Source organism: Gallinula chloropus, assembly GCF_964237585.1.
Source record: "Gallinula chloropus genome assembly, chromosome: 19".
Taxonomy (NCBI): Eukaryota; Metazoa; Chordata; class Aves; order Gruiformes; family Rallidae; genus Gallinula; species Gallinula chloropus.
In genome coordinates, this window is record NC_140104.1 from 1,744,552 (window position 1) to 1,883,303 (window position 138,752).

At 50.8% G+C, this 138,752-nt stretch overlaps 8 protein-coding genes across 9 annotated transcripts; 3 read left to right on the forward strand and 5 right to left on the reverse strand.

The window, feature by feature from the left end:
- Positions 1–417: 417 nt before the first annotated feature.
- On the forward strand, positions 418–24,171 carry RABEP1 (rabaptin, RAB GTPase binding effector protein 1; the record flags this gene model as incomplete). Its single annotated transcript, XM_084273058.1, has 18 exons — positions 418–439; positions 1,259–1,387; positions 3,486–3,689; positions 4,851–5,011; positions 6,411–6,530; positions 8,875–9,010; positions 9,798–9,976; positions 10,898–11,023; positions 12,813–13,280; positions 15,579–15,683; positions 16,450–16,566; positions 17,666–17,764; positions 19,161–19,301; positions 20,048–20,237; positions 20,526–20,581; positions 21,424–21,522; positions 22,081–22,197; positions 23,535–24,171. 18 exons carry the CDS (start codon positions 418–420, stop codon positions 23,634–23,636), a joined length of 2,571 nt encoding a protein of 856 aa, XP_084129184.1. The 3' UTR covers positions 23,637–24,171.
- Positions 24,172–27,254: 3,083 nt separating this feature from the next.
- NUP88 (nucleoporin 88) lies at positions 27,255–38,572 on the reverse strand. Its single transcript, XM_084273220.1, has 17 exons — positions 38,326–38,572; positions 37,608–37,777; positions 37,047–37,172; positions 36,432–36,518; positions 35,408–35,584; positions 34,143–34,326; positions 33,577–33,727; positions 32,273–32,371; positions 32,035–32,125; positions 31,116–31,217; positions 29,997–30,155; positions 29,502–29,627; positions 28,911–28,976; positions 28,666–28,746; positions 28,260–28,386; positions 27,833–27,951; positions 27,255–27,452 (listed from the first exon to the last, which is right to left on the reverse strand). The coding sequence occupies exons 1-17, from the start codon at positions 38,560–38,562 to the stop codon at positions 27,389–27,391; spliced, it is 2,166 nt and encodes a 721-aa protein (XP_084129346.1). The 5' UTR covers positions 38,563–38,572; the 3' UTR covers positions 27,255–27,388.
- A 37-nt stretch (positions 38,573–38,609) lies between these two features.
- RPAIN (RPA interacting protein) lies at positions 38,610–42,021 on the forward strand. 2 transcript variants are annotated; one of them, XM_084272957.1, is made up of 7 exons: positions 38,610–38,732; positions 38,857–39,036; positions 40,092–40,155; positions 40,633–40,747; positions 40,992–41,055; positions 41,143–41,277; positions 41,816–42,021. In XM_084272957.1, the coding sequence occupies exons 1-7, from the start codon at positions 38,658–38,660 to the stop codon at positions 41,843–41,845; spliced, it is 663 nt and encodes a 220-aa protein (XP_084129083.1). In that variant the 5' UTR covers positions 38,610–38,657; the 3' UTR covers positions 41,846–42,021. The 2 variants fall into 2 exon arrangements, with proteins under 2 accessions (XP_084129083.1, XP_084129084.1); XM_084272958.1 differs by having other exon boundaries at positions 41,177–41,277.
- A 519-nt stretch (positions 42,022–42,540) lies between these two features.
- On the reverse strand, positions 42,541–46,762 carry C1QBP (complement C1q binding protein). Its single transcript, XM_084273196.1, has 6 exons — positions 46,491–46,762; positions 46,179–46,329; positions 45,630–45,717; positions 44,525–44,620; positions 43,677–43,799; positions 42,541–42,956 (listed from the first exon to the last, which is right to left on the reverse strand). Exons 1-6 carry the CDS (start codon positions 46,732–46,734, stop codon positions 42,807–42,809), a joined length of 852 nt encoding a protein of 283 aa, XP_084129322.1. The 5' UTR covers positions 46,735–46,762; the 3' UTR covers positions 42,541–42,806.
- Positions 46,763–47,536: 774 nt separating this feature from the next.
- On the reverse strand, positions 47,537–55,909 carry DHX33 (DEAH-box helicase 33). The gene is made up of 11 exons (XM_084273150.1): positions 55,893–55,909; positions 55,024–55,251; positions 54,135–54,305; positions 53,139–53,324; positions 52,317–52,428; positions 51,763–51,922; positions 51,205–51,293; positions 50,498–50,625; positions 49,751–49,954; positions 48,907–48,993; positions 47,537–48,327 (listed from the first exon to the last, which is right to left on the reverse strand). The coding sequence occupies exons 2-11, from the start codon at positions 55,180–55,182 to the stop codon at positions 48,019–48,021; spliced, it is 1,605 nt and encodes a 534-aa protein (XP_084129276.1). The 5' UTR covers positions 55,183–55,251; positions 55,893–55,909; the 3' UTR covers positions 47,537–48,018.
- A 2,963-nt stretch (positions 55,910–58,872) lies between these two features.
- On the reverse strand, positions 58,873–65,689 carry DERL2 (derlin 2). The gene is made up of 7 exons (XM_084272892.1): positions 65,575–65,689; positions 65,045–65,110; positions 64,229–64,302; positions 63,700–63,793; positions 62,170–62,365; positions 61,511–61,601; positions 58,873–60,361 (listed from the first exon to the last, which is right to left on the reverse strand). The coding sequence occupies exons 1-7, from the start codon at positions 65,665–65,667 to the stop codon at positions 60,256–60,258; spliced, it is 720 nt and encodes a 239-aa protein (XP_084129018.1). The 5' UTR covers positions 65,668–65,689; the 3' UTR covers positions 58,873–60,255.
- A 444-nt stretch (positions 65,690–66,133) lies between these two features.
- MIS12 (MIS12 kinetochore complex component) lies at positions 66,134–66,845 on the forward strand (the record flags this gene model as incomplete). Its single annotated transcript, XM_084272871.1, has 1 exon — positions 66,134–66,845. One exon carries the CDS (start codon positions 66,134–66,136, stop codon positions 66,764–66,766), a length of 633 nt encoding a protein of 210 aa, XP_084128997.1. The 3' UTR covers positions 66,767–66,845.
- An 8,077-nt stretch (positions 66,846–74,922) lies between these two features.
- On the reverse strand, positions 74,923–111,448 carry CAMKK1 (calcium/calmodulin dependent protein kinase kinase 1; the record flags this gene model as incomplete). The annotated part of the gene is made up of 15 exons (XM_084273337.1): positions 74,923–74,995; positions 78,377–78,480; positions 79,128–79,256; positions 80,284–80,371; positions 84,614–84,687; positions 86,270–86,323; positions 87,056–87,255; positions 95,599–95,687; positions 97,515–97,536; positions 98,272–98,308; positions 98,864–98,997; positions 99,519–99,570; positions 105,886–105,939; positions 107,502–107,549; positions 110,999–111,448. The coding sequence occupies 15 exons, from the start codon at positions 111,446–111,448 to the stop codon at positions 74,923–74,925; spliced, it is 1,608 nt and encodes a 535-aa protein (XP_084129463.1).
- Positions 111,449–138,752: the final 27,304 nt, after the last annotated feature.

The following is a 138,752-nucleotide window of genomic DNA, read 5'->3' on the forward strand; positions in this document are numbered from 1 at the left end:
TTTGATGCTGCTGAAGTCACGCAGCCTTTGTGAAAACACAGTACTACTTGCTTTTGGTGGGAAGCGTGTTGGGTATGATATGTAAACACTTCTGATGGATCAATATTTAATGTATCTAGTCTGTGCTACATAGCAGCTATAACTGAAGTGACTCAGCTTGCAGGACAAAGTTGGAAGTTGTCCATAAAGTGCTTTTGCAGAACAGAGAGAGAATTGTGCAAGAGGAACATTATTTGCCTGGTGCATTGCAGCGTGGAGATGGATTTTGTTCTAGCTCATCTGTCTTTTGTTTCTGTGTTGTATTGGAATTCTGAGGTGTGCAGTATGAAACTGTGCAGTATCTAAACCAGATGTATGTTTTGTGAGGTGCAAAGATGTTAATATTGCACTTGAAGATCAACAGTAAAAGGTCATGCCATGTGGGATCGTTATACCAGTGGTATGTTTTTCAATAATAACTGCATTGTTTTCAATAATAACTGTGTTGTAGCAATCTTCATGTGCTTTGTGAACATCTTAATGTTCTCTTTTGTTGCTGTTCTACCACCAGATCAACTGCTGATGTGGTAAATACTAGGAAACAGTGACTTGAATGTGTGCCCTTGAGGGTTTCTACCTGCTGGAGATAAACAGAGTTTGTTCTTACCATCAGTTTCTTCTCCAGACATTGTGGTCATCTTCTGTCTGACTTCTCCAAGTATAGTCTGTTTCACCTTCTGGTGAATGTGCAGAAAACAGGAAAGTTGACACCTAAATTTTAAAGTATGAGTTTGTCTGTGCTTTGTTCTTCCACTGTTGTTTGCTGAGCAGCTGCCACTTTGTTCACTTTGACCTCAGCCTTTGAGAACTTGGTCCTTTGTTGCTGAGCCTTCACATGGTGTTCCCGTGCCTTGTGACTCAATTCCCAGTGTTTTGGAAAGAGGGACCAATAGAAAGAATTCTGACACTGGGGGTTTTTTCCATTTCTTCCCTCATAGCATATAGAAAATTCTGTTTTCCTTTGAGAGATTGGTTGCTTTCTACAGAATTTCCTTCCTCATACACCTCTAGTGCTGTGAAGATCTCTAATTACAAGTTGGTGCAGCATTCTAAGAAAACTTACCTTCCGTTGTTGCTCAGTTGTTCTGATGCATCATGGGGCAACAGCTGAGCTAATGACTAAAGATATTTTTAAAAGAATAAGCCACAAACCTCAAACTTGCAGAATGGGACGCCTGAACTGTAGTGTGATGTGTCTTACCTTCTGTTTTATTTTTAGTCGCTCTTCTACAGCGGGTAGCAGAATTGGAAAAGGTCAATGCAGAATTTCTGCGCACAAAGCAGCAACTTGAGCAAGAATTTAATCAAAAGAGAGCAAAATTTAAGGAGTTATACCTAGCTAAGGAAGGTAAGTTCTCAATTCTCCGAATTATTCTGAAGTTTATTAAACTGCATCTTCAAATAATCTCTGAATGAAGAAGAACCTTTGTCATGCCAACTGCTACTCACTGCTTGCCCATGTGCATCACGTGCTTGTTTTTTTGTTGGGTTTTTTGTTGTTTTCTTTGGTTTTTCAAGGATAATTAGGATCTAAGGGACTTTTATACTGGGATAATCAGCTGCATATCCAGTGTGGTCAGTGGGATAAGGGGTTGCTGTTGGGTTTGATTTGCCAAAGGCAGGAAAGTGACAATAGTCTTTTAAACATACAATAAAAAGTAAGAGACAAGCAAGCAGAGAGGAGGATTCAGTAGGTGCCTAATTAGCTTGAATGGATCTTCAGAGTTAAATTGGAAGATTTACCTGCATGGATTGGAGTCAGCAGAGCAACTTGAGGTACATGCTGAAACACCACCACTGGGTTGTAATACTTTCTGAAGTCGTGGTGTGCTCGTTCTTTCTCAACAGCAGCTGATCTGGTAAGTGGATAGACACAGTCTAGCTGGTGTGCTGTTTGTGGCTGGCTTTTTTAATGTAATGTTAATTTGTCTTAAACTTCCACCTGAGGTAGAATGTAAGCAGACAAACATTATAAAAGTTTTAATACCAGCCAAGGGCATCTATTTCAATAACACTCTTCATAGGAGAATTTGAACCATATGAGCTCAAATATCTGATGAAGAATTGGACAGTAGAGATAGCTGTTGTTCTGAGAGCCAAATCGATTTCTTTCTAATCCCAATGATTTTCCTGTCCTTAACATAGGAAAGCAAAGCCAAAAAATAATGTATTAAGACTGCAGCTGCTTGTGTAAGCTTATGAGAGCAGAAATACAACAGGCATAATGAAGATCAGATCATACAGAAGGCCTGTTTCTTTGTGTTTCTAGCAGCTGCTGGAAAGGAAATTTAAGATACAAGATGCCACAGATGAGATCAGAAATAATTCTCCCTTTTTAGAAAAGTCAAAAAATAGAAAATAAAAATAAAATGTGACAAAAAAAAAAGAATTGAACTTTCACATGTACTGAAGTGAAAAGATAACAGAGGAGAAAATACAAGCAATAACTCCCCTCTTCCCCCCCAAGCTTTTTTTCTCCCCTTTCTTCAGAACCCTCTCCTAAACATACACTGGGACTGTGACAACCCATCCTCAACACCAGCCTTTGAGAACTAAGTAATATAAACAGTACAGGATCTTGGGGTCTTTTGCATGGGGATAAATGCCCTTTTGAGTACCCAGTGAGCTCTGGGTTCCATATTCCTTATCGAGGGGTAAGGTGTTGGGCACCAGCATTGATTAAGCATTTTGGTCCTGAGGGAAATACATGGACATAGGTTGCTGTTCATTGTGTGCTAACAGCGATTGCCAGTGAAACAGGCCACGTGGGCATAAAACTGTGTTCTGTGATAGTGCTTTTGGACTTAATTCCATAACATATACCTTCAGATGAACCAAAACCTCAGGAGGCTAGTGTGAAGTTAGTTTAATTTCCATTTATCCTTGCAGTTAGAGAACTAGTGGATGTTCCATTGAGCGTGTACATTATTTTGTTTGCTGTCAAAGGTCAGTTTTAGCAAAGCCAAGGTGAAGAGTAAATCAGGCTGCATAGTTGTCACATGTGGGCTCCACATAGTGCTTAAGGAGTGTTTCTGTTCAAGAAATATGAAGTATTGTGTCTGAATTCAGGAGAGATGTGGGAAGAACTGTCTTCCTGTCATTCTTGTCTTTTCCAGATTCATTACCAGGATTAGCTGAATAATAAACTAAACGCACAGTTCACTTCCACTGGGTGTGTTACTGTGTAGGTTATGTCCTCAGTGTCTGCTCTGTGGCTGTGGCCACGAGAAGGTACTTTTTCATAAAAGGCAAGGGCAAATGAAGTCAAGAAACACAGCATCCCTCAGAGACCTGCTCAGGTTTGTTCAGTTGTTAGGGGTTGATTCTTCAGTGTCAGTGCTTCCTTTGTGCCCTTGTTGGAACACTGTTCTCTGCCACAGAAACTATGGGTAATCTTCAGATAGAATTTATTAATCAAGCTAAATGTGAATAATATTTCTTTTCAGAGGACCTGAAAAGGCAGAATGCTGTGCTCCAGGCAGCACAAGATGACCTGGGACAGCTGCGGACCCAGCTGATGGAAGCTCACGCTGAAATGGAGAACATCAAGGCTATAGCTACAGTCTCTGAGAACACCAAGCAGGAAGCTATCGATGAGGTGAAGAGACAGTGGCAAGAAGAAGTAGCGTCACTACAAGCTATTATGAAAGGTAACCACAGGGCAAGCTGCTGCTGCTCAGAGCAGACACCTCTTTGGTGTTCAGTGAGTTGTACCCGCTCTTGTACAGCGTTTGGAAAGCTGCTTCTCAGGGCTTGGCAAAACTGGGCTACAGAAGTGGTAGATGAAGTGTAGTTTGAGTTTGTGAGAAGCAGCTTGGTGGCTCTTGGTAAATATGAGGATAGAATTTAGAAAGAGTTGTGCCACTGGGAACTCCCACATGTTATGCAAAGCATTTCTGAGGGATTATGAAGGTGATACTTCATCCTTCCTCAAAGATAGGTATAATGCCTGTAAATTGAATGCTCTGAAAACAGCTTCAGGCTAATAGCAAGATTCTCATCTCTCATTCTCTGTAAACCTAGTTCTGCTGTCAGTTAAGTGTCCCTCCAGTGCTTTCTCTTGCACTTGTCCACAAGTGGCTGAATATGCTACTCTGTATCAGTCATGGATCTTTTGCTGGTTTTTTTTTTCCCTTTCTTTCTAATTCTGAGCTATTTGTTATGTTTGCATGTTGCACAGCTGTTGATGTTGTGAGACAAGCAATGTGCAAGGAACAACAAACAGGATGTAAACTGGAGACAGACTGTTGCCATAATGGGCTCTTTTCTTAAAGGAATCACAGTTATCCCAAGCCTGCAGCCTGTTCCAGTGCATTTATTATCTGCATAGATAGATGAACCTAGATCAAGGCTCAGTCATGCCAACTGCTGTACATATGTAAACAAAGAGAACTCTTTACCTGAAGGGGTAATAACAGGGAGATGAAAGCAATGTGAGAAGTTCTAGTTCTGTGGCATTTGGAAGTAAATAAATAGGGTTTTGTGATTTGATGTATTTGGAGGTACAAAATGTGCTGCTAACTAGGATACCAGATATGTGTGCTGTTTTGAAATTAGGAGTCACACAGTTTTGGGGACTTGTTTGTGTTCTAGTGATGGTACAAACTGAGGTGTAGTTCCTTCTGATTTTTTTGCATATGTAGTTGGGTTTTTGAGGCAAAACTCAAAGGGAAGAGAGGGCAAGGGAGAGCTCATTGTTGTCCCAGCTTTGATCGTGTATGATAAATTGTTGGCTGCTTAAGAGATGGAGTTCCTAAAGCACTGTTTTGTAACTTACACTAAAAATAAGTTTTGGAAATGCTGTTTTGTAGAGACTGTTCGTGACTATGAGCTCCAGTATCATCACAGGTTGGAGCAGGAGCGAGCTCAGTGGAATCAGTACAGAGAAAACGTGGAACGGGAAATAGCAGAGTTAAGGCGGCGACTGTCTGAAGGTCAGGAGGAAGAAAACCTGGAAAATGAAATGAAAAAGGTATGTTGGAGTCTAGTTCTTTGGTTTCTGTTAGAAGATACACTGCTGTGGTTATATGTGAGTTCATTTCCATGCCCTGCTGGAATGTCTCAGAAACACACATAGCCCGTTCCACCAGCTTTCAGCTCCTTGTTCATGGAAGTCATTGCCACCTAATCCTGCATTTGAATACCTGAAGGTATTGTACCTGTCTCTGGATTCAGTCAGAGGGTTGCATCTGAGACAGTAGCCTCTAGGACCTGCACTCTGATCCAGATTTAAAACAAGACATGAGTGTAATCTTTTACTAGCTGTCTTTGCTGGTCAGGCTAGGAAAACTCTCATAGTTTGAAACTTGAGCTTTGGGTCACAGTTCTCTGCCTTCCCTCCCCTCCTGAATTCCTCCAGTTGAAGATGGAGAACAATTGAGCATCCTGAGCCTCCACGCGGAAAACCAACCCAGCTGAAGTTGCTTAAATTCTTTGTGGCTTGAAGAGTTTTTCTGTGTTGGATATCTGAGTGTTCTGCTTCTCTCCTGGAGTCTAGGGAAGCTGTTACTTTCACTTGAAATGTTTTTAGCGCATCCATGAAGAAAACCCAGAGCATTGAAGAAATAGGGATGTCAGGGCCGCCCTTTGACATATGTAATTCTGCATTTGAACACTGAACCCTATTTCTCATCTTCATTCTTGCTATTTTTACTTGGCTCTTTCTTTTTTGTTTTTCCTACTTCATATTTATCTTCTCATTCTGTTGTCCTGCTTTGACCTTCTCAGAATTACTTTTAAAAAAACCATGGGGGTTTTGATGAATTGCCTGTGTGTAGATTTGAAATATTTAGCACAGTAATACCAACAACTGGTGCTGCATCAGTAGTAATTTAAAATTGAAAAGTGGCCTTCCAAAACAGGAAAAAGTTACACAGTGCATTGCTGTGCAGATCCTTTTTCTTCTAGCTTCACAAGTAAGTGAATGGTCAAGAATTCATTCTGCATTTCTTGTGGTTCTTTTATTTTATAATTTTTTTTAAAATATGTGCTGTATGGCAGCAAGTTGCAGGACAGCTGGGCCTTTCATAACAGAAAGGCATATGCATTTTGAAATACCTGATGGTAAATTTTCTCCCAAGTCTCAAGAGTATTAGACTTACTGATGTTCTCTTTAAAAGCAGATATTAGTGGCCTAATCCATACATGGATTTAGAATTTAGCTGCCTTCTGTCAATGGAGTAATACTGGCCTGTTGTCATAGAGATGACTGCTGAGCTAAATAAATAGCAATAAGATGAGTATTGGAAGTGGAAGTTTAGTCAGCTGGTTTTGTTGGCATAAAGATTTTCTCCAAATGTCTCTGATAATGGAAACCATTGTGGTGCAAACTATGATAATGTGTTTTTCATCATTTCTTGTATTAACTTCAGGCCCAGGAGGACGCTGAGAAGCTGCGCTCGGTTGTGATGCCTATGGAGAAAGAGATTGCTGCTCTGAAAGAAAAATTAGCAGGAGCTGAAGAAAAGATAAAAGAACTAGAAGCATCAAAGGTGAGGTGGAGGCGTAACCATGTGCTCATTTATATCTTGCATTGTGCTAGTCTGATGCAGACAAGTAAAGATGAATTTTCTGAGAGAGAAGAAGGTGTATTGTGAAACTCTTCATGCACAATTCATCTTTTCTCCTGTAATTCAGATAACATATTTGGCCTATATATGTTTTCCCATCTTTGTTTTGAGGGTTGTGTGTGTTTTTATCATCTGTGCTTAGCTTAAATTGCATGGCTTCAGATCTACTAGTGGAAAAAATTAAAAAACCCTCTAGAAAAATAGCTGCTTTGCACATCTGCAACAGCCTGGCCTTTAGATTAGTGTCATGGTTACAGCCAGAGAAAGATTTGCATTTGCAGAATTCTTTTAATGTACTTCCTTCCAGCATCTGCTATATTTCATTTTCTAATCCTGGGCATAAAACTGAGACAATATCACCAGAATTTTTGTATCTTAAAATTGAAGCAAATCTCGATTCATAGAAAGGGATACCAGTCGTGACTGCCAAGAAATCACTGGCAGTGATACCACACATATCTAGCATTCCTGTAATCTTCAGATATGTCAAAACCCCTGTTGAACTTTGTCTTCAGCTGTGCAGGGTGAATAATAATCTGTATCCCTCTAAGATAGCTGTATTTAATATACTGTTTTATACAGAAATTAAGGTGACTTCTCTAACAGGTATTCTTATCTTGGAAGTCCAAATAGACTGAAATGACAATAGAACTTACCATATGGATGGTTTTAAGATGTACAAATAAATAACCTTCTTGTCTTCTGGATCATTTGCATTTTCATTTAAATAGATGCTCATCACTTGCTGGAACTTTTAATCTTTTTTTCCCCCCCTTGGAGTTCTGTCTGAGCTTTGGGAAAACAGTGTCATTCATTTAGCAGCCTTAATTTTATTTGATTGAGAGTCTGTACTTGAGTGTTTTCCTCCTTCATAGATTGTTTGAGAATGGCTGTGTAGGTCAAATGTTTGTGACTTGAAATTTGAAAAATATTCCTAAGAATGACAGTTCTGTAGGTAGTTCTGCTTTTTCTCTCAATGGAAACAGTACTTCCTTCTCATTGCCAGGCTGGATTTGGGGAAGATGAAGAAATGTGAACCTTCTCTTCTTGCTTGCTCTCAAAATGCCTTTTTTTCCTTATTTTTCTCTTCTTAAGAACTTTTTAGAACTTTTTTGCTGAGTTGGGTTACAAAAATCATAGGTCAGTCTGTTTTCCCTCTTTCCTGGTAGGCAAGGCCTGAGTAACACTCATAGTGTTTCAGCACCAGGAATTGTGCTGGTTTCTCTGTCAGCCCTTTAAAATCTAAGCATGTTCTTCTATGGGACAAGTAAAACACAAGCACACATTTCTTGGAAAAAAGAGAACAATCACTTTATCCATATTTCTAATTTAATGAGGCATTGTTCTTAATGAATTCTCACTTTAGGTAGTGATTCTTGCTAAAGAAAATAATGCAGGTCCTTAATTCTTGCCTGTAGTTGACTCCATTTTTATGTCTGAAGCTGCTGAGAATCCCATTTCAAGTTGCCTTTTTAGTGGAGTGGGAAAGAATTGCTGTTTTGTATCTAGCATGGAGATGTTTAAGCAGAAACTCAAGGAAGTTGTTAAAGGACTTTACAGCACTATAAATGTGCAGGATGCTATTTACATGGTTTATATTACCAGGCTGGCACGTGCAGAATGAGCAATACATGTGGCTTCTCTGGTGGTCATGATGAAATCACTCAGATCTGTTTAAGTCCTCTAATTTTAGTTTTCAGTGAGAAGTAGTTAGCAAAAGAACATATATTTCTCTTGGTTTGGTGGGTGTTTGGTTTCATTGGTTGGTTGTTTTCACCTCGTTCCATCCTTCCTGGGGAAGCAGATTTCTCCATTTCAGTGGCTAAAAGGCTTGCAGACAGAAGACTTGGTGTCTGAAGCTGTCCCTACCATGCATGACAAGTTAAAGCCAAAGGGCTGTCTTGAGCTTTGAGTCAGTGTCTGTGGCTCATGTACTGTCTTGAGGAAGATGAAGTCAGGACTTGCCTGGAAGCTTTTGTTTCCTTTAAAATAAAAACTCTTCTGATTCCTAACTCAAAAAACCATAAAACTGAATAGGGCCATAAAGAAATCTTCCAGCCCATTCCCTGCTCCAAGATCCATTTGTACATGGACCATGTTTGTACATGCACCCTGGGTTGGATGGGGCCCTGGGCACCCTTGTGTAGCTCCAGGCCTGGAGGTTGGTGTCCCTGACTGTGGCAGGGGGGTTGGAGCTCTGTGATCCTTGGGGTCCCTTCCAACCCAGACCATTCTATGACTCTATGATTACCCTCTCTCTCTTCAGGTTAAAGAACTGAATCATTATCTGGAAGCTGAGAAGTCATGTAGGACAGACCTAGAGATGTATGTGGCTGTTCTCAATACGCAGAAGTCGGTCCTGCAGGAAGATGCGGAGAAGCTGCGGAAGGAGCTGCATGAAGGTACCTGTCTGGTGATAATCCTTTGGACCCTTTTACACTAAGGATGCAGAAACCAATACAGCTATTACCCCTTTTCTGATTTCATATTTGAATTGGATTTAAGTAGATTGGGGGGGAGAGGGGAAGAGGGGCTGGGGGAAAGCAGACAGCAGTACTGTAAATATGAAAGCCCTTGAAATGTTTACAGAAGATTTGAATGTGATGGAGAAAAACCAACAGAGCCATTCATTCCCTCAAGGGATGCTATTGAAATTCTGCTGTTCTTCTGGTATTGCAAGCTTCCTTCTTATCAAAGTGATTTTACTGGTGTCTTTTATTTGTGTACAGTTATGAACATTATTTCCATAGCCTGTTGATACATCTCCCTGAGGTATGTCACTTCTCAATGCCAGTGGCAGGATGGATGTGTAAATGTACATTCATGCCAGAGCAGGGCAGAATCACTGCAGAGGAATGAAAAATGGAACCAGCTGTTGAAATAAATAGGGTCATAGAAGACAGTGTTTTGAAACCAGCACTAAAAGAAATTAAACTACTTAGAGTTTGTGAATGAAGTTAAGGCATTAGTCTTCTAATTGGGAAATCATAAACCATCAGTAATACATGCCCCATCACGAGCCAAGATTTGGAATTAATAAAATGGCTTATTTCATCCTAAAAAGCTGATGAGCAAAGCCTGGCTGGTTTTCATTAGAACCACAGTTAGTTGTATTTGTGAAAATGTGTCTCATTGGAAAAGAGGTTAAAAAAGTTCTGGTTGAGAATGACACTGTCTGTTTTTGAATAGTCTGCCATCTCTTAGAGCAAGAGCGACAACAGCACAACCAGCTGAAACACACGTGGCAAAAAGCCAATGACCAGTTCCTGGAGTCCCAGCGGCTGCTGATGAGGGATATGCAGCGCATGGAGATTGTGCTGACCTCTGAGCAGCTCCGGCAAGTTGAAGAACTGAAAAAAAAGGATCAGGTTACTTGCTGCTTCCCTCTTTTTCCTTTTTTTTCTTTAATACTGTAGATTTAATGGGGTATAACAAGTCTGGAAATAACTTTTCCCCAACATGGAATTTAAGTGTGTTTAATATTTTTTTAAAAAAAAAAGTTAGCTGCCAGTTTTAGTAGCAATTCTCCATTTGAGTGACAGCAGACAGTTACAACAGAAACTCTCCATTTGTGCAAGTATTTTAATACTAATGTTTATGGTAACTTTAAAAGTAACGGTGCCAGTGTTATTAAGTGAAAAGGTAATAATATCCAGAAGCGAATCTTGGAGGAAGAAACAATCATCTCTGATGCAAAACATCTGGCTTAAGGATGCTAGGATAGCAAGTTTCACTTCTTTCTAGGTTTTTCCTAGCTCAGCCCTGAATCAAGAGCTTCATTTTAAATTAGCTTATGCAAGAGGTTGAGCACATACTTTACAATTTAGTGTTCTGTAAAGGTTTTCTTTTGGTCCTTTTGATATGTCACACTGTATCATTCAGAGTGGTCAAGGTACCTCTCTCTCACACTTTGTTTTAATGTCCATGCCTGTGTAACAGCTGTTAATTGGACATTAGTGATGCAAATACCTTACCAGGTTCTATGTAACAGTTGTTTCTGTTTCTTGTTTGGTTATTCCTATAGTAGAATTTTGATCTAGGCAATGTGATCTTCAAATACAATTATTCTAGAACCTGAATTGGCCACTGAAGTCAGTTGGGGTGTCTTGTGAAATGAACACTAGATTGTTAACCAGAAGAATCCTTACGTGATAAACCCAGGATTTTAACCAAAATAATCTTTGCAGTGCTGCCTTTGTAGTTTAATTTGTCATGAAAGCTAATGTCATGACTGCTGCAGAAAACTGATTCCCATTTATACATATTCTGTATCGACCACTGATTCATAGGAAGAAGATGATCAGCAGAGGCTTAGCAAGAGAAAGGAGCAGAAGCAAAAAGATTCAGATGATGAAATGAAAGCTTCATCTTCTCTGGCTCATGAAGAAAACCTAACCCAACTCTCTAATGAAGAGGTAAAACAACTGGATAGTTCAAAGCAACTTTGAGCAGTCGTGTTCCTCAAGGTGTTCATACAAATGCAGATGCACACATAGTTTAGTTTCTGTAGCTTATAATTCTTATTAAGCCCTGAAAAATCTTTGGAGTTGCACTTAAATATATCAATCCTAATAAAAATTGGAAGGCAGTACTTACAATCCTGAGAGGTGCTGTTAAAACTGTAATTCCCCTTTGGTGTTCTGGATGTTAACTGCTGTTAAATTCCCTTGGGATGTGGGGCCACCTTCTAACTCACCTAAATGTTAGAATTAAGCCAACACTATCAGCAAGTGTATTGTAGCTACTTTGCCTGCTTGGTTTCTGTACTGTTTAGTACAAAAGCTGTTCAGACAAGGCTGAGATCACAGATGATGAATTTAGCCACTTGCTTAGCATGTGCAAAGTAACATGATGCATGTGTCTGTCTGTATTAAGTTACATCCAGCTGTGGAAGGGGAGGTTTTTGGCCACATCTGTTCCACAACCAAAAATAAGCAGTGCTGGTTTTGGTAGTTTTTTTTTTTTTTTTTAGCTAAGCCAGTAGCTGGGGCTCAGCACCAAGTTTTTGCAGAAGCTGCTTGAGCTGTATTAGTACACTCACAACAGCCAGAAGTGCTGCTGCTGGGTGTCCTTAGCTAGCAAGCCTTTTGGGTGCTGTAAATAGTCATACACTGGGACAAGCTGAAACTGTGTTTGAAATTTGCCTGAGCTTTTGATTTCTGAAGAAGTAAGTCCAATGAGCACACAGATTGTAACTTGGAATTATAAAATATAAATACTATGCATAGTATTTATATTAATGTCATAAAACCAGTACTACATAATGTATTGTTCTAAGCCATTAATACCTATATGGAAGTACCAGCTGCCTGCCTGTCTCTGCTGGATGTATTTCAGAAACTGTTATTTTCCTCAAGAGGCTTGTTGTCAGTGTTAATTTCTTTACATGTCTAATGGCAAAGCAGAAGTGCATAATATATTGAAAAGTATTTTGGAAGCAGTCATGTGCTTTTTAAATGAAGCATTGCTGCTCTCTTTTCAGTGCTAAGATAAACAAAAATAGATCAAGAGACTTAATGTGCCTTATACACGTCACAGGAGAGTGAGTGTGGGTTTTGGTATCAGCATTCCCCAGGATGCCTTTCTATTAAAGCCCAGCCTTTTCACTTTCCAGTTCATTTTATGTACAAATAGTCTTTAAAGAATTTATTCTTTCTCTTACAATATCTTGTCAGACGCTCAAAGCAGAAGAAAGAATTAGAAGAGTATTCACTAGTTAGAGTAGATTTTGAAATACATAACTTTCCATTTACTTCCATGTTAATGTAAAGTGTTTTGATTTATGGAAGACTTCTGAATTTACTTGTGGAAGTGGAATATTTGCCTTCTGTTGTGCATAGATCATAGTTCTAGAAGTGATACTGGCAGTGATCTCTTCGGTGGAAGCAGCGCGTGGTTTCAAACATTGGAAGATGTGAGGTGACAGTGTCCTTGCTGTTTGGCAGGAAGACAGATTCCTACAGAAGCACTCTGTTAACAGAAGACTTTCTTTTTACCTTGTTTGTTTTGTTTTAATTCTAGCTGGTACATTTCAGTTCTTTATCCTTTCCTCTGCCTCCTTATGTTTAGTGATCAGACATTCTTGCCAATGCCAATTCAAATTTGGCTTTACCATGTCTGGCTATTAGTGTGCAGCGTTCCTCCTGTACCGTGCTTCCAGAATGGAGTATATAGGTTTCCTTCTTCCTTGTTTTTCAATTCCAGGTGCATGTAAATAGCACCCATGGCTCAGTCCATTCGTTGGATGCAGACTTGCTCCTTTCTTCTGGTGAATCTTTCAATAAGTCGGATAATGATATGTTTAAAGATGGACTACGGAGAGCACAGTCAACAGACAGTCTGGGGACGTCTGGATCTTTACAGTCCAAAGCTTTAGGATACAACAACAAGGCAAAATCCGCTGGGAACCTGGACGAGTCAGATTTTGGACCACTTGTTGGAGCGGATTCAGTGTCTGAGAACTTTGATACGGCTTCCCTTGGGTCTCTGCAAATGCCAAGTGGGTTCATGTTAACCAAAGATCAGGAAAAAGCAATCAAAGCGATGACACCAGAGCAAGAAGAGACTGCATCACTGCTTTCCAGTGTCACACAGGGGGTGGAAAGCGCCTACGTGTCGCCAAGCGGGTACCGCTTGGTTAGCGAAACAGAGTGGAACCTGCTGCAGAAGGAGGTGAGTACCTGCTGCTGGTATCTCTGTGGCTGCTGCCTGCATGGTAGGTGGCCTCTGCGCCTTGTGGGCTGTCTGCTAGGTGAAAGTCCTGCCAGATTTGCTTTCACAGAGTCAGGTGCAGAAGGAAATAAGTGGCCTCTTATGTAGCTGTTCACTTTTCTCTCTTGGCATACTTCTGTAGGTGAAGTGCATCTGATGTGAACTGCTGGGGGTGACTGGGAAAGTCAGGTTTACTGAATACAGGGTGGTTTTGTGCTTAAGGGCTGGCAGAGGTAGTTGTTAATCTCACAGGTATGTGAGAGGGTGAAAAAAGATGGGAGAACTCAAAGAAAAGGAGAAAAAGGGAAGCTAAGGAAAGGAACTTACAGTGTAGCTTGGGGTGATGAAGAGAGTGCAGCAGATCAACAAAAGGTGCAAGGCTAACAGTGCTGGTGTGCATGCCAAGGAGTTCTGCTGAGGATTGTGTACAGAGTGCAGCTTAGAAACGAACAGCCAAGGTATGTGTAACACCCAAAGCTACTGCAGAGAGAGCTTCAGGAAGCTGTTGGGTACTTGGGCCATCAGAAACCCATTCCTGAGGGTGATAGGCAGCAGACAACACTGTTTCAGTGTGGGTGACCAAGCAAATCAATCATTCCCTCTGGGTGTTCTGCTGTCAGTTTTTCAGCAGCTTCATAGTTTACATCTGGTTTATTGCTGAGAAGAGGGGTATTGTGGGGCTCTTTCAGAAGAGAGGCTGAGGCTAAGGAGCAGCATGTTGGGAGGAGGGAGATAACAATCCAGAATGGATGAAAAGGAAGACAGGATGGGGGTAAAAAAGGCAATGCAAGAATGCAGGGAAAGTTAAGAGGCCTTGCACAGGCCAGATGAGAGGAAGAACTGGTAGTGATACTTTATTTCCTCAACTTGTTGAAATTGAACTTATCTACAAATAATTATTTATGAGGTCTTTCCAAAACTATTGTAAAGTTGCTATTTTTGTGTGGCTACTAATTGCAATATCTGGGGAAGCTAAGAGGTCATGATCTCAGAGCTGAGTTAAATCCTTTTACTCTTGAGTGTCTCCTTGTCCTGTTGACATTTGGATGACATTTTCCTCCAACCCTTTCTTAGAATTCAGAAAAGAAATGCACTGCTTCCCAGGTGTGTCTGGGGGCAGGAGTACAGGCAGGGTATGTGCATGCCACTCTGTGGACAGGACATGGAGCACTGAGTGCAAATTCTCAGTTCAAACCTGACTTGCAGTGTTGATAACATCTCCATTTGTCCCCTTGGGCAAAACCATTACAGCTTGGAAATGGCAGCTGGTTTATTAGTTGTTTCCCACACCTTAAACATACATTTTTTCCCCTCTTGTTTAATTTTTTAAAATTTACTTTATTTCTATCTGTCTCTTCTGCTTTATTCTTCCCCAGTTGTTCTCTGAGCTGATTATTCTCTTCTTGGTCTCCCAAGTAACAAGCAATAGGACAAGAGGAAATGGCCTTAAGTTGCTCCAGGGGAGGTTTAGATTGGGTATGAGGAAAAAAGCCTTCACTGGAAGGGTTAGCAGAAGTGGTGGAGTCCCCATCCCTGATGGTGTTTAAAAGACATGTAGGTGTGTTGCTTAGGGTTGTGGTTTAGTGCTGAGCTTGGCAGTGCTGGGTTAATGGTTGGACTGGATCTTAAAGGTTTCCAACCTAAATGATTCAATGATTCTGCCTCTGTTGTGGAACAAAATTACTGGGAGCCATTGAAAAATACTCAAAGGTCAGTTAGAGGAAGAAAAAGATTGAAGGAAGTCCTGGTCTGATGAACTGGCTTGTTTTTTACTTGGCTTGTGTATTTGAAAAACCCCAAACAAGAAAAATCCCGAACACATGCAGACACCAAGCCAGAGAGCAAAGCCCAGGCACTGTGCTGTGGGGTTTATGATCTGATCTGTACTGTAAAATAATTGCAGGAAAAAATCCTACACTCTGTTGGAAGCTTTTACCTGAGAGGTCTGTTTCTGTGCAGGTAATTAAGTAATACATTTCAAAAGGACACACTTGAGTGCCTTGATGGACTCTTGCATGTCATGGCTTACTGGTTTTGTGCCAAAATTGGGGCTTGTGCCAGGAAAAGCTGATATCCTGCAGCTGATCTACAGTGTCCTTTACTTCTGGAGCAACCCCATCCTGCCATTGTGTGATGCTGATGCTGCCTTTTCTCCATGGTATTCTGTGATTGCACAACACACCCAAGGACATGTAGCACTGCTGCATTCCCCTAGGAATGTTATGCCTTTGTGTCAGGTGACAATTCTGTGTTCTTCAGGTGCAGAATGCAGGGAACAAGCTGGGTAGACGCTGTGATATGTGCTCAAATTATGAGAAGCAGTTGCAAGGTATCCAGATTCAGGAGGCTGAGACAAGAGACCAGGTGGGATTTCTCTTCAAGCTTTAGCAAGACTTTTGCAGTTGTTCATACAGGGTGCAGCACTGGACCATCTGCTGTGGTTTTACGTGTTGGTTTTAACTGGACAATGTCAGCATGCTTAAAATCTGGATAACTTCTGACATTTTATTGATGGAACAGTAACAAGTTATGTGGGTTATGTGGTTGTGAGCACCATGTGTACCTGTTTCTTAAAGATTCACCTTGGAGAACAACTTTATCCAGCACTCTGAGGCTGTGCAGTAAAGGCACTCTTCTGTAAAAAGTGGTGTGCTCATGCTGAAGTCAGTATCTTTCATAATTCATGCTCTAAGATGCTTTTCATGCATTAAATTCTATTATGTTTGATTCTGCAAGAATTGTTAACTGCAAAGGGAAAACTAAAAGGCCTCATCCTGGCATAAAATGACTGTAGAGTATTGGAGGATGTCTGTTTCCTGCCATATACTGAAGAACAGTTTTCAGATGGGTGCAGAAGGCATGAGTCACATTCTGCTCTGAAATAAGTGATTCCAGTCATTACATGGCCGTGGTCCAGTGGGGTTTGAAGTCCCATGTGTCCTTAGAGGTGTAATCTGTGATGCAGTGTGTTTCAGAAGAACAGGGAAGGAACTTCTGGGTTGCATAGGGTTTTGAGGGATTTTCTGTTGTGGTTGGGGGGGGGTCTGATGGGGTTGGTTAGATCTGTGTTAGGGAAAGAAATGCTCCCCAAAAGAATGGCAAATGAAATTATTTTGTTACAACAACCCAGGTGAAAAAGCTGCAGGTGATGCTGAGGCAGGCTAATGACCAGCTGGAAAGGACAATGAAAGATAAACAGGAGTTGGAGGATTACATGAAACAAAGTGCTGAAGACTCCTCTAATCAGGTACAAGCATTTTGTACCAAGATGGTAGCAGTAATGAAATGTTATTCAAACGTTTGTAACCAAGAACCCCTTGTCTTCAGTTAGATATGCATGGGCTACCTGCTGTGGCAACAGCTAAAAGGAGAATTCAGGGGTTGGTTGTGCTCCACCAGAGTCTATCACAGTCTCTGGGTAGGGCTGGAATGTGTCCTAACGTTTCTTCTCTAACCTTGAAACCCATTTCAGAGGAGGTAACTGGAATCTGAGTTGTGTTTGAGTTTTGAAGTGACCTGTGTGTGAAATGACCCAAACATGCAAAAGGAGCCTTGCATCCCTGGTCCCTGTCCTTGCCAGCAGAAGAGTGATGCTGTTCCCAGCCCTGCTCTCATCAGTCCCTGACACCCTGCTTAATGAGTAGCTGAGCAGGAGGCAGTACCAGTAATTGGTCCAAAATCTCCACTAGAATTCTTTAAAGCAATAAAAGCCTGCTGAAGTGATTTTTCAGTTTGAGATGTGAACCTGACACTCCTGAACAGTGGAGCCAAATAGGATGTGTGGTAGGCCTGACTTTGAAACAAGAATTACTTGAGCTGGAAGACTTCCTCTCTTCCATCCCACCTGCTAGTTTTTCCTTACTAAAGAAACAGGCAGTAGACAAATTCTGACTTAGATGACAGGAGTATGTTTATACAGGCTGTCTTTTGGCTGTACCAGGGTGCTCTTATGTAACACTGAATCTGTAGAGTAGCTGAACTGTAAAGTTTTTGAAGAACTGTGCTTTTGGAGAAAGAGACATAAAAATGACTGTCATGTTTAGAGAATTATCTTAGAGAAAATGCAGAAACTTGGGTAGTAGCTCTGCAGTTTCCCTTTAGTCTGAACTAGCTTTCAGTTTGGGTTAGAATTAATTGTTTATTTGTTGCTTAGAGTTTGGCAAATAAAATACATTATTGTATAGAAGACTAAGGGATTAATTACAAATTAAACTTCAGTGGGTTCCTTTGACATTTCAAAGTGGAGCTTAGCAATGGTAACAGGGAAGGGAACTTCAGTGGTTATTTCTTTGTCAAAATCTGTTTCAGGCTTTATATCTTTGTCTGTCTGGGTTTTCTTTTTTAAGATCTCTTTGCTCATGGCTAAATGTCAGAAGTCAGAGAACTTCCTGGGTGAGCTGCAGCAGGCCTTTTCACAAGCAAAGAGGAGTGTCCAGGAGCAAATGGTAAGACAGCTTAAGCCCAGAGATCCCTTGATCAGCACTGTTTGTCTGACCTTTGGAGCAAAATGTGCTTGTCAAAGACTTCATCTTGCTGCCCAGCCAAGCTTGGCTAGAGCCAGCTGTGCACCTTAGCGCCGCAGCGCTCGTACCAAGGCCTGGAGCAGAAGCAGTTTGTGGGGTTCAGGCCCTCAGGCTTTCCATGTGTGTGCACATGGATTAATGTGGAGATCAGTCCTCAGCTCTTCCCCCTTGTTCCCTGTGTCCATTCCATTCCCCTTCAGTATCTTCACCACAGATTTGAAGAGAGTCGACTGTCTCAGGGTAATTTTTTAGGATTCATCACTTTTTACACTAGTGATGTTTTTTCAGGAGCTTTGGAGATGAATGTTCAGTGTTTTTACAGGTCAGACTTAAAATACCAGCCCTAACACTCAGGAAGAGATATGTATGAGAACCTACTTCTGTTTTTTTAAACTATTTTGAGCATCTTGTAGGAATTAAGGCAGAAAACTGGATCTCATTTCCTAGGGCAGACCGAAGTCTCTAACTTACTTAAAGCAATTCATTCCCTTCTATAGCAGGATCACATTTTTCTTTTTGCCTCCCTTGCACAGTGTTTGTTCTGGGGAATCCCTGTGTGGCACTGCTGGGGGCTGGGATTGTCTGCAGGACATCAGGACATTGCTTGCAGAAATGTTCTGTTTGGTGTAACCTAAATGAGATGCAGATTTGGAACATGTATTGACCTGAATATGCTTTTCATGCTGTCTACCTGTAACACAAAGGGCAGCCTCTGTCAGAGTTCAGGTCTCTGCTTCCCTGTACCAAAGCAATCATCCCTCTCAGAAAAATGCACTGGCTTTTTTTTCCTGTTGTAATGCAAGCAAACCCATGGGGTTTTAATCTCTCTTCTTCACAAGGGATCAGCTGGTTTAATGTTTTCCTCAAGACAGAGGGAGGCAGAGCCCTGCCATGGCACATTTCAGGGTGAACGTTTGAGGGTTTTGAATAAGCAGCTCTTACAGCTGAGCTGTTGGGTGATTTTAATAAACATCCCTACCAGTTCCCCAAATCACTGGTGATTTGTCACACCCCACTTCTTGCCACCCCTCCATGAGCACAGCTGGCTAATGGATACATGGGAAGAAGACTGGGAGACTTAACCACACTGTATTCCCCACTTGTTTCCTTCTGTCTGCCTGGACAGTTAAGACTGATCTTGGCTTCATTTCTGGTGCTCAGGCCAGGCAAGGGAGAGCTCCTCATGTTGATCCTCACAACCACTGCATTTCCTTCTTTATAAAGAATACCAGTTCAGCAGACTTTTAATAGTAACTGGGGCATGAAGAGATCTGAGCATGACCCTGAGTGAGAATTTATGCTTTTCTTTACATTGGAGGCTGTCCTGACACAGTCCAGGGAGCAGGTTTCAGAAGAGTTGGTGAGGCTGCAAAAAGATAATGAAAGCCTTCAAGGAAAGCATAGCTTGCATGTGTCTTTACAGCAAGCTGAAGATTTCATCCTACCAGAAGCAGCAGAGGTAAAACTTTTAAATCATTAACACAAATAATGCACGTGGCTGGATCTTGCTGGAAGAATCCTCTTCAGCAAGGAGTTGACTCCCAATAGCACAGTGACCAGTAACCTGGGTTTTAACCCTCTGAGTCTGGGATGTACAAAACCAGCAGTCTGATCCCACTGTGCCATGCTCCAGGGTATGGGTGGGTAATAACAAACTGCTAACGATGGCCTCACAACAGCAGAGTGTTGGTTTCTCCCAGTTCAGCTGGTTTAAGCTGGATTTTTGCAACTGGGCACACAAGTCTCCAGTCAGCAAAGCTCCAAGGTAGATTCTGACTCAGTAACTTAAGCCAAGCCAGTCACCTTCATTTCTGTCTAGGTGTTAAGACCAGTAACAGTCCTGAGCCTTGAGTAATGATAACTCTTGTCATCCTTTTCATGGCTACTCCCTTACACCTAAGAACATTAAGCTTAAAAGATTGGGGGGGGTAAAGGGCAGGGGGAGAGGGTCATAAACCCAGGGAGACCTGAATCTGTGGGGGGTAAAGGGCAGGGGGAGAGGGTCCTAAACCCAGGGAGACCTGAATCTATACCTTCTCCACATACTTAGGCCAAGCACCCTGTGATTTTAATACCCTCCTGGATGCATGATCTGCTATGGTGGGACAAAGCCCAGGGTGGCATAAGCTTGTCTTTGGTTTGTGTGCTGATAAACACAGTGCTGTGTGTGTCTGGAGATCACAGAGCAAATCTTTGCTGATTCAGGAGCTCCGGGAGCTGATCTTAAAATACCGTGAGGACATCATCAGTGTGAGGACAGCAGCAGATCACCTGGAGGAGAAACTTAAGGCAGAGATTTTATTCTTAAAAGAACAGATCCAAGCTGAACAGTATCTGAAAGAAAATATAGAGGAAACCCTCCAGCTGGAAATAGAGAATTGCAAGGAGGAAATAGGTGAGTGGGGTAAAGCAGTCTCAAAAGAGCTCTGTGAGAAATCACTGAAGTAAGGGGAGACTTGGCTTTGTCATGTGTAGACACATCTGAATTTGAAATACTGCCCATTTTTGATAGCACATAAACCAAAGAGGTGCAGCTGAAAACAAAAGTACAGTCACTTGTTTACCTTTAAGATGTCTTTGATGTAGCACCTGCTCAATTCTTTAAATATTAACAGAAGTAAACAAGCCATGTCCAGTTTGCTGTGGTTTTTCTTGCATTTAAGCTTTTAATTTTTCTTTTCAGCTTCCATTTCCAGTTTAAAAGCTGAACTAGAAAGAATGAAAGTGGAAAAGGAACAGGTAAGGAGCCCTTTCACTGGGAATCTGGGGGTTGGGGTTTGTTGGGGATTTTTGTGTGTGGGTTTTACTAAAAAAGAGAATAGGATTCTTTTCTTTTTTGCTAGTTCTGTCAGAGATGCTGTGTTGCTGTCTTTGACCTCAACCTCTGAATATCAGAGAAAATGAACTTTTATTTTCCCATCTGCCTTTGGGGTGTCAGTACCACTCCCTGTTATGCTTCTGTATGGTGTTCTGTGTGCCCAGTGCTAGGAGGGAAAGAGCTGAACTAAGGAGAGAGTTCTGAAACACGTTACATTATTGTTCCTTTGTCTCTCTGGGATGCTGGAGAGCTGCCTTGTTTGTGTAGATAACCTTCCCTTTCTGTAAGAAGAAACACCAGTTGGACATTTGCTGACTGAAGGCACTGACATGGTACTAGACATTCTCTCTGCTGCCACTCTTGGTATGAGCTAAGAATGTGGCTGTACCTGTGTTGGAACTGCTGCTGTGACCATTGCAAAGGAAATGTGGGGCCGTGCCTGAACTGTGAAGGATGGCATAGCTGTGTTGATGCCTGTGTAGGACTGGGACATGGTCATAGTTCTGTTCCTTCAGTGGCCTTTTGTCTGTTCATTAGTCTGCAGCCTGAATATTGGGTTAACTAATTCCTAACTGACTTAAACAACCTAAATGTCACTTTGGCCATTTCTTTTCAGCTCATAAAAAGAAACAGGGAGAAAGAGATATTATTTAGGTGTGTTCTGTGTCCCTAGGAGAGATCATTGAGGTGCTTTTCTGAGTCTTGGGAAAGATGCTGCCTGTTGGGGATTTTAGTTAATGGTCTCTTTATTATCATTATGTAGTTGGAAAGTTCTTCACAGGAAAACCTGCAGCAGCTGGAGAGTCTGCAGGAAACAAAAACCACTCTAGAAGAACAGCTGAAGAAGGAGACAGCAGCAAAGGTAGCTGTGGTGTCTGGGTATGAAGTGTGTGTACATCTTAGGAGGATGAAACTGTGGGCAGAGAATGTGTCGCTGCATGAGAATGGAAAAGGCAGCTCTTGAGTGTTGCTAAAGCCCAAAGCTTTCTGTGGTTCTGGGGTGAAATAGTGCCCACTGGATGCAGTGTAATCCTCATCCCAATCACCTTGCACCTGGTTTTGTAAGGCAGTGGATCTGCAATGCTGCTGACTTGAGTGTCTCCTCAGGCTTGTGTGCCAAAGCCACAGACTTCAGGGACATGTTCCATTAGAACCCAGGAATCTGCCTGTGTGTGTTGGGGTCCCAGGACACAGTCCTGCTGAAAGACATGGGGCTGCTTCATGCTTTAACCAGTCTAACCATGACAGCGTCTGTCTGATGGGTGGAACCCACTGGGTTTGCAGTTAGGAAAATTGAGGTCTAGAAACTGCTATGGGTTTAATTTCTTGCCAGGACTCTGAGAAGAACCACACTGCTTGGCTTTAGCTTTGCCATTTTTCTGCTGTTCAAGCACAGCATAAAGCATCTCTCTTCCTTCAGGCAAGCCTTGAACAGCTGGTGTGTGAAGAGAAGAATAAGGCTCAGCGGTTGCAGACTGAATTAGATGTCAGTGAGCAAGTGCAGAGAGATTTTGTTAAGCTTTCTCAGACACTTCAGGTAAGGGAAGACCAATGAATTTATAACATCCTGCTTTTGTCTCTTGACTTCTCCAGAGCTGCAGTTGCAGATTCTTTTATGTTTGTATTTCTGGACTATTTTAAAAGTTACTAGTGCAAAAAATTGATCAGGTATTCCTAGTGTTACTTTAGTGTTAAAGCCTGTTGGGGATTTAATTCTGCTGACTTGATTCCAGCCAGTTCTAAGCAGCAGAGAGACACAATTATTGTATGAAAAGGAGCTGTAGAGAGCTGTATGTGATGGAACCCTTAGACTGTAGCATTTCATTGCCCATCTCCTGGTGGGTTTCAGTGTGTTACTTCATAGCAAGTCATTATGGTGCAAATATTTGAGTACAAAGTAAGGAACTTGTACTGTTTGATGTGAATATGTGGAATGGCTCTTCATGTTATGTTTGCTGCTTTCTGATAACGCTGGCTGAAGGTCTCAGCCTTGTTATGCCACTGTTGCTATGCTCCTGTTTCCTCCAAAAAGTGGAACCCCTGGCTGGTTGTGAGATACTGAGAGGCAGCTGAAGGAAGGATTTTGGCTTCTTCAAGGCTAATTCCAGTCAGTCAGGCTGATCTGTCTCTCTGCTGACTGTCCAGAGCAGTCTGTGTGTGCAGGGGGTGTCTCCTCATGGATCCAGGCCAGGCTGGGCTCACCTCCCATGGCTGTGCTGTCAGAGTTTGCACCCTCCCCACGTTCTACCTTACTAGAAATCCTGCTCACAAAGGAGGTCGTGGATTTGAGCCCAGACTCCTGGCAGTTCTGGGCAGTTCTTGGGCAGTTCTGGGGCTTTTCATTTTTCTGTTTCATTTTTCATTATTCATTTTTCCTGTTTCCTGTTTCATTTTTTCCTATTTCCTGTTTCGTTTTTCATTTTTCTGTTTTGTTTTTCCTATTTCCTGTTTTATTTTTCCTATTTCCTGTTTCGTTTTTCCTTTTTCCTGTTTAGTTTTTATTTTTCTGTTTAGTTTTCCATTTTTCTGTTTCATTTTTCCTATTTCCTGTTTCGTTTTTCCTATTTCCTGTTTCATTTTTTCTGTTTCCTGTTTCATTTTTCATTTTTCTGTTTCGTTTTTCATTTTTCTGATTTGTTTTTCCTATTTCCTGTTTCGTTTTTCCTGTTTCATGTTTCATTTTTCATTATTCATTTTTCCTGTTTCGTTTTTCTGTTTCCTGTTTCGTTTTTCATTTTTCTGTTTCGTTTTTCCTATTTCCTGTTTCATTTTTCCTGTTTCCTGTTTCATTTTTCCTGTTTCCTGTTTCGTTTTTCCTGTTTCCTGGTTCCTGGGCGCGGGGGCGGCGCTGACTCACCCGCTGTGTCCCCGCAGGTGCAGCTGGAGCGCATCCGGCAGGCGGATTCCCTGGAGCGGATCCGCGCCATCCTGAACGACACCAAACTGACGGACATTAACCAGCTGCCTGAAACATGACGGCCCCGGCGCCCGCCCGAGGCCGCGCCGGGGTTTTTAACTCATCTTTATAGCGACATTAATTATTATTTAACTCTAACCGAAGGAGCAGGAGGCGCCGGGGAGCCGTGGCTGGGGGGTGTTTCTAGAGGGGGAAATGGTTTCGTGCTGGGCAGGCAGAGCGCACGAGGGAAACTTGCAGGGTAGGAAGGAGAACTTTCTCATGGAGACACTAATGAGCGTGGTGTTTCGTGTTCCACTCGGTGGGATCAGTCCTTACAGTCTCAAAAACTCCCCCTCTTTCAGCCAACTTCGTAACCTGATAGAGTTCTGGAACATTCACCCCTTGTCTTCCCCCCCTTTCCTTCCCCCCTCCCTACTACTGTGATCAAAGTAGCTGCTGGAAACCATCTTGTCCCTCCAAAACATTGAAGAGCAAAGTGGTTGAAGTTTTTCTGTTTGAATAGTCAGTAACAGTATTCAGCTAGCAGAGAGAATGAGGTGTAGAGTATGCTGTATGAATATTTTATATTAAAATATGACTTTATTAGCAGGACACTGGATATTGAGCTTATTTCATAACTCAGTACTTTTTTTTTTTTCCCCTTTTTTTACCATTGACTTTGTGTTGAGGAATCTGATTGCTGCTGAAATGTGTTGGACATGGGTGAGCTGTGTGTCTCCTGAACAGAGAAATGCTGATCCAAAATACTGAGAAGATGTACTGAGCATTTAGCTCCTTGAAATTTCTCCCTTGATTTCTGAAACTGAAAGAAAAGCACAAGAAATGAACTGTTTTGTAATCTCTTCACAAAGGTGATTTCCAATACAGAACTAGAACTACAAGTGGGTTTTTTTCTCTCATCTCTAAAGCTGAGCAGCACCATCTCTTCCATGTGCACGGTGGGATCACAGTGGTTTCATGTACAGTTGATAAGGCTGGTGGTGGGAACTGAGTTCTTGAACCAGCCCCCTGCTGCCAGCTCAGTGAAGAGGATGGAGGCTGGAGGAGCAGATCACTGCTGCCCAAAATTTACAGCTTAGATTTTGCTCCATTGCTCACTGGTTGTTTTATTCACATACTTGGCCGTAGGTCTGAAGGTGATGGAGACAACCCAGAAGTGACAGAAACTGCTCAAACTGTAATGCAGACAACTGCATTTTCAGTCCTTTATTCTGCTACTGACAGAATTCAAACAGGGAAGAGGAATGCCTTAAAAACAGCCAGAAAGAAGCCACCCCACTCAGCTCCTTGTCACTCACTGCCAGACTTAAAGCGGTTTATTTGCCTGAGCAATTAATTCCTTTCATAATCCTGACACCCAAAAGCCACTTTTCCTGCTTCAGTAATCACTGGAGTAATAGATGGTGGAGTTGTCATCTCCTTAAGATCTCAAGTTCATTTAGAAGTGAAATTGAAATGTGGCTCAGGTTCCTTCTCATTTGGCTGTTGCCAGATTTGGGTTTTTTTTTACCCTTTCTCACTGTTCACTGAACGGTGAAGTGACAGCAGCTGCCTCCTGATGCACAAATCCAATACCAGGCATTTTGGATCCACTTTTCCAAAGGTTAGGTGTTCTGTTCTGCTGAATGAACTGTGGATACAAAGAACACAGGCCTTTAATGAGGAGCTGCCAAATGAAAAGCTTTTTCCTGTTCCCCTTCCTCCCCTGGTCATTCCACCTGTGCAGCAGTGTTTAAGGAAGCCTGTTGTTGTATGGCAGAACTACTAACAGTCTCTCCAGCAAGCTGAACACCTGAGGAACCACACCTGAAGCCTTATGCAGAACAAGGAGTTTTGTTGAGCTTCAGGGGTGTCCTAGTGCCAGAGAGCTGGGAAGGGACGTTCAGCAGCCTTTCTGGTCCAGGTATCGGTGCCCTTTCTGGGCAGCCCTCCCTTCCCCTCTGCTCTGAACACCCACAGCCCCAGCGTTTTCCCCTGGCTGGAGTAGTACAGGGCTGGGAGGGCTTTTCCTTGGTGTGTTTTCACTTGGCTTTCTGGGGGTTTGGCACTGTTGGGCCACAGGTGCTGGCTGCAGGGGGTCTGGGCAGCCCGCAGGGGAGCCAGGGACAAGCAATCAGCTTGTCAGGGTTCAGAGAGGCAGTGACAAAGCTGACAGTTGCTGAAGGAGTTGTGTGTGTGTGTGTTTGTGTGCATGCTTGTGTATTGTTCCTGGGACAGTGATGGCTTGTTGGTGCAGTGAGAGGAGGCTGGAGGGGGCTGGGAGGAGGCCTGGCCTGGCAGGGCTGCTGCTGACTACTGGCTTCATTCCTATTAAACCAGGCAGGTGGAAACAGGTCAGGGCGGGAGCTTCCTCTGGGGCTGGGGAGGAAGGGTGCACAGCTACTGCACACTTGTCTTCCTTTTTTACCACCTTATTCCACCCAACACCTTTGTGCCCGGTGAAGCATTAGCTGTGACCGTTCTAGAGTGGAAAGGGGAGTGACCTTCACCAGGCAGTGCACAGCGCTTGGGTTTAAATCAGAACCCTGACTGTTCTCAGGAGTGCTGGGAGATGTGCTCACTAGGAAGAGCTGTCCTGCTGACCCAGAGGGGCTGTCCCCTGGGGCAAGGACAGCACAGCTTCTGTCCCTCCAGCTTCTGCTTAAGAGACTTGAAGGGACCTTCCTAAAAACCAACCAAAAAAAAAAGGTGCCAATTTTGCAGAGCAAATTTAAGAGACTGTAAATTAAGTGGCATAAAAAGCTCCTGGTGTAGATACTCACGGGATGGATTGTGGTGGCATCACACATCAAATAAATACATGTTCTTCCCTCCAGTTCCAGGTGTGGTGGGTGGTTTCTCCTTGCGTAGGGATTGTTACTGGGCACCATTCAGGTCACACAAGACACAGGGAGAGCGGATTAGCAAACTGGATTCTGGTTGTGCAGCCTGTAGAAGGGATGAGCTCAAGGGGAGATCCCGTTCTATCTGCATCCTGTACCTGTATAGTCTTAACCTGTACAAAAGAAGTGTTCTTGCAGCATGTCTGGTGCCGTGTTCCCCAGGGGTACTAACAGCCCCCCTTCCCCTAACAGCTGTACCTTGGCACCTCTTCCAGTGCCGCTGTTGTAGCAGTGCAGTACTACTTTTGGAAGCTGAGCTTGGCCACGTCACCTTTTCTGAAGGGTGAGGGGACAACGCTGACTTCTTGTCCACAGCAGACCAGCAAGTGGCTGTTCGGTGTCAGGACGGACTCCAGAGCCGCCTTCTGGTCACGGCAGAGGGTGTTGGGAAGCTCATCCTGCACTCCAGTGAGCCATCGGTGTCCTGTGCAATTGTGGGTGTAGATTTCTGCTGTCCACAGGATTCAAGTGTAACCATTTGTTAACTGTACTGAAGGTGTGTCCTTTATGAAGAAAGTGTTCCAAATTAAAAACAGCTGCTGAAGTGTGTGTGCTTCTCTGGTCTTTCTGCTCTGCCTCTGGCCACAGCTCTCCTGCAGCACCCACAGCCCAGCCTGAGGGTAGGAGACTTCTCCCAGAGAAACCCCCCCAGGAGCTCTCTGATGGAAGTAGCAATTCCCCCTCCTGAGCCAGCTGTAAATATTAACACAGCAACGTGCTTCATTCAGGCTTCAAATACCTGTTCCACAGTCTCCTTCCCCAGAGAAAAGCAGCACAGCCCCAGCCTGCAACGAGTCTTCTCAAAATTAACTTTATTTCACAGTCCACCTTTACAAAACAGTGTAAAAGGTGTGTTGGTTAACAAAGGGGTTTGAACTGTACAAGGGACACGCCAGGGAAATGAAAGCTCACCCAGCCTCTGGGTGTCAGAAGTTCACGTGGCTGCGGATGTCGTTGATCTGTTTCACCATCTCCCTGATGTGTTCTCCCCTTCAAGACAAAGAAATCTGAAGTCAAAAGGCTGCAGGTCATTTTTGCTCAAAGCTAATCAGGAAGGGAAACACTTCCTGGGGTAGGAGCAGAGGATGGGAGCGCTGCTGCAAGTCATTCTGGTAATTAGAGGCTGGATACAGAGTGCCAGAAGCATCTTGGGAAATAAAACCCCCACATTCAGGAGACTGAATGTGATAACAGAGTAAGATGGCCAGAGCTCCTGGCACAAGCTGGCACACTTTGTGCTCCAGGCCATCTCCCAGGCTCCAGCCCCACATACAGCACAGAGATTAAATTCTACCCCAGAACCTTGGAACAGAACCACTTGTGTGAGTGCCAGGGCTTGGCTGGTACAGGGTAGCCAAGCTTTAACTTACTCTTCTTTCAGGACAGTTTGGATGCACTTGCTCTGGTAGACACTGAGGCTGATGCTGGGCTTTTTGGGGCTGGTTCCCCGTTCCATCTTTTTCTGCTGGTATTCCTTCTTCATTTTAACCTACAGAAAGAAGATCCAGTCAGTGTGGTACTGCCTGCCAAAGGGAAAGCCTCTTGTACTTACACACTGGTGTGTCATACTGTCATAAATCTGACTCTTTTGGGGTTAAAGCCAGCCTGCTTTTGCACCCTTCCTCCTCTCAGAGAAGGGAAAGCTGAGGCTGAGGGAGGTGGGTACTTGCTGAGGGTTTGCATACAGATGTTGTGTCTCTTGCTAACAAGGACTAGAAGTTGCTTTAGTACCTTGTTGCTCATTTACACAAGGCTGAAGCTGCTGGGCTGGAAGGAGGAGGTGCCTCCCCCCCTCACCTGTCTGATAACGTTGCTGAGGTGCTGCAGCTGGTCGTGTATTGCCTGCAGCTCCTTCCTCATGTCCTTCTCGCTGTCTGACAGGACAGGGAGCTGCGAGTGCAAACTCCGAAGTACTTTCTTCATCCTTCACACAGAGAGCAAGAAGCACCACTGAGTTACCACCCCTGCAGGCCTTGTGCTTCTGTCCCTCTTCCCAAGCCTGAGGTGTTCAGACTCCATTCTCCTCACACAGCATTTCCAGACAGCAAACTGGCTCCCTCGGCCCCGCAGCAGTACTGAGCCCCAGCAGAGGGAGTTTGGGAAGCCCAGGGGGGAGGCAGCTCCTGCCCACTCCATTCTGCTGTGCCTGCAGACTGCAGCAGCAGAGCAAGTGCTCTGTGGGGAGCGTGGGGTTTGCACTCACCTGTTCATGATGTCTTCCTGCTTCTCTTTGGCCTCCTCGTACTTGTCAGCCAAGCGCTCGGCCACTTCCCGCAGGCTTTTCCTTTGGGCAAGGGAGAAACTCTCATTCACTTGGGACTGACAGGCAGGGCAGGAGGAGACAAGGAGCCTGAAGAGCCAGTGAGCCCACGTGCTCCTTCCCACCTGCAGATGCTGCACCCTGCGTGCTTCCCCCCCGCAGGCTGCAAGCCTGACGCTCACACTCACCTTTCCTCTCGGCAGTAATTCAGATCTTCCAGCTGCTTCTTCTTCTGTCCCCACAGCAGCTTCACTCTGAAAAGCAGCAGGGACATGGAATCAAACTGCTCCCAGCAGCAGTCAGGAGAACCAGGATTTAAGCCACACAGAGAACATGACAGAACGATGAACCCTCCTAGGAGTTTGAGGAACTGAAGGCACTGAGCACTGGGCAGCAGAGAGAACAAACTCCCCCGTCCTGCCCTAACCTTGGAGCATGAACAACTAACTGCAATTTGAAGAAGCAGAGACTTAGTTAATACAATTCTCCTTGGAGCAGCTTTGTCAGGATTATCCCTGAGGTCAAAGGCTCCCACACCCCCCCAGGGAGTCTGACAGTGGGGTTTTGTAAGGTGTGTGCCTTTACTTTTCTCCTTTCCCCAATGAGCCTCTCTAGAAATCAAGTGCTCACCCTGCTTCCCTGGTAACTCTGCTCAGGGGTTCCATTAGTCCCCCAGGAGTTTCACTTGCTCACAAGGGTTATTCCAGGAGGAGGTTCACTGCAGCACACAGCGATGTTTCACAGAGACACTGCACATGTTTCTGAGGGCTTTCTCTTACCTTTGCTGGATCTCCTCCTTTGCCAGGTCCTGTTTCAGAATGTATTCCTCCCTGAACACTTGTGTGGCTCTGCTGAGAAGCTGAAGGCATTCTTCAGGTGGAGGAGCAGCATCTTTATCAGCAGACCTTAGGGAGAGACAGCTTCTTTGCACCCCGGCTCTAACACGTTCCTAACAGCTCACAGGAGTCAGGAGAGGCCCCTGGGGGGCTCAGATGGGGAAGTGAGGGACTAGAATGAAATCCCTTTGCTACTGATCATTTATCTTACATGAGGAACTCCCACACTGTGTCAAGTATCTTAACAGCTTTATAACCCAACGGGACGAGCGGTGAGCAGCCCAGTCAGCCAAGGCCAGCCCCACTCCCAGCAGGACTGGAGCAGGGGGATACACCCTTGAGCTGCTGCCATCCCTGTGCAGAGAGGGAGGCCCGAGAGGGATGTGCTGCTGCACACACAGGGCCTTGCTGTGGGTCTGGGGACCCGTTCTGACTTACTTCAGGAGCAGGGGGTTGGCAGAGCCGCGCTGCAGGATGCTGCGGATGTGCTTCTCAAAGGAGTGCTGGGCCTCAGCCAGGATTCGGAGCGGGGACACGGTGGTGTCTTTGTCTTCCCTGGTGCAGAGCAGGGGAGGGGACGCAGGATGGACTGTACTTCTACCAAGGAACAGCACAGGGGAGAACAGTTTAAACTACGTCAGAGTTTAAATGGTACAGTGAGGAGCTCAGCCACTGAGGAATTCCTGTGTTACAGCAGGACGCGGGACACGTTCCAGGAGAAAGTATTTCAGTTATGTGGTGAATCCAGCTCTAGCCAAGGCTGGTGGAGCTCCCATCCCCACATCATTCAGGCTGGCTGCAGCTGGAACTAGCAAGAATCATAACCAGCCTTTCACTGCAGAGAGGAGAGTTCTGCAAGCAGGTCAGTGCCTGCCTGAGCAGCCACAGGCCCTGCACTGCAAGGCAGCCCAAACCTCAGGCAATGGGGCTTAAAAGGTCTCTAAAAAACCTAAAGGCCCTGCAGCATTAACAGGTACAGCAACAGAACAGGTCTGCAAGAGACCCTGATGCTGACACTGGCTCCATTAGCATTAAGGCTGCCTGGCCTGTGAGCTGCCACATAAATAAACCTCCTCTCACCGCGTTCACTGAACTGGGCAAGTGCAAATCTACCCCAGCCACACTCACCTCACTTCCCACACCCCAAAGGTCCTTTGGAAATGCACACCACATTCCCACTGCTTTAAAGCCATCTAATTGCCCACTGTTTCTCTCTCAGTGTCCAAGAAGACTCTCTGTTCTCTCTATAAACCAGTTTCTGATTTGCAGATCTCCTCACTACAAAAATGAGGGAAAAACTCCCAACAATACTGTCAAGAACCTCTTGATAAAGAATATTAGGACAAGAACTTTTAAAAGCATTATTAGATCCCCTACAACCACCTTAGCAGCAGCAATTAACTAATTAACACTGAAGTGCTCAGGCATGGAGTGCTCAGAAGGCAAACTGAGTTTAGAGATGCAGAAATCTGGAGTGGGAGGATGGAAACCGTTTCAAAAGGTCAGACATCCTGCCACACAGCAGCCGCAGCACTCAGACCGACTGAGAGGACGTACAAGAGCGGCCTCGTGATGCACTCGTAGGTGTTGGTGATGCAGATCATCGTGGGTCCCAGGATGTCACAAACAATCCAGAACCCTCTGATGGGGGCAGGTTGCCTGAAGGAAGCAGACACAAGAATTGGGCATTCAGAACACAAGTTCTCTGTTCCCAGAGCTGTGTGAGCTCAGTCTCTGGGAGCAGCTCTGCCCACAGCCCTCAGCCTGGTGTGTTTCACCGCGTGAAGACCCCCAGCCCTGGCAACAGTCGCTCCCATCCTGGCAGCCTGAAGCAGCAGGACAAATCCCACCAGGGAGAGGGAGAGCTGCTACTCCTCCCCTGGGGAACAGGAGCCCAAAGCCTGCTGTGACCCAGGCAGGGGCACAGGGCAGGAGCCCCAAATGCCCTCTCCCCACCCCAGGGGAGATGATACACCATCCCTACTGACTCAGGGAGCCCTGCAGAGTAAATGACTGACACCCAGCCAGACACACCTGTGTGTTCAGTGTTCACTGCACTGCAGTCTGCAGGTTTGATCAGGCCTTAAAGGCATCTCAAGATACATTAGAGAGCCCAGCAAATGCCTCTTTAGCCTGACAGCTCACCAAATCAGCTGTTCTTCCCAGGCACTGTTTGATTCTTAACAAGCAGACATGTCAGTGGCCAACCCAGGCCTCAGAGTTCTCCTGGATCAGGTAAATGGAAAACTTCTCCTGGTCTGATGGATGACTTTCAGGCAGTGACACAGGACTTCAGCTTACTTCCCTAACTGTGCATTAAGAAACCTTAGGCACAAGGTGCTTATTTGTTTTATTACAGCTCTGTTAAGCTGACTTCAGTGTTGTTAACAGTGAGAATGGCAGAAGAGGGAAAATCATAAATATTTTCCACAGCAAGTCACCCATCTGGAAGCACCAGAAAGGGTCTGGTTCTTACCTGCATGGCAGTGGCTTTGTACACAGAATGTGTTCAACAAAGCACTTCTGTTCTGCTCCCAGCTCTTGTAAACTGTCTTTGTCTTCTTCACCTGCAAAGGGATTTGTCACAATGTACGAGTTCTGCTTTGCAGAGTAAGGGATTCCCAGACCCACACCCACCAGCTTGGTGCTGGCAAAACACAGGGGTTTGGGCAGTCACCTCCTCCTCCTGTGTGCAGCAGCCTCACCCCACTCACCTGAGCCAAGGAATTTGTGCAGTTTGGTGATCCAGGTCAAGCCCACGCTGTGGACACCAGCCTCGTGTGTGCAGTGGTACCGAGAGGGGCATTTTGGGTCTGAAATGTGAACAGAGAATGGTCAGACAGGGCACTGGACAAGGAAAACCCTCATCCTTCAGACCTGCAGCGCTGAACAGGTGCATCAACACGTTCTCCAGTCACCATTAACATCCTGTTGCAAGTACTAAGGCACTTGTATCCCAAAAATGAGCTCAATGTGTCAGTGGGGTGGGTTTGCCCCAGCTGAGAGCCCAGCACCACACAGCTGCTTGTTCTTTAAAAGGGAGTTGGGGGGAGTTGAGAGAGGGAAGGAGAGAAAAACCCAAGGAGCCAAAACCTGTCAGGTTGGGATAAGGAGAGTTTACTGGGGTAGCAGAGAGAGAGCTGTAACAGTGACAACAGGACCTCAGAGCAGAATATGTGACCCTGGGGCTACACTGTGCAGTGTCTCACTGAACCACACAGCTCAGGCCTGCAGCCCAGAGCCATCCCCAAAACCTGGAGCTGCCTGCTCCACCCCCACCAGCCCCCTTTGTGCTGAGCATCATGTCACTGGCATGGAATAACTGTCCTGGCTGGGTCCCCTCCCTTCTCCTTAGCAGGGAAACAGGAACAACTGCAAAGTCCTTGATTGCTGGGCAACAGCTGGAAACATCAGGGTGTTACCAGCACTGCTCCCATCCCAACTCCCAAACATTCCATCCTCTATCAGAACAGACATTAACCCCATCCTGGCCAAACCCAGAACAGCCAAATGTGTTGTTAAGAGTTCAGCACAGAACTGCCTTGAAATGGCTGATGGCTTGTTCTGAACCACCCTATCACACCAGGGCTGTAACAACCCACTAGATTTTAAGGGGAAGATGGGTTAAAGCCATGAAGATGGGTTGAGAAAGACCCACCTGCTTTGTCCTCCCCACCTCCTGCCCCAGGGCTGCACGGGGCCATCAAATGAGCAGGTGCCAGTTCCTCCCTCAGGATCACCATCCCCACAGCCCGTCCTCACGTGGTTGTCACCCCAGCTGCAACAACCCTGACCTCAGAATGCCAGCTCAAAGGACCCAGTGGTTGGTGACCACGTGTACTGTGTCCTTGAGTGAACACTGAGACACCTTCCCACTTGCTGCTGCCACAGCCCCACTGAAGACATCAGGCAAATCCTTCCTGCAGCACCACTGTCTGACTGACACCGCTGAGAGTTCCTGATTAGATGGATCCTGAACACATGGAGTAAAAGCCAACAGCCTGAACAACAGCCCTACCTCGGTGCAGTTTGATTGGGCAAGAGAAGTCAGACTCCAGAGGCTCTTCTTCATCCCCTGATGCCAGTTTCAGTGCAAGTTCCAGCTCAACACATTCAAACACGTACAGGGAAGGAATAAGATCTGCTTGTGGGTCCCAAGACTTCTCTGACTGTAAAGAGCATTGAACTCTGTGACACAACATGTAACCAGAAATGCTGACAGCATCAAGGAGGAGTTACACAATGCAGCTGAGTGCACTAAGTGTCAGGGAAAGTAGTTCCAAGTCCCTTTATTTTTTAATAAAGATCTTTATCCCATAAATAAGGTTTCTCCTTAGAAGATCCTCTTCAAAACAGTCCAGTGCTAACCCTGATCTACCAACAGGATACACAACTGACTTTTCAAATACAATCACCAGAGAATGGCAGAGACTGTCTGGAATGGGAGGAAAACTTGCCATCTTGTTATAAAAGAGGGCAGCTCTGGGACTTGGCATTCACTTCCCAGCACTCTGGCATCTTCCAGCCAGGAACTCTGACTAAGAAAACAAAAACTCATCTAGAACCCTCCCCAAGACAAGGTACCTGCTCATCATCCTCTTCTCCATCCAGCACCACACAGTGATACAGCATTCCTGACTCAGTGGCAATCACCAGGATGTTGGGAACACAAGGCAGGCACAGGATGGCACAGGCATCATAGCCATAGTTATCTTCTGCAGCAGGGTGCATGGGCAGAGGGCCCAGCAGCCTGCCAAGGTTCCCAGTGCTGCAAAGAAGGAAGGAGATGGGTTCACAACACAAGGTGTGGAAGGAGAGCTCCCCGTGGCTGCAGGGGGGGGGTCTGCTGGGTGGGAACTACAAAATAAGGCTGATTTTAAAAGAAAAAAGAACAACAAAAAAAGACCAAAATGGTCCAACAGTTCAGAGTTCTGTCTGATTTCCCTTGGGTCGCAGCACTTCTGATCTCTGGGTCTGTACTACACCAACTTGGTAGAGAGCTCAGGGAAGGAACTGGAGCTCAGCAGTCACATTTTATGCTCTGAACAACCACCACTGCCAAGAAGTCAAGAGGAAACACTTTAATACAAGAACACAAACTATTCATGGAAAGGCTTGAGTTAATTCTCTTCACCTATTAATGCCTTTCCTACATTTGACAGGCAGTGTTGTGTGGCCTGGCATTTCTCTAGGCAGAGCTTTTGAAGCACTAAGCCTGTCCCACTGCCTACAGGCAGGAGCTGCTCAGAGCTTCATCACTCCTCATGCAGAGGCCACCAGTGCTGTTCCGACCCTCAGCACCACACACTGTCACATCCAGTTAGGCCACCACCACCCCACAAGCTTTCTACCACCTTCTTCCTTTGCTGAAGTGATTAGTTTCTTGTATTGTGCTTATATTCGTTACAACAAAGGAAGGAATACAGGGACACGCCTGAAAACCCTCTATAACCTTAAAATATTCCTTTTCCCAAGATGGAAAAGCTGGAACTGACTCTTCCTGCTCCATCCAAAGCTAAGAAAGCCTGTGCTGTGAACTGAAGGCCCCAAACCCCACCTAACAAACAGCCTCAGCCCCACTGATCTATCACCCATCTTCATCTCCAGTTTCTGCTGGGAGGCAATGGACAGTGGGTTCTCAGCAGTGGAAACTGCACCACTGATGTGTGGATGGAAAGGGGTGATTTGGGGGGTTCCTGTCTATTAGCACTGCCACAGAGAGCTAATCCAGGCTGCAAGACAGTAAACCTCAGCCCAGCATCCACCACAGAGCCTCAGCCCAGCTGGGAGGTGGCTCTCCCAGCCTAACCTCACGCAGACACCCTGTGACAACCCGAGGGGGCTCTTACCTCTGCAGCAGGCTGACATAGGTGAGGAAGGTCTCCCCGTTCTCATAGAGGATGTACAGTGGGTAGGCCAGCACCTCTTCACTGCCCCGCTGCTCCAGGGTGTTCCTGGCGACGGGCACCAGCGGGCCGAAGTCAAAGGCCACCGCGGTCTCGCCCAGCGAGGCTGTGTAGGCTCTCCTAGGGACAGGCCAGGAGGAGACCTGCAGTCAGCCAGGACTGGGAGACCACAGGGCTCCTCTCCATGGGAAGGGCAGGGAGGTCCTGGGGAAAGTCCAGAGAAGGGCAACCAGGCTGGGGAAGGGGCTGGAGGGCAAATCCTCTGAGGAGCAGCTGAGGGAGCTGGGGGTGTTCAGCCTGGAGAAGAGGAGGCTGAGGGGAGACCTTCTCCCCACCTCCCCTGCCCTGCCAGGAGGGTGCAGAGAGGTGGGCGATGGTCTCTGCAGCCAGGGGACAGGAGATGGGACAAGGGGCAATGGGCTCAAGCTGACCCAGGGCAGGGTCAGAGCAGATGGGAGGGAAAAGTTCTTCCCTGGCAGAGTTGTCAGGGCCTGGAACAGGCTGCCCAGGGAGGGGCTGAGTCACCTTCCCTGGGTGTGTTTAACAGAGGGGAGATGAGGTGCTCAGGGAGCTGGTTTAGCTTAGGAAGGGAATGGTTGTGATTCTGTGGTAGGTCCATCAGGACATGCCAACAGTTACTGTGAGCTGCCAGCAGGAAATCAAAAGATGATCTAATTGCTGCATTCCTCATTCAAAAAGCCCCTTTTAAACCTCATTTAATCTGCATTTTCCAAACGACCTCTCTGCCAAACACTCAACGGGACAGTTTACTCCTGCTTTTAGAATTAAAATCAGCAGAAACACAAGAAGTGCAGCTACTGTGCTAGAGTAAGTCCTGGCGCTGCAGAAGGCCATGAGGAGATTCACAACAGGCTTTCAGGTGAATTTATCCCTTATCAGAAACACAACTGAGGAAGCAGAGCTTGTTCTGTCAAAAGCATTTCAAAACCCCAGTAGCTGCACAAACCCTTTTTTGATTGTGAGCGTCTCCTCCTCGGTGTCTGAGAGAGCAATCACCTTGATGGGCGTCTGAGGCTCCCTCAGGCTGTAAAACCTGGAGGAAATAAACAGGAGGAGGTCAGTTCAGCTGGCAGTGTTGCACATAGAATCCCAGCCTGGTCTGGGTTGGGAGGGACCCCAAGGATCACAGAGCTCCAACCCCCTGCCACAGGCAGGGACACCAACCTCCAGGCCTGGAGCTACACCAGGCTGCCCAGGGCCCCATCCAACCTGGCCTTGAACACCCCCAGGGACGGGGCACCCACCCCCTCTCTGGGCATCCTGTTCCAGCCCCTCACCACTCTCTGTAAAGAACTTCCCCCTAATATCTAATCTAAAACTTCCCTCCTCCAGCTTCACTCCATCCCCCCGTGTCCTGCCCTCTTAACAAGCTGATTCCCCTCCTGTTCCTCTGCTCCCTTCAGGTACTGGAAGGCACATGTCCCTGCTGATGCAGGAACAACAACTCTTATCAGTCTAAAGTGTTCTATTTTTCACTAGTAATCCTGGTAAGAATGGGAGGGCACACATTTCTAGTGGAAAATCACACTTAATTGGATAATCAACCACAAATAGGTTTTACCTGACAGTGTTGTCTGAAGTCAGGAGCACAATGTGGGGCTCTAATGTCTCACAGGGGTACCAGGCAGCGTGCTTCAGCGTCAGAGATGTTGAGGTGGTGAAGAACCGTTCCGCAACAGGAATAGTGCTGGGACACAGAGCAGGAAGATGCACTGTTACAGGAAAAGCCAGCTACTTCTAAAGCGAAACGGGGGCAAGAGGAGCTGGAAACCCAAGGAAAAAGGCTTCAAAGCCATCAGCTGTGTTGTTCTGAAAGCTGGAGGGGCAGCTTTAACTGCTAGTTCTGCGTGGGGCTGTGGTTTTGGCTGAAGGACCCAGGGGAGGCTGGGGAGCACTACAGAACAGCACCTCACTCCTGAGCCCACCCAGAAAGTGTAGAAGGCTGTTTGCATGGGGCACCTGGCAATCAGCAAGGCCCTGAGCCAAAGCTGCTTGATTTGTGACTCTCCCTGCAACTCCCACACAACCAACGACACCTGGACCCGCGTGGCCGTGAGAGGGGAGGCCGTGGAGGGGCAGCAGCAGGACAAGGATGAGGTTAAGGGCCTGAGTTCTCACCCACCTACAGTTCACCGTGGATTTCCCACCTTCAAACTCCGAGTTCTTCCCCCAGCGCTTGGGCAGCTGCAGCACCATGAGCCCCTTCGTGCCGATGAGAGCCACATGCTGCTGCGTGGGGCTGAGCAGCGTCTGGTACACCTCAAAGAGGGGCGGGTTGATGCAGATCAGGGTCTGAAAACACAAACGGCACAGTCAGTCCGTGCAACGTGAGCTGGGGAGCTGCTTTGGCAGGGGGTTGGACCCCAGGAGCTCTCCAGGTCCCTCCCAGCCCCTGGGATTCTGTGATTCAAGCACAAGCCGCAAGGGCGGCGAGTTATGCAACAGCCCCCGGGCGCGGAATGAGGGAAGAGCTACCCCCGAGCCACGGCACAGCCCAGAGCCGCCCGGCTTCACCCAGGACGGGCACACGGAAAGCGGCTGGCGACTGACTGACGGCCGGGCCGGGCGCCTGAGGGAACCGGGGGGAGCCTCGGGGAGCGGGGGAGGAGCCTCGGGGCGCCTCAGGGAGCGGGGGGGGGGGGGGGGGGGGGGGGGAGAGCCTCGGGGAACGGGCGCCTGAGGGAACGGGAGGAGCCTCGGGGAACCTCAGTGAGCGGGGGGAGCCTCGGGGAACGGGCGCCTCTGGGCGCCTGAGGGAACGGGGGGCGCCTGGGGGCGCCTCAGGGCGCGGCCCCTCAACCCTCCACCTCCCCCCCCGCCGGCCCCTCGCGGGTCCCTACCTGGTAGTGGCTGAGCCCCGCGGCGTCGGGCCCGCCGAGGCGGCGGAGGCCGATGGCGAGCAGGGCGCTGCGCTCGCCGTCCCAGAGGCAGAGGTCGCCGTCGAGGCCGAAGAGGAGGTTGCGGATGAGGGGCGGCCGCGCGGGGGGGGCGGGGGAGCGGTCGCGGAGGCGGCACAGCGCCGCGTGCTGCGGCAGGGCCGCGCGCCACTGCTCCGCCGGGCCCCACTCGGCCGCCATTACCGCCGTCGCCGCGCCGCGCCGCCTCCGAGACGGGGGACTACATTTCCCGGCGTGCCCCGCGGCGCAGGCGCGCTGCGGGCCCCGAGCGAGCGATGGAGGAGCCGCCGCGACACCGCGCTCGCTACAAGGGCCCGGCCGCGCCGCCCTGGAAGGAGACCTACCGCCGCGTGAGTGGGGCCCGGCCCGTACCCCCCCACCCCCCACCCTCCCTCCGGGCCGGGAGTGCCCCCGCGGCCTCGCCTCCTCTCCCCATGGCGGCTCTAACGCGCGGCCTGTGGTCCCTCCCGCCAGCTCTGCATGGAGAGGCTGAGGAGCAGCCGGGCGAGGCTGCTGGACCGGTACCGCCAGGCCGGGGAGGGAGCGGGCGGCAGCGCGCAGCTGGTGCGGGAGGTGATGCAGCAGGAGTGGCAGGCGCTGCAGGCCGCGCAGCACGGCCTCCCGTCCCGCGGGGGAAGGCAGCTCCAGGCGCAGGTCAGTGCAAGGGCCGGGGCTGGCGCCGCCTCCAGCAGCGCGGGATTGCCGCGGGCACGGAAGCACAGGATGCGTTGGGTTGGAAGGGGCCTGTAAAGCCCGTCTAGCCCAGCCCCCCTGCTGCGAGCAGGGGCAGCTTCACTAGCTCAGGTCACTCAGAGCCCCATCGTCCTGACTTTGAATCTCTCCAGGGATGGGGTCTCTGCCATGGCTCTGGGCACCCTGTGCCAGGGATCTACCACCCTCATAGTGAGCATCTTTTTCCTAATGGCCAACCTAATTCTCCCCTTTTCTAGTTTAAAACCCTCATCCCTCATCCTATTGCTACATGCCATCACGAACAGCTCCTCCCCAGCTTTCCTATAGGCACCTTTCAGGGACTGGAAGGCTGCTATATGGTGCCCCCTGAGCCTCCTCTTCTCCAGGCTGAACAAGCCCAACTCTCTCAGCCTGGTTTCATAGGAGAGCTGCTCCAGCCCTCTGATCATTTTTGTGGATGTGCTGCAACAGGTCCATGTCCTTCTCGTGCTGAGGGCTCCAGAGCTGGACACAGGTGAGGTCTCACCAGAGCAGGGGGGCAGAATCACCCCTCTCAATCTGCTGGCCACACTTCTTTTGATGTAACCACAGCCCCTCACTGGTTGGGAGTTGGCAGCACTTGTCAAGCATCTGGTTTCCCATTTCCCCCACTCAGTGCAGCGGAAGCATTTGCCCTCAGGCCCATGAGTGGGGAACCACCCTGTTTCCTTCACAAACTGCTGCAGAGGGCTTCCTCATCTCTGTCTTCCAGAGTTGGCCTGTCACTGGCTGCTCCTGAACACAGGAATCAAACTTCAGTGTTTCACAAAGCATGATCCTGGACAGGCTGTGTTCCCAGCCACCACAGCTGCCTTTGCACCAATGGCTTCCCTCAGCCTGTGGGTCTGCAAATACACACTTGCCAGGGAGAATAAGCAGCAGAGTGAATTTATGTTACAGTGGCAGCTCAGGGAGGTGCTGGGAGTTAAGCAAGGAAGTAGCCAGAAGGGAGAGTCACTGACAGATGCACCTTTCAGATGCTGGAGGACCCAGACGAGCTAGCAGTGCTGGAAGAGATCCAACAAGAATTGATGTTGCAAGGTAACTTCTTGACACAGTTTCTGACTCCTGTTTGCCTTGTAGTAGTGCTGACTTCCTTCCCAGCCCAGCTGAGGTGCGCTCCTTGGTTCTCATAGGCCCTGACACCCTGGAGCCTCCTGGGGATCCTCTGTAGCCTTGCTAATGCATCGAGAGCTTTAAGAATTTAAGCAGCTTTTTAAGGTCTGTGAGAAGTTAATCAGAGAGGAGACCAGAGAAACAGGACCGAGGTGTTTGGGGGCTCTGTAAGCCAATTCAGAATGTTTCCAAGTTGTTGGCTGGAAAGTCACCTGCTGGGGACTGGCTGAAGATGGGATTAACAGGAACAGTTTCCTCAGGTGTAGAAATGTGATACAGTGAGAAGCTCAGAAAGCCGTGGCTGCCCCAGCCTCTCTCTCCACCCAGCCCAAAGCAGCTTCACCTGTGCTTTGTCCTGGGGTGGCAGCAGAGGCCTGAGGCTGGTTTGCTGTGTCGTTGCAGAGCAGCTGGTTACAGAGGAGTGCGAGCGGAGCCTGCAGTTCGATGAGGAGTGTCTCAGTGCCATGCTGGAGGGCCTGGATGCCAGCGACAAGATCATCTGCCCTGTGTGCAGACAGTAAGAAAGCCCTCAGTGCTGGGAGGAGCTTCTCCCCTCTCTTAGGGCAGTCTGGGCTTAGGAAAGGAAAGAAGCTCTAGGCAGAGGTGCTGTTACTGTTCACTTCCAAACCTGAGCCTCCACCCCCTAAATTCAAGGGGGGTTTTTTGCAGTGATCCCCTAAATTTAAGGATTTTTTTCCTTTTTTTGCTAAAATCTCCTGTTGTTCTGGTTGCTGTGTTGATGCTTGTTGCATGTTTTCTAGGAACAACCTCACTGTGAGGAGTCACATTGTTTTTTGCCAGTGTGGATTGTACATCATCACACAGGTAAGCTGCACCGTGAGCTGCAGAGAGGCAGTTTGAAGCTGCTCACCAACTGCAGTGGGAGATTTCCTCTGATCCTGTTTCCCCCAGGGTATGACAGAAGGGAAACTGCGGTCTCTTCTAGAGAATGCTGTCACAGAGCACAGCTACAGGTGCTTTCACAACCCAGAGTTCACAGTGACCAGTGGAATGGAGGAGGAAACCAGTCTCCTCATGACCTGTGCGGTGAGTCTGAACGTCAGGCTCCTGGAAAGCAGCTGTCAGGCTCCTGGAAAGGATCTCTGCTAGGATCCACTTCTCAATTTCACAGGCAGAAGCTGCCAAGTTCATTAATCCCAGGGGGTTGTGTTGCTGTTTCACCCAGAAACTTCCTGAGAGGTGGTTTTACTTGTGACCACCCCTAACTGTGAAGGGAAGAACGGCATCACACAACTTGCCTTCACTGCTGGAACTGCTTTAGGATGAAATTTAGTGCCTTACCTTTCTCACACCCTGGCCAACACCTTCCAAGCCTTGTGTAGAGCATCTGTTCCAGTAAGTGGCTCGTGGAGCTTTAAAAAATCCTGTGGTTTAAGCCTCCTCAGGAGAAGTATCACACATAGTTCTTAGAAAACACATACCCTGGACCTGGCATGTTCTTAGCTTTGCTGCAGTGTAACATCCCTGTGAGGACAGTGAGAGGAGCAGAGCAGTTCAAATAGTCCTGACCATTAGCAATTAATTTTACACATTGCTATTGCTTCTCTCTTTGACTTTCATAAAGGTCTGTGACTCCTGGGCGATTCTCCTGTAAGTTGAGTCTGCTGCTGCTTTGTCACTGGAAGGACTACAAGAGAAACTCCACCCAGAGCTGCTAGGATGTGTATGTCTGTAGTTGTAACTCCTGTGTCAGAGATATTCCAAAAGGCAGTAACACTGCCTTGATCTGCACTTTAATGGCACAGTGTATGTTCTGAAATAAACTGCATATATTTATTTAAGCCTGTTCAGTTGTGTTTAACAAAGCTGAAGGCCAGACATGCTATGACTGTCAGGCAACCCCTGACACCCACAGCCCTTTGGTTGTTCTGCTGGAACCAAACTGTCCAGCCTCTGAGGTATTTTTCTGTCAGATCTGCATGATACTGGTACAAGAGGCTGTGGCAGCACCCCCTTCTGAAAACAGCTCCTTGAACACACCATTCAAGACCCTCAGTTTGTGCTATTCCCTAGCACAAAGACAAGCCAGCCCTGGGTTCTAGGCTGAGATTCACATTCATAACAAGTGCTGCTTGGCCACCTACCTTCCTCCTGCAGCTACCACTCTGTCAGAGGGCACAGGGTGTGTGTGGTGGTGCTGGAATTGCTCTCCCCAGAGAAAACTCCAGGCCAGCACCCAACCTCACCACAGTAGCAGCTCTGCAGATGGCTTTGTGGACAGTGCTCAGGCATCCATCAGTGTTTTTATGGCAGTGGTGCAGCAGGAAGGAGAGAAACCAACAGTTTTCAGTGATATGTTGAGGAGATTTTATTTTTCACATTCATTCTTAATTGTACAAAACCCACCAGGCAGGGAGCAGCCATTCCAGACCCCCACTGCTGGAGAACTTGATTTGGGCTGCAACATAAATACAAGTCCCCAAATACAAGAATCCTCATTCTCCAAACTGCTGGTTACTTACTCTCTTTAGCTGCTGTGAGGATACATTTGGGTACTGCTGGCCAGGGCAGTGCTGTGGAATACCCAACAAACACTTGAAGTTTCCTAGCCTAATCTACTGACATTTGACAAAGCTTTTCAGGTCTTCAAGGAACTTAATGTACTCCTGGTGCTCCAGTGCAGTGCTGAGCTCTATTAACTCATCAGCAAAGGTGTTGTCCACTCCTCGATCAGCCAGGAAATCCATTAAGTGATCATACAGAGCCTGGAAGCAAGGGACAGGAGAATTCCTTAGGAGAGCATACCTGGGGGCAGGTTGTTTTGAAAATGGTGCAGGAAGATCTGGCCTGTGTTCTCCCTGGGAGACCAGATGGGTCCCTGTCCCCTTGACTGCAGGTGTAACATTGGGAGGGAAGGGGCCACGGAACAGGTTGTCCAAACCCAGTGTGACAAACGAGCTCCACTTGAGACCATCTGCAGAACCAGCAGGTGAAGTATTAACACACCCCAAGCTCTGCATGTCCCTGCATGCTGTGGCCTTGGAGGGGGTTTAAATGTCTGGGAAGGGTGGTATCTGATGTCAATATTTGTTTGAGAGTCTTAATCTTTTACAACCATCAACTCCTCTTTTATTTTCTTCTTTTTAATCCTACTTAACCGGTGCAATTTCAGCACCTTAATGTTTTTTGTCCCCCTCCTCACTCCTCAGTTGGTATTACTGCTTAGGGCGACCTGACACGTGTTTCCTGGGGGTTTGTTTGCTTAGCTGGTTTAACAGACCAGTACTACCAAGCAGGTCTCAAGCACTGCACAGCCACTGGGACTGCACAACAATCCTTGGCTTGCAGTGGGAACCTCCCAGCAAACTGGGGCAAGCCCAGGGGGATCCCCCAGCCCAGAGAGGGGCTCATCATTTGGGAGCAAGGGGGCAGCCAGGCAAGCTGAGCTGAAGTGTCCCCTGCAGCCTGTGGCCCCAAGTGCTTACCCAGTCCAGGGAATCCGTGTTGAGGGTGTAGTTGGTGTCCTTCCAGTCGGATTCCCCAGTGGGCTGAAAGCTGACCTCCCGGATCGTGAAGATGTCGCTTTCCTCCTCTCCCTCGTGCCCAACCTGAAGCAGATGAGAGGTGAGACAGGCAGTTAAGCTCTAACTACTGGCACCAGGTCCTATCATCCCAAGCTTGAAATACAGCACTGCAGGCAAAACCTCGTGCAGACCTGCATGGGAACACAGGGAATCCTGTCAGTCTACCTGCACAGGCAGAGCTGCTGTAAGTCAGCAGTCTGAATTAAAACCTCTTCTGCATGGTTCTAACTCTGTCCTCACCCATCTGCCTGACCTTTGTCAGCTCAGACTGGCTGCACAGATGGTCTGTTGAGGTTTACAAAATAAACCACAAAGTTCAGTCTGAAGTGAAGCTCTCAAGTGCACTCTCTGCCTCCTCTTATTTTTTTCAGTACTAACTCCTCTGGGTGACACAACAGTTGAGACCTGCAGGTTATTGACACACTGTTTGAAATCCATCTTTTGCCCATTCTCCTTTATCCCTCCCAAGCTGCTGTGCTGTTGAAATCCAGCCCTGCCAGCCAGCTCAGGACAGGAGGGATGCAATGCAGCACCTCCTCCCCAAGGTGTGTTCTTCTGAGCACAAAGTTCCCTTTTTTTTGGGGGGGTATGAGGAGACTGGGCTTTCTGTAGATACAGAAAAGTGAGAGCCTGTATAAAAGGGGTTGGATTCAACAGCAGGACAATGACACTATGGTCAAGCAGGAAACAGGCAGCGAATCTCAAGCCAAGGCTGGCAACAACTGACACACCCCCAGTCTGATACCCACCTCATCTTCTGGATAATGGCAGTCAAGGACAAGGGTCTGTTTTGTGTCATCTTTTATAACTTCCACAACAAAGTTTGGAGTTGATGTAATATCAGGCTAAAAAAGAGAACAGTTGCATCAGCAATGGAATCTGAACAGGAGCCAGTGGCCATGGCACAGCCCGAAAACCCAGCCCCATCCAGTGCAGCTTGTTCCCTCTCACACGCTTTCTGGAGTCTCTGGCCTGCTCTGGGCAACCCCAAAGTCCCTCAACCTCACCAGTGGCTCTTCAGACCCTCCTCTGCAGCCAGTCACACTGGGTAAAATGGCAGCCAGGGGCATCTGCCCTCCCCTGGAAACCCAGGAGCCTGCAGCCCACCCCCATGGGTCCCTCTGAAGTGGCAGGGACTGGGAACAGACTGGGATCAGGAGCTGCTCATGCGTGCCCACCTTTACAGAGGAAACCTGGCAGGGCACAGAGGCTGCCAGGCACATGGGCACAGACCAAGCCTGCTGTGGATGCACCCAGGAAGGGAAGCAATCTACAAGTGTCCCCTGTGTTGTTCCACCCAGCTGAGTGCTGTGCCCCAAAATAAATACTCCTGCACAGAAAGTGTAAGTTAACTGCTACACAGGGTGCAGCTGCCTTCCTGGCTCGCTCAGCAACTGCAGCAGCACTGCAGGTGAAGCCATCTGCCCCAGATTATACAGATAATTTACAGCTTTTACCAGTATTTTCACTAAAGAGGTTTGTCAATCATGACCAAGACACTTCTGATCAGCTAAACTGCAAGCAAAGCCATGTCAAGAGCTTTGTGTTTTGCTGATGCCTGCCAGCACTGTGTGTTATGCTAAGGACAAAAGGGAGCATTTACTGGGGCTGGGGGGAGGGAGTGGTGTGTGTTTGCAAAGCCAGGAGACACCCAAGTTCTTCTCACTTCTCCTAGCTGGAGCCCCCTTGCCCTGCTCTGCCCTTCTGCTGCAGGGAGGAGGGTCACAGCCAACCCAGAAAAACCTGTGCTTTGTGACCTGAAGCTCCCAAACATCAAGTGAGGGGGAAATAAACCCCAGGAGGGCCAGGCTCTAACTTCCCTCTGCGTGCCCACCGCTGAAGTGCCCGAGTTACCTCCTGCTCATCAGGCTTTTGCTCTCCTTGAGTTTCATCTTCGACCGAGGGCGGAATGCTGTTATTGATGTTGAAGGTAACCGTTATCCTTCAAGAGAAAGAGAAGCATTTGAGCACACTCAAGAACCTCCAGCCACAATTTCTCCTATTTGAAGCTTTTCTTGCAGGGAAAAACGCTACTGAACTCACACACCAGGAGCAGGACTCTGCATCCTAGTCTAAAACACACAGAGGAATGAAGTCGCATTCCTCCCATCGGCCTCACAAACAAGTGTTTCTCAAGCTTTACTGGTCAGAGCTGTTCTTTTAACGTAGGAAGAACACGGGAAAGTCTGTAACGTGCAACAAGCGGCAACCTCGCCTTGAAAAGTGAAAAATAAAAAGGGGTTTTGACCCAAGAGGTAAGAGTAAGAGGGTCTGCACAGCGTCCACAGTTGGCAGGGACGGGGCAAAGGGCCATACAATGCCAGGGGCACAAGCTGCCGTGACGCAGCGGCCCTCCGCAGCCCGCCTGCTCCCGGGGGACCCTCTCCCCAAGGCCGCACTCACTTCTCACCGGCGATCTTCCGCACCAGCTTGGCCTCCGTGCCGTGCACTTCCAGCTCCCACCCGCCGGAGACCTTGGGCAGGGACTTGTGCTTCTGGATCTTCCTCTCCTCCCGGATCTCATCGCTGAGGAACTGCGCGAAGGCTTTGTCGCCTGAGGGGAGGGGACAGCAGCGCACGTGTCGGCCTGGCGTGTGTCCCCCACCCCCCCAAGGGCGGGAACGCTCCGTCCCGCGCCCCCCGCGTGTCCCCATCGCATCCCGCAACCCCCCCGCACCCCCCTCGGAGGCGGGACGCTCCCCGTCCCCCGCTCACCCTCGGTGTGGAGGCCGCCGCAGCCGCAGGAGACGCCGCCGGCCGAGCCCCTCCGCGGGCGGAGCAGCGCCGTCCGCCACCCGCCGCCTCCCAGCTGCCAGAGGGAACGCGCCGAGGGCGGCGCGGCGGCGGGCAGCGGCAGCAGGCTGCGGGGAGAGGCGAAGGAGAGGAGGCGGCGGGGCGGGTGCCGCGGCGGAGGGCGCAGGGAGGCGGCGGCGGCGCGCAGGGCCCGGGCGAGCAGCATGGTGCGGCGGGAGAGGGCGGCGGGGCGGGCAGAGGACACCGCCGGCCCCGGAACCTCCGCCCCGCTTCCGGCGACGGCTCGTCCCAGCGGGCCCCACGACGGGAGGCGAATGTCGCGGGTTCGAGTCCCGGCCCCGGTAGAAAGGAGGGGCCGCGGCAGCGATTGCGCACTCGCTGCGGTTTTAACCGAGAATTACCAAGCAGGGGCAGGGCCAGCACGTACAGAGCTCCATGGCCGGCGCTCAGGTGAGGCAGGACCCCGCTGAGGAAGCTTTAGAGAAGCAGAAAAAAGCCGGTGCCTCCCTCTTGACTGCAACAAGAAAAGCATCATCCATGGGAGAGCCCTGCTGGCCCTGCTCTTCCTCAGGACAGCTGAGGTGGTTTACTCACACAGGTGATATACAGGAAAAAAAGCTTTAGAGAAAGTCTAGTCTCTACACTACATCTTCATTCTCCTTTTGCTGAGCTGTCCCCAAGTCAGCCTGATCAGCTGCTGTGGTGTGCCAAGGCCAAAGCTGGAAGTGCAAGGACAAGAGTCAGAAAGGCCAGAAGCGTTTGCCCTAACAGCAGAAAGATGAACAACCATGACACCAAATCCTGGACAACAGCATGGACAAACTCTCCACGAAATCACCACCAGCCCCTGAAGCTTAGGCAGAGGCAGCAGAGACCTGGCCAAGCAGGGGGGATCCCCATTGCTGGCCCTCAGATGGTCCCAAATAAGACAGTGAACATGACATGCAGGCAGGAAGATGTTTGATGAAGTAAAAGGCAGTAGCACCTCCTTTCTAGAAACAGTAGAAATCGCATTTTAACTTCCTGTATGTAGACATTTAATTTTTTGCCAATAAAACCTGCTAAGGATATAAGCACAATCGTTAAAAATACCAAATCTGCTCAGAATTGCTCTTAGGATTTCACTTCCTCACTCACAACCCTGTTAAGCTTCAGTAAGTGTTAAAAACTGGAACCTGGTATCAGGCCCACTCTCCCTCCCAGGAGAGAGTTATCACACATGTACACATACTACATTTCCCTTTTACAGAGAACTGCTGTTGGAAAAAATTCTCAGATGAACTGCTGGGAAGGGTGATTCTTCTAAGCCATGGAGACTTGTGAGGTGCTGGGTCTTGTGGAGAAGCCATTTTCCTCTAAGGTTTTTACCTCATTTGCAAGGCAAAGCTCTGCTGCTCCTGTACATTCCTCACAAAACATAAAATAGTCTTTTAGGGTGAGCCTAAAGCAGCCTAAAGCACCCCAGATCTGTTAACCCCAGGCCTGCAGGTCAGTTCTTGGCCATTCGGAGCTTCCTGCGGAAATAATCAGGCGCTGCATCATACAGCCAGTCCGCATCCACCACGCAAAGGTCCCGCATGTAGCACTTGTTGGTGTGAAGCAGCCCGTTGTAAACCACACAGGCTGGCTTGCAGTGGAAGAGCACAGAGGAGGGGTGAATGGCCACCAACTGGTGAGAGTCCACAGTGCTGTAGGTGCCGTCCGGCTGCAGCTCCGCGGCGTCCATGAAGAGGCTGTGAGCCAGGCAGCGGCGGATGTTCCCGGTATCTAAGCGGGAGGACTCGATTTGCATCGATAGCTGTTCAACAGGGAGACATGCAAAGAGTGAGCATGTGCAGCCTCAGGGGGAGACACGGCCCCGTTTCAGGCAGGAAGCACGGCCCCATTTCAGGCGGGAAGCACGGCCCCGTTTCAGGCGGGAAGCACGGCCCCGTTTCAGGCGGGAAGCACGGCCCCGTTTCAGGCGGGAAGCACGGCCACGTTTCAGGCGGGAAGCACGGCCCCGTTTCAGGCGGGAAGCACGGCCCCATTGTAGCAGGCCTCCCAAGCTCAGGTAGTTCTGTGTCCCCTAGGAATTCGGCGGTGCTCCCAGCAGTCACATCTACACCAGAGCAGCCAAATGTCTTCGGAAAACCTGCCCTCTACCGGAGAATCCTGCCTAAGGTCCCTTTCTCTTGTCACTTCTCAACCCCCTGAAGCTCCTCTTTTGGCATGCAGCTGCAGAGTCAGGAATTTTACACCTGACGCCTCACAGATGACTGGATACAAACCCACGTCTTCTCACTCCTAGGATTTTGTCCCAAAACTTATTTTGCTGTGCACCAAAAGGGAAATACAAACAGGTGAAACAGAGAAATACAGTATGGAGACAAGTTACCTTTACACAAATGTCCCTCAGCTGAGCTCTGATGTCTGACACAAGCATCATGTTCCTGCAGTTGACAAAATTCTCTTTGCACCATCCCTGCAGCAAAGACACTGGGAGTTAGAGGGGCTGTTTCTTCACCCAAGAATCACAATAGTCTTTAGGTACCATGAAAAGCAGAATGCTCCAAACACAGAATCTTTCTCAGAGAAAAGGTGCCAACCCGTTTCCTTGTCCTATTTCTATCCCCTGTTACTCCCCTCTACCTACACTCATTCCCAAAGTGCCAAGAACTGGCATGCTGTTGTTCTCCTCCCACTCAGAATTGCTCTGCAAGGCCACCGAGTGCTGTGACCAGCACTTGCTATCCCACAGGAGGTGAAAACAAATGCTGTGAGGAATGGGGCAGCTAGCCTATGAATCTACGAATCCAACCAAGGCGCTTACAGGGCAGGATAATCCACAACCTGCTGGTAAATACACTCTGTGTTTTTGCAATGACTCCTGCCTAAGAGCACATCTAGGTATTTATCAGCAAGTCTCAACACACTTCCACTCCTCCTGTTTCCAGCTGGAACCAGGGAAGGCAGAGATCTGGCTCTCATTACAGAACCAGCCTCAGGAAGCTTTTGATAACCAGTTTTGCTACAGCTTTCCAGGGGAAACTTTAGCATTTCCCAAGCATCCTCTGGTTACCCCACTGTAAAGGATGAGTAAGTCCTCTCTTCTCACAGGTGCTTTGGAAGGATGCACACTGCATCTGCTGTGAAGTATGCAGATGTCACTCTGCTGTATGCCAAGAAAGCTCCTCACCACCGTGTGCCCAGACAGCACTGGCATCCTCAGAGCACCCTACCTTGTTGCCGTTGACGTTTCTGAAGGCCCTGTACATGCTGAGCAGGGTGAGGTGATCTCCCTCACTGGAGATGAATTTCTTCCTGACAGATTGCACCTCCTCCCGCTGGGCAGGGGGATTGTAGAGGACACTGTCCACTGACAGCAGCGACACGATGGTCAGGATCTCCTCTGTGCAGTGGAACTTAGGGGACATCAGGATGGTCTGCAGATCACAGAACAGAACTGATTTATGCTTGACCAAACCCACTGCAGACTTTTCTGCTCACCAGCCGCCCAGGAACTTTACCAAGCATTGCTTAGGACAATTTCATAAACATTTGGGCCTAGAGACAACTGTAAATCCTCTTATGGGTTCACCAAGCACCTCTAACAGCAACTGTCATGCTCTTCTGAGACTGGCCAGCGACTGAAATCAACTACAGCATCAGACACTTCATGAAACTGCTAAACAGGGCTACCAGCAATACCAGCAAGGGCAAGGAAGTTACCTTTGCATCACCTTCAGAGGTGCCAGAGGAAATAAATTATCTTACTTTAAATTTCTCTGAATCAAACAACAAATGACAAGCAAATCAGCAAGCTGCTGTAACCAAAGCTGTGCTTCGTTAATGCACAGCAAGTGTACTAGTACAGCTGCAGCCACCCCAAATTCCAGACCCTTTTAGAGGAATTTAAGAGAGAAACACTAGTGGGACTGGGAAGAGTATGTAAGATAAACATTAGGTAATTTTTCTGTAGTTTTTACTTTAGCAAACTTTGGCTCCAGTGGAAAGGCTGCCATCTTCCTTCCCAGGGGGGTGAGGACAACCTGATCGTTCTTTCGTTCCACAGCTCCCAACAGGTCCAGCTGCTCAATCGCTGCTTGAATAGCATCTGTCAAAACAAGGGTGTTCAGGCTGCGAGGCCTCCTGGCTGGCACTGGCAGGGATCCAAAGGATCCGCTGGTACCATCACCACCTCCTTGCCCTGGCCAGAGACACAAGTGCTTTCTGTTTGGAGAAATAAGTGCCCCAAATTGTGGTTTATTCCCCTCTATCCAGCAGAAAAATCACCTTTTCCAATGTAAGTAGCAAAACCAGAGGCAAAACTAAAGCTGTCATCTCTAGCTTTGAGCAGAGGTTGTGTGAGGTTCTCTGTGGCTTTCCTGGGCAGTCAAGGCACACCTTCAAGGTCTTTATGATTTAGAACTGCTCCTGGCTCTGTTTGGAAGCTGGACTACCTGGAGTCCCCAGCTCTCTGCCACAAGCATGACTGCTCTCAGAAGGCTGAACAAAAGCAGTAAGCAGTGAACAAATCTGGACTACCAGAAGATGCAGCAGAGACAGCTCCCCTTTCACAGCCCTGACCTTCCGTACTCCATCTTCTCAGGCTGGCCTGAAGACGTTGTTTTTAAGCAATTTCTCAGTGACTCATTTGTCATTTTTTCCCTAGGCTGCCTTTGTAACCACTTACCAGGAGATGGTTTGGACATGAAGTCAAACGTGAGCACATTGGGAACTCTTAGGGCCAGGAGTTGAAGCATCACACTGGACAGGTTACACCTGCAGAGGCAGAAAAATCATCCAAGATGGTTTCTCTTTTTCTTTTCTCTATAGTATTTTTCTTTTTCCCCTTCTTCTTTCCTTTTTTCCTTTTTTTTTTTTCCTTTTATTTGCCTATAAGCTAAAATAAAGCCCTCATATCCGTGCTGCAACTTGAGGGACTAGCCCAATGCTGGCTGGTGAAGTCTTACTTCCTAAACCACAAAGGGCAGAAGACAAGTTCAAGATTTGGAGAAAAGTCAAGAGAACTATTGCCCATGCACGTCTGGAGACTCAGAGCCCAGATGTTCACACTGAGCAAACACTTCCTAATTTTTCTGTTTAGTCTCCAGAGTTTCTTTTCCTCAGAAGTCAACAGGTCAGACCCTAGATCCAGTTTTGCTGTTCAGTGCTTTACACCTCTCCATCTGGAACAGTACCTAAAGAAGGTGTGGCTAAAAGCTTGATGGCACCAGGGCTCTGCTCTCACCTCTGTATCTCAGGTATTGTCATCTTGTCAAACTGCTCAAACTCATCCTCTGTGTAGAGCCGGTAACAGACCCCGCTGTCCTCTCGCCCCGCTCTCCCTGTCCGCTGCCAAGCCTGGGCCTTCGATACCCGCTGGACTGCCAACACTTCCAGGCCAGTTTCTGTGGATGGAGAAACATCACTTCAGTCAATGCCTGCAGAATGCATAGCTGTGGAAATGACAGTAAAGAAATCCCAGGCTCTGCCACCCAAATACTGCTCAGCCTTCACAAAGCTTTGCTTCAGGGTGCTGAGCCAACTATCACATCGTGTCCATGTCAAGAAGATTCCTATCTGACAGATTTTTACCCCACATGGCTGGTACTCAAAGAATCACAGAAGACCAAAAAAAAACCCCCAACAAGAAAAACCCCACACCCCAAAACCCCCACCTAAAACTTAGGGCATTAATTTAGACAGCACAGAGGGTGTTTTAAATGAGCTCCCAGTGGGCTCATCGCCTCAACTTCCAGAGAAGTGAGAAGGATCTCTGCATGGTTCCTTAGAACTCCTCACCAGGGCTGTACTTCTTGGCTTTGACCATGCCTGTGTCCACAACGTATTTTATTCCTGCAATGGTGATGGAGGTTTCTGCGATGTTGGTAGAGAGGATCACTTTGCGACAGCCCTGCAAGGAAAAGCAAACTGAAGCCAGTCACAAGCTAATTTTAGATGAGCTGCAGGGAAAAAATGCTGCTGGCTTTGGGCAGGACAGGCCAAGCCTACATAGGGTTGCAGCATGTTATGACCACGTGCCAGCTCTCATAAATTAAGATAATCTCCAGTTCCCAATCAGTTTCTAAGGCATGTGCTTACACTTCTTGCAACAAAACACACCATGCATGCAGGACAGCTGTTATCAATACGTCTGTAAACCATTTTGGTTTCATTTCTGGCACAAGTACAAGATCTGAATTCTTACTTATCTGCTGAATAGATACAAAAGGGCCTGAGGCAGCATTTCTCTTCCTTACAGACCTGCCAAACACGCCCAGGTTTTTAGCTTTCTTAGGATTTGGCCTGTTACTGCTGTAGCTTTTTTCAGATATGGATATAAAATATGAAATGGAGCAAATTTAAATTCCTCTGCCCTTTTCACTCCCCCTAAACCCTTCCTCCTTTTTATGACCCCAGATGATTTATCACATGCATCAGTTAATACCTCCACAGTCGCATGGTCTTTTATCACACTAGAACCATTCAGCCTGAAGTCAGTGGAGAGCAGAGACTATTACCTACTATCAGTACAGACTGCTTTAACCCCTTAAATTCCACATTTCTTCCAAACCCTCAGGCAAACAAGCTCACTCACCCCATTTACCCATCACATTGCCTCACCTTGGGGGCAGCCTGAAAGACACGGAGCTGCTGACAGTAGGGCAGAGAAGCATAAAGGGGCATCACCAGCATCTGCGGGCAGCCGTCAGGGAGGTGCTTGGCGATGTCCCGGCACGTTTTGGTCATGGCTTCAATTTCTTCCTGACCAGTCAGAAACACCAAGATGTCCTGAGAAGAGGGTGCTTCCTGGAGCCAGAGGAAAGAGCAAGTCCCAGTTAAGGTGGTTTAGTTTAGGGAGGGAGAATTGAGATTGTAACAAGCTGGTGGGCTGACAGCAAAGCAGCAAAGGAGGCGAGGAGGAAAGGAGAGACACACGTGCACTGAAAAATTAAAACCATGTGTATCGTTGCAAGAATGCCAATGGGATCCTGGGCTCCATCAGGAGAGGGGTGGCAGCAGGGACAGGGAGGGGATTGTCCCTCTCTGCTCTGCCCTCCTGAGGACCCAGCTGGAGTCCTGTGTCCAGACCTTGTGTAGCTCCAGGCCTGGAGGTTGGTGGCCCTGCCTGTGGCAGGGGGTTGGAGCTCTGTGATCCTTGGGGTCCCTTCCAACCCAGACCATTCTATGAGTCTCTATGTCATTAAATAACTGCCCGGGACATGCAAACAAGAGCACCAGCAAGTACCCAGGTACAAGCCAGCAAACAGAGAACTCAGGTGACAGGAACATTGAGGTATCAGGTATGAACTGACATCAGAGATCTCTGCTTAGCAGTCTCCTTTCAACTACAGCCTTGACATACAAGTCCTGAAGTCCTAACAGCAGCGTCTTCAAAGCATTACATGCAGTGTGATAAAACAGTTTAATTAAATAATTTAACCATCAACAGTTTTGCATTTAAACATTTAGCCACAAAATGCCTATGAGGGGTTATTTTAATAATCTCCACTTGCTCTGTGGTTACACTTTGCCAGCAAATTAGAATCACCTTCACACTACTCTTTACTTATGCCTAGATTTCCCCCCACGAGCCAAGGCTCTTTGAGAGTGCCATACCTGGTGGATCTGGAAGACTGACACCAGTGCTGCTTGGAGGTAATCACTCTGAGGCTGTTTGGTGTAGAAGATCTGAATGGGATGCTGCCTGCCTTCTAAATACAGAACAGGTGCTCCATTGAAGTACTGGGAGAACTGGTCAACATCCATTGTCGCTGACATGACGATCACCTTCAGTATGGGGATAAGATGGGTTAACACGGCAGTTCAGACCCAGCAGGACACTTACCAGCCAGGACTAATCAAAATTCAACTTCTTGAGATTTTCATTTATGCTCAGGGCAATAAAAAGGACACAGAGTTTGGGAAAGGAGAGAATGACCATTCCTTGTTAAAGCCACCAGCTTTGGCATCACACAAGCGTAAGGTGTTAGTATGATAGAATGAGAGATGCGTTGAAACTCTTTCCTGACATTTAACAACCAGAACTTGGTACTCACAACGCCAGGCTGCAGAACGGTCTGTTAACAACCCTGTGCTAGGACCCTGCCATGCCTTCCCCATCAAACCAACACACACCCACACATTTTATCACGTTCTCACACACCTGTTTGCATGTTACACAGCTGTCACATCAGACAAGCAGCTCCCAGACCCAGGATGGGTCAACAACAGCACCAGAAACTCCCCAAACAATGTGTCTAGTTGATAAGTGACACCCACGGGGCTCTTAAGAAAAAAGGCAGCATGGGGGTGACCTTGTTCAGATGAGCCACACCAGGCCCACAAACCATTTGGTCACCCTTAACTATTTAGGTTTAGAGGCACCTTTTAAGAACAGGAAAATGGTCAAGGCTGACATTTCAAACATGACAGAAAATGGAAAAAAGATACTCCTGGTGCTCAGAGCCCCAGCCCTGCCCTCTGCTGACACCCGACATGCACACACCTTCAAGGGCAGTTTGCCCAGTTCCTTTCGTTTCTTCTGTGCAGCTTTCACCACTCCAAAGAGCACGTCAGTATGGATTGTCCTCTCGTGGGCCTCGTCCAGGATGACAACGCTGTACCTGCGCATCATCGGGTCCCCGAGAGCCTCGCGAAGCAGCATCCCGTCGGTCAAGAACTTGATTCTGGTGTCATCCGATGTCAGATCATCAAAGCGCACGGTATAGCCAACCTGGGGAAGCCACCATCACACAAAGCACAGGGTCACACTTCTCACTGCCGTCCTGACACAAGGAAGGTCTATGAAGGACTCCATCCAGTTCATCTGCCAGTGCCAGTTTGAACATGAAGAACTGGGAGAGCCTAATGGTGTGTTTGCAGTCTGGGCAGTTAGTCTTACAAATGTCATAACCCACCCAAAGGAAGCTCCCAACATTGTAGCCCAATTAGCTTCTTCCCAACTAGAAGTTCATCAAAACCACTCCAGGTTTTTCTTTCTTTCCTCCCCTGCTGGAAACTACTGCACAGTCCCCAAAGACTTTCTGAGGGGAAGTCTCTCCCCTCCACTCTTCACACCCATAGCTCTGCACAGATGCAGCTCTCTGCTCTCCTTGATGGTGACTTTTGATACAGGAAGCAACGGGAGAGAGCATGGTATTTTGTTTTAATTCATTAACCAGGGTTTTTTCAGGTGGAGGAACACAAACAATAATCAAGAACAGTCAAACATACCCCCCCCAAGCCACAGAAGGAGGTAAACAGCCATTTTTTTCCCACTCAGGCATATGATTAAATGACGACTAGCTATTACCCTGCGCCTGCTCTTAAGCCCTGACACAGTCCCATTGACACTGCAGTGCTAAAGCAACCTACCAGTCTCCCCAGCTCTGTCTTCTTCTCATCCGAGACTCTGGTAGCTAAGGATATAGCTGCTACCCTGCGAGGCTGGGTCACAGCAATGATGCCTTGGTGGCCAATTCCTGCTTCGTAGAGGTACTGAGGGATCTGAGTGGTCTTCCCTGAGCCTGTTTCACCTAAAGAACACCAAAGGAACAGAGTTTTTCTCTCTTATAGGACCTTCAAATGAAAGGTCCCAACTCTTCCTTTTCTGTTAGCTTGTAATCCCATCTCAGGATGAGGAGGCTGAAGGCTGGCAGAGGTTGCACAGCTCGCTCAAAGTCTCTCTGTAAAGCAGCATCAGGCCAGGGACCAAACCCAAATGCCTCACTGTTGTCACCAGACCACTCCTCAACAAGACTCATTTCACCCAGAACCTCTCCAGCCACACTCACGTTTAGAAATGTGTTGCAGTCTGGATAGGAAGAGTTTGCTGGGTAACACACAAGGAGGTGGTGATGCTGAGCAAGGAGCAGGTGGGATTTGATTTGATGCGTTACAGACACACGAGGAAGGTTCAAAGCAAAGCTGTAAGAGTAAAGCAAAGCTGGTGTCACAGCAGCCAGCAGCGAGTTCAGACTTGAGGCTCTCTTAGGGCACCGACAAGCCAGCAAATCTGCATCCTCCTGAAATTAGAGCACCGGCACACCACACAGCTCACACCACCCCGCTCTCCCCACACCTATTTCCAACAGAAACCCTCTGCAGATGGCAATCAGCAAAAGCACTTGCAACCTGCACAGTGCAGGACAGTGCAGTACAAATCACCGCGCTGAGAGGCACTGGAAGTGAAACCACCTGGAAGCACAACGTGCAGGGAAGGGCAGAGAACATCTGCAACATCCCTGTGCTTTTTCCCCTGCATGGTTTGTTACAGCTTAAAGCACATTTGTAACTCAAACCTTCAACTTCCTATGGGACCACTGCAAGAACTGCTCCACGAGGAAGAACGTGCGGCTCTGGAAACCTGAGCTCTGTACTCTGGGTCTTTGCAGGAGAGTAATGACACAGAGCACGCTGGGGGAGCAGGAGAGAGCTGGCAGGAGGAGGCAGCAGTGTGAGAAATGCAGAAGGGCGACTACCCAGCAGCAGAGAATAGAAAAGTCAAATTTTAAGCACTGCAGCTGCAGGCTAGAAAGAGCATATGAGCTTTTTAGCTCACTCCACAGCTGCAGAATTTTGAGTGGGGTATTAAGAGTGTAGATTTAGCAAGGAATGATGACTATACTGGAGATAAACCAGAGAGAGAAACACCGTCACGACTGCCAGCTACTGTGTCTCTTTGTACTCACAGGGGTGAAAACACATCCCTGAAGGGGTTGGCTTATAGGGGTGAAATACAAAGAACTGCTGAGTCGTTAGACTTGCAGCTGGGAAGCTGCAGTCTTCGGCTCCCGGCAGTCACGCACAGTTTAGACTGAAGGAAAGCGTGGTCCAGTCAGAGAGAAACACCCTGCAGTGCGCGAACGGCCCTGGGAAGGCAGCCGGGCAGCCGTTCCGAAGCGGGGCTTTGCCATGTGGCTTTCGGCTGCCCGCACGCCAGGCCGAGGAGCAGCCGGGCGAGGGAAGCAGCTCTGCCTTCTCCATAAAGCCACGGGCTGCGTTCACCGGCCACACCCCGGGACCGGCGTTACCGGTGCGGCGCGCTTCAGGCCCCCCACGCCCCCAGGGCTGCCGCCGCCGCCGAGAAGCTCCGCCGGCCGAGGCCGCCCGCCTCCCCCCTCCTCCAGCTGCCCCGGCTCACCGATGAGGACGGCGCTGTGCAGGCGGCGGAGCTGGGCCAGCAGCGGCCCCCGCGCCTGGAAGATGGGCAGGTCGCGGCGCTGCGCGGCGGCGGGCAGCGGGCGGCGGCGGCGGGCGGGCGGCACGGGGCGGCCGGGGGGCCCGGCCGGCCGCAGCCGCTTGGCCGGGGGCGCATCTTCGCCCCGCGCCATCGCCCCGAAGCGCCGCGGGCCCGCGCGCCGCCACGGCGTCATCGCGGCCGGTCGCGGGGTTACGGCGTCACCAGGCGCTGACGCCGTTTAAAGGGGCGCGGGGCGCCCGGCCCCGCCCAGGGCCGCCCATCCCGGTTACGATCTGTCAGCGGGCTCCGACCGCGCCGCGACCACCGCTAACGAGGCCTCGGACACGTCTCTGGGGGGGGGACACGGCCCGGGAACCGTTCCAGAGGCAGTTAAAGACCAGCTGAGGCAGCAACAGACAGCGACAGCCAGCGGCGGCCCGGGGACAGGGCAACCGCGGAACTACTCGGCGGGCTGGGCTCTGACATACAAGGGCAGCTGTGGGAGAGGGGGCCAGACAAGCTGTCCCATGGCGTGGGTGTGCGACTTAGTAAGAGCAAGAGATCATAGAATCACTTGGAAGGGACCTGGAGAGCTCCTGGGGTCCAACCCCCTGCCAAAGCAGCTCCCCAGCTCATATTGCACAGGTTGGTGTCCAGACGGGGCTGGAATCTCTCCAGAGATGGAGACTCCACACATTAATCAGGTCCCCCCTTAGTCTTCTTCTCTCCAGGCTGAACAGCCCCAGCTCACTCAGCCTTTCCTCACAGGGAGATGCTCCAGGCCCTTCATCACCTCCATAACCTCCTCTGGACTCTCTCCAGGAGATCCCTGGCTTTTTTATCCCAGGGAGCCATCATCCTTGGGAAGGGGGGGGCGTCACCTTGCCCACTCCACAGCACGGCTCTGCCTTCCCAAAAGGCTTTAACCCAGGTGCAGGGCTCTCACTTAGCTTTATCCCCACCCCTACGTTCCACCAGCAAACTGCAAAGAGGCTCTTAAACTCGGAATGAAAAAAGAATAAAGCAACATGGCCCAAAACATACAAGATGTAAAGATTGGTGTTTTGGGGTGGGGGTGTTTTTTGGGGGGGGGGGGCTGGGGAGAGGGGAACAAAGAACCTCCTGTATGTTTTTACAACCTTCAACAGATGCAATGCTGATACAGATGGAGTCACCAATTTTGTTTATCAGAATCCAATACATTGCTCGTAGACAAAGCATCACCCCCTGAGACCCCACCGACTTTATCTCCTGGACTGCAGACAAGTGACAAACCCAGTTTAAGAACAGCAAAAGCTGAGATTAAACAAGCTGACTGCTCGTGTGCCAAGGGTGAACCCATCTACCCACACGTGGGAGGGAGATGGGAGTTTCAACAACACCTGGTGTTACCTATCACGATGCAGTCGGTAACGAGCTACCCGGTCCAGTCCAGCATGGAGACTCTGGAGAACACAACGAGCCAAACTCTGCTCTGAACTCTCCTCACAGAAATACTTACAATCACCCTAACTTCCAACTAGATCCCACTCAGTGTCACTGACCTGCATCAGGTGCTCAGTCCTCCCACAAGCTTCACACACAGGCCGTGAATTTAACATCTTGAGCGGACAATCCCATTTCCTACAGTTCTGAGAGACCCCGCTGGAAAAAGCCTGCATTAATGCCCTCTCTTCAGAGACCTGCTTTTTCCAACCTCTGCTTTTTCACCAGCTGCCTCAAGGCTATAGGATTATAAAGAGATTAACAAAACCAGATCCACAAGTCATTCCAGTCAACTCATAATCCCAGATACTGAAGCAGCTCTGACTCCAGACCAAGTTTTCTTCCCTAGTGCTCCAGTCATTCAGGAACTGTTTCAAGTGTGCATATGGTGGGTGGGGGGTGTGGATTTTGTAGACCTACCTATAGAAACAACCCAGCAAGACTCAAACCTGCATGTTTGCAGACAACCTTTGAGGGGAGAGCCACCAAAATTAGCCTCAGCCTGCAGGCAAGCTCAGAGAGGCGCGTTCCAGAAACCCAACTGGCAAAGCGAAACACCTGTGCTCTGCCACACGTTGTGTTTCTTACAGTTCAAACAAGACTGGAGACAACACCTAAAAACCTTTTGCCATTGAAACAGGGACTTACACTTTCAACCACCTTGCAGATGTTTTATCTGAGAATACAAAACGAGTTTAAACCCAAAAAGTTGGTTTCGTCCCCTTGTATCAAATACTTGAAAACAATGCTTAAGAAATCACTTTAAACAAGTAGTCATCGTCTTGTCAACTGAAGTTAACAGGAAATGGTTTGCAGTTTCAGGGTTTTTTTGCTCCACTGGATTAGTATTTTCATTACCAGAGCAATACATTCCCTGACTGGGAAAGACACTGGTGGTGGCCTGGAGGTGTCTTGGATTAGACTGCCATTTCGTTAAGTGCTTGTACTCAAAACCATAGAGCCGTCAAAAAGGTGTCCCTTTCTGTGATGGGGAACAAGAAGTCTCCAGCACAGGCCTGACTCAGGTCAGTCTCTCCCAGGTGTCGCTGGGGTTTGGCACAGACCCTTATTTTAGCCTCCAACTTGCCGCCCTTGTCCCCACGCGAATCCTCCCGGTCGCTCTTCTGGCAGGGGGTTGTAATTAGGATCATCTTCTGGTGTATCAAATATTGCTTTCCTAGAAAACACAAAACACAGTGTGGGGGTTTGTTTCCTTCAGATGACACGTTTCAGGGTAAGACCAAGACTGCTCAAGCTCAGCCAGCGTACAGAAACAGCCTGCCAAGCCACGCTTGCTCTCCCGTTAGGAGCCAGCTGGGAGCTCTGGAATTGTGTGCCTAAATGAAGGGAAACTGACAAAATCCACCTGAAAGTTAAAATTCCACCTCCATGGTAAGGCTGATTTTCAAAAAGCCAGCATGTTCTCCCAGGAGGAGAGAACAAAAAGCAAATGGGACACTGAAGAGTGCTGTGTGCCTTGAGACGGGGAGAAAGTAAGAGGCAAATGCAGGCACCAGTGTCTCAGTCTCACAGGCAGGAAACAGGCACTAACCAGAAGACTCAAAATCCACATAAGCACCTGACACATCAGCAGCTTGGGCTTCCTATTGATTAGAAAAGTCATGCTTAATCTTACAGGTTACTTTCTCACTCTCAAAGCTACTTTCAGGGGTTCTCTCTCCACAGATCTCTTTATGCAGAAAGAAAAGTGCAGCAGATGCTTTGAAACACACAAGCAAAGAAAAATAAATCCCAGACTGCACACAAGGCATCATTACATCCCAAAACGTCTTACAAGTGAAGTGTGCTTAACAAGACAGTCCTTAGAAGAGCTAAAGGGATTGTTTCTCTTCACCCAGACTGGCAGGCCATGTCAGATAAGTTTCCAGAACAGGAAAAATACAGGTGTATTACAGCATTACAGCTAACTCAAAGAAAATGGAAGCATCTAGGAAAAAAATCCACAGTCCCAGACTCAGCCAAGAACCACACACAGCTTTCTGAACAGAGACAGTAAAAGGATTTAAATGTCAGCCTATCTTCAGGCTGACACCTTTTCCACAGCAGAAGAAAGCTGCTGAGGCAGCACACGTTGCTCCAGCAGTCTCAGGATTCCTCCTGAGCTGGGTGCATGTAAGTTATTTCCCAACTTACACATCTGTAAGATCCTCCTCCTTCATTTGGCAACACACCAGTTATACAACAGAGCAAGTCCAGGCTGCCTCAAGCTGCCCAAGTTACCAGAAGCTGATGTGACTGAATTACAAACAGTTTTCCATGCAAGCACTTTGCCTATGTCCATTCCAAATCAGACACTCCTACTTACAGGACAGATGGTGTTCTCAGCAGCCTTCCACCACCAGGCTGGTTGGGAAAGACATCCTCTAAGAAAAAATATATATGCCCCACAGCAATGCCTAGGGTATAAAGTCAGATGGTTATTTGTCAGTGCTTCTCCTTGACAACTTTCAAATGCTTCACTAGAGTATTCAGGGGAAAAAAACCCAAACCCCAAACCAACCCACACATTGATTCTTTCATAGAAAAGATAAGGACAGGTAGAGAAATACAAAAAAAAGGATGAAGCATGCTGACATCAGGTGAAAAGCTGAACTTACACTACAAGACATTAATACAAGGAAAGCTGCTTGTCATTATTAAACACATAGATGTTATGGCTTTATTACCACTGATAAAATCAGTACTATAAGCTATTTTAGGTCAATAGCCTGATGCCCACAGTCAGATTATGTACCCAGGCTGATTCCAAGCAATAAAAGAGCCAAAGTATCAGGAGCTCTTTCCACCCTTGTTACAGCACAAGAAGGGCTATAACCACAAAAGCCTGGTGTAAGTATATAATCGTTGTGCCAGCCAAACTAATCCTGAGTGAAAAGCATTTAGCCCTGAGGTTTTTCCACATTCTTCTTGTTTCATGTAAACCATTGGCATGAACAGATCCTTGAGATTCTTGCAATTCCTTACCCAGAAGATCCACAATGATGGAGTTCCCCAAAAGCAGTGAAAAGCCCATCAATACCCAGGGTAGGAAAGGGGCTTGAAAGATGAGAAGACCAAAAAAGTTCATCCGGACGTAGGGGTTCCTGCGGCTCCACACGTACACCAGCATTATTGTGAAGGCCTGACCCAAGAAAACCAAGTTCACAAACAGGCCAATGAGCTGCCAGGGGTGGCTAAAGAAAACACTTCACCCATGAATCACAGAATCCCAGGGGTTGGAAGGGACCTGGAGAGCTCCTGGGGTCCAACCCCCCTGCCAAAGCAGCTCCCCAGCTCATATTGCACAGGGCGGCGTCCAGACGGAGCTGGAATCTCTCCAGAGATGGAGACTCCACACCCCCTGGGCAGCCTGTCCCAGGGCTCCCTCACCCTCCCTGGGGAAAAGTTCTTCCTCTGCTCCAACTTGCAGCCATTGGCCCTTGTCCTGTCCCCACAGACACTGAGAAGGGGCTGCCCATTCCCCCTGCATCCCATCCTTCAGATACTGATAAACATTAATCAGGTCCCCCCTTAGTCTTCTCTCCAGGCTGAACAGCCCCAGCTCCCTCAGCCTTTCCTCCCAGGGGAGATGCTCCAGGCCCTTCAGCATCTCTGTCCCTCCTCTGGACTCTCTCCAGGAGATCCCTGTCCCTTTTATCCCAGGGAGCCCAGAATTGGACACAACACTCCAGGTGGGGCCTGAGCAGGGCAGAGCAGAGGGGGAGGATCCCCTCCTGTCACCTGCTGCCCACACTCCTCCTGATGCCCCCAGGATCCCATTGTCTCTCTCAGCCCCCAGGGCACACTGCTGGCTCATGGCCACCCTGTCACCCACCAGCACCCCCAGGTCAAGCATGAAAAGAGTTCTGCAGCTTGACCTGTAACCCTACTTTCTTTTCATGCAATGCTGGTATCTCTCCTCTCCCAGGTTCAAGTGACTCACACCTGCTGCTGATCAAATTCAGCACCTGCAGGAAGACTCAGGGTCGCTGCAGTGTGAACACTCCAGCTTGACATCCCTGAAGCATCAACCTGAGCACAACTGTGCACCTGAGCAGACCCCTTTTGGTGACAATCTCATTCCCATAACCCTGTCAAGCAGTAAAAAGCCTGAAAGACCAACCCAGTATTTAACAGCAACGATCACAAAGCATTCACAGAATCACAAAGTTGGGAAAGACCTTTAAGATTATCAAGTCAAACCAATCCCATCCCAAGCCAAACCATATCTACCCTTTTTTTAAACACACCCAGGGAAGGTGACTCAACCCCCTCCCTGGGCAGCCTGTTCCAGGCCCTGACAACTCTTTCAGTAAAAAATTGGTTTCTAATGTGTCATCTAAACCTGCCCTGGTGCAGCTCTGTGCCTCAAACCCACTTCAACAAGTACAGCTATGCCTAGCACCACAAATGAAACCTATTTATCACCTCAGGCCGGGTTCAGTTCTCACTCATCTTCAGCTTTACTAAAGCAGTTTGAAATTAAAAAAAAAAAACCCAAGAAGAAAAGGATACAGTCATTAAAAGTCCTCCAAAAAGGAACATAAATACAAAATCTGCCGTCCGACCTCGAAAAGAACCTTCTTCCAGCATGCGGCAGTAGCGGTATCTGAAGTCAGGGGTCAGGAAAAATCGACTGCAAATGAGTTTTAAAGAAAGATCCAAGCAGGAAAAGGATGTAATTATACATGGTTCTAGCTATTTACTTCACCAGTCGTCTCTTTCTGGATACCTCAGCAGAGAGGGACACCCAGGAGAAAAAAGTTACTCAACATTATTCTCCTGTTATGTGAGAGCCAACAAGATGGGTCAAGCTTGCAAAACAAAGTCTTAACAGCACAGAACCAAAATGGCAACATTCTTGACAACTCATGAAGGAGATACAGTTGATGTACACTCCTGACATCAGTGAAGTCGATGCTAAACTCCCAGGAACTTGACAGAGAAGCAGAAGCAAACTTTTCCCTACGTGGATGTACAGCAAGACACCTGCACCCTGGAGCTCTGCTTTCCCAGGAAAGAAAGCAGACTTGATGAAGGATACAAAAAGATCATGTTAAATAAAAAATTAAAGCCCACTGGTCCAAAGAATAAGTAGTTTGTGATTAACCTCCATACCTGGAAAATAAAGACAAATACAAGGATTTTAGACATGGCTTGTTCTTACTGTCTGCACAGAAAAGCAAGTAACACAACTAACATGTCATGTACAGGCAATGAATCTAAGGCCAGATAGAGTGACCTGCACTCTACCTCCAATCTTAAGATGTTTAGGGAGGACATGGACCTTTTGGACTGCAACCAGAGGAGGGCCACAGAAATGATCAAAGGGCTGGGGCACCTCTCCCACAAAGACAGGCTGAGGGAGGCAGGCTTGCTCAGCCCAGAGAGCAGAAGGCTCTGGGGGGACTGGAAGCTGCCTTCCAGTCCCTGAAAGGGCCTATAGGAAAGCTGGGGTAGAACTGGTGGTCACAAGGGCACGGAGCGACAGGATGAGGTGTGATGGTTTTAAACTAGAAAAGGGGAGAATTAGGTTGGATATAAGGAAAAAAGCCTTGAACATGAGGGTGGTAGATCACTGGTACCAGATCCGAGGTGACGGAGGCCCCATCCCTGGAGATATTCAAGGTCAGGCTTGATGGGGCTCTGAGTGACCTGACCCAGTGAAGCTGTCCCTGCTCACTGCAGGGGCTGGACTAGACGGGCTTTAAAGGTCCCTTCCAACCCAACACACCCTGTGATTCTACCTAATTCCTAAATGAAAAGCCACAGGCATCTGCAACACTCCCTCACAAGAAGCCAAGCACTTCCCAACGCCACCGTTTACTTAACAGCCTCCCATACTCCAGAAAACACTTACTTGGAAGTTTTTAAATATTAATTCAGGGTTGAAATACAGCTGAAAGGGTGTGATTAACTCTAATTGCTGAAAAAGAAGAGAACATTTGATGGGATCAATGCACCGAGCAAACACCACACGAGTCCAGAGAACCAGCTACCTTTCTCCGTGCAAAAACAAAGCCCGGGCGCCTCCCGGTCAGCACAGCGAGGAGCTTTCTAGCAGAACCCGGCCTCCGTCAGCTCTTCGGCTCCCCGCGGGCTGTGATTACGTGTTCGAGCTTTCCGGTTCCAGGCCGGGCAGGCAGCGGGGCCCCGCGGCCGCCGCTTCCCGGGGCGCCCTCCCGCTCGGAAGGCCCTGAGGGGCCCGGGCCGGGCCTGGGCCGGGGAACCCCTTCCAAGCGCGCTGCTCTCCCCGAGCCTCGCCGCTCCCCTCCTCCCTCCGCGCCTCACGGGCGCTCCCCGGCGCGGCGCGGGAGGCCGCTGGGAGCCCGGCCCGAGCCGAGCCCTCCGCGGGGGCTGCGGAAGCGCGGACGGGGCGGCGGCACTCACCACGGCGGCGGTGGTGAGGACACAGGCCGTGGTGTAGGCCCGCGTCACGGGCGGCACCTGCAGGTACTCCTGCCGGAAGGTCTGGTACGCCATCTTAGCGCCCGCCCGCGCCGCTTCCGCCGCCCTCTGCCCCCCCTTCCCCCCCCCCCGTCTCCAGCCGCCGGCCAAGCCAATCGGCGGCGGCAGCGGCGCGGCGCTCGGAGCGGCGCAGCGGAGGCGGCGGCTCTTTCCGTCTCTCGCTTTCCCCGCCCCCGGGGGCTGGAGAGCTTGTTGATTGGGCGATGCGCTCGCCCTCGCGGCCGCCGATTGGCTGCTGGCGGCGCTGCGCTCCTGAGGGAGTTGGAATTAGGCGGGAAGCGGTGGAGAGAGCGCAGCAGCTGCGGGGAGGCGGGCGGAGAGGGGCGACTTTGTCCTCAGTCTGAGGCGGCAGGAGCAGCCCCGCTGCCTCAGGGAACATCGCAGGAGGCCGCGGGGGCGCTGAACCCCTCAGCTCCGCGCTCCGCCTTCCCGCCCGCAGCAAGGCCGGTCTCCCCGGCCTTCCCGGCTCTCCCCCGCCGCCATGTCGGTCAATCCCATGGCCTATGAGGCGCAGTTCTTCGGCTTCACCCCTCAGACCTGCCTGCTGCGCGTCTACCTGGCGTTCCAGGACTACCTCTTCGAGATCATGCAGGTGGTGGAGAGCGTCATCCTGAGGAAGCTGGAAGGGAGCCCCGGCTGTGAAATCAGCGCCTCACAAGTCCGGCAATGCACAGAGAAATTCCTTCTCTTCATGAGGGAGCACTTTGAAAAGCTCTTCAGCAAAATGGAAGAAGTGCTTCTGCAGCTGGTGTTTAAGATCCCCGAGAACGTGCTCCTGCCCGAGGACAAGGCCCACGAGCAGCACTCCTACAGCAAAGAGGAGTTCCAGGCGCTGCAGGACGAGATCAATCAGCTGCAGCAGCAGTACAAGGCCGAGGTGGCAGCTGGGGAGGCGCTGCAAGCGGAACTGGAAGAGCAGAAGGTTGTTGAGGCTGAGCTCAAGAAGACTTTGCAGTTGTTTGATGAGCTGGAGAGTATCTGTAGGGCGCACGGAAGCGGCAACTTCAAGGAAAGCTTTGCTTTCCTGACACAGAACGTTAAGAAACTGCAAGAGGTGCTGAAGGACGTTGAAGAAAAAAGCAAAATAACCAAGGTGCATGATAAGTTAATGTAATGGGAATGCTGAACAGACAGCACACATCATTTGGACAGCTTGCAGCAAATTACAAGGACTTATCTCTCCAGAAACATCTCCCCTAATCCCTTACTCCTATGATCGATCAAGATCTAAAGCTGTTGGACTGTGCCAGTTTGCACCTTTTTAACACCTTCCTAGGGAAGGGGGGAGAAGGAAAATGTAACTGAAGCTGGTGATGGGGAACGTTGGGTTGGATAACCTGGCTGTGAAGGCACCTCTGACCTGGCAGATCTTAACTTTGAACACAGCATAGGCTTTTTTTTTTAACATCCTTAAAATAAACAAATGCTAAGTAAAGCCTGTAAGAGTGTGTGAGTGGCTTTGCAGACTGACAGCGGTTCAGAGCTGGTGTTTCCCTCAGTGAGGACATGGGGACTTTGTACCAGCTTCCCGGAGGGGTGGTGGGTGAGACAGTGATGTTGTGGTCAAAGTTCTGAAGAGAAAGAGATCTGTTTACATCAAAACTGAGTTTCAACCCGGTTTCTGATATTTTGGGGTGACTTACCACTTCACATCTGTTTGCAGAGAGATAGCATGTGTTTCCTTTAAGCAAGGGGAACGTGCTGCTCCAGGGACTGGAGAGAGAAGCCACTGCAGGAAAAGAGCAACTCGATCACCTTGTCCTACTGCAGTTCATGTTGCTTTGTGTGTATTTTTTGTTTGGTTTTCTTTTCCAGTCTGCTTTTTCTACTAAACACCAGACCTCTTCAGTCATGTTTAATCCCATTTTCCTGTAAAAAAACGTGAAGACAGACCAGTGTGCTTGAGTTCTTTCAAGTCACTTACTTAACTAAGCTTACTCCAGCTGTGCTCACTTCAAAACACATCTACAGGCTGTGCACATCTTTCCCTTGGCCCCTGCAGCTCTTGGATCTCCTGTGCAGCATGGAGTATCAACACTGATTTCTACTTTACTGGTGTAGATGTCTGAAAGGTATCAAACTTGTGGATAATTCAGAAGTTACTGCAATTAAAATTTATCAAAAGTATAAAATAGAGTTTACAGTTCATTCTTCCCTGACTGCTGTAGCCTTTATACAGCATCAGCTCTGTAAATCCAGTGTCTTTAAGCATGAGGTGGCCTCAATGCCTGTGAGACTGGCACTCAGAGTCCTCATGGGGGGGTGGGGGGAATCCTGCCAGGTGCTGGTGCCCCAAAACCAGACACCCTGGACCCAGTGCTCCCACGCCTGCAACCCCTCTGCTTGAAGCCCTCACCCCTGCCAGCAGCTCTGAGTAGTTTTGCCCCCTTCTCCGTGCAGCTCCTCAGCCCAGCACGTCCCCCACGTCCTCTCTGCCCCGGCAGCCTTGGCTCCCATCCGCTGGCTCCCGGGGGTTTTATTACATCTCATTTCCCTGCAGAAAGGAAATTCTCCCACTGCTTTGCCTCCCTTACCCCCTCCTAGGCTGTTATTACTCCTACTTACACACTTTGGAATATTATTCCCTCCTGTCACCTTAATTTCTAATAATTAGTATTTGGTATAATGCTGTAGCACAAGTCAGCTCTTAATGAATATTATAATAAGCACTAAATTACCATTTACTGCTGAGAAATCCATTTGGAAACACAGCCCATTTAAAAGAAAATCAGCAGGGAGCAGCCTGCCAGCCCTTTACCTGCCTGAATCAAACCCCAAATCAAGTCCCCAGAGAGATCCTTTCATGGTGCTGGTTGCAGCCCCGTTGCTGTGGCACTGGGACACACCTGGGCGTGTTTTCCTGAGCTGATCACAGAAATCACTCCTCTGATGGCACAGAGCAACGTGGTGCCTGCCTTACCTGCTACAGCTGGGATGGTCAGCATCCCTGCAGCACACAGAGACCCTGCTCCAAAGGGGCTTTCAGCTCTCCAGTCACTAACTCAGTGTTGGTGTGCCAGGAACACGCTGTGAAACCCAACTGAGGCGTGGAAAAGAGGAGGATAAAAGTTTAAAGTGATGGTGAGTGGCTGCCTTGAGCCTGCAGGAGCTGGAGATGGAGCTCATTCCCCCCCTTCCAGTGCCAAGTCAGCCTGTGCCCTTCCTTGGCCATTTCTGACATGGTTTTGAGCGTGCTGTGTCCATCCACCACTCCAGAGAAGCTCCAAACAAAAATGCAAAGACTGGGTTCATTAGGAATAAACACTCTTGGAGACCTTGCTGAAGCAGGTAGAAGGGCAAAGCCTGCCTAGAAACAACGGGGGTTATTGAGCAAAACTGAGTGCACACCCCCCAGCGCATCCCCTCCCACCAGCACAACAGCAAACAGCCCAGCTGCACTGGGAAAACAGGCTTCAGGATACCATGCACCCAAGTTTCTTCTGTTTCCACTTACCTTTGCTGTCCAGGCACAGCCAAGGAGCTTGACCCGTGCAGATCATCCCTGCCTGGAAAGGTTTTGATCTCCCCATTTCTGTCCCCTGCCACTGAAGCCACTGAGCCAAGCCCAAGGGACAGAGCACAGAGCCGCTTGAGAGACGACCTGTGTCAGGGACACACAGCCTGGCTGCTCCTTTCTGTTCAGGACTGGGCTCCTCCTGGGCAGCCCATTGCAGGACTCAGCACAGGCTGCAAAAGCATCAGGAACACAAACACAGCCCAGGGCAGCCCGGGGATCGGACGAGACCCCAGAGCCAGTTTGCTGCAAGGACTTTGTACCTCGGGTCCTTTTGCACTCAGGCTCGGAGGGTGCTTGGAATTTATACACCTGTAAATCACAGCTCCCTGTAAATCAGTGGCTGTGTGTGGCATTAGCAGTTGTTGGGCTCATGGTGTGCCTGTTTGGGTTGACCCTTAATGACAAGTGATGACAGAGGTGCCTTGGTTTGTTTTAAATGTGTTGGTATGAGGAGAACAAGAGCAGAGCAGTGCCCTGCACACCTCACCGGGAGGACAGTGCACCCTGCAGCACTGCAGGACCAGCCAGCCAGGCCCAGCCAGCAGCACCCAACAAACCCAGGATCTGCTGAGGTTTCCACACCACATCAAGGTCCCCAGACACACGTTTGCCTTACCTAGGACAGCGTTAATTACCCAGGACAACATCTCTTTGGAAGTGAATGCAATCAAAGCAAGACAGCTCCACAGGTCCCATTACAGGTGGTGATGTGGTAGCGAAGCACGGTGGGTCCCTGAGCCTCTTTGTCCAGGGAAAAAGCCCGACAGGGATGAAAGGTGGAAACTTGTGACCCTGGTTGCTGCAGCTGAAAGCACAGCGAGGGCTTGAACAGCAGAGAGCAGGCGAGAGCCGGCAGCAGGCGCCGCGCTAGGAACGGCGCTGATGCCAAGGGTCATTTCTCTGTGCTTTATTATCGTTTTCTCTTCAGTTCTGGAGTACAAAAGCATGCAAAAAATAGCCTCTCTATTTATGGTACATATTTACAGTGCAATGGCCATGTGCCATTGCAGTACTGAGTGCATATACATCATGCTTGAGTTACAGCAGAGTACGTACAGGGTCAGAGATGTAACATCAGGTTGTAACAAGAAACTTGGACACAAACAGAACAGGCCTATACATCTGCAACAGCAGCAAAATTACAGCACAAGGATCCAAGTTACATCCCCAACAGTTGCAATTATTCCTTCCTGGAATTTACACTGACTTTTTGGAATGCTTTGACTCGTGGCTTGTGGTTACTGAGCGCCTGGGCATCCACTAGCAGCGACTCTAAGCATGCATGGCTTGCTCACAGGTAAGGGAAGGTGAAAGGCAGCGACTGGCTCTCAAGCTCCTTTCCTGCCCTGTCCCGTGGGAGGCTGCATTCGGAGTAACAGGGACACAGAACAATCCAGCTTACTTTAGGCTGGGACAGATCTTACCCGAGCATGGCCTTCTGTAGGAGGCTCTGGGCCAGGGAAGAAATCCCTTTCACTATTTGCTCAGCCAACACCACTGTCAGTGTGCCCTGGTGATGTGGGGATGCTTATCCGAACTGAGGTACAAGGGAGACAAAACCCACCATCAGCTTTCCTGCCTTGGGGTTCCTGCTGGACACCCAACGCTCTGCCAGGGCCCCTCTAACTCGCACAGCCAGCCTGCTCAGAGCCAGGGCTGGAGACCCAGCCATCCTCCTCACTGCCAGGGCTGGAGACCCAGCCATCCTCCTCACTGCCAGGGCTGGAGACCCAGCCATCCTCACTGCAGCTGCTCCCAAGCTCTTGCAGCAAAGGGTAACTCAGAATCAAGTGCCAGCTTCTCACATACCTGCCTGTGCTGCTTGGTGTAAGAGAGCCCAACGTACCAGCTACAGGAGGGGCTATGAGCACGAGTGAGGGCAGCTGGGACCCTTGGAGGGAGCCTGGGTCTCCAAGGGGCTGGAATGGAGCCCCTGGGCTGGTGGGACGGAGCTCCTGGTTTTCTTGGGTGAGCTGTGAGCTGGAAAGCACTGAGCTGGAGAAAGCAAACGAGCTCTCCCAGCCACAGAAATGGAGAAAAACCTCCCTTGGCCCCTGCCACAGCGCTGCCAACGGCTTCAGGAAGCAGAGCCGGGCTGAAAGAACATAGAATTCCTCCCACCAGCTCCTCCCCTGCAAGTCTGGCAGTAAATAAGGAATTAAACCCCGTCCTGGGAGTGGTTTCATGGAGATGCCATTCATTTTGTGTGGAGCAGCTACACCATCCCCTCACCAGCCTCTCCTCATGTGCAGCCATACACAAAATCACCTTTCCCAGGACCAACCCCACTGGTGCCTGACCACCAGCTGCTCCCACCTTCCCCACTTGATTCCTCAGGAATATTTTCCAAGGCAGCATTTGTCAGACCACTCTCCCTAGGACCCCCAAACGACACAGCCTGGGTTAGCAATGCCTCGCTGCAGAGCCCTGGGGGGTATTTAGCCTTGGTGGGTTTTCCTTGCCTTGGAGCCCAGTTCTGGCACGAAGCAGGGGAGATGAAATCTTGCCAGAGGGGACACAGAATGGGGCACGGTGGCAGGGGTGTGCTGGGCTACAAGACACCTCATATTAATCAGGTGTTCTCCCATGGTGTGTTGCAGAAGATACCCAAAGCTGCCACCTCTTCCATCTCCACCCCACAAACCTCTCTGGCAGCGGCAGGGCAGCAGCCCCCCAGCCCGACCCACCACCAGCACACGGCGTGGCTGCTGCCCTGCAAACCTGAAACCCACCCGTGGCACAAATCTCCAGGCAAACCTCCAGCTCAGACTGAAGGATTTCTCTGACCTGCAAGATGGAGAAGTGAAGCACCATCCGGACAGGAGATGTTGGCCTGGGATGACACAAACAAGATGCAGAACGGCTGCTGCTGCGACCAGCAAAGGACAGGTCTGGCTCATCCACCTTCATACACATCAGAGCCCTGTGGCACTTCTCTTTCAGAGAGCCCAGCCTCTTGCTGGGCAGTTTGTGGCTTGTGTCTCAAGGCACTGGAGAAGTAGAAACTAGTCATGGTTCCACTTACTGCTGCAGGTCATGTAGCTTCTCTTGCAAGCCCTGGCTACCACGGTGAGCTACGCTGTGATTTCTCAGAGATACAGCCCTGGGAACCACCACTCACAGCAGAGCTTCCCAAAACAAGCCCTGGGCCTGAGATCACCCCTCTCTCTGCATGGGCTGGGGGCTCACCCCACACTGCAGCCCCCTCCCTGCTGTGGGTCACAGAGCTGTGCCACAGCAGCCCCAGGGATGCCAGCAGCTCAGCACCTGTCTGCCTGCAAACCAGAGAACAGAGTTTGCTCCTGCCACTTCTCCAGGGCTGCTCAGCCCAGCCCTGGTGCACAGAACTTGGTGGCACCCCAGCGCTTGGTCCCCAGTACAGACCAGTTCGCATCCAGACACCATCCCCTCCGAAGTCATCCCCTGCCCAGCCCCTCCTCCTGCGTTTGCAGGGCTCCCCCGCGATCCCAGACTTGCCGAGTCCCCATCTCAGTTTTCACTCCCTTTCACCGTGTGCTTCAATTTGCATCACAAGGCAGACAGGAAGAAGCACATGGGACGAGCACACCAGCCCTGGGGACAAGCACACCAGAGCACACCAGCCCTGGGGACAAGCACACCAGCCCTGGGGACACATCATGTCACTCAACCAAAGCAGAACCTCAGCCCTTTGGAGGATGCCAGGTGCCCAGCTGGGACAGGCAGGATTTAGCACCTCGATGCGAGCAATGCAGAGCACCAGCCAGAGCCATAACCTTTACAGGGTATATTTTCTGCTTTAGAAATTGAAGATCTCCTCAATAAAAGGCATTAACTGCAAGACTATTTCCCAGTTTGCTGATATTTACAGGCAAGACATGTGGCAGAGCCCTTCTGGGCAGCCCACCGAGGTGGCATCCGAGCAAGGGGAGGCAGCAGGCCATGGACTGGGAGCAGAAGCCACTGGGAGCAAAGCCCAGTAAGGAAAAGATGGGGAAACACCAAACTAGACGGCAGTAATCAGAACAGGAACACCAGTGGCTACCAACACTCCCTGTACACATGCCCCCTCACACAAAAAATCAGGGGACAAAGTCCTAAACCTTCAGGATTAACCTAAAAAAAGACAGTAAGATGATTCTGTAGGAACCAAATTTAATTGTGTCCTTTATTTATATACTATAAAATAAGAATCCAATCCCCTTGGCTTTCTGGGGGCACATTCAGACCCCATAAAGCTCAAAGGAAAATACTGACATATATTTCCATGGGTTGATGTCACTGGTTTTTTTACTCTCAGTGCAAGAGTGGAATTCCTGATTATATACACAGTCTGTACAGCCAACAGCCACCAAAATAGCTGTGTTTGCCCTTTTAGGTGCAGTCTCTCACCTGTTTGTCGAGCTGTAGAGATGAAGCTTCTAATCCCAAGGTTAGAAGCAATCTATGGATAAAATAGCAGCATCAGCACGTGCATAAAAATTACAGTCTTAAAATAAAATTAAGAATTAAAGCCTTAAAAAAAACCCAAAAGATCAAGTTTTGATCTCATTTGTGTTCTGTAGCTTTCCTTGCTCTAAAAACCCTCCACCAACATCCTTCCATCCTAGGGAGCGCTCCCAGTTTGGGTGGTTTATCAGGAAATTAAGAGTTTAAAAGCCCTGGGTACGTAATCTTAAGGGAGTGAAGAAATGAGTGAAGGCAAGGCAACCACCCTGACACAAAATAAACCTAAAACCTGCCCCTTTTCACCTCGCAGAGCAAGCTCTGTGCACACAGTGCTGGCTGCAGCTGATGGGGTGCAATCCCAGCTCTCTGGGAACAGCCAGCATCCTCAGTGTGCCAACCCTTCCTGTGTAACAGCACATCCTAAAGCTCCAAGTCTCTGTGGTGTTCCAAGGGTTGTTGTGCAGCACAACACCCTGCAGCTCTGTTTGATGCCACCACCCTGACTGAAGCCAGAGAGGCAGGTGGGATTTATGCAGCACAAAACTGAGGGGTGAGAAGAGGAGGGGGAAAGAAAGGGAGAAAGAAAGGCATGGAGTGACAGAGCTCACTCCAAAGGGAAGATCTCATCCTTGCTTACAGAATCACAGGGGTTGGAAGGGACCTCCGGAGCCCATCGGGTCCAACCCACTGCCAAAGCAACTCCCTAGGACAGGTCAGCATCCAGACAGGTCTTAATGATACCCACAGAAGTTTTGCCATCCACTCCAACAGGAGCAGGATGTGTCCTGGCACACAGAAGAGCTTGAGCCATGCTGCCCTCTGCTGCAAACCCGGCTCTGGAGTCCCCTGTCTTTTCTCCCTGACGCTTGAAACAGAGAATGCAAAAGGAAGAAAGCAAGGAAAAAGTCACCAGAAGGGCAAACAACCCCTGAGAGGAGGTTTGGTTTGCTGCCTTACAAATAAAACCACATCCACTGGCCAAGACACCCAACTACAAAGCCCACAGGTGAAGCACAAGTGGAGAGCAAGGCACAGGGAGGAGCACGGAGGCCTCGCGCGAGGAACGCAGCCGCCCAGGAGGCCGAGCCAGCCCTCTGCCAGCCGTGCCACCTGAGGGCTGGCTGCTCTTATTGCTGCTCTGTTCCTCCTCTCTGGTGTTCTGGGTTGGTCCATGTTGTTTGGGGTTGGTTTTTCGTTGGCTTTTTGGTGTTTTCCCCTCTGCAGGCCCCGGACAGCGATGAGGGCAGATGGCGTGCGAGACAACACCACGATGGGTACAAGAGCAGCAGCACATGAGCGACCAGCCTGCAGCCAGCCAGGCAGCTTCAGGATGCAGCTTCATCCTCACACACATCAGGCAGCTCTGGGTCTCTGCCTCCTTCTCTGCTCCCTTGTTTTCTACATGGACAGCAAGGAAAGAAAGAGGTTACAGGCACATAGCAATGCAAGAAACAAAGCAGGTGGTGCTTTTTCCAACAGGTAACCCAGGTCAACAGCATCAATATTCAGAGGGAACAGCAAAGAACCAGCCTGTTGTCCTGGTACCAGATAAAGAGCTCAGCAATATGCCAGCTGGAGGTGCCACAGTGCTGCACGACTCATGCCTATGGTCTCTCTTGGTCTCTGCACCCCAAAGACTAAGCTCTGCACCTCCCCAAGTGCCTTTCTCCCAGCTGCAGCATCATAAGGTGGTATCTGCTTCTTGGGGAAAGTCTTGCAGACCAGCAGCAACATTTCCAGTGATCTAGTTTGTGTTTGGGGAGTTCTGGTTTGCTGGTCCTTAATCTGATTGTTTTATCTTCACAGATCAGAGAGGTGGTTTGACATCCTAACTGCTCCTGCAGAGCCTCGCCGTGAATGGCAGTCAAACTGACTCCTTCCACCAGAACCCAGTTTTCCTTACACAAGAGTGGGGCTGGTGGAGGGGCCAGAGCAGAGATGGCTCCAGCTCTATTTTTTTCTGCATAACCACTAAATATTAAACCTGAGCCCAAAGGACAAAAGTTCATCCAAAGCTTTTCCCAGATTCTGTGGTTCTTCCTCCAGGAACATGGGGCTGAGCAGCAGTTCCTGCTAAAACCCAGCTGGGTTTTTTTCACCCCTCCTTGCCCAAAGAAGGCTGAAACACCAAGCAACAGCTACTGCTACTAATGCACACATAAACATTAGTGTCACACACAGAGAATTAGTGCAGTAAAACTGCTCCTACAGGAAGGAAGGATGGAGCCAAAGGCTCTCACTGCCACACAAATCACACAGACTGAGGAGAGGGGATGGGCTTCTACAGCACCCAGGGGAAACACAAACACCGAGTTACCTTAAAGATGGATGCAAATACACAGATGCGTTTAAGAGTCTGTCCCTGAGAGCAAAACAGTGAAACAAAGGCAGAAAGTGATTGTGAAGATGATGGCAGCAGGCAAAGGAGCATGTGTTTCTGCACCTAACTAGCACAGCAAGCAGAGTGAAGGGAGGATGCAGCGTCAGTCACAGAATTCACAGAGCTGTAGGGGTTGGAAGGGACCTCCAGAGCTCGTTGAGTCCAACCCCCTGCCAAAGCAGGGTCCCTAGGACAGGACGTGCAGCTCGAAGGACAGCTGAGGACAGGCACTGGCAGCACTGGGACAAACCCACTGCTGAAAGCTCAGATTGAATCCAGCACACTGCTCACGTCCCGCTGGCTGCCAGCTGCCCCAAGGGCATCTCCACAGCCTGGTTTTGGCAGCACCATGGCACTGAGCCCTGGGAATTTCTCAGCAAAAAGCCCCCCACCAGGCAGGTACCTCTGTGTGGATTTGTGAGAAGCCGCTTCTGCTTGGAGACCTGGCTCAGCCACGGCTTCACCTCCCTCTCCCTCCTGGCTTCCTCACACCTAACATGGGCAGTAATGCCCCTAAGGGCTGCCACAGCTCTTCCCCTGGCTTTTTAGGGAGGCTGGAAGCAGGGCGGGCTTTCTAAACACAGACCAATCCCCCAGCCAGGAGCTGACAACCACATTTCATCAACAGGAACAGCAGCCATAATGGGAAAGTAAATTGGGTCTGTCAAAACACAGCAATTAATTTGATAGGTAGTAGTTGCAATAAATGAGAGTAATAAAATGTGGTGAAGCCAGTGCTGACTCAATTAGGAGAAATCTGGAGCAGGCAGAAGCAGCACAGCAAACTCTGCTAAGAGAAGCCCAGAACTCAGCTGTGAATGCTGAGCAGCTCGGGCCTAACCACCCCCAGTGACAGGCTGGGCCATGGCCCACGGGGCCTGCTAGGCCCAGCGAAGCCCTGCGTCTCCCAAGAGATCCCGCACGACCAGCAGGACATGGAGGGGCTCCCATGCTGCAAAACAAGATGTGCTAACCAGGGACACCTTCCTTTTCATTCCCTTCTACCTGGGGAATGAGCCTGCCTTTCTCAGTGCCACCAGACACAGCAGTAACCAACACCCAGAAGAGGATTTGCTTCCTCCAGGCCTAAGGAGTTCCCCCCTTGCTGAGCAACGCAGTGCAGTGACCAGGAATGACAGTGGAGATATGGGCAGGGACATGTGTCAAATTAGCAATAACTAATTTGGAAGGCAATGAGCCAAGGGAAACAAACGAGGACAAATCCCTTTGCTAAGCTGGCAGAGGAGCTGCGACTGCCACGCTCTTCGGATACATCCCCACAGCAGCGCTCAGCCCATGGGGTGTGTAACTGTTAAACTGCTGCTGGCCTCAAAGGCAAAGCATTTACTGAAGTGTCTGATACACAGTTGGGCCCTAAAGCATCATCATCCTTAATTAAGCTGCATCCTTAAACCCTCAGACACCCCTGAGAGAGAGATGCTCCCTTGTTGACACTGCTGAAGTGCAGGGAGAGCCTCAGCACGCCCTGGTGGGAGCCTGCCAGACACAGCACCAGGGTTTTGGGTGGGAAAGGATAATTCTTGGCCAACACAGCTTTGTGAACTGCAGCCTTACAGCTTCTGCAGGGTGGGAACATGAAAGTAACTGTCCTGGATCAGGCTAATGGTCTGTCTGGTACTTACTGGCCTGATGGCCCAGAATCCTGGCTCTGAATGGGATGGGAACCAACACAAAGGAGAAAAACCAAGAGCCAAGAAAAGGACAGAGAAATTCTCCCTCCCCCCATCTTGTACATCCAGACTGTTGTGTTTAAAATTTGTTGATGAATCTGAGAGTCATTACTTTGTCTACTCCCTTTTTAATCCCAATACAGCAACTTCTATTTATTTATAGTCTCCAAACTCTTCCCCTGCAATGTGTGCCAGCATTTCACAACTCTCTCTGTGTTCTAAAACGAAATGGCAATGTCACAGTGTTCTCCACTGACTGCCCATATATCTCCACAGTGTCTCTGCCCACACCTGGGCCACAGACAAACCCCATCATCCCATTTGGAGTTTAACACACACAATGGGCTCTTTTAGTGCTTTTTCCACTGCCCATGAAAAAGGAGAGAAGAATTAGTTCACCCATCTCCAGTGGATCTCTGATCACAGTGTATTATAAGCTGATGTGTTAAAAACCAGGCAAACATAGCACCTTGCATGTGTTTAGCCCAAACCCACCTTACTGCATCTGATAAACAGGTATTTAGGCTGGTTTACTGCCTTGTATTTTAATTGTAAAGGACATGAGGCATAATTTAGCCTTGGTATTTGATTCAAAGCAGGTTTTGTCCTTAAATGCTACAAGAAAAGATTTGTAAGCTGGTTCCTTCATCCTCCACACACCCCTTCAGTCCGGGCGAGCAGCAAGGCTGTATATCCACAGATACTTACATCAGTAAGTTCCCTGGAGCAGACATGGACCTCTCTTCCCGTCTGGTCTGCACCTCAAATGGATTCCCAAAGGAGCGTTTTCTTAGCATGGCCTTCACTAAGATCTTTGAGGAAGAAAAACAGACCAGTGAGCACAGCAGGACGGACATACACTCCCCTGAAGCTAGTCTGCAGGAGTCCAACAGCTCCTTCAATGATGAGGTGTGAAAACAAGTCCTGTTGGGTTCAGCATCCCTCTCCCCAGCATGAGGAACCCTCAAAAGCAGCTGCATTGTAGTAATTGCCTGGAGCAAACTTCACCTGGCTCACTCAAACTGCTTAGAGCACCCCAAACACCCATTTTGGGTCCCCCAGGCTGGCAGCTATATACCACTGACCTCTCCCTGCTTCTCCAGCCAGGTCACCTCCAGGCTTGGAGCCTTCATTTTGAGGATCCAAATGAGCTCCCTTGCAACCTCTAGATTAATGCTCGTGCTACTTCTGGTGTTCTGGGATGTCTGCTGCCACTCCTTTGGGGTGCTACCCTACAACTCTTCTGAGAGCAGCCAGGCAGCTGCAAACAGGACTGCTCACACAGTCAGGCCCCACAGCCAGGCTGCTGCAGTACTCAGAGGCACAAGGAGGTCACACTGGGTTGAAAGGCCAAGTTTCTCATGCCAGGAGCACATGTGTAACCCTCCCTACACCTCCTTGACCAGCTTCACCAAGTATCACGCTCCTGACCCAGGCAGAGGATGTGGTCGATACCCACCACAGCTGGCAAACTTGGGATGGTCTTCACAGAGTTCTTCACTTCCTCCTCCGTCACCTCCACCACAGTGCAGTGCTCTTCCTCCAGCGGCAGTGGCTCCTCACCATCCTTGGTTAGCCACGGATGCACCTGTGTGGGTACAGCACAGACACAGCTGCAGGTCTCCTTCTGCAGTGCAGTGATGTTGGCAATGAGAGAAATGGGAGCACGGGACTGGTTATGGGGCTAAGCTATCAGTACTGCTCCCTTTTCCACTTCCAGTGAGGAGTCTCAACCAGCTCCCCTGGAAACTGCTGCAATCTGGTGCCCAGGCAGGTGGAATTCCCAAATGCCCAGCCCTGTCCACCCACTGCCATCGACCGGTGTCTTGCAAGAACCCAGCACCCACTGAACCAAGTTTGAAACCCTGAAAAGCCTGAGTCACACAGAGCATTTTCATCTTTCCCTCCCACGTGCACACACTCCACCTTGGGCCAGGCATTCTTGCCTCCCCAGCCCCTGTGACACGGCTCCAGCACTGGCAGCACCAGCTCTGCAGCTCACAGACCCACCACAACACCAATCCCCCTGGGGGGATTCAGTGAGGATCAGCCAGCTTTGGAGCAATTTGAATTTAACTGTGTAAACAAGAAAGCTCTTGTCAATATTCCCCCAGCAAACAGCAGGGACAGAGCTGTTCCACGCAGCAAAGAGAGCGTTCCCCTGTTCTGAGGCAGCATGCCAGGGAGAGCTCCCAAAACACACACAGGGAACAGCTCTGCCTCGTTAGAAGGTACCAAAGGAACAGCAAAATCAGCTGGGATGTAACATCAAGGGAGCAGAGAGACAGAAGGGGAGTCAGCTGTTTAAAAGGGCAGAGACTGGCAGGACAAGGGGATGGAGTGAAGCTGGAGGAGGGAAGGTTTAGATGAGATATCAGGGGGAAGTTTTTTTACAGAGAGAGTGGTGAGGGGCTGGAACAGGCTGCCCAGAGAGGGGGTGGGTGCCCCATCCCTGGGAGTGTTCAAGGTTGGATGGGCCCTGGGCAACCTTGTGTAGCTCCAGGCCTGGAGGTTGGTGTCCCTGCCTGTGGCAGGGGGTTGGAGCTCTGTGACCCTTGGGGTCCCTTCCAACCCAGACCAGGCTGTGATTCTATGATGATCAATGGGTGATTTACCTTAATTTCAGGGACTGTTATCCTGGTTTCTGGATTCTTATCGAGCATGTGCAGGATCAGGTCTTTGAGCTCTTCACTTATCTGTGCTCTGAGTAAAGAAAACAGCAGTACAGTTATCCAGGGAATTGCAAGTGCTCAAGGCATGCACAGCCCTTGCTGCAGTTACTTGGGGGAGGATCTGCTCTGCTCAGAGATATTTTCTCTGCAAATACAGCTTGTGAAAGGAAGGTCTAGTTGGATTGGTCCTTCTCAGGCACCACAGTCACTGTTACAGGGGTTGGTTATCTTGTTCTGGCACTAGCACAGCTACACACCCCCACAAAGCAGGAGGGGGGTCAGATGAACACATCTAAGGACATTTTTTAAAGCCAGGTTGTTATAGAGGCATTTCAGAGGATACATGTGGGGACAACAAAGCATTACTGAGCACAGAACCAGAGCTGGGCTCTAGGACACGGGAAGGGCACAGCTTGATGTGCTGAACCTGCATCAGGAGCATCACATGCTGGAAGAAACATCCCTCCTGACACTCAGGTTCCCAACTAAGCTTGCAGGTCATGGTAACTGAACTGCTTCCATGAATGCTGAGGGCAGCCTGCTTGGGAACTCACTATTTCCCACCTGTGCAGCCCAGCCTTGGGCTAATATAAGGAGGGATCAAACCCATGAGATTAAGAAATGCATCTGATTTTTAAACACTTATTTCCAAGATCTAAATGCTGGAGTGCCTGAACCCAGAAGCTGCCCACCCTGCTCACATGGAGCCCTAGGTCCTGCACTCTGTCCCTCCAGTCAAAGGCTTCAATGACTCCTGTTGCTAACAACACAGGCAACATCTTTAAACACACAGGATTTGCCTGATCACAGCACTACCAAAGTGAAACACCAGCAGCTGACAGAACCACGTCACACAGCTGAAAGTCCTTTCCACAAATTACTCCTGAGGAGCTGCATTTCTGCATGGAGATGGGATCTGGCAGCACAAAACATCACTCCCAGCAGGGCTGCATTTCAGACTGCAAACAGCCACGAGGACCCAGCGCTGTGCTCACCTCCTCTGCACCCTCCCCAAGCAGGGCAGGGAATGCACCAAATCACAGCAGAGATACTTCAGTCTGATGAGAACAGAGCTGCCAGTTAACAATTTAGGAATATTTTATGGAGAGTTTGGTTCTGAGATCAACACACACCCTCAAGGAAACACGGCTCCTTCAGTGGGAAGGGGCAGGAAGTGGGTTCAGAGTTGTGTCAGGGGTCTGCAGCACGCCAGCAATCTGGCCCAGACAAGGGGAACAGCAGGATGAGTCCTCAGAGGCTCCTGGGCTGCACTGGAAGTTATAAATTAGGTGGGAATGGGTGCTGCATCGTGCTGCTCGTGAGAGGAGATCCAGGCACAGAGGAGCAGCCATGGGGAGCAACAGTCAGACCAACTGGACTCCTCTGGGAGGAGCACACAGAGATGTGAGTGTGGGGGAGGCATAAAATACTTAACACCAGATCTGTGCCAAGCTACAAACAGCTTTAAATCCAGGAAACAGAACATATCATCACCTGAGGTTTGTGGGCACTCAATGGATGTCTACACCACGTGGGGTTAATGCCACAAGGAGAAGCCCTGCAGATTGGTTATCCCAACTCATGTCACCTGTCTCCATGTCCCTTCTCTCCTTTCTCTCCCTTCTGCCAGGGTGCAGGCTGTACCTGCTGGCATTTCTGTGTGAGAAGCAGGCCCCCTCTGGAATCTCTCCCAGCCACATGGCTGCAGTGGCTCTCAGGAAAATGCCAAGCACCACAGAGCTCAGCACCCACGCTGGAGAGCTGCCAGCACCACACACCATCTCACAGGGTGCCCCCAGGTCAGAGAACATTGCCCAAGCCTTCAGCTCCTCACCAGGAGGGACTCTGCAGAGCTGCTGGCTCTCTGAACACACACTTGGCCAGAAACTTCTCCAGCTTGCTTTGTAGTCATGCCAGGCTCAGCAGGGCGTGAGCTAACCCCATTTACCCTGGGCCATGCCAAGGACCCTCTGACATGAATGAGAAACCCCGAGCGATAAATATTTATCCCGGCGTCTCCAAGGGAAGGGGAGGGATGATGATGCCAGTACAGTCAGCTCCTTCTCCGTCCTGAAGGTTGTCAGGAAACAGGCAGTGAGTTTCCATGGACTGTCTGCAAACAGGAACGTGTCTTTTGTAGCCATGGTGAAGTAAATTGAAACCAACATGTTCCTCGCTGTAGCGAGGTGCTGATTCCGTGGGAGGTCAGGGTGGATCCAGTCCAGTGCATCTCAGCTCTGTGTGTGTCTCTGTGCCTTTATCTAACAAACAGATGCAGTTTGGGCAGCTGTCAACACCCAGTAACTCTGCTTCTCCAACAACACAACGCTGGGTGCAGCTATTTTTAGCCTGGGGAGAGCAGGTCCCCAAGAAATATCCAAATAAATCATGCAGCCAAATTATCCCTGGAGGAAATGCCTGAATGAAGAACAGGTTCTCAGCACAGCCCAGTCAGCCCATTAAATGTTAATAATTTACTGCAGGGACAGATGGGAACAGTCACAGTAAGCTGACTGCTAACCCAAATACAGCCCAGCTTGGGGAGGACAGGCAGTCTGCCAGGGCTCAAGGCAACCAGCCCTGCCATGCCAGGGAAACAGGAGGAGTTTTCTTTCCTTCTCCTGCAGTGCTGTCAAGTCAAAGCCCTGCCCTGACCACGGAGCACAGGTGGGAAGGCTGCACCACGGTGCCACCAGGCTCTGTGCTCCCCATGCTGGAGCCTGGTCAGCTGTCACTCCCCCATGGCTGGGGGCTGGCTGGCCACAGTCACTCCCTGCTCACGACATGGGGTGTGTTTGGCACCAAACAAGCGAGCTGACACCTGGCTGCAGGCCCTGGGGAGGCTGCTCCCCAGAGTCCTGGGTGTAGGCCCCATCAGCCTGAGCAGAGATGGCTCCATCTGAGCCAGCTGCAGCAGCCCTGAGTCATGCTCAGTGGAGAGGTAATTAACACAGCCCGTGCCATGAGTCATCCCATCCACAGCAGATGTCTAAAATAGGACAGCCTGAGTACCCCTTGCTTTCTGCAGGCTCAGGAGGGAGCCCGGGGCTGCCAAGGCCCAGGCCCAGGCCCAGCCCTTTGCTGTAGGTGTCTAAAAATTCAATGAGCATCTTGCAAGTAAGTCGTGTAATAGATGCACACACTCTGGAACTGCCTGACAACACCCCTCCCTTCCTCTCCAGTACCAGATGTGCCTTTCATTAGGGTTTTCATGTCTTCATGCTTCTTTTAAGTGATGCCATTTTCTCTCTTAGGTTTTCATTAGAAGGAACGATTGGGTTCAGGAGGGCAAGAATTCCCTGCCTGACTACTGTGCTGATTTGGGATGGGAGAGAAAGAGTCCAGCTTTGGCTCCTTCATCTGACAGTAGCCAGGACAAATTGATCACCAACAGAAAGTCACCAGTGGCAGAGACTGAGCACCCCTGAGGGTAACTACCTCCTGCCAGCCTCCTCAGGCAGGGCCACGAACACGGCTCAGCACCTCAACACTGAGCTTCCCAGTGCCCAACTGGCATGCAGGCAGCTTGGCTCAGCCCCCCTCAGCCCCCAGCACGCTGCTGTGGGATAGAGGAGACACTGGAACTGCACAGCTGGGCATCCCACCCAACAGCCCACAGCCCAGCTCTGACTGTGCCCAGCGACGGTTTCCTTCACCGATCAAAGCGGGGTGGGGGCAGCCTCAGGCACAAAGGGGTGAATCCTTCTGCTGCTGGTTTCAGAGCCAGCCCAGCACACAAGAGCACGGTGGAGAAGGCAGAGGAGTGGGGATGCATCAAGCTGTGGGTGTGTGTCTCAGGACAGGCCTGCTCCCATCACACGCTTCCCCAGCTCCCAGACAGTTCCATGGAATCGGTGTGTTTACTCAGCCTGAGGTCTGTACCCACAACTGCTTCAGAAAACTAACACACAGAGTCAGCTGGGTGGCTGCCACACAGGAGAAGCACAACCCCAAAAACCCCCCAGGCTTCCAGCACCTCATGGGTCAAGCGGCTGGGACAGAACTCCCTAGACCAGCACCCAAACCCCACTGCTGCCAAAGACTTCAGGAGACATTCCCTGTCTGCACAACCCAGAGACAAGAGCAGCAGAGGCAGCTGAGAAGCTCTGACAAGAACATATGTCCAGGAGCCACACAAAGGGCCCAGGAGAACACAAAGCACCTCACCTGCCTTGTCTGTCCCTCTGTGCTGACCTACCAGCACGGGCGCTGCACAGCGAGTAACGCTGGGAACCGAACTTCACTGCACAGCACTTGAGCAAAGTTTACTTACTCTTCTGGGAACTCTACAGGCTTGTTCTTGATCCTGTTATGAAGACCCAGAATATATTCATCTATAAAAGGGCACTGTAAAACAAGCAACAGATTTTTCCAGTTGTCAGAGATCTTGGCACCACTCAGGCCTTTGCCATTCACGTAACAGGAATATACTCTGGCCAGGCACAGAGGGGAGGGAGGGAAGGAGGGAGGGAGGGAAGGAGGGAGGGAAGGAGGGAGGGAAAGGAAATGGATTTGTTCTTTATCAAGCAAGAATTGCAGAACAGCAGAGGGACCTAAGGAATAGAGAAGTGGGCTGGGACACCTCTGCCCACCCTGCCTGCCAGGTGACCATGAACTACTCATTTTCCTTCTATCTACCCCACTTCTGCCTGAAAAATGGGACTCCTGACACTGTCTGGCTTGTGTCACTGCTTTGAGGTCATCATCTGGAGTTAGGTATTATTATTAAAATACCCAGTTTTCAGGGGGTTGGACCTGATGGTCTCTGGAGGCCTCTTCCAACCCCTACTGATTCTGATTTTCCACTGTCAGTTCAGATACATGGATCCAAAGCACACTGCTCCTCAGCCCAACTGTTCACACTGGATTCACTCAGAGATCCCAGCTCTCCCTGGCAGGGCAGGCAGGACTGACAGGCAGCTGACAGAGCTGTGGTGGAGGCTGCAGAGGCTGCAGGAGCAGCACATGCACAGTCCCTACCAACACTACCTTGTGCTTGAGTGGACTGTGGGCTTCAGCCAGATTAAATTAGGAAATATAAACCAGGTGCAAACCAGACTATTTTTACTGTACATGGAGATGTGGAACAGGCAAACTTATCCTTGCACTTGGCTTCATATTCCCTCTTTCTTTCCTCCAGCGTTTGTAACACCACCATGAGGTCACCCCAGGATATCAAGGTTATACCCTGTCACTTGAGGATCTGGCCCAAATAACCCTGTATGGATACAGGGCAGAGGATGGTTTCCATCCTGACCTGGGTCAGTGATACCACACCAGCAAAGGAGACAGTTCTGCCTCTGCCATCTCCCCCAGCCACTCTGTACCCCTGAGCTGCATCCCTTGTGCCTGTGGGGTGGGAGCTGCACAGGGCACCACCCAGCACACACAGACCACACGTGCCTGCTGCTGCCCACCCTGGGAAGGCATGGCTGGGAAAAGGGGGTTCTGGCCACAGGGGAAGGGAGAAGCCCCAGCAGGACACAGACTCTGCAGAAGGCAGCTCTGAAGAGCTGGCTCTGCCAAAGGGGTGTCCCCATCACTCTGGCAGACAGAGTTGTCTCTACTCTGGTGTGCTGAAGGCTGCAGTGGCTTGGGATCCAGCCTGTGCCTCTCTCCATGCTCTGTCTGGCTTGTTTCTGAAGACAGGCAATATGGATAGCCCTGGCAAGCCCTTGGTGGTGCTACTGATGTTGCTCTGGGTTTGTACCATGAACAACTGCTCTGGATACAGAGGACAACTCTAGAAGCCACCCTGTCCACAGACCACATCAGTCCCTTCTCAACTGCAGGGAGATTTGGGAAGACAGGAGCTTGCAAAAGGTAGGCCTTTGTTTCTGATGTCTGCCTTTATTTGGGAAGGAATGAGACAGAAGCCAGCCAGGCAGACACTTCCATGCAGGACTCCAGAGTCTGAAAGCCAGCTTACCTTCCCATAAACAAAGCAGTACAGGGTAATCCCCATGGCCCAGACATCCAGAGCCTGAAAGAAAGCATGTGCAGGGAGTGAGAAGTGATGCAGAGATGATGTGAGCTGGGTTTCCCCCCCAGCTCCCAGCAGGTTACCTGCAGCATTTACCATCATCTGTGTCACTGTGCAGAGCTGCCCTGCAGCTGGGCTCCTAAAGGCATCTGCAGCCTGCCTGGGGAGTGAGGACAGTGCTGGGACACACACTGCCACCCCTGCCCTTGCTGTGGAGCTCAGTGACCAGCCAGCAGCCCCTCCTCACATGGGATGACACCACTCAGGGCTGAACCCCTAACAGGAGCTGAACCTTTACAAGTCTTCCAGGCAAAACCACCCACCCAAGAACCTGTCCCTGTACCAGCATCACAGTGCCTGGCAGCATCCCCCCTTGCAGGGGATCAAAGCATCACCCTGGTGCTCAGCAGAACCCTGTGTCTCTTGATCATTTTGGAAGGAATCAGGAGTTTCCTCCTTTTCCTCTGGGCAGGGAAAGGCTCCTGTCTGGGCAGGGAAAGGCTCCTGTCTGGGCAGGGAAAGGCTCCTGTCTGGGCAGGGGTCCCCAGCAAAAGTCTGTGTCTGCTGCCTGGAACAGCCACTGTAAGCTGAACACACAGAACCAGAGCTGCAGATTTCTTCACCAACACCCCCCAATCCACACCATAAATCCCAGGCAAGCAGCAACCAAGGATGCAGGTATGGTGCAAGCCCAGGGGTCCCAGGAGGCTTCAGCTGGGAGCAGAGACTTACCTTTCCACTGAAACTTTTGCCAGTGTCTGAAATGGCCTCTGGTGCCATGAAGGCTGGTGTCCCTGCTGTGCTGGAGAGCTGGGCATCGTTCCCTTCAAACTGATTGCTGACCCCAAAATCAGCGATTTTCACGTGCCCATCGTCTCCCAGGAGCAAGTTGGAAGGTTTGATGTCCCTGTGAACGATCTTCTGGTAGTGCACTGAAAGAAAGAAACCAACAGACCAGGATCATGGGCTGCAGCTGACCTGCCCAGAGGAGACCTTCCCAGGGGGATGAAGGTGCAGCTGCAGGCTCAGGCACATCCCTGCTCATGGCTGTTGCTGGCTACACAGTATAAAGCAGTTGAAGTGGCATTCCCATGCCTTTCCAGTGCCTCACTGGGATGTACAGCACACAACACTCCCAAACACATCTCTCATCCATAATTACACAAAGAGTGAACATGATCCCAGCAAGAGCCCGACCAGTGGGACCAGGCAGAGCTGCTAGAGGAGGAGATCACTCAGATCCTGCAGATTTGCTTGGCCTGATCAGACAGACCAGCTGATGGGTTGGACAGCTTGTGGTATTCAAGCCTCATGGGATCCAAGGAAAAAGGTTCATTTTCATGTGTTTCTCTTGAAACTGCAGTTCCATAAAGCTAATCAGAAGGGGCAGAACCACAGGCAGACTGGAACAGGCCCTTCCTGTGCCACCGAGTGAAGCAGCAGCTGGGAGTGGACAGTTTCTCTGGGACCTGGAGAAATAAATATACAACCCCCAACCCAGCTTCCAGAGCACAAAACGACCCCAAAACCAGAACAGCAGAAAACCCAAAAGACTTTACTGAAGAGGAGAGGAAATCCTCTAAGTCTTTCCTGCCCTGCCCAGGAGAACAGGACCCCTCAGCCTCCCTCCATCCCCAACCCCAACCACCATTTCCATGCCTCCTCCTTGCAAATGCAGCCTGTTTGGTTTTACACCTCCCTCAGAACCCTTCATATCTCCTAGGAAACACACAACTGGGGGAGGGAAAACGCCCATCAAACCCTTTCCTGCTTCACAAACCTGGGAAACGCACCACCACACAGGCAGTCTGCCCTCTGCAGCCCCCCAGCTGGGGTTTTAGGACCAAGAAAGGACTAAGATCACCACACTGCTCTGCTGTTTTCAAGCAGGACATGTCTGGGGAGGGCAAGTCCTTCCTGCAAATGCCTTTTCCTTCCTTTAGAGCTGCACTGGGGGATGCTGCCCTTGGCACATTAAGAGGTGAACTGGAGAAGCAGCAGCACTGGTGCTTCCACCTTCTTCCAGATGTGCAGCAACTGCATGGCCAGCTGCAGCATGAGCCAGTTAATGCTGTAACAGCCTGGCTAGACAGCCAGGATAAACACTGAAAGCCCCACAACAACAGTAATTACCAGGAGACATCTGCTCCACAGCAAAGCTGGTGGCAAGCTGGCATTTCATTATGGTAATACAGGGAGAGCAAAAACAAACCAGGGAGGGAGGGGAGTTTCCCTCTGGGGGATGAGCTGCCTCTCAGGCAGGTGTCTGCTATCCTGCCTGACACCACAGGGCTGAGATTCCCAACGCCTCCAAAAATGAGCCACAAGTGTACCTGGGCCATTCAAGGCCATCCCTAGAGCTCAGCCTGTGGTGCTTTTACCTGGAAAGGCTTTTGCTCCTAGAGGAAAGGTCTGCAGCTCACTGGAACAACGTCCCCAGGCTCCAGGATGCTCTCCACCTTCTGTGCTGGCAGCCCCAGTTCCCAGGATGGATCAATACCTCTTCATAACGAACATGAAACACTGTCAGATCTTACAGAGCCCTTAGGAGAGAGTCTGATTCTGCAGCACTCTGTTAAACTCAGTCTTATTAGACTCATCCTTCACTCCAGTGGAAAGGTAACAGGATTTCAGGCCCATCTGCATCTGAGGAACAGTCCCATGGGTTTCTGGAGCATCAGCAAGGCAAAGATCCCAAAGAAACACCTGTTTGCTCAACCCCACAGGCACCCCAGGCATCAGGTATGATGGGTGAGGGCACTTGTACAACCTTCTCATCACAACCTGTGCTAGAAAGCCTGACCAGGCACATTCAGAGTTGGACTTAGTGAAACCCCAGAGCCCTGGGGCAGCCAGAAACAAGGGAACTCATGCCTAAAAGTCTAGGCTGTGTCCTGGCTTTGGGCATGAAGCACAGGCACCTGGAGTAAAGCCTGCTGAAGGCTGACGCTGTGTGGTGGAGAGATACCACCTCTGAGGAGGATTCAGAGCACCCAGGGTGTTAACAGGAGTTGGGAAAGGACCATCATCATCATCTTCCAACCCCCTCCATGTCAGTCAGGCTCCTGCAGGCTGCACCCACTGCCTACAGCACCTGGGACGAGCCCAGATTGTGTGTTCAAGCCTGAGCCCCTATGAAACAACCACCCAAAGCAAAAGGTCTCCCTGAAAAACTGACTTCTCAGGGCTTGGTTCTGTTCCTTTGCCATGATGTGTTTTCTCTCAGTTGGTATCAGCAAGGTGGCTCCAGCAGTCTGGGAGCACACATACCAAACTCAGCCATCCAGAGTTTCTCAGAGCAGTGGGGACTGGGTGTGCTGGGCCCAACTGCTTCTCCTGCTTCCACACCTTCCCCACAGGGGCAGGGAAAAGCAGCTGGTCCTTAAGGCAACCCTTGTCCCAGGGGAGACTCTCTGAAAGCCCCTCCAGTGCCACACTGAGATTCCTCACAGCCTTCCCACAGCTTCAGGCAGTCTGCACCCACCTCTCCTGCAGCTTCATCAGCACCACAACACCGCTTCTCATCCTTGGTGCCAGACAACAAGACAGTGAGTCCTCAATGGCAGGAGGTACCTCAGCTGCCTGGTGGTACCCTGCCAGCCAGACACCTCCAGGTCTGCAAACACACTGGGTGCCAGCTGTGCAGTGAATGAGCAGCTGGTTTGTGCTCCCAGGTCACAAAACATGCCCATCAGGACAGGATTTGGGCACACAATCGACATCACCTCTGTGGAAAGCCAGCAGGTGATGTGGGAATGGTATTTAAGGAAAGCACAGGCTCACATCCCTGTACCTGGGGTCAGCATCCCTGCAGAGCTCTGCCTGCTGTTGTCCCAGCCACATCACTTCAGCAAGCAGACCCTGAGCCCTGCAGAAAGCCAGGGCTGTTCACACACACGCTGCTCCCCAGAGGATCCCACTGCTCGGCTGTGACGTGCTCCAGCCCAGAGATCCTGGGGTGCTTGTTTCACAAAGCAGCCTTCAGGCAGGGGAGGGGGGGCATCTCCAGGGCCTGTCTGACAGCAGATGTGACTGGAAAAAAGGGCTCAGATCTGGGGGAGGATCTCTGCTGCTGGGCCAGCTGGCTCTGCTCTGTGCAGCACGGCTTGGGCTCTCCACAGGTCTCCTCTGCCTCCCTGCTCCATCACTGCTCGTTAGCAAAGCCCCACTGAGCACATAATTTCTTCCTGCTCAGCCCCCTGGCTGCCCTCAGTGGGACAAGGCAGCTTGTTCTGCAACATGCAGCTCATTCCAGAAACGCTCCTGGTTCCCAGATACCACAGGCTACTCTGAGACTACACAGGCTCTCCTCTCCATTCACAAGCAAACGCCTGGGAACTGTCTGCTTAGATTTACAGCCAGGGAAGACCAAGAGGGAGCAGAAGTAGGAGTGCTAGAAAAAAAGAGAGACATTGCTCCTTGGTCCTTTAAAAGAAAAAGGTGCCTTTCCCTGCATTCCCTTCTGGAAGCCTCTGAGTTCCAGCATGTCAATAACAACTTGCTAAAATCCCATTAAAAAAATGATACCTATAAAAGTTTGTGATGCACTGACACATCCTGCTATTTACTGAGGCTGCTGCTGAATTCTACTTGATTAAAAGCAGAAGCCCATTCCCATTCAAGGGCAAAAGCAATCCATATGGTGCTACTGCAGAGTCTGCTTAGTATTACTCTCACATCACCCCTCTAGCGAAGAAATGATTTAACACCCTCCCAAGGAAACTGCTGCACCACCAGCCAGGGCTGGGAACAGAAGGCTGCTCTCTGAAGCCAGCCTCTCTGTGCTGGTCTGCAGTGCTCTGCTGAGGAAGAGCCAGAGGGATGGGTGGGTGCAGTGGGCTGTGCAAGGGGGACACCTTCCCCCCCACGCTCAGCTCAGGGCGGGGGTTTCACGTACCTGCTGGCTGGAGGAGCCCAGCTCTGGTTTTCTCAGCCCCGTTCTCCTGCTGCATCCACCAAAGCTTTGCCCCTCTGCACACACTGCTCAAGCCTGGGCTGTGCAGAGATCCCAACACCCAGCACTGCCCCAGCAACGGGGAGAGGGAGGAGAGGCTGCCCTCCTCCCCCCAGCCGCTGACCCGCGCCGCGATCTCTGGGCGCAGAGGACAGGCAGAGCCTCCTGCCACAGCCACTCACCGGCCACAGCTCCAAGGGACTGCTGAGCACTGGGGGGCAAAAGCTCTGCCAACCAGCCTGTGCTGTGGGCTGCACGGAGCCCCAAGCACAACCACGTCCAGAACTGCAGCCAGACACAGAACCCAAAGCACTTGTGCTCTCTTCAGCCTGCAGAGAAGACTAAGGGGGGACCTGGTTAATGTTCATCAGTATCTGAAGGATGGGATGCAGGGGGAATGGGCAGCCCCTTCTCAGTGTCTGTGGGGACAGGACAAGGGGCAATGGCTGCAAGTTGGAGCATAGGAAGAACTTTTCCCCAGTGAGGGTGAGGGAGCCCTGGAACAGGCTGCTCAGGGGGTGTGGAGTCTCCAGGACCCTCCCTTATCATAGAATCCCAGAATCCCAGCCTGGTCTGGGTTGGGAGGGACCCCAAGGGTCACAGAGCTCCAACCCCCTGCCACAGGCAGGGACACCAACCTCCAGGTCTGGGGCAGGGCTGACCCTGGCTGCTGCCTGGCTCTGGGGGGGTGCATGTATTCACCTCCCAGGACTGACTCCAGCCACCCCTGCTAACTCCTTTCATGACTAATCCCCACCCAGCACATCTACTTCTGCTGAGTATCACTGGGAAAGCAATGTTTGTCTTCCTAGGAAGGGGACTGGAGCTTAAATAACCCCAGATAAGCACTACTAGAGGGAAGCTACAAGTGGAAAGGGAGGTAATTGCACATATCCCCAATTCACAGAGACACTTAAGCACATGCTTAATGACACAAATAATCCAGCAAAACTTTTCTATCCACAGCACTTAAGTGCACCCTGAAATTACCACTCCAGTGGCACTCAGAGGAGGCAGCCAGCAGCCTGTCTCCCCAGCTCAGGGAGGGCTGTGTGCTGCCAAGTCCTGCAAGCAGGAGTAAAACCCTTTGTAGCACCCACTGCATCTGGATGGGGAGTAAAGTTTGTCCATTCCTGCTTGGGGGAAACTTGAAGTTTAGAAGACAGTCAATAATAATAATAAAAAAGGGATGTGTGGGTAGTAGGCAGAGGGAGTGAAGCAGGGCAGGAAATTACAGGATGCCCAAGCACTCCCCCCAGCAGGAACAATGGGATGCTTTATTCTGGGCTATTGAGTAACCACTTATTTTATTAGTGAATGGAAGTTGAGGATGGTGTTCTCTCAGAACTGCTGGGTAAATGTGTAGCAATTAGGATGTAATTACAGAGGGAAAAGTGCACCGTTTGTGCACACTGAAGGAAAAGTGTTGCCAGGCAATCTAGAGATTGCAAGGTAATTTTAATGTAAGCACACATAATTGTTATGGAATTTGGGAGGCTCAATAGCCACGCAGATGCTTGGAGCTCCCAGGCATTGCAGCACATGCATCGATGCTGGGTGGGTTTTACTCAATTAGAGGAGGCAAACTGGATTCCTGTGGGAGCCTGCAAGGTACTGGTGAGGCTGCAGCTCCAGTGCTGGGTCCAGTTCTGGGCTCCTCAGCATCAGAAGGACATGGAGGTCCTGGGGTGAGTGCAGAGAAGGGCAACCAGGCTGGGGAAGGGGCTGGAGGGCAAATCCTCTGAGGAGCAGCTGAGGGAGCTGGGGGTGTTGAGCCTGGCGAAGAGGAGGCTGAGGGGAGCCCTTCTCCCCACCTCCCCTGCCCTGCCAGCAGGGTGCAGAGAGGTGGGTGATGGTCTCTGCAGCCAGGGGCCAGGAGATGGGCCAAGGGGCAATGGGCTCAAGCTGACCCAGGGCAGGGGCAGCTCAGCTGGGAGGGCAAAGTTCTTCCCTGGCAGAGTTGTGGGGCTGTGGCACAGGCTGCCCAGGGAGGGGCTGAGTCCCCACCCCTGGGTGTGTTTAACAGAGGGGAGATGAGGTGCTCAGGGATCTGGTTTAGCTTAGGAAGGGAATGGCTGGACTCTGTCTTAAAGGTCTTTTCCAGCCTCGTGGCTCTGTGGCTGCCCTGGCTCTGGATGTGCCACCAGCACTGCAGGAGTGCACTGCCAGAGCAAGGCAGGGCTGGAAACAGCTCCCAAGCCTGAGCCACACCAGCCCCAGAGCACACAGTGCAGCTCCCTCTGCCAGCAGGTCAGCAGTGACAACCTCCAGGACAATGTGGCCAAGCTGCTGGAGGACAGACAAGGATGGAAGAGGAGCCAAACCAAAGGTGCTCCTACCCCAGCACCCCATCTCCTGGGGACAGGCATCAGGCAGAGAGATGTGTCACCTCTGGTACCCACACCCCCTGCTTTTGGCAAACTCCACCCCTGTCCTGCTACTATCTGCCCCTGATGCTCTTTCCTCCTGCAGGTCTGTCTGATCACTTGGGAGTCCCTTTAGTCCTGGCACTGCCATCTCCCCACACACTGAATTCCAGTTCACACACCACACAAAAGAGGAATTCCTTCTGGTTTAAACTGGTTACCTTGTTTACTGCCCTTTAGTTCTTGTGTTTTTAGAGGCAGAGAAGACACCTGTTCACCACCCCTCTGACTCTTCTGATTTTAGAAGCCTCTGTCATACCACCCTCTCAGATGGTAATTTTCAAACCTGAAGAGCTCTGGTTTTATCTCTGTGCAGAAGATGTTCCAGGACCATTCTGATGATCCTTCTGAGGCTTTTTCAGTTCCAGAGAGCTGTTTCTAAGAGAGGCTGAGCTGAGTTGCACAGGATATTCAAGACAGCCCTTGACAGGACCTAAGAGGTCTCAGAGATCCAAATAACTGCATAATGACATTTGCTGCTTCCTCCTCTGTTTCCTTGCCAGTAATGCCCCAGATCTCATTAGCTTTGTTGAATGTCACTTAGCAATGGGCTGGCATTTTCAAGAGAACCATCCACAATGAAGCCTGAGTGAGGACAGCTCATCATGAGCCTCTCATGATGCCCATATTTCTTGGTGTTGTTTCCCCTTCCCATGCACTGCCCTGCAGTCAGCAGTACAATCTCATCTGCCAGTCTCTCATGCCATCACTTGCCACCAGGGCATCTTCAGTCAGCTCCTGAATAACTAGATGTCATCACCAACCTCTCCTACTGTACTGTGCCCTTTTCCTGGCCACAGGCAGGGCCACCAACCTCCAGGCCTGGAGCTACACAAGGTTGCCCAGGGCCCCATCCAACCTGGCCTTGAACACCCCCAGGGATGGGGCACCCCCCCTCTCTGGGCAGCCTGTTCCAGCCCCTCACCACTCTCTCTGTAAAGAACTTCCCCCTAATATCTCACCTCACCCTTCCCTCCTTCAGCTTCACTCCATCCCCCTTGTCCTGCCAGTCTCTGCCCTTTAACAAGCTGATTCCCCTCCTGTTCCTCTGCTCCCTTCAGGGACTGGGAAGTGCAGTGAGGTCCCCCCACACTGGTGACCTCTCCCCATTGTCCAAGGCACATTATGACCTTCCTGATGACCCTACAACGGGGTCAGAAAAAGGCCTACTGGCATTTACAGACCCACTGTGGCCTCTCTGTGCTCTCCAGGACAGGGACTTAGCAAAGAATCTGGCCTCAGCCACATCAGAAGACTTCCTAGAAACCAGTGATGCCAATCAATAGGCTACAAGCAAGGGACCTCCCACTGGAGCCTCCAGACAGCCTGGGAACACATTTGAGCCACCAGCTCCCTGGGAGGGCACAGCAGCACTGGGGCCTCCCCACCCCTCAACCCCCAGTGACCAGCAGTCCCTTTGGTGCTGCAGAGAGAGCTGCCAAGGGCAGAGCCCCTCCCAGAGCTGCTCACCAGTCCTCCCATGGCCAGCACTTGCCCTGCTAAGCTGGAGACAGCCATTTGTTCCAGCTGAAGCCAAGCAACACAGAGCGTGTCACTGCCAACACCCATGTTCTGGCTCTGCTGTTCTCCAAGAAGAAATAAATGGAAGAAGAAATAAATGGAAGGAGAAGGGGGGGGGGGGGGTGGAAACAAGAGGAAGCTGCTATTTCCTTAATGCTCTTTCTAAGGAACAGCAGCTCCCAGCCTCTGGTGCTGCCTGGGAGATGGGAGCTGAGCAGAGCCGCCACTGCAGGCCCTGCCACACACAGCCAGGGGCGACCTCACTTGCTCAAGCGACAGCCCAGGGGAGGGAAGGCTGAGCAGCAGACAGACAGGCAGACAGACAGACAGACAGACAGACTGACTGACTCTGCAGTCAGTGCTGGGGGACTCACAGTACTCGATGCCCAAGACGATGTCTCGGAAGTAGAGCCGCGCCTGCTCCTCGCCGAAGGGCTGCTCGCTGGGCACCTCCATCACAGGCCTGGCAGGGAGAGGGACAGCGCCTGAGTGCTGTGCAGACAGCAGCACCCCTCCTTGCTGGGGGGTGTCACCCCCACCCCAGCGTCCCCAGTGCAGCTGGAGGTGCTGGGGGGCTTCACACAGTCCCTGCGACCCGCCGAGCCCTCGCCCACACCAGAGTAACTGCTGCTGCCTGCAGAAAGCAGGGGCAACAGCCCACCCACCAGGAGTGCTCGTGCAAAAAGCCCAGTGAAAGGACAAAGCTGGATCTGGGCTCTGGTTTCGTGCTAAAGCTGCGTGGCAGTGAGCTCCAGCAGCAGGGGGCACAGGGCGCCCTTCCTTGTGCCCGGACGGCAGGCTAGATGGGCTTTGTGCTAAAGCAGCATCAGGGTGCAGCCAGTGCAGCCTAAGGCAGAGTCTAGACAGGAACTGCAGGCTCAAAGAGTAAGTGGGAATATTTCCAGTGCATTGTGCTGAACTGCTCTGAAAAGCCCTTCAACTGCTCAGGGTTCAGGCAGCATCAGGACCCAGCCATTCAGCCCTGAACAGCCAAGGCTGCCTGGTCAGCTGCTCCTCTCCTTCCCTTTGTGTGAGGCCAGTGCTGAGGGGTGCAGGATCCCCTAAAAGCCCTGGTCTGGAGGCCAGACCCTCACCAAAGCTGCTCTATCAGTCCCCTTTCCAGCTGGACAGCCCCTCTGAGGGCAAAGGGGCTCCAAGAGCCGCTCAGCACCTTCTGTTCCCCAGCAGATGAATGGCAGGAGCTAAGGACTCCACTGAGGGTTAATCCTGCTCCTGCTTGGCAGTTTGACTTTGCATTTGGACAGACACCCCCTGGACCTGGGCTGGGTGTGAGTGCTCCTGAGACACAGGGGCCTTGCAAACCCAACCCTGTGGGAGAACAGCCCTTCACCAGCACCAGGCTCTGCAGCTCTTCCCCTCAGCAGCCAGCAGCAAATCCTTCCTGCATCACTTCTCCCTCCTCCCTTGCCACCATTTGATTGATGACCCTCATCTCCTATTTGCATTTTCCCTGCCTCTCCATGCAGGTTTCTCTGCTGCTGAACCCAGGGAGAAATAAGGTGAGCAGCAGGACTGGCAGAGCCACTAATGGAGTCTAATTGCCTTCTGCTAGTCACAGCCAGGCTGAGCTGCACCTTCCCTGGCCACAGCTGATTGCAGGAGCTTTTTCCTCCCCCTTTCCTACAGGATAGTCATCAGCCTGGTCACCAGGGAGACTGGGGAGCCTCCCATCAGCAGCCTGCTGGAGCTGGCAGCCTGCAAGAGGCTTGTTTGTGGGGCCACAGGGAGAAACAAGCCCCTTGGGAATCTCCCCCATCCTGGGTACAGCTCTCCCCACCTCCCTGTGACTGCAGAGTCAGAGCATGTGAAGGGAAAAGCAGTGAGGAGATTCCCATCCTCTGGCTGCTTCTGCTGGGGAGAAATGCAGCAACCAAGCAGCCTCCCCCAGTCTGGCAGTGCCAGGGGCTAAATAAGGCAGCAGCACACAGATGCTGAGAGGAGCTCACACTCCTGGTGCCAGAGGAAACCCCAGGGCACCTGTTACCCCTGTGTGTTCTGATTAAAACCTTTTCTTCCAGGCACCTGGCTGGGGAATTGGCAGCAAATCAGCGTTCTGGATCCAAGCCTGACAGCAGGAGACATCCTCCCAGCCCAGCACTATCCACCACATCCTTCCAGGCTGCCACACAGCAAAGGCAGCTCCAGCTGGGTTTTGCCTCCTCTGCCCCTGCCAGCAGGCAGTGGTTTGCCCCACCACACATCTCAACCCCCCACTCCACCTAGGAACACCACAACTGCCATCACAAGGGACCCCAAGAAGGCTACTTACCCCTTCCTCATGAGGTCAAACACTGCAAGAGAAGGAAATCAAACCATGAGTGGATCAGAACAGGGCACCAGGCTTATTCATGTTTTAGCACCTACAAACCCACAGAGAAACCCCCACAAATCCACTCCAAAACCCAGACCTGCCAGAACAAGGGATCTCCCCTCCCTTCTCCCCCCTCACCCATGAAAAGGACACCAGAGGATGCAAAATGAAAATATTCACCTCCTCAGCAAAGACACCATCCCCACTGTCATAGAATCACAGAATCCCAGCCTGGGCTGGGTTGGGAAGGACCCCAAGGGTCACAGAGCTCCAACCCCCTGCCACAGGCAGGGACACCAACCTCCAGGGAACAGCCCAAGACACGACTGCTTCCCACCATCACTACCACTATCCACACTGTGCAGCAGGAGAATGGAGAGACCAGCCTCACCACAGGAGAAACCACCCTGCAACCCTTCCCTCCTCTCCTGGCTCTAGGACAGGAACTGCCACACACACAGGGGAGGGCAGAGCTGCTGGCATGTCTTCTGAGTGTCCCCATGGCAAAGGAGATGTGCACTAAGACACAAGGCTGCTGTACCCTACACCAAGAGGCCCTTCTGCTCCCAGCTGTCTTGACAGGCACTTAAAACTCTTCAGAAAGAAACAAGTCTGCTGAAGCTGGTACAAGTTTTGTCCCTGTATTGATCCCAAGCCCTGGTACATGTTCCTTGTGTCACCAGGAGGCTCTGTCAGCAGGCATCGACTCACGCACCCATGTACAAGTTGTCCTCTGCAGGGTCATCAAGGACCTGTCATTGATAACAGGGGGACAAGGGGAATGGGGCAGGAGAGAGAAACAGCAGGTTTTAATTAAAAAAACACACTATCTTTTTAATCAAATATCATTTTACCACTCCCTGTACACTGTGCTGGGCTGCAGAGCACTGAGAATGACTTAGAGGTCCCTGCAGAGAGAGGGGCTCTGAAGGACACAGATTTTCCTGGCTCCAGAAAAATCCAGGATCTGGAGAACCACAAAGGCACTGCTTGTCCTGACCTGCCCTCAGCCAGTGCTGGGAGCCATGCTCAAGGCCTGCATTTGTGCACCTTCCCAGGCTGGTCCACACACAAGTGTCACCAGCCACAGCCTGATGCTGCTTCTCCCAGCACAGCAGCTGCCTTCCCTTGGGCACCAGCCCAAAGCCCAGGGTAGGTCACTTTGTCACACACCATCAGCATGATCTTGCTTGGAAACACCTATTTTAAACCAACTTGGGCTGAAAGAGGAGCAGCTGAAGCAAGATCCTCCAGTGGCACCAGGAGCCAGGCGTGTTCCAGCACTGCTGGGGGGAGGAGCAGCTCACCTCGATCAGCTTCACGATGTTGACATGGTCCAGCTTCTTCAGGATGGCTATTTCCTGATAGACTCTGTCCAGTGGTGCCAAGGGTTTGGGCTGCTCTCCAGAGGATGCCTTGGAGCCCCTGGGAGGTGGCCGACCTGCAATCATGAGGACACAGGGAGGAACACTCCTTTCTCAGCGGTGCTTAGCACCAAGGAGCAAGCTGGCCCCTCTGCAGAACACCTCCAGCTACTCTGGCAGATCTCACCACCCTGTTACCACCCCAAAGCGTTACAGTCTCCACCAGGAACAGACCTCCCAGCCCCACTCACACCAGCCTGGTTGGTTTGCCAGGTCCCAGAGCCCAGCCCCTGGAGCCCCAAGGAGGAGGGGGTCTGCCCTGCCTAACTCCCAGCACTTAATTAGGCTTTGCAGACGGTGAACACAGAAGAGTCAGAACTTCAAAGGGACTCAGAAAATCAAAGCCAGCAACCTAATTACCAAGTGCACTGAATCTGGCTGTGGCTCTGCCTGTCCTTTCCCTGCCCACTGTGCTTTAACCAGCCCCCAACTGCTTGGGCAGCTTTTGACCCAGCCCAAGTTCTTGTGACCAGTGTTTCCCCAGGGACATTCCCCTGGCTGAGGACAACAAGCAGACCTCTAACTGTGAGATACCCACGTGGAAATCCATACTGCTTCAAGAGCTTCTTTTTGGAGAGGACCTTCATAGCCTGGGGGGAGAAGGAAAAAAAACCCCAGTGTTAAAACTAAACCAGAGCCCAAGTGCTGGTTGCTGTGACCTGGGAGCACCCTGGGCTTCAGGTCTGTTCCTCAGTCTAGAGGAGTCTCCTGGTTGGTGGTGGCCACAGCAGACACCCATACACACACTGACCCAGGCTCTCCCAAAGGCACTGCTAACCAACCATCTGTGCCACTCACCTTTTTCCTTGTGAGAAAATAACTGGGTTTGATTTATCTTAGGCTGGACAAAGGAAAAGGAGCTGGATTTCTGCATTTGGGGCCAGAGCTCCAGGGATGAGGCACGTTCCTTTAGTCACCCCTCATGTACCTGCTGGTTTGGGTGATGCTATGGCCATGCTGCAAGTCAGAGCTGCTTCCAGGCTGCTCCACCTCTTACTTTGCCAGTGTCTAGGAAGGAAAAGAGCTAGAGCATCACTACCATACCACTAACACCCCTTCAACCGACATCACAGACCTGGAGCAGGGTGAGGACGCAGCCCTTCATCAGCTCTGCACTGCCTTGTGTATTCCCAGGGATTCTGCCCCATAAAATCCTCTTCCCTGGTGCCAGAGGACCTGCAGTGTGATCCAGCACCCTGCCCAAGACCACGAGCACATCAGAAAAGGTGGCTCCTGTGCCCTGTGCAGAAGCACAGGGAGGGAAGCAGGGCTTTGCCAGCGGCTCACCTCCCTTCCCATCCTGATCATACCCTGGGTGCTGCACACCCAGGCAGCTGAGGCATGTGAAGGAGGAGTGTGGGCAGCAGGTCACAGGAGGGGATCCTCCCCCTCTGCTCTGCCCTGCTCAGGCCCCACCTGGAGTGTTGTGTCCAGTTCTGGGCTCCCTGGGATCAAACAGCCAGGGATCTCCTGGAGAGAGTCCAGAGGAGGGACAGAGATGCTGAAGGGCCTGGAGCATCTCCCCTGGGAGGAAAGGCTGAGGGACCTGGGGCTGTTCAGCCTGGAGAGAAGAAGACTAAGGGGGGACCTGGTTAATGTTTATCAGTATCTGAAGGATGGGATGCAGGGGGAATGGGCAGCCCCTTCTCAGTGTCTGTGCTCCTTACAGCATCCTTCAAGGAACTTGCTGAGGGTGGATGCTATTCCCTCATCAAGGTCACCAATGAAGACATTAAACAGGACTGAACTGTAGGTGGGCTGACTGCAGACTGCCTCTCCTGCTGTGGAAGCAGCACCAGGACATGCTCAAAGTCAAAGCATCAGCCTCTGCTGCTGCACAAGAGGGCTGATCAGGAGAGAGGATCTGCCCACTGTGCTTTCAGATGGGGATGAGGAGCAAACTTCATCATGCAACGGGTCAGAGCTCCTTAATTACCACAAGAGCAGAGGTGAGAGCACGTGGCTGTGAAGCTTTACTTTAATCACAGTGAGAGCTGGCAGGACAAGGCTTCCTCACTGGACTGTAGCTGCTGCAGCACAGGGATGCTTCAGCAAACCTCTCCTTCCAGGCTCGAGTGCTTGAAAGAGCCAAAGACATTTGTACTCACAGGCAGAGCTAATTACCCAGACAATGCCTTTCTGATAAAGAACCAGCTCCTAGCTAAGCAGAGGGATTTCCCTTGGCACTGGCAAGCATTGCTGCAGCTTCCTCAGGAAAAGGGGGAGCCCAGAGGAGATTTCCTCCACACCTGCCCCTGCACACACCTTCCTCCTGACTACTCACATGTGGACAGGAGTTGGTGATGGTGGATTGAGCCAAGGGACCTTCTCTCCTGTCCCTTGTGATGTTCTCACAGCACTTAGGGTGTCTGTTTATTTGTGGCCAGAGAGACTCACACTGCAGTGTCAGGAGGGCTGTGCACGGTGCCTGCCTGCAGCTCCCAGGGAGCAGGAAGATGCTCAAAGGTTGCTACAATCCAGAGTGCTGAGCAGCCCAGGGGGCAGCATTCCCATCCCTTCCTCACCTGTCCTGTCTGAACAACAGCCCTCGGGCACAGAAAGGGGCTTGGAGGGAACCTCTGCCAGGAGAGAGGAGCCAAAACCCTGACCCAGGCAGCTCTTAGCTGCCAGGCCCCTAAAATCCTGCTCCTGCATGTGTCACCTGTCCCAGGCACCACTGCTCCCAGCAGCAGCAGAACCACTCAGCAGGCTGTGCCCCATCCCCACCACCGTGTCCCGGGCTGCAGGCAGGGGATGCCTTCACCCTGTGTGACCCAGCTCCTCACAGCCCCACTGCTCACCAGCACAGGGTGTTAAAGCAAGCCAGAGATCACTTCCCTGGTCCTCACTGTGCTGGAGCACAGCTGGCAGCAGTTCAGTAGCTGTTACATGAGCAAGAGGACAGGAAGATATGGGAGCCATGCCTTCCCTTCCCACCTGGGTGGCAACCAAAGCGGGTCCTCCAGGGGCTCCTAAGGTTCAGGGCTTGGTACTGGCCACCTTTCCTGCAGCAGCAGCACCTTATTCAGCCACCTCCTCTCACAGACTTGGAAGAAATTTCTCCCCATCACTGAGAGCTGGTAGAAAACAGCTCTCCATGCAAAGGTTGTTCGGTGCAAACAGAGGCACAGAGCATAATCACACAGATCTTGTTTCCTAAGAAACAAGATTAAAAAGGAAAAAAGGGGAAAAAAAGGAGAGAGAAACCCACTGACAACCTACAATGCCATTGCTTTTGTCCAGAAGTAGCATAACAAATGTCCATCATAACCACTTTCCTTTGTGAGCTGATTTAGAGATTGAAAATAGGCAGGAGACACGACCTGAGGCACCACAGAATCCAATTCCACCAGCACAGTGACTCCAAACTACATCTCCATCTGCACACCTCTGCCTTTGCTTTTTATTTGCCATGTTGTCACAGCACTTGGCTTTTCTTCTTTCCCCCACCCCACCCCTCAGTCACTGTCAAAGCATCCCCTGCAGACTGAGACAAGTGAAACCTCTCAGGATTCCTTGGCAGAGCCCCAGCAACGCTGCTGCCACAGCTTCACATGCCCCAGCAGCAGCAGCAGGGACTGAGCACCATGCTCTGGGAGCCAGCCCCACATCCCAACAGGGTCTCCTCTTTGGAGAAGGTCACATACTTGGTGCTGAGAGTTCAGTTTCCTCAGCTCAATCCATCCTCTGAAGACACTGGTGTAAGTCAGCACACTGACATCACCCCCACAGCACTGTGGCTGCTCAGCAGAGAAGGATAAAGCTCTTGGGAGCACTTGCTCACCTTTAACAGGGGGTACAGGACCCCACTGCCCAGCTACAGTCCTCCCAAAGGTGGTTATCAGGATCTTTCCTTGAGAGTTACCCCTAGTTCTACACCAGATCCAAAACTCTCCAAAGTGACAGAAATCTGTCCCTGTGCTGGGACAGGAGTTGGCTCCTGGTACAGACAAATCCCACCCTCAGAAGAGAGCTAGCCATGGGCCCCATGCCTCAGGGAGGATCAGGAGTCACCCTCTGACTTACACTCCTTTAAGCACACCAGCTTAGAGCCCATAAAGCAGGCAGCAAGCCCTGACCTCCTGCTCACACACCACATGTGAAACTGCTACTGGGGGCTGCTCACCAAGGGCTGATTGCCTCCAATTACCTGTCACAGCTTTCTGCTCCTGAGAAATACAACAACCTTCCAGGGCTGAACCTGGGGGAAAATAAACACATGGTTGGGTCTTCTCCAGAGCTGCAATTGCTCCTCCTACCTGCTGGTAACAGTTAGTAGAGCCCCTCCAGGGGTGTTGGGGTGCATCACTGGAACAGAGCCTGGGATGGGAGCAGTAAGCAGGGCAGCACCTGAGTTCAGACCCACTGGGAAGCGTGGGGAGCTGTGGCAAATTAAGCAACCATCAGGCAGTGATGCAGTTTGCTATTGCCCTGAAGTGTTAACAGCCTGCCTGCCAGCTCCTGGGCTGTTTCAGCACCCTGGGAAAGTGGAGGTGTCTCCACCATGGCTTGCCCTCCTGGCAAACAGAAGCACAGGCGCCTGGAGGGACTTGGGGTGACAGCCTGTCTGCCTGTGACTGCAGCAGGGGAAGGGGAAAAGCTCCCACTGCCCCAGCAAAAAGGGCAGCAAGCAGATGAAACAGACTCCATGGCAGCCTGTCAGCAGCAGAGCAGCCATCTGCCCTCTCCCACGTGCTGACAGTCACAGGCAGGCACTGCTGATGCTCTCACTCTGGTCTCATCTCCCACCTCCAGCTGCACAGTGCCCAGTGTCCCTGCTGAGACCTGGCTCAGACCCTGCCTCAGCCCCCAGCGTTGGGGTGAACTGAAGAGCTTGTCCCTGCCAGGCTGGCAGTAAGGAGGTCTGCACACCTCCTGGGTACCCTTTGGGTACCAAGGATGAAACAGAAGAGCCCAGGCATGGGAGCCACTCTCTGGCTGCAGTAGCTTTAAAGTGTTTGCTTAGATTAGAGGAAGAAATGGAGATTAAGTGGGGATTAACTCACACACACCAGACTAACCTGGACACAGGCTTTCACTTTTGGCTTTCATTTGACCAGCTAAATCTACATCCAGGGTGTTATTCCACATCCAAAACAGGGACAAGAACACAGCAGGCAATGCTAACCCAAACCTGCCTCTCCTCTGCCTGCTCAGGGCAGCCCATGGCACAGCACCAGGATTCCCAGCACCAAACCACAAAGATTGTCATTTGGGAAGAAAAATACTGGAAAACAAATGCAATGAGATGTGCTCCCCACTCTGTGCTGCTGGTGCCAGCACTGCCTACACTGGCTGGGAAGCCAGAGCACCCTGCAGATGAGAGCTGTTCTCCTGTGGGGCTGTGGAGGGAGCACTGGGAGGGCACAGAGAAAGGGAGCAGCTGCTGGAAGCCAGAGCTGCTCTGGTGAGGAGGGTGAGTCAGCTTAGAAGGCACAGGAGATGGAAAGAATTGTGGGTCCTTTGCTTGGCACCTCATACAGATTCTTTTCCTCAACTCTTGCATCCTGTATTTCAAGACATTCCTCCTGCAATGTCATGCCCACGGGAAGCATGGAGGGGCCAATGAATGGCAACAGGCATGCAGCTCCCCCCAGCCCTCTGCCCTGGCACCTGCAGAGCCAAGACTCAGAGGGGAAGAACTAGGTGGGGAGCAGCAGGGAGTGTGGGTGCTTTGTATCTCCATGGCATATCCTCATGCCCCTTTGTGCCAATACCAACAGCTGTGTGCACTGGGACAGGGAGCAGCACAAGAGGCTGCCTGGGTGCTCCAAGGGGCCCCTTTTCCCCCTGTGAGGCCACTCCATGGTGGCAGCAGAAGCAGGACTCCCCTCAGCAGCCAGCACAGAGCAGGGCTGCATCGAAGGCAGCTGGGTTCAGGTTCCACAGCACTGCAACCACACAGCTCTGCTCAGCACATACCTGCCCCAGGGATTCACCACAAGCCTCCAGGCACAGCCACACAGCCAGCTGCCCAGCTCCTGCACTCAGCCTGAGCAGAACAGCAAGCCCAGGGACATGAGCACATCTGCAGGAATCCCAGCTGGGGTGGTTAGGATTCCCCTGCCTCTCAGGGGGAATTGTATTGAGGGACATGGTTTAGTGGGAGCTAGTAGTAATAGGTGAATGGTTGGACTGGATGATCTTTTAGGTCTTTTCCAACCTTGATAATTCTGTGATTTCTGATTTCTGTGGGGGATGGACAGAGAAGAAGCCTTCAGGATAAGCAGCCTTTTTTAATCAGAAGCCCTCCTAACTCTGGCTGCAGCTCCACACAAGGTTTAAAAGCCAAGGTTTGCCTTCTGCCCTGCACCCCACACCTCACAGCCCGATGGCAAGGTCCTGTTGGGTGCACAAAGGAAGGCATCCTGCAAGGGGATGAGGTGCAGCAGAGCCAGGCCCTGCCCAGCTGGGCCACACTGCTCAGCATCTTTCTGACAAACACCCCCACTCCCTCCCAACACACGCCTGCTCGTTGCAGACAGAGCTTCCAACCCACAGCAGGTGCTGCACACCACCACCCACACGCCTCTCATTTCAGGTGACCCGCTTCAGAGCTAGAAAATGACACGACAAATCAGTGGTGAGCTTCTGCAGCCTGATGCCTGCCTCTTACATAAGGCAGCCCACCCATCTCCCTCCTGCTCAGCACCACACAGAGACACAAACACACAGAGAGAGACACACACACACACAGAGACACACACACACACACACACAGAGACACACAGACACGGGCAGCAGCTCCGTGCCCAGAGGGGAGGTTTGGCTCCTTGCATGCCACCCCAATCAGAAAGGTATGAGCTGAAAAGCAGCAGGGCAAGGGGGGACAGAGCTCTCTCTCAGGGGTGCCAGAGGGAACCAGGAGCCGTGGGGGCAGTGAGGAGCTGAGGAGACACACTTACATAATACTTGTCGTCGTTCTCGTTGTAGGCCAGTTTCACAACACCATAGGAACCCTAAAAATAAACACAGATTGCACAGTCAGTTCAGCAGCTTCACTTTGTACCCTTACTGCTCAAGGCTGACCTTGGACAGGAGGGGGATACACAACAACTTCCAGGGCCCCAGGCTGTGGCTGGCCCCAAGCAGGGGGAGTGACCCTGCAGTGAGGTGCTGTTTGGGCAGCTCTGTTGGAGCCATGGGGCATCTTGAGGAGTAAAACCACCTGGAGTCAAACCACTGTGTCTGTCTTCAGTGTGGGTGGGAAGAAGGGAATCATTTTCAAGTGGGTTTTTTTGTGCAAGCTTGGAAGTTCTGGCTGGACACCCTTGCTGCAGTGCTGAGCAAGACCCCTCCAGCTCTCAGTGCAAGGGGAGAGGACCAGCTGCCTGCCTCCTCCCCCCTCCTGCCCAGTCAGGTGCAGCTGGGATTGCTGCTGTACCCACAGCTCCAGACACAGCCTGAAGCCAAACTCCACCCAAAGCACTGGGGGTTCTGCAGTTCTGTGTGAACACCACACATCTTCTGCATGTGAGAAGATGCCATGGCAGGTATCAGCCCTGACAGAGCCTTGGTGAGTGAGCAGGGTGAACACTGCAGCCTTCAAAACATTCATCTTGAATTCACTAAGGTGCAGGTCTGAGAGGAGACCAACAAACTACCCAGCTGATACAGGAGCACGGGAGGTTCAGCAGACTCTCTGCCAACCTCAGGGCATCTATCTGCTCCCTGTGACCCCCAGGGAAGGAAGAGGCAGGGCCAAACTCCCCAGAGAGAAGGTCTCACACTCTCCCTTAAGTCATACTGAAGCCAGTAACAACAGCCCTAAGTGAAGCTGTTTCAGCTGTCCCACAAGCACTGGTATCTCCACCCAGCAAGCCACAGCCCACTGCACACACAAGGAGGCTTCATCCCACAGCCTGTCCTTTGGAGAGGAGTTGAAGGCAGTGGAGCTGCTGGTGCAGGTCTCTGCAGCTCAGGACTCGGTCCCTCCTGACTGCAGCGTTCTGACTGCAGCAGCAGGCACAGCTTCCAGGCAGCTCCATCCCTCATGGACCCATCTGCAATGGTGGCAGAGGTCCAAATGTGCAGGTGTCTGAACTGCTCACCAGCCCAGCCCTCTGAATAACTTTGGAGGGATCTCTTCTGAATCAGTCTACCCCTTCCAAACGTGGACTAGAATTGAACTAGCATTTCATTCATGGACATAAAGACTTGAACTAGTCCTGTGGGGACTAAACACCCACCCTGATCTTAGGATTTCTTTCCTTGTTGGGTTGTACTAATGCATTAGAAGTCTCTTAGTGTTACCTCTGGCAAACAGGCACCCTGGAAGGGAGCCAGCTTCACCACCTTCAGGGGGAAGGAAAATAAATTTAGATTTCAGAGGCAGTAGCACCACTTTGACCTTGAACAAAACTTGGCTCAAACTAGTAAGGCAAAACAAACAAGCAAACAAACCAACCAGCCAAACACCCCAAACTGCACAGAGTCCTGGCCAGGAAACCCTTTGGGCTGGCACGATCTGTCCACCCAAACTTGTGTGTGTGTGTGGCAGGCACCAGCTCCAGGACCATACCTTGCCTATCTCGCTCTGCAGCTTGTACTGGTTGAGTTGCACACAGTCCTGCAGGACAAAAGGAGAGCAGAGTTAGAGTACTGGTGGGAGGAGAGGGCTCAGTCCCAGGCAGCATCAAGCAGAGGCAAAGGGCTGAATAATCAAAGACCAAATGTTATTTAAACTGGGGTATGTTACACTGAGCCCTGGGCTTTGTTGACAGCCCAGGACAAAGCAGTTATGGGCTGAGTTCTGACTCTGGTTGTGCTGGATTAACACCAGAGACCCCCTCTGCCCCCACTCCCCTGCACTGCTCCAGGTTCAGCCCAGGAGCCTGAGAGCAGCCCCCGTCCTGTTGACACTGGTCCATTGCCATTGGTCCATGCTCCAAACCAAGCAGAGACACCCATCCCATCCCCAGCTCCACAGGGCTCTGAGGGCCCCCAGACACCCCCACCAGCCCCAGAGCCACAGCACCAACCCCTGCCCTTCCCACCATCTGCCTGGCAGGGACAGCTGCACCCAGAGGAACCCTCCCCTGGATCCCAGGCTGCTCTTCCAGGAGAGCACACGGAGCCAAGCTCCCCTGCTCTGCAAACAGTGAGGGGCTCCTTTAACCTGATACAGCATTTGCCAAGACCAGTCCCCCCCAAGGCAGCTCTGAGCTCTGCAAGCTATCCAGCACCAAAACCTCAAGGGGTGGGTGCAGCCCCCAGCAAACTGTGACAGGGGTGTGATGATGGTTCCCCACGGACCAGGAACAGTGCAAGGAGGGATGGTGACCCCAGGCAGTGACCACAGGAAAGGAAAGTGGAACAGAAGACCCATGCAGTCATCTGACTTGAAATTCACCCTTCCTTTAGTATTGTACTAACTCAGCACTTCCACAGCAGCAGCAAAAGCTCCACAGCTTTGTCTCCCTTTTAATTACCATTAAATTGGTACAGGAGGGACACAAAACTCTTGGAGAGTGTCCAGAGGAGAGCAACAAGGATGGGGAAGGTCTGGAGGGGAAGGTTTATGAGGAGAGGCTGAAGTCCCTGGGTTTGTGCAGCCTGGAGAAGAGGAGGCTGAGGGGAGACCTCATGGGGTCTGTGGCTTCCTGAGGGAGGGGAGTGAAGGGGCAGGTGCTGATCTCCTCTCTTTGGGGACCAGGGATAGAACCCGAGGGAACGGTGTGAAGCTGCAGCAGGGGAGATTTAGGCTCAGTGTCAGGAAGAGGTTCTGTACTGAGAGGGGATCAGGCACTGGCACAGACTCCCCAGGGCAGGGGTCACAGCCTGAGCTGGGCTGAGGGCAAGAAGCGTCTGGACGATGCCCTCAGTGCCCTGCTCTGGCTTGGCTGGGCCTGTGTGGAGCCAGGGGTTGGACTCCACGATCCTCATGGGTCCCTGCCAGCTCAGGAGACTCTGGGATTACATGATTCTATGAAAACAAAATCACAGCAGGAGGCTAACAGGAGATGTGGAAAGCCAAGGAAAGAAAGGACAAAGCAGCAGTTTATTTTCTGTGTCTCTGGGCTATGCCAAGTGTAGGGAAATCCCCCTTGTCAGCTCGTCCTCCTCCTCCCACGCTGGGGCCAGCAGCAGCATCAAGAAGTGAGAGGGCACTGCCCTGACCCATCCTCTCCACCCTGCTGAAGCACACATGGCCCCAGCCCACCACCACACTGCAGAGACACCCAGGCAGCCAGGAGCTGGAAGAGCTCCTGCTGATCTCAGAGGACACAGGAGTTGGAGGATCCGGGATGCCAGGGAGTGGGTGGATGCAGGGAGACCAGGGAAGGTGTGAAAGGGAAACAACGATTCAGCCAGGAGAGACTGGAGGAAGGAAAAAGTATAAAGCAATTAACTGTGATGGAAGGTGTGTGGAGAAAGCCTGGAAAAACACAGATTTTATTCTTCTTCCAGCCATTCTCCAAGTAAGACTTTCCTTGGCTACCTAAAAAGCTTGGCTTGGGATGGCAAAATACACAGAAAAACCCATTCAAATGCCACTTTCCAACGAGCAGTTGGGCCTCTCCCTCTCACAGATCCAAGCCCTGCCATTTCAGGGAGGACAAGCCATCCAACACAGTGACAAGACACCAATCAGTCTGTACAAACATGCCCGTGGAGAGCCTTGCCCCAGTGCACAAGCACCAGAGCATTCCAGGCCACAGGCCATGAGTAATCCAGGAAAGGAGGGGAACAAGCAGGAGAGTTTTAAAAACCACAGAGTAATTTTGATAGAGATATGACAGACCAGGTTAATTAAGCACAGAGTAACGCTGGCAGGAGAGTGGAATGAGCTCCTCCTCTTGCAGATCCAGACTCCTCAGCGGTGGCTGCAGGACATGAGCAGTTGCCAACCCTTTTTCCCAGGGCAATTAGCTAATTGGTAGCTCAGCCTGGTTGATTGGGAACTGCCTCTGTGCAGGACAAGCAGCCCTGGCTCTGCTGCCCAGCCCAGGAGGCACCAGCTTCCTCAGTAACAAAGCCAAGAAGGCAGAGGGCTGTGGTATGGGACTGGGGACAGCACAGCCTGCTCACAGCACCCCGAGGCCTCCCACAGCACCACAGGCCATTTGCATCACCTCCACCATGCCCAGAGTTCAGAGAAAGCCTTGTTGAAGTCTGAGCTCAGTCCCCATGCCCCTCTCTCATCTGGTGCCACACCAGGCAGTGTGGTGTGAGCTGCCCCCCTCTGCTGCCCGTGACAGCACATCAGGGCACACACACCAGTGGGACAGACAGGCTGGACAGGAAAGCTGCAGCTGCCTCCCTCCTTGTCCTTCCCTGGCACAGCACAAGGGGACAGGTTTCCCCACCTGGTACACCACAGGGAATAGCAACCAGCAGCTTCCATCAGTACATCTGGCCACTAACAGCATGTTCCATCTCTGGGACAGGTCTGAGCCAGGAGCTGGTACTGGGAGAGCAGGCTGACTGCAGCCACCCTCTGAAGGAGAGGGGGTCATGGCCCTCCACTGCCCCTGCTGTTACAAATGCTTTAAAGACAAAGGCAAATCCTGATGGGTAGGGAACACCAGTGCATTTAAGCTCTTTATAAAATTAAATCATGCCTTCAGTAAAGGCAAAATACAATAGGAGATACATAATCTCCAGAAGCTTAAATCCATAAAATACCAGCAGTAAAGCTGCTGTGACTGATAAATCTCCCAAGGGCACACACAGCAGGGGCATGAGAGCAAAGCCATTTGCTTACAGCCCTTCCTCTAACAGTCTGACAGGCCTTCTGCATGGTACTGCTACACAAGAGGGGTCCCAGCCCCTCAGCAGCACTATCCCAGGCGGGTGAGGGCTGAAGGAGCCAGTGCCAGGACCACGGCTGCGCCCAGCAGAGGTCTGGGGGATGGATGCAAAGCTGTTCAGCCATTCCAAGCTAACACCACCCCTGGCTTGGGGGATTTTTCTTCCCCTGTGCTACAAACAGTGCTTTCAGATCTGCAAGAGGTCTTGCCAGCTAAGACAGCCTTCCCTCCCCTCGACCCCACGCTCAGAGGACAGCATGCCTACCTCAGAGTCCGATATGGAGACGCGGTGGGACTCGATCGTTGGTCTCCTCACTATTCGTGGCGATGGCCCAGTGGCATAAGGACCATAACCTGGAGTGCTGCTAGAAGCCAGATAACCTCCTGATGATCTTTCCTGAAGAGACAGCTTCCTGCTCGATAGGACAGGTCTCGTGAGAGGTCTCTTGGGAACGTGCCTCCACTGAGCATCCTCTGATGGCTGGGAAGGCAGAAGCATGTTCATTTTACTGCTGACTCCATTTCTTTGGATGTCTTTTATGTTATCAGAAAAAACTGTGTCATTTTCTTCAGTGTTGTCTTCACCATTCTGGTCACTTCTGTCTGGGCCAACAGCCACATCTATGGCTGCCACCCTCTCTGCCAGTTCAGTCTGTGTGTCTTTGCAGCATGTGTCCATGCCTCCATCCATGGCATTCCTGGGAGAGTCCCCCATCACTCTGTCCAGCTCCTGTGGGCTCAGCTGGCTGCAATGCTGGTGCTCACAGGCAGCACAGGGCACGGAGGAATCTATCCATGAAATACCTAAAAAGAGACCCAAAGAGGTGAAGCGACTAATGGTGTCCACTCAGACACATCACCGAGACACCCAGCTCTGGCTTCTTCCAGCAGAAAAGACAGTGAGGGCAAAGAACTGTCAGGCTGTAAACAAGCTGCAAGCCCTCAGAAGGGAAGGCCAACCCAAGCACTGTGCTAGATAAAGTGATAAAGACAAGATTTTATCAGAGAAGCAGCAAGTGACACAGCTAGAGAGAACTTCTCCTTCTGGAGTGGGCCCACAGAGCTCACACTACAGGGGGAAGTGCAGCTTCTACAAGCTGAGGGTAAGGGGTCAGGCTGTTCAACCTCTTGAGTTCTTGTCTATAGGGTACAAGAGCTGTTGGTTCGTAGCCAAACCCAATGTGCATGAATCCACAGCCACTGAAGACTCTACACTGGCCTCTCAGTTGCCCTGCTGGCCTTGGAGAGGGTCACAGAAAGGCCTGTGAGCCAAGCCATGGCTGGGGACTTCCACACTCTCAGTTATCTCAGTGCAGCCAACAGCAGGACTGGTTCCAGGCTCCCCCTGGCCCTGCACAGTTGCAGCCTGTGTGCCAACACTCCCTCACCTTGCTGCCCACCATGGATAACAGCTACACTGAGCTGCACACCAGCAGTGCTCAGCAGCACCAGCCTGTGGGAAACAACAGCTCTTCCTCTGGAAAACCCACAGAGCAGAGAAACGCAGTACAGAGCCAGGACTGCTGACTAGAATCACTGTTTCCTGGATGCTAATTGCAGGCTCGATTTAAAACAGATCTCAGTCTACCCAGCACAGTCCAGAGCAGGAAATGATCCTCTGCAGCACAGGGCTGTGGTCCCTTAATCGCCTCTGGGGATGCAGTGCTGCAGGGTGCAGAGCACAGCACAACAAACCCTCCTGAAAGGAGCACCATCCCAGGGAAAAACCTCTGAGCTGCACAGCAGAGCGGGAGATGAGCAAAAGCAATTCATCCTGATGCTCACCAAAGCAGCTCAAAGCACTGTCTGACAGTGGCAGGACAAGGGGGAGTGGATTAAAACTAAAGATGGGAAAGATTAGGTTAGATATTAGGGGGAAGTTCTTCACAGAGAGTGGTGAGGGGCTGGCCCTACCTCACACCACTTGGTGCTTGTGTCAGGTTTCCTTCCCCACAGCAGCACAGCCAGGAGGAGGAATCTGCTCCAACCACTGTCAACCAGCACCAGAAACTCCCTCTAAGGAGAGAAGCAGCAAGTCCTGGGCTGGGCTGCCAAGTCCTGCACAGCTCCTCAAATGACATTTTTGAAATATTAGGTCAGCAAGTCCCTTCCAGAGCCCAAGCTGCCTCTGACACCAAGGAATACAGCCTATGACTATTTCCATCCTGGAGCCTCCCCACTGCTCCCTTTTCTGCAGGGCTTCCCCAAGCACTCTGTTACTCCTCCACCCTGACATGAGGGAGATATTTCCACACTCCTGCTCTGATCCCATCACCTTTTTACACACAGGGGAGGCACTTGCCAAAAGTCCAGCCAGCTCACTCCAACACCTTTGGGCTGGAGAAGCTCAAGGGAAGGTTTAGGTCCCACAGCCATGCAACACCTGGGCTGCACCACCCCACCAGCACACCCTGCTTTGCAACACACAGCCCTTCAGAACACTCACAGGTCTCACTGCTGTGGTGGGGAGCAGCCAGAGGGTTCACCTGATCTTCTGCAATCTCAGCTCTGCTCATCCCCAGGTTGCTGAGCAGGGCACCTGAAGGGGAGGTGGCCTCTGCCCATCTCCCCCTACACACACACACACTGCTCTTGCAAGGAATCAGCCCTCAGAGAAGCACACAAGCTTCTCAGCATCTGTGACAAGCCCTCTCAGACATCCACTGGCCCAAAGGCAGCCCAAAGTGAGCAGCAGAGAATGACAAGAAGCTGCAGCTCTGTGAAACCAAAGAGCAAACACATCCCCACAGCCCTCACAGAGATAATCACGACAGACACACACCAGACCAGCCACTGGGACTGCATGCTCGCTGGGAAGAGGGGAATCACTGCTGGTCCAGACTCCCAATTAGGAGCAGGAGGCATTAACACAACCCAAATAATAAAGCAGAGCATGCTGCCTGTGCTTTTTGCACCCACACCATGTATTTGCTTTATCCTGCAGCTCAGGAGGCTCTTGTCTCAGAGCAGAGACAAGTGTGTCTTGCTGAGAAACCACTCCATCCTCCTATAATCACCCCAGTCCTCCTCCCTCTGCTCTCCCCAGCTCTTGGCAGTGAGCCTGGCTGTTGTGCCACAGCTGAAAATTAGATCATAGACGTGAGGTGCTTTGATTCCCCCTGTGAAGCTCCCAGCACAGCTTTGGGAGCAACCACTGCACGACCAAGAACAGGGTTTCTGCAGTTCAAGCCCTGTGTGGGAAGTGGGAAAGGCAGGATCAGGCCCCTGCTCCTGCCAGACTTCCTGAATGACAACAAACAGCTCCACTCCAGAGTCTGGAAATGCACCCTTTCTCCCTCCTCCTCCTCCTCCTCCAGCTGGATGTGCTTCACCAGGGCAGCTTCAAGAGGGATTTTGGGGCCAGCCCAGCCCTCGAGAGACAGGCAGTGAGCACCCCAAGAACCCATCACTCCCTGCTTGTCCTGCTCAATCTCTCCTCCCAGTGAGAGGACCCAGCTGCAGACAGGATCCAGGGTATGGCTCCAATGCAGGGCTGATGCTTCCATGTCCCTGGCTGTAAGGTGTAGACACAGGTGGGAGGCAGCAGGGCTGAGCTCAGCAGCAAGCTCCTCATCTTATCATGTGAAAAATAAAGTGACACCCCTTCACCCCACAAAGGCATCCTGCCAGGTTTTAGAGCAGTTACCCCATTTTAAGTCTGGTTTGGAAGTAGCCAGGATGCTGAACTAAAGCCCCCAGTCTCCAGCTCAAGAGATAACAAGCACCTTGAGCACAGCCTATTGAGCACAGGAAGCTTTACAAAAGATTCCCCCAACTGCATTATATTTTATCCCTCCACCTTCTAATTACATGATTAAATACATTTGCATAATCAGATGCAATTACACTAATTGCATGTATAAGCAATAATCAACCCAAAATTACTCTGAAGAGAAGAAGTTTCTACTTAAGGAAATTCCTGTAACAAGGAAACACTGAGGAGTGCCAAAGCTATCCAGGCAAGAGCTGGATTCGTGGTAAACACTCCAGGTGATGCCACTCAAACAGGAGCCCTAACAGAGTGTTCTGATTCACCAGGGCAGCTTCAAGAGGGATTCTGGGGCCAGTCCAGCCCTTGAGAGACAGGCAGTGCGCACCCCAAGAAGCCATCACTGAGCTTGTCCTGCTCAGTCTCTCTTCCCAGTGAGAGAGCCCAGTTGTGCCTGGGTGCAGCTCTGCTGGCACCTCTCAGCCATGGCTTCAGTGGGGACCACAGCCAGAGCTGAGCTGGGCTGCTCTCCAGCCCAGCCCTGGCTGAAAGCAGCTGTCATATGGCAGGGTTGTTGGCCACGTTTTACAGCAGAGGGAGGGTCAGCAGGACATGTGGACATCAGACCCTGATGCTGGACTGTATTTGCTTCTGGGTTAGTCTCTTAAAGCTGTTTATCAGTGTATGAACATCAGAGGGGGGGTTATTTTGCAAGTTACAGCCAGGGAAGCCTGAGGGGCATTCAGCCTCCATATCCCACAGGTTTTGCTGGAATGATGCTGGTTTCCCACAGGTTTTGCTTCTGCTGCCTGTCTCTGCAGCATCCCAGTAGCGACCACAAACCCAGTGCATCCCAGCACCCAACCCCACACGTTCACACTGTCCCTGCAGATGACCTGAGCTCAGATTAGAACAAATCCCATTCGCCCTTGTGACAGGGGACACAAGAGCCTTGCAGGGAAGGGCCCTGGCCACTGTGCCAGCCTGATGTCAGCCCCTGACACCACAGGAACAAAGGACAGGAGGGTGGAGAGGGCTGGCATGGGCAGAGAGCACCGGGATCAGTCGTGCTGTGTGACCATGCAGAGGATGTCCCAGCATGTCCCCTGCCACACCAGGTGGTTTGGGTTTGCCTTACCTTCAAGCACTGCAGGGGCAGCAGTATGAAGGAACTGGGCTTGGTAATGCACACACACAGCCTGGTGACACCTGAATCAAAACAGCTCCATGCCAGTGAAGAGCAAAAACTCAGGAGACCCCCATCTCCAAAGCTGTTCCTGTGCATGCTCCCATCTGGGCTGCTGCTGACCTGGACCTTGGAGCCTACACACCACAACCTCCTCTTCCAAACCCATCAAGATTGCAGTAAATAGCCCAAATGCAATTTCTATGGGAAGGCCAAACCCCCTAACACAGTGGAGAAGTAGCCTCCTGCCCACCAGCTGTAAGAGTACATGGTGTTGCAGCTTGAGGTTCTACAAGTGGGCAGGGGCAGAATCAACTCACACAACAGAAAGGTTCCTGGTAGGGTCTGTGCAGCATTTGTGCAGCTGAGGGAGAAGAATCTTGGGGCTGAAGCTGAGCAGGGAGGAGGAGGAGGAGGAAGAGGAGGCAGAAATGTCATGGTTGCTGTCACTTGCTGAGCTGAGAGGCAGTGTGATTCCCAGGAGAGGGGGGAGCAGTGGCCCAGAGCACAGCTTGCTGGGGGTGGCATTTCAACAGCCGGCGACGGGGTGCTCAGAAAAATCACTGAGAATGTCAAATTCCAGGGAGTTTGAGAGGCTTAAATTATTTGTAAAGTATTAACAAGCAAGGCAGGAGCCAGGCTTGGTTTACTCATGAGCAAGATACCAACCTCGGGACCACAGAATCATAGAATTGTAGGGGTTGGAAGGGACCTGGAGAGCTCCTGGGGTCCAACCCCCTGCCAAAGCAGCTCCCCAGCTCATATTGCACAGGGCGGCGTCCAGACGGGGCTGGAATGTCTCCAGGGATGGAGACTCCACACCCCCTGGGCAGCCTGTCCCAGGGCTCCCTCACCCTCACTGGGGAAAAGTTCTTCCTCTGCTCCAACTTGCAGCCATTGCCCCTTGTCCTGTCCCCACAGACACTGAGAAGGGGCTGCCCATTCCCCCTGCATCCCATCCTTCAGATACTGATAAACATTAACCAGGTCCCCCCTTAGTCTTCTTCTCTGCAGGCTGAACAGCTCCCTCAGCCTCTCCTCCCAGGGGAGATGCTCCAGGCCCTTCAGCATCTCTGTCCCTCCTTTGGACTCTCTCCAGGAGATCCCTGGCTGTTTGATCCCAGGGAGCCCAGCACTGGACACAATATTGAGTCTTCAACATTTAGGGTCTTCATTGCAGTGATGGCTTTTCAAATGTCTGTGCCAGGGAAAGGTAAATAGCAGGGTAAAGGGAAGAAATGGGGTTCAGTAGTTCTGAGGGAAAGGGATTTGTCTCCAGTGAGCCATCTTCTGCTGCAGACTGTAATGCCACAGATGATACAGTGATGCACAAAGCAAAAGTGAAGATAACAAGAGGAACTGAAGGTCTTATTAGTGTTCAAGTGTAAGACCTAACCCTCCACAACAGCCAGACCCCCTCTGGTCTCACAGGAGCAGAGCTGAGCATTCCAATCAAACCTGTCTCCACCCCAAAACGAAAAGCAAAGGAAAACCAATGGCATCCTGGCTTGTGTCAGACACAGTGTGGCCAGTAGGTCTGGGGAGGGGATTGTGCCCCTGGACTGGGCACTGGTGAGGCTGCAGCTCGACTGCTGGGTCCAGTTCTGGGCTCCTCAGCATCAGAAGGACATTGAGGTCCTGGAGCGAGTCCAGAGAAGGGCAACCAGGCTGGGGAAGGGGCTGGAGGGCAAATCCTCTGAGGAGCAGCTGAGGGAGCTGGGGGGGTTCAGCCTGGAGAAGAGGAGGCTGAGGGGAGACCTTCTCCCCACCTCCCCTGCCCTGCCAGGAGGGTGCAGAGAGGTGGGCGATGGTCTCTGCAGCCAGGGGCCAGGAGATGGGACAAGGGGCAATGGGCTCAAGCTGCCCCAGGGCAGATGTGAGGGAAAAGTTCTTCCCTGGCAGAGTTGTCAGGGCCTGGAACAGGCTGCCCAGGGAGGGGGTGAGTCACCTTCCCTGGGTGTGTTTAGAAAAAGGGTAGATGAGGTACTTAGGGATATGGTTTAGCTTAGGACAGGAATGGTTGGACTCGATCTTAAAGGTCTTTTCCAACCCAGTGATGCTGTGATGGCACAGAACCACCACACAGGGCAAGACAAAAAAGAGTGAACACTTTTAGAAAGCACAAATGGACTTCAGAGTCAGAGCTCCAAGTATCTGCTGTATTTCCACATGGGTAACTCTTATCTTCTGATAATCCTCACATCTTTAGAAACCCCAGGACTTGAAAACATGGCCTCAGTTAACCTGCACAAAATCAAAGGCAGCAGCAGAGAGACTCTCTGCACGGAGGGCACAGGCTCCTGGAGAGCAGTGGCAGAGATCTCACAGGAGTCTGAACCAGGTAAACCACCCCTACTATTACCCTTGTCCTGCACATGTAACCCGTGCTGCTTGGAAGCTGAATGGGGGGGAGGCTTCCCAATTCCTTTGAAGCTTTAGCTCTTGAAACCAAAATGCACCTTCAAAGCCTGAGGGTCAGTGACTGGAGATTACCCAGGGAGTCACCAGGCACAGGCTTCTGGGGAGGAAGCTGTTAGTCACTGCAGTGCTACCCCAGAAACAGCCAGTCACTGAGTCACTCAGCGTGGAAAGGACTGTTAACCCAGCATGAGGGTAATCTCAGTGTCTGTCCAAGCATGGAAAAGGCTTTGCAGCACTGAGGTACCAACAAAAGCTGGATTTACTTGGAATAACGTGCGTGGGAAAGCCACCCTGAGGCACACCAGGGATTCTGGCTGTGCTCAGCGAGCCCGGGGCTCAGCAGCAGCCACGGCTGGGGTGCCACACTGCCCAGGGACACCAAAGGGGTTCCTTCATTCTCCATGGCTCAGGACAAGCACTGCATGTCCAACTCAACCAGCCAGACCTTCTCTGAAGCAGGATGTAAGCACATCCAGCAGCTCTGACACTTCTGCAGAGCCAGGACAGGCAGAACAGGAAGAGGCACATTCCCAGCATCCAGTCAGCAGGTGCAAGAGGAGGATGGGGAGTGAATCTGCTGGCAAGGAGCTGCTCCCTGATGGGAGGTGCAGTTTCAACAGCAACACAGTGGTTGTTCTTGCTTTGCATGACCCTGAGCTGCAGGAGGAGCTGCCCCAGCTGAAGACATCTGCCAGAAGAGACACAGCCAGTAATGATGGCAGCATGCACAGGGCCATCTCTCTGCAGAATCAGAGCCTCCTCCCCAGGCTCCAACTCGGGCTGCAGCACCCTTCTCCTGCACACAGCAGGCAAAGCCAAAGAAAAACATCTTGAAAACCTAAGAGCAGTGAGAAGCCATCCACCTCCAGAGGATTTCTAGGTGTCTCTCTTCCCTGGGCTCTACTGCAGACGATGCCACTTACAAATAAAACCTTTTCAAGGCAAGGGAAAGGTAAATACAGCCTAAGAGGAGAGAGAGGGAGGAGATAGAATCTGTGCAGCCTAATAGCAAGCAAAGGGCCATGGTTTCCAAATGTAGTTTGTGAGCATGGGGCAGGCTGGGCTGCATGAGCAGTGCCCAGCAGGAGAAGGCAGGAGGGAAGCTCTGCAGCCAACTGACTGGGGCACTGACAGCAATACCTGCTCCCACCAGCCATGCCAGGTCCCACAGGACATCCCTGCTGCACAGATCAGAGTACAGCTGGCAGATGAATTACCCTGCTCTGGCTACTCAGATATCCTGCTCCAGTTACCAGGGGAAAAGAAATCAAAGAACAAAACTGGTAACAACATGGGGGGGGGGGGGGAACACAAAAGAGAGCAAAGCTTGTGTTTAAAAGCCTAGCTGGCTTCCAGCCAGCCAGGGTGCTCAGCACCTTCCAGGATCCAGCTCAGCACAATTAGTCTGTTTGCAGCCACTGAGCTTCCCAACACTCTGCAGTGGAGAAGCAGCTCCACTCCAGAAAAGCACTGAAGCACATACTTGGACTTCAACTCTGGTCTCCTGACATCAGGAGGGGCAACGTTCCCGTGCCCAGGTGTGAACACCACTGAGAACCTGAGCTTCAAACCTGTGGAAACACTTACATCAGTGTCTGGGGGAATGTTTCACATGTGTGCAGATGAGAGAGCTGCCCAGTCACAGGGCTCCTGTCCAAGGAAGGGAGCTTGACAGCATTTTCTTCTGCATCTACATTCAGAGCTCTCCCTAGGCTAGCAGAGCTTAGGCCAAGGACACACTGGAAAGAACAACTCCCATTGCACCCATCCTCTCAGGTGGGGTCTGTCTCTATCCAGCTTTCCTCCTCCCACCTACACAAGTGAACAGCCACCCTGAGCTCCATGTGACAAGTGAGAGGAGAGCACCCCAGCACCACAGCCCTGGCACCAGCCTCCCCACTGCCCCTGGCACCCCCCCCACACACACACCATGGACTTGGCTCAGTCTGGACAGCTCTCCAGCTGCCTGCACACAGGATGAGGGAAGGGAGGACTCCCTGCAGGCTGTGGCAAGGTCTCACTCACACAGATCAAACCTTCCAACAGTGCTGCTCCCATCACAGGCTGAAGATGCTCCAGCACTGCACTGGGATGCAGCTCCTGCTCCACACTCAGACCCAGCTCCTGCTCAGCTCCCTCTCCAGCCCTAACCCACCGTGGCTGTTGGCTTTCCAACCCAGGAGAGCTGCATGAGGGCCAAGGGCTGGGAGCCTCCCCTGCTTTCCTCATCTGGAGAGGCAGCATTAAATACCAGCCAGGCAAGCCAACAGCAAAGCCTTGTGGCTTTTTGCTTTGTTTTTAAAGCAGCTGGAAGCAGCAGCGCTGAGATACTGACAGGCTGCCCCTGTTCTTACCTCTGCCTCAGAGTGGGTGCAAAGGAGGTTTATCAGCATGGTGAGAGGCACTTTAAATATAATAAGTACAAATATATATAAAAGATTGATGTCTGGGAGGCACACACACACACACACACACACACCCTCATTTGGATACCAGAAACATCCACTATCAGTAACCCAAGATCATGCAGAAGCACAAATAACCCCACAGTTAACCCATGCAGAGGCAGCTTCATCTGCATTCTCTGTAGGTGAACTAACCTCATCTGGAAGGTTTTCTAGGCAGTAACACCACCAAATTGCTAACATTTGCCTTTATTATAATAATAGTATGAATTAGTACGTTTTCATTTGCCTTTGAGGTTTAGCAACAGCCTTGTAAACTAGTTGCATTTTGAAACAGAGGACAAAGAACCAACTTCTGCAATGACAAGAAGCAAAACAAACTAGAAAGCTTCTTGAGGAAGTGAGAAATTCCTCGTGACTTGAGTTCTCCAGGAGGGACTGCTGGTAAAACCCTGTGTCTGTGACCCAGGAGATCTAGCACAGACAGTTAGAGAGACCTTGAAGCCTACCAGCCTGTGAATTCTTCTCCAGTACCCAACAAAGGACACACATCAGAACTATTTTTGGCTTTCCTTTCACCAGTTTTGTTTAAACAATAAAACCCCATTCTTCAGCTTCCTGCTTCTGACAGAGCAGCCTAATGCCCTGCCATGGGAAATCCTCTTGTCACCTCCCCTGACCTCTCTGTGCTTTACAGATGGAGCCTGTTCACCAAAGGCCAAGGGAATGTTTACAGAGAGGAGTTAGGCAGAGACACCCTTGCTCAGGGACATCCAGGTGGCTCTGCAATGCTTGGGAAGAGCATCCTTGATTTCTGATTGCAGACTTTTGGCTCCTTCATCACTGAACACACCATTGTGAGAGTAATCCCAGCATCAGTTTTTCTGACACCACTCCATCACCACTCCTGACAAACTGAAGTCACAGCACAGGAGTCATGCTTACAGACCTGCCAGTGACAGGCAGTGCATCCCATTTTCAACAGCTGAAGCTGTGAGGGTCTAACCACATCCAGCATGGCAAAGCCTCTGCCTCAGCCAGCAGCAGTGCCCTGTGTTCGCTCCCTGCGTGGCTCTCCCACCTTGGCTGCTCCTCAAGCCACGCAGGCCAAGTAAGGAGCAGAGACCAGGAGCTCACCTGATTCATCAGGAGCCTGGAACAGCCTATGTTATGTTTGCTGCTTGTTGACTAAGATTAGAAAGAAAGAGGTTAGGAAGAAAAAGGGAAGAAATCCTAATTTATTTGCTATGTAAGTACAGCTGGCAGCAGATCCCAAAGTAATTATTCATTGTTTCAAGTCAACTTCTTCAGTGTTTTGGTAATGAAAAATGTAACTGCATATAAAAAAGGTAGAGAACAGCAGGGTGTTACTTGCCCAGTGATCTTGAGAGTGTTTAGGGGCCACCTGACAGTGCCTTCATGTGCTGCTGGTGGCATGGGAATTGGAGAACAGGCTGAGAAGTGCACCCACCCACAACAGGGACTCACCTGAGTACCCTGAGAACAAAGCTTGAGAAGTCTGACTGGAAGCATGAGGCCACTCTGCCTGACCAGGAAGCAGAGAGCACAATCAAAGCCTCACTGTGCTGTAGAGCTCAGGCTGAGTGAGTACCTGGTGTGCACGGTGCTTGCCAGACAGAGCTCGCTCCTGCTCAGCCTGATACACCAGCTCAGCACGTTCTCTCCAAAGGCCTTGATTTGACTGTACCACCATCCTTCCCACAACCATGCTTTTTTTAGATAGTTTAAAAAAAAAATTATCAAAGGGGGAGGTGGAAATTTTCAGCTTCTCCCTCCCCATGGCATGCTGGAAACACCCAAAGACAGGCATATTTATCCCTAAAGTGACTAAGACCTGAGTCATCTGATGAGTCAGCACACTGGCTCTAGGAGTCTCAATTCAATCCATGACCAAATCCAACTCATTTCATCCCCTAAACCAGCCATTTTCCATGTTAATGCAGCAGCACTCCAAGGCCAGGAAGGGGCTCCCACTTCCCATGCCAGTGTAAGTGGTGCTGATCTTGTCATGCTAAGATAGGCAGAGCACTGCTAGGAAACCCTGTGCTGGAGCAGGGGAGGCAAACTGCATCACAACTCTGATTTTAAATTGCTCTGAAAGGCAACTTTGGAGACACCTCCAACCTCAGCCAGCACTTGGGTTAAGCATGTCCAAGCTGCTGGCACCCACCCTCGTGCAGCTCAGCATCCCAGCAAATGCAAACACAAGCCCTGCTCCTGGCAGCAGGGACAAGCAGAGCCCGACTGCCGAGCCAGCGGAGCTCAGCACAGGCAGGTGCCAGGACTGCAGCCAAACTCTTTCAACATCCTTCTGTGACTCTTGCAAAAGCTCTCATAGGAAGCTGCAAAAGCATTAAGTTAAACCACTTATGGTACTTAAATATCTCTCTGTTCTGGAGGAACACAAACACCTCACTCAAGAAGCGTGCTCGGCTTCCCAAACATCCCTGCAGGGAAATGAAGCACCAGTGAGCAGATGCAATTCCCACAAGTGCTTCTGAACAGACCCCAACACACACACACCTCGATGCCTGGGAAATCCTAGCAGCCCAAGAGCCAGCCTGTGGCAGGCTGAACCTGAAGTCCAGGTGATGCCACCAGCCAGCAGGTCTGACCTCTGACAGCCCTCACACCGCTGTGCTGCATCAGGGCAGCCACAAGCAGAGGCAATGACACACCCTGCAAACACCCAGGGCACCCCCAGAAACCTTTCACTGCCCAGTGCAGAGCCATTCTACAGGGCTGCTCATTTCTCCATGTCCACAAGAACCCCAACACAGCACTTGGAAGTGGAATAACTCCACTGAACTAACTGAAGTTGTTCTGCACTCTGTCAGCACGCAGCCCGTGGGGTGGTACTGCATGGCCACAGGTTTCAGGCTTCCTGCATCCTTCAGACCCACAGGAGAATGCAGCCCAGGCTTTAGCCTCACAGGCCAGCCCTGGGAGCATCTGCCTTTACAGAAACAAATATAAGAACTACAGACTTCTCCCCAGGGAGTGAACTGCAATTGGCCTGTGCTGGACTGAAGGTGTTTACAGTCACCAGCACCCACCCCCTTTCCTCCATGGAGCGAGGCCACTTTGCCTTCACTATTCCCTTTGGCCCAGGGGAAGACTTGGCACTAAATCCAGTGGCCAAACTCAACCTCTCACAAACTGAGGTGAGCTCCTGGGATTTCTCACCACAAGGACAGTCAGCTTTGACTCCACAACTGCTGTGCCAGAGCGTGGCAGCGATCTTCCTGGGCTGAAACATTAGACCACATCTTCCCATGCCCTCCTGGCCATCTTTCTACCCTTCTCTTCCCTCCAAAAACTTCAACTTTGCACTGAAACAATCAGTTATCATGGAAAATGACCCCTCTTGGCCAGCAGAAGGAAAAAGAGCACAGACAACAGGCTGGCCTGAGGATGGAGAGGCTTAGACTCAGTGGAACCTGGATGCTGTAACTCAGCCAGAATTACCAAGGAAGCAGCAGCAGCTGCCAGCACTGATGAGGAAGGATGAAGAGGCTGAAAAGTCTCCAGAGACTCACAGCTGCTGCCTGAGGATGCAGATACAAGATTAGCAAAGGAAAAGCTGGTTTTCAGCATCACCACAGCAAACACCACTAAAGCTGCAAGTGGGTCAACACACACCTCTGAAGGGTTTGGGTAGAGGTCCTCAGGACCAACAGCTCAGCTGCACAGCCCAGCTGCTGCCAGGATGGCACGTGCACTCACAGACACCTTCACAGACACACAAGGGGAAGCAGCCAGCTCGGATCCCACCAGCACATCGTCATCTAGTGCTCTCCATGGTGACTGCATCACATGCATGGAGTCTCCTGGAGGGAAGAAAACCCAACAGCCTTCAAGAGCAGCACACAGCAGCTCCACTTCACCTCCACGAATCCACTTCACGCTGCTGCAAACATGCCCCCTCTCCCACACTAAAGGCATCTTTCCAAATAAGCAGTAATTACCAGCTCCTGTGCTACAGTTACAGCATCCTGAGATCCATCTGCTCCCTGCTGGGATAACTGCTCCACGTGTTCCCCTCTATCCAAGCCAGTCTCTAGACTTCACTAGCCACCTCCAGCTCTCCTGGCCATCACACAAGGCTCTCAGGGGCTGCTGGAGGACTGCAGATGGGTACATCTGCCATGGCTCTTTGAACTTACACCTCTGAGACTGGTGAAAAGCGAACCCAAAGACAGATCCTCTCAGCAGATAAATGGCTGTACCTTGGGGAAAGAGAAAGGCCAGCAGAAAGGAGCTTACTGTTATCCTTAATCCCTTTCTCTGGGAGTCTGCTGCAGAGGCGTAAGGACGGTCTCACCCCTAGGAACACTCTCTCAGCTGTTGGCATCCGACCTGTGGGCAAGGCAAGCCTGCCCTGCAGTGACCTGCACCACACTGATGCAGCTCTTTCCTGGCAGAGGAATTCAACTGGGACTGTGGGGAGCAAAGCAGCAGGAGGAAAACACCCAGAACAGAACCCTTCACAAAGACCCAGCCCATGGTTTCACAGTGGGGGTTTCATCCTGCCCCTCTGATTCACCCTCTGCTCTGATACAGCAAATCCCGAAGAGGTGAGCACTTCCCAGGGATTTCTCACCCCAGGGAAGTCTCCTTCCCACCCCACTGTAAGCATCTTAGCAGAGTCAGTACCAACAAAGCTCCCCAAGGACGGGGCTGTGTGCAGCCCCCACCACGCTGTCCCTCTGCCAGCAGCAGAGAGCTGACGGTGGCCAAGGCAACTTCATCCCCACTCTGTTGTTTTAAACCAGGCAGAGCTCTCTGAAGTCACGAACTCATAAACATCACCCATCTGCTCAGGGAAGCTCCACTTTCACAAGCATTCATACACAAAAAGCAATCACTAAGTGCATTCAAGAACAGGTGGAATCGAGAGAGGAAGATGCTCTTGCTGTTAGGAGTGGAACATTTCTCCAAGCACCTGCCTCATACCCTTGTTCCTCCAGCTCTGTCCTGCATGCTGTTTTCTGCCACACAGCCTTTAAATCCTGATGCCTTCTACACCTGCATCTTCTCTTTAAGTATCTAGCTTCCCCATGCTGCTGCTGTATTTCTCAGAAAGTCAAAGCCAAGCAGAGCATTTGTGACCTGCCCAGGGGAGATGCTTTTCTGACTGGCTAAAAATTTGTACTCTCTTCCCTGCTCCACCACTATTTTTTGACCTTCAGAGAAGTTTTTGAGTCGGGATCTGTCACTGACTGTCTTTGCACAGCACCAGCATGAGAGGACCCTGCTCCCACCAGAGTGTGAACCATAAAGTTTGCTCCCTGTCCCCAGAGTTTGAGCCATAAAGAACAGTAAAGCAAAATCCTGCTTGTACAGGGTCTGGTCCAAAACTTGTCAAGGAAGATGCCACTCTCTCTTCAATGCCATGGGGACCAGAGCCACAATCCCAGCATGAGAAGGAAAGAGCTATTTCCAAAGCTAACTATTTGGGGAATACAATCATGCAAAACCCCCACAACCTTCCAGGAGAATAGCTCCACACTTTCCAGCAGATCAAAATAAAAAGGTGTGTGCACATGTATATGTGTGTTTTCAGTGAGGGTTTCTGGCATAGGAAGCATTCTGATGCCATGGTGACGGGTGCTCCTGCAAACCCTCCACATAATAGATCCAGATAAACCCGAAGCCAATTAGGAAAGCAATGCTGCTGTGCCTACATGATCCACAGCCACCATGAGAGGGGCAAAAACTCAACTCTTGTGAAAAAGATCAAAACAAAAACCCAGCTCCACTGTTAAACAGATTAATCAGACTCTTAGAAAGCTCATCAGGGATTGGGTTCAATCTCTGCTGTTGTTATTAGCATAAGCCCTGCAGAGTAGGAACAAAAGACTCACCCAAGTCCTGTGCTGGGTTTACTCTGCAATGAGCCTCTGCTCAGGCTCACATCACTTTAACATACACACTCTTAATTATGGGGACAGGGCCAAGAGGAACAACTTGGCTGAAATTTATACTGCAGCAAAACAAACCTCTTAATGGCCCTTTTTACACGGGCTGGACTGTCAGTCCCTCCTCTCCTGAACAAGACCAGTCTGGGAGGGAAAGACGCGCTGGTGCCAGCATCCCTTCCCCTGACCCAGCAGGGACCCGTGGTGCTGCTGGCGAGGCACTGAACCCACACACAGCAAGAGCCAGTCCTTTCCCAGGGAGATGACAGCTGTGGCAGGAATGAGAGGAGCTGGGGATGCCCTTATGCACAGCAGCTAAAACCATGTTTGTGTGTGCAGGAGCGAGCCTGGGGCATTGGCCAGCTCAGGGCTGGGCTGTGCCTGGCCCATCAATGGCAAGCCCCAGAGGGACTCACAGCTGGAAGGCTCCTGCTTAGCAGTGCCCAGAGGTCCAGCCAAGAAAAACAAGCCAGAGCACAGCCCCAGGGGCTGGATGGGGCCCCTCGTGTGCTGCCGGCTCCTGGGAGAGGCTGACAAGGAGGTGGTGTGGGAAATGGGTTAATGGCATCCAAAGAGAGGAGCCTCTGCAGGAGTGCTGACAGGTAAATGAAGCACAGGAATGACAGCTTGCTGAGAAACAACATCCTGCACCCCTCACTGGGCGTCAATCATGTGCTCCCAAAATCCCCCAAATTAGACTCAAACACGACGCTGCCGCCTCTGCACTAGAAATTATTCATTCCAGAAAAAGCACTTCCCTACACTTCCCTTGTGACTCTTCCATTCCTCTCCTGGCCCCCTCACTCCTCTCCTGCAGGAGTCGTTTGATGAAGGGAACTTTCCTGATCGCCCCATATCCCTGTGGGGCTGATGCTGGGGAAAAGGGCCCTCCTCCAGTCACACCAGCAATAGCAGAGCAAAGAGGATGCTTCCCCTTGCAGCTGAGCATCCTGTTTGCTTTGGTGAAGTCAGAGGGAGTGCCACCACCCCATTCACTCTGATTTTATCATATTACTCTTCCAGATGTGCAGGTTAGAACTAATTAGCCACCTCAACACATGCCTCACTTGCTTAGGGCTTGTTAAAGCTCAGCAAATGCTTAAGAGCACATTTTGCTCAGGGAACCTGCTCACCCAATGCCTTGGGTTGGCCTTACAGGAATCAGAGGGTTTCCAGTCACAGCACAGCACAGACCCAGTGGGGCATGCTCTTGCACAGAGCAACATCCATCAACAGATCCAGGGAGGAGGTGGAGCCAGCAGTTAGCCACACAGCATGCCCTGTGAGCCCGTGGAATCAGAGCCAGTGGCATGGCTGGGACAGGGAAGAGTCACCTCCTTTCTTCAAGCAATTACTCTGCACTTCTCTATTCCAGTCCAGAGGAGGAATGACAGCTGTAGAAGCAGGGAGCCCAAATCCCTACTGGCAGCCTGATGCTTGGGAGCCAAGCTCTCCTCCTGACTCTCATCACTTATCACATCAAAGTTGGACACACCAACCCCACCTTGCTGCTTCTCCCCACGATGGGGCCAGCACCTCCTCATCCCACACCTGGGAGGACTGAGCCATCACCGAGTGTCTCACCAGTCCCATCCCCTTGTACATCTCCTCCCTCCCAGCATTGCTGGCACCAAGTGCCACACCACCATCTCCCACTGCTCAAACTCTCAACTGCCATACATCAGCTGTGACACTTTCCCTTCCTGCAGTGTTTAACTGGAGAAGAGAAGGCTGTGGGGGGACCTCACTGCACCTTCCAGTGCCTGAGGGGAGCAGAGGAACAGGAGGGGAATCAGCTTGTTAAAGGGCAGAGACTGGCAGGACAAGGGGGATGGAGTGAAGCTGAAGGAGGGAAGGTTTAGATTAGATATTAGGGGGAAGTTCTTTGCATAGAGAGTGGTGAGGGGCTGGAACAGGCTGCCCAGAGAGGGGGTGGGTGCCCCGTCCCTGGGGGTGTTCAAGGCCAGGTTGGCTGGGGCCCTGGGCACCCTTGTGTAGCTCCAGGCCTGGAGGTTGGTGTCCCTGCCTGTGGCAGGGGGTTGGAGCTCTGTGACCCTTGGGGTCCCTCCCAACCCAGACCAGGCTGTGATTGTATGACAGATGCCAGCATATACATTGCTGGAGCATTGCTTGGTGAAGAGTATAAGGAGCCATAACACCAACCAAAAGGTTTCAAGTGGTAGTTAATCAGATACAACAATAAATAATACATACACTTTCAAGTGTTCCCTCATTTCCTGAGCGTGCCCCATAAACACCTACCCAGCAAAGCAGCCTCTCAACAGCGACTCTTGGATCTTTTCCCTTCTGAGCCAACTCTGTGCTATTTACTTAAAATAGAAGATTCAGTTGGAGACAGACAGGTTGAAAGGTAACAGGGTTTTGGAAGTATTTTGAGCACTAAAACCTGCTCTTAATGCAAGTTTTTAATATTTTCTCTATCTTAGATTATTTTATAGGTGTGTTTTATATACCTGTTTTAATCCCTTCAGACTGGCTGCAGGCCACCAGCCTTAAACTGCATCACAAGGGACACACTCAGGCCACACTCCTGCCAGGGAAGAGCCTGGGTTTGCAGCCTCATGGAAACCAGCAACAAGATAAAAGCCTACCCTCAAAAACACAGCCCAGAGCAGCCTTCACTGAAGTGCAAGAGCTTTGCTTTTCATGTAAATGGAATTGCAGGCTTTTGAAACCAAGTGTTGGGTTGAAATATATATATATATATATATAAAAAATAAATCTGTGCAAATTTTTTCCCAAAGAAAAGGAAAGCAGAGTTGTCAGAACAGCTGGACTGCTCTCCACAGCCTTCAGCATTCACTAAAGAGAGGGCTGGAAAAGGTCAATGTCATTTGGCTCATAACAAGGCTTAAATGAGCTTCACCCCTCTAGGTGAGGGCCGGCCAGTCAGAGAGGTTAATGTGCATTATCGAGCCCTGGTGCCCTGCAGAACACCCCAGTGTAGGCAGCTGGGGTCAAAACCTGCACACTGCTGCTGCTGCCCTTCTTGGGAAGCTCCTCTGGTGACACTGGCCCCGTCCTGTGTCACCTCTGTGCCACCTCTGGCCCTCTGTGCCACCTGGAATCTCCTCCCTACCGCAGCGTGGGGATGCCCAGCCATAATCCCCCACCCCAGCCAGGCTGCCTGGGCTTTTTGTCACCCTTCTTGGGAAGCTCCTCTGGTGACACTGGCCCCACACTGTCCTTCTGTGCCACCTCTGGCCCTCTGTGCCACCTGGAATCTCCTCCCTACCGCAGCACAGGGATGCCCAGCCATAATCCCCCACCCCACGCAGGCTGCCTGGGCTTTCACCATTCACATTTGAGAGAAAGGTGAAAAAAACCACCCAACCTACCTTAATATTCCAGCTGGTACCTAATCCCTTAAACTCTCCTGGAGAGGTGCTCTTCATTTCCAAAGAAAAGTGAGTTAATGTTCTTGCCAGGGCTGTTAATCAGAGCAGCAAAGCCTCTCTCAGCAGGGCCCAGGTGACTGTCTCCAGGGGATTAGCTGTTACTGCATTTAGTTCAGTAAAGGGTTTAGCTCAGCCAGGCTCACTGGGGCTGGCTATGAAGACATTTGCCTGCTGAATTCCTGTGGGTTGACACCTCCAGCAGCTGCAGGGCTCTGAGCACACCTTGGGAAGCAGGAAAGGGAACTGCTGGGAGCAGTGACCATCTCCCTGTCTTCAGCACGAGGAGCCAGGGGAAGACACAGCTCTTTTTGAGGGGTATGACCCCTGCCAGCAGACTGGGCTCTCACAAGAGAGTGTGAGGGAGCCAGGGGCAGGAGAGGGGAGATTTTTCAAAGCTCTCTCTCCAGGGCAGGCTCCAAGTCTCTCAGCAGCCTGACTGCTAATGGCCACAGCAGCTGCTGGGATGTCTGGTTGCCAAACCCATGAAACACGTTATTCCAGAGAGCCTCTGAGAATTGCATGGAGGGGAACCACTGGACTTCTGCCACCAGTGCTAATCTGGAGCTCAGTCAGACTCTGCCGAGCACTGTGAGCAGGGAGCAGTGCTAAAGGAAGCACTGGGATCTGTGGCCACCCCGCAGGTTTCAAAGGAGACCACCAGTTAAGCATCCTCAAGCCAGTGCAAACTTCCAGCTGATGAAAAGCAGGCATGGTTTAAAAATCTAGAGCTTGTGCACCACTGTTCCTCCAGCACTGATCAATTCCCACGTCACTGCCTGCTCCAGCCTCTTGGCACTATTGAAAACCTGACCTGTTGCTCAAGGACAAACCCTGAAGCTTTGGGACCGCTTGCTAAACTCTTCAGCAGAACAGGGAGAAATTCATATTTTCCCCTCTTGCTCATTGAGAAAGCAGTCGAGGGCGGGGCTGGAAAGACTTAGAAAGCTCTAGGCACCCCTGGATAAGAAATTCCACTCTGATGCTGCCATCCCTGCTCCCCCCAGCCTTGCAGGGGGCTCTGCTGGCACCTCTCTCCAGCTGGCTGAGCACCCATTGCCTGCCCCGTGCCCATGGCCCCAGAGAGCTCTGATAGCAGCAGTATCAAGTGGCTGAACGAAGCAGCATCAGAAGAGAGGGCTGGAAGAAGAATGCCTGAAGATAAGAGGGAGCAGGACATTAGTGGGCATTTAGGAGAATGCAGTTTGCACAAATGGAGGGGGAAATAAAGGAGAAATGAGACTGAGGATTGGAAACAATTTCCTGGTGTTCGGGATGCTCTAAAATTAGTGCTGTAATGGATCTCATCAGCCAGCATTTATTTTCCATTCTAAAGACAAGAATTCAAATAAGCAAGCTGCAGCAAGAAAAGCACTTGCTTAGCTGAGCAGCCAACCCCTAACAGGGGCAGCAACACAAACCTGGCTGGTCCATTCCTGCTGCCTCTTGATGGGGGTTTCTGTAGATGACAGCTCAAGCTGGAGACCCCCTTTGCCTGACCACATTACAGCCCCACCACTGCAGAGCTGACAGAGCCCCTGAAGCAGGGAGGGCCAGGCTGCCCACATCAGAGCTGCTCTGGAGGCTTGCTGGGCTCACACCACAGCCCCACACTTTGGGAACCCCCTGCCCTTGAACGTGCTGGTGGATGTCACTCCTGATGTCCCCAAGAAACAAGCCCCATTCACCTGGCTCATGCCTGGGCTGGGAGGTCCCAATGGCTCTGCTGTCCTGTGCACAGGGCCAGGTCTCACCCTACTGAGCTGAAACCCACCCCAGCCCCAAAACCCCACGTGTGGGTCACCAGAACCCAGGAGGACGTGTTGGTACACAGCAGCACCCCTCTGCTACACTCACATCTGTGGGAGCTGGCCCACAAAGGCTGGGCACAAAGGCTACGTGGCTTTTAACTGAAGAGGCAAAGAGCAAATCACTCCAGGCTTTGTCTTACCACTCTGACAGCTACATTCCCTCTTTCAAACCTGCACACACTGGTGGAGTGGCAGGGACACAAAGCACTGCTGGAAAGGCCACCAAGCTCACTGGGAGCAGTGCTGGGAGCACTGGTGTGCTGTACCCACTGCTCCTCCAAAGTTTCAGAACAAATTCCTGATGGCAGAGGAGAACTGGCAGCATCACTCCACGGTGAAGTGTCAGAGATATTTCAGGCAAGCAGATATTCCCATGCAGGAACCCAGAAAAAGTCACCTCCTCACTCCCCCAGCTGCCTCTCTGTGCATTATTGCTAACATGGATGTGACTCACTAGAGTTGGGTTTATATTAAACTCCTGAAACAGATTGTTTGGCTGTTATGTAAATCCAGAAAATGTAAGAATACTAGAATAAATCAGTCAAGCAGTTATCATAGCCAGCTCTCCAGAGACATCCAAAAGAAGTTTGTGGGTTGTTTTTTTTAAAGGGAAACATAGCAAGAGATAAGGGGAAAAAATAATTAAAAAATAGAATGCCAGCAGCCTTTCAGCAGAGAGTGAGCTGTGCCAGGGGCTGCAGTACCCCATCAGTGCTGCTATTAGTGTCCTGCTCAGCTACACACAGCCAAATCACCTCACTGCTGCTCTGCACAGGTGAAGTTACACAGGATCACAGAATCACAGAATCCCAGACTGGGCTGGGTTGGGAGGGACCCCAAGGGTCACAGAGCTCCAACCCCCTGCCACAGGCAGGGACACCAACCTCCAGGCCTGGAGCTACACAAGGGTGCCCAGGGCCCCATCCAACTTGTCCCTGAGCACCCCCAGGGACGGGGCACCCACCCCCTCTCTGGGCAGCCCCTTCCAGCCCCTCAGCAGCACAACACACAGGCTCTCTGTCAGCAGAAGTGCCTCCCTCCCATGCCACACAAAACAGCCACGCAGCCTCAGGACAGGTCAGTATGACAGCACTGATGCTGAGTCAGGATTTCAGTCACATTGTGCTTTAAAAGAAAATAACACCAAACTGGGCATGAAGGTGCTGCTTCCCATTTCACCACTGGGAAGGAGGTTCTGCTTCAGGAGCTGCCCCTCTCCTGTGGGGCAAGAAGGCATCTGCCACCCAGAGAAGAGTCTCCTGCTCACAGTGACATCAGCAAGCAGGCACAGGAACAGATTTTAAAATTTGCAAACACAAGAGTTTTTACCAGAAACCTGACTCCAGGATTTAAACAGTCTCCAGGCCAAAGCATTAGTCAGAAAAATTATCTGGCAAATAATCTGCAGCAATAAGCAAAACCAGAGCATATCACCATCTGCTCCCAGATACCTCCTGAGACAGAAATGAGGAGCCTTCAAAGCCAAGCCTTTAGTTTGTGTCTAGTTCTTGATAACCAAGCCATGCCACTTGAAATGCTCCCATACCTGTATTAGCAACCAAAAGGAAGCAGGTAGAAATGTAAGTGTAAATCCTCAGTGGAGCTGCCACTCCAATGGGCCACATGGCTCAGCACAAGCACCTGCTCAGCTCCAGAGCCTGTCCCAAGCCCCACATCCCCCACCATCCTAAAAAGCCACTGGAATGTGTGAGTCCCTGTATCTACAAGCCCCTTCAGGCACATGTGGGCAGGGGACAGTGCCCCTCCTGGCCTGTGTGCTGGCAGAGCACCAGCTCCATTTCTAATTGCCCCAGAGGTGGGACTGGGGAGCAGCACAGTCCCAGCCCTGAAACGAAGCAGAAGAGATCTTTGAGCTGTTTAAATAAATACAGGCTGGGAAAGTCTCTGCTTTTGTTAAACACTGCCTGAAAAGAACAGAGCTGAGTAATCCACCAATGGGGAAAAACATACTCTTTAGCTACAAGGTGTTATTATTACAGGCTTCATATCCAAATGGCTTGTTCAGCTTGTAATATTAGACTGGAGCAAATGCTCCCAGCCCTGGCAAGGCTCAGAGATACTACAGATCTATGTCACACACCTACACAAGCGCTCGAGGTTCACGTGGAGAGGATTCTCCTGCCAGGAGAGGTAAGGCATTGCTTTGCACCAGTTTGAGGCACAGCAGAACTGGTGAGACATCACACAGCACGTTGGGATGATCACACATCAGCAGGGATGGGAGCCAGCTCCACAGCCAGGCCAGGGGAATCAGTGGCAGGGATCGGTCCCATCGACTGGGTGAGCAGCATTGCAGATGCATCTGAGGGCACCTCGACCAGCACCATATGGCTGACACTGAACTTACAGCCTGCTTAAACCTTGGGTTACTGCTTCCTCACTTTCCCCTTCTGCAAAACAGAGGTTATCACGTGCAGACACTTAGGTAAAAGGCTTTGGAGCAGGGGGTTAAGCAGTATTACTGCTACCAGATCTGCCCTCGGGGAATTACAGCCCACAAGAAGCAGCCACCGACTGGTCCTTACCTCCCCACAGGATGAGTCCCATCTCAGACACCCCAGTCATTAAAAATAATACTTGTAACGAGCTCAGACTCCCAAGAAACCCATGCCATTCAAGGCTCTCTCACTCAGAAGAATCTCTCACTCCTTAAGTTGAAAAACAAACCCTTCCTCTGTCTTTTATTTGCTAATTAGCCACATCCATTGTATTCAGATCTCATTTTTTTGTGCATAATGTTTTGCCCATCTGTTTGATTAAAAAAGAACCCAACCACCCAGCTTCATTAAGCTAATTAGACTCATTCAGCCATTGGTTAATATTCTGAAATACTTGACAATTATTCTCCCCAGTTATTAAATCTCCTCTGAGGATTTTCTTTTCTGTGCCACACTCTTTATCAGCCAGCACTCAAGTCAAACTGCATTTGCCCACTCCTCACCTACATGCAACGGTCCCACCAACACCTTTTATCTTGAAGGTAAGGAGGATCTTAAAAAGGATCAAGAATCATGTTTAGGTGAAGGGAAAGAATGGCACAGGAGGATGGCAGGACAGAGACTGAAGGTGAGAGAAGCAGCATTAAGTCACCTTGTTCTGGCACGAGCAGAACTAATGACTGGAGCCCCTCACCATAGCATCTTCCCCCTCTACCCAGCCACCCATTTCCATGAAAACTTGCAAGACATTTTGAAGACTTAACCACTGCCAGACACTTGAGTCCAGGAGGACAAAGGCTCCAGAAGCTGCGAGGTGGCAGGGTGGGAGTCAGGATACACAGCAGATGTCTGGCTTGTCTTCAACACAGCATCTGGCTTCAGAAGGAAACCAGGTTAAATATATATGTGTGTGTATCATTTTTACAGCAAGTTAAGTCTGATTTACATTCCCACCTCCTGGTCCCAGCTGACACCAAGCCCTCCCACCTTGAGGAGAAGCTGCAAGAGGTAATGATGAGAGTCTGCACTTGTGCATTATGGATCATCACGGCTCTTCCTTCCTGAACTAAGTTCAAGATGTAGGTCAAGAGCCTCCAGAAAACAAGCCAGCAGACTGTTGATAGGAAAAGCCATGCTAAGTCACACCACATATCCACCTTGCCCCCAATTTCTGTCTCCAACAAGGGCCAGCAGTGGATGCCTGGAGGAGTGCTGGTGCAGAAATGAAGAGCTTAACAATGGTAATGACAATCAGGATAAGTTGAGAGTTGTCCTACTGACAGAGCCCCCCAATTTCAAGCAGTCACTCGGGGAGCCCTGGGAGAGCACCTCTGAGTTTACAGCTATTTCTTTTTTCACCTCCACAACACTGTAGGGAACTGAGCTCTGCAACCTGACAAGCACCACACAGCAAGCGCTGTTTGTACCCTACCTGTCAGGCACACAGGGAGGTGCAGGCACCCTCCACACCCGTTTCATGTGGAAAGGCTAAACCACACACACACATTCACTGCCCTGTGGTAGGACAGGAGACAGGAACACAGATACTCTGTGCAGTGTTTAGTGCAAGAAGCAAGGATGGGGAAGAAACCATCCTCTTCTATTTGCTCCTGCAATCCCAGCCTAAGCAGTATTATTTGGATTTAGAGAAAAACACCAGTACTTTTTGGTATAAAAGGTGGTTACACTTGCAAGAAATCACTTGGTGGTCATTTAACTGAAAGAGGAAGAAATTTAGAGGTTGATGCAGCTGTGATGTGACATGGGTTGACCTGGCGCCTGAGAAGAACCATAATGACATTTCTTTCAGGCCAGCCTGTTCTCCCTGGTTCCCACTGTAATTAGCTTTCCCTTTCTGACATCCAGGCAGAGTGCCTAGACCAGCACTTGAAAATTTGGCGGGGTTGTTGCAATGTTTTCAGTAGTGTGGCAAGAGCAGCAATTGATGGAGAGCTCACTGCCCCACTGTGCTGAACTGTGGGGCACGCCAAAAGGCAAGGTCAAAGACCCTCTCATCAGAGCAGGCATGAAAAAGAGAGCTTAAGAAGTGATCCCCCAAAAGGCCAGTGTGCTTAAGTGGGTGCTGAACTCCTGTGGAAGCCTAGCCCCAACTGGCATCTGCACCAACAAGCCTGGTTAAGGGGCAGCAGCAAGGAAAACCTGCCCAAGTGGCACAGGGTGGCACTAGCTGAGGTGTGGTCTTTCAGGCTGCAGGCTCCTTGCCAAGAAAGTAGAACAAAAACTGGAGAGGCACCAGATGATCCACAGGTCCTGGCAGGGGAACAGGCAGCTTCAGAGAGGCTCAAATCAGGACACCCACGTGGTGGGACACGGGGTCTCTGCAGCCAAAGCAGCTGTATGAAAGCACAGTGATGAAACCCCTTTCTCCATTGCCTCCCCAGTCCCACAGCTTTCCTTGAGATGGAAGCAGATAGACAGAGCTGCCAGACACTTCTGCAGAAAGCCATCAGCTAGGGAGATCCAGTTCCTCAAGAGATGAACAACTCAAAGCCATCCTCCTCTGCCCTTGCGTGCAGCTGTACTGACAACTTGCAAAGACAATCTGCAGAGACACTGAAACAGTCTGATGGGGAAGTGTCTGCACATTTCTAGCTTAATAAAAGCTGTGGCATGGGAAGAGAAAGGGAAGGAAGGAGACTGTCAGACAAAGGGACTAGAATGGATTTCACAGCAGGAGAAGGTTTCAGGCCAAGGAAATATTTATTCATACCTAAAGAGCATGGAATATTAAAGACTCTGGAAGATTTCCTTTCCTCCACAAGATCTCAGTGGAATGAAACTCTCAGCACTCTGCAGTAACCACAACACACCCTCAATGAATCCAGGTGTTTCTATCCAGCTCACAGCAAGAGCTCAAGAACACTCTGGCAGTGCAGCCAGGCCATTAGCAGGAGGCCAGTGCACCCACCATGAGCAGCAAGCAAGGGTGGGCAGCCTCAGCCTTGAGAGCAGTGAGCACCAGGGACCTCTCTGGGAATGAAGGGAGGGGGCTTCCCTAGGGAAGCTGGGCAGGCACAGAACCAAAGGCAGCCCAGACATCACTATAGCTAAGAAACAGCCCTTTGGCCACACAGCCCCAGAGCACCTGTAGTTCTTTGACTTGGATCTGGAGGCTTATTTTCCATTGCTGTGGCATTTCAGACAGTTATGGTCTGTGCCTGAACACTGGTCCCTGCTGTGAAGTTTATGCTCTTAGCACCAGAAACAGGGAGGCAAGCAGAGAGATGCTTGGGAGAACGTGGGGAAAGCCACAGTGGTTTTGCTCCTTCCTTTGGTGGCTGGGAGGATGTGTCACAGAAGAACTGATTCCCCCAGGTGGGGCATAATCCTACACTGCCCTTTTGCATCTGTGAGAATAACTCTGGGTGGCAGAGGTACAGTGGGTTTCAAGCAGAGCACAGCCACTTCTTGGCTCCTCAGAAACAGGGAACTCTGAAAATTAACAACAAATACCAGCTCCATTCTGCAGCCTGCCTTAAACCAACCTATCTGGCTTGAAGGAATGGACTCCCAGCAATTGCTATGAATAAACCATGCCTTTTTATATTGCTTCAAGGCAAATTACAAGCACTGCTCACATCAATACTGTATGAGAAAGGAGAAAGCAGAAGCCTGGTAAGAGGATAGGAACATGCTGGAGATGTGTGATCTCTAACACGGTGTGCCCAGCAGCAGCATGGCTTGATTTCCCAGGTGAGAGCACTGCAGCTCGTGACCACTACTACAAGACAGAGGCAGGCAAAGCCTGTGTTGGACCCTTGAATGGACTGCACTGACCTGACAGCACTGCAGAGGAAGCTACAGTCCCTCTGAGGTTCGCATAAACCCCTCCTGCTGCCTCTTCCCTCAGATGTCCACTCTTCCCCAGCCCTCCCTCAAGCTGAGCCAGAGGACTTTGTTCTCACCCTCCTAACAAACCACAGCCTGGACACACAGTAACCCCCTGCCCCGGCCCTGAGACAGGGGCATGACTTCTTGACAAGCTGCACTGGGACACCCTCCACCACTCCAGGCCTGTCCCCAGGTCCTGACACAGCAAGGAAAAAAACAACAACGTCACCTGAGGGCTGGTTTACACCGTTTCAGACTTGGGAGCCTCACAGGTCATTAACTTTTGTCAGTCAAACTACCTGGCAGCTATAAAAGGGTCAATGTGAACTTCAGCATCAAAACATCTCGTCAAGAAGAGGTGAGTGGATGACTCTCCTGTCCTCACACTGCCATGTGAGACAGGTCACACCATCAGGACACAGACCCCAAGCCTTGGTGCCAGCACCAGTGATGTCACAGAACAGCACTATCCAGAGAGCATTTCCAGGAGGTGGCATTAGGAAGTGACAGAATTAAGACTTGACTTCTCTGAGCAGTTGGCTTTAGTACATACCCTGTAATAATCTGTGACAGGGACATTGCACCAGGTCCTGCTGCCTTTCAAGTGTCTTGATTTCTCTGGCATGGGGATACCACCTTCCATACCACCACTACCCAGACCCAGTTCTCTCTCCTTCCCTTCCAGTTTCTCCACACTGATCTGTAACCATTGATATAAAGAGACAGGGCAGGAAGCTCTGAGGAAGCAGAATACACCTTTTAATGGCAGCACTCAATGGATGGACTCCCTTGAGGGGCAAGTCCATCCTTTTTATTTA

Bases quoted from the DNA above. Each gene is read 5' to 3' on its own strand.
- C1QBP (XM_084273196.1), bottom strand. From the start codon at position 46,734: ATGCTGCTCGCCCGGGCCCTGCGCGCCGCCGCCGCCTCCCTGCGCCCT. The intron at 45,718-46,178 runs GTGAGTGCGGCC...TTTCTCTTGAAG, and splicing joins CGGAAGATCGCCGGTGAGAA to GATAACGGTTACCTTCAACA. The intron at 44,621-45,629 runs GTAACTCGGGCA...TCTCTTTTTTAG, and splicing joins AAAAGCCTGATGAGCAGGAG to CCTGATATTACATCAACTCC.
- DHX33 (XM_084273150.1), bottom strand. From the start codon at position 55,182: ATGCTGCTTCGCGAGGCTCTCGGGGACCCGATGATGCGCAGGTACAGC. The intron at 52,429-53,138 runs GTGAGGCAATGT...TTTTCCTTGCAG, and splicing joins TCTTTCAGGCTGCCCCCAAG to GGCTGTCGCAAAGTGATCCT. The intron at 49,955-50,497 runs GTAAAAACTACA...TGTGATCTGCAG, and splicing joins TGGAGCCAAAGTTTGCTAAA to ACCATCCTGATGTCCCCTAA.
- NUP88 (XM_084273220.1), bottom strand. From the start codon at position 38,562: ATGGCGGCCGAGTGGGGCCCGGCGGAGCAGTGGCGCGCGGCCCTGCCG. The intron at 37,778-38,325 runs GTAGGGACCCGC...TTGTGTTTTCAG, and splicing joins CGGGGCTCAGCCACTACCAG to ACCCTGATCTGCATCAACCC. The intron at 34,327-35,407 runs GTAAGAGCCCCC...CCTTCTTTGCAG, and splicing joins TATGTCAGCCTGCTGCAGAG to CACTGGGAACCTTGGCAGGC.
- DERL2 (XM_084272892.1), bottom strand. From the start codon at position 65,667: ATGGCGTACCAGACCTTCCGGCAGGAGTACCTGCAGGTGCCGCCCGTG. The intron at 65,111-65,574 runs GTGAGTGCCGCC...CTTCTTTTTCAG, and splicing joins TCCTCACCACCGCCGCCGTG to CAATTAGAGTTAATCACACC. The intron at 61,602-62,169 runs GTAAGGAATTGC...TTTATACCCTAG, and splicing joins CATCATTGTGGATCTTCTGG to GCATTGCTGTGGGGCATATA.
- RPAIN (XM_084272957.1), top strand. From the start codon at position 38,658: ATGGAGGAGCCGCCGCGACACCGCGCTCGCTACAAGGGCCCGGCCGCG. The intron at 39,037-40,091 runs GTCAGTGCAAGG...TGCACCTTTCAG, and splicing joins GAAGGCAGCTCCAGGCGCAG to ATGCTGGAGGACCCAGACGA. The intron at 40,748-40,991 runs GTAAGAAAGCCC...CATGTTTTCTAG, and splicing joins ATCTGCCCTGTGTGCAGACA to GAACAACCTCACTGTGAGGA.